Raw genomic sequence first — 144,179 nt, forward strand, 5'->3', positions numbered from 1 at the left:
GTAGGAAAGAAATTCTTTCCATTGATTTTGACTTTTTTGTCATATAATGCTACCTTGGAAACAAAAAATTACTCTTACTTTATTACCTCTTCTTCAACTTAAAGCTTTACTTGTTTCAACTAAAATACTCCGAAAGTAAGAAGATGGGGTATTTTAAATTTTAAAATATAAAATATCAAGAACTCAGAGCATAAAGATTAGTTGTTTTGAAACGAGAAATGGAGGACTTCTGTTATTATTTTGAGGTTGAAAGTGAGGGTATTTAAATCATTTTGTATCACTATATGAGAGAAGATTGAGGTAAGGGTGTATGTCATAATTATAAATAACGGGTATTACAAATATTCATCAACAAGTGGAGGGGTTATGTTTATTTAATAATTAAATTAAAACAGAAACTGGACAAAAGCCAGATAAAGAGATAGCGTGGGCATTGGCACCAGACCAGTGTGCGCCGTTTCAGAAAGTATTTTTATAATTTTATAATTTTTTTTATTTTTTATTTTTACTTTTTAATTATGTTAATTATGAATTTAATTGATACAGTTAAGAAACCTAAGGTTGCTATAAATGATTGTATATTATACGGTACAGGATTGATATGGTTTGCTTTTAAATGTACATTAATTGATGGAAGTTTAACGACAGTAATGTTAAAATTGGATAAATAATCATATTTAAAAGATATATATATATACCAAAATGGCTGATTCAATAATTTTGGTAAAGTAGATAAATGTATAAGGTCCTTCCTCCTATGGTAGGGTATCCTATTAATTTGTAGATCGTCTTTGACCGTTGACGCATTAGTTTTTTTTTTTTTTTTTAATGTGCACTGACAAAATGGATTGATTTTCACTTCGGTGGATCTAATTCTATCAAATAAAAAAATAGATATTGTGACTAATGATAAAATGACTCAAAAAAACATACACGATCTGTATTCAATTGACGTGGCGAAGGTTCAGAATTGTAGATCTTTCTCTTTGTGTTTCTTGAAGAAAAAAAGATCTATCATTCTATATACTTGTCATGTCAATCACGTAAAATCCATGTATTTGAGTCAAATTATCATGACTCATCTGTATGTTATAAACGAACATTGCATGATCTCTATTATACATGACAAAAACATGCCTTTGGTGATATTAATCGTTTTGGTTATTTTGCTTGTCAAAATTACTATTGTAGTATTTCCCCACTTATAAACTACCTTTTTGAGTAAAAGGTGAAGATGTTAATTAAGCAACACATGCATTCCCCTAATTGATCAGTCATAGATCATTAGATTAATATATCCAATGGAACAAATGTCCATCACCAAATCTTAGGTCTAGTTTGCATTTACTCAAGATTTAATTTCTTTTATTTCAAGTTATAAGTTTTAAAAAAGAAAAAATCAAGATTTCTGTATGGTCGGACTTGGGATTTCTATCAAGTAAGAGTTTAATCCAAGATGAAAGTATAAAACCATTTTCTTGTAATAGTGTATATTTTATTTTTAATATCCTTGTAAAATTCTTGAGATAGATTATGAATAAACACATTAGGGAGCCTTCTTGTGATTAGACATCTAATGGATTGCATAATTCTACCATTACCAAAAGCTTAATCATCATTTGTATTATTTCCCCATTATTTTCCATTGGTTAATGGGTCTCCTACTCCTCATTTCATCCCCGATACCCAAGTTGAAGTATGTAGCACTCTTCTTTGGTGAATAATATAGTAGGAACAAAAGTGTACGAAGATAATTTCATAACTTAATCCTTTATCATTCAACATGCACCTTCGGGAGTCATATTCCAGGGGGGCTTGGAAGATCCAAAGAATATCATCAAGACTGTTTAAAAATTATTGATCACGAGTGGATGATTCTAGTACACAAAGCATATCAACAAAGAAACCTCACCATATGGTACATTGCAACTAATTTGATGAGATGGGTGAGATTCTTTTAAGATTCGTGTTGGAGTGACATTCAAGTCGAAACCTCATGTCGTACTTCATGATGTGAAAGTAAATAGGAATCATATATGCTTTTCCATCGTATCTCGATAAAAATCATATATGATTCCTATCCACTTTCAATCATTAAGTGCGATACAAGGCTTCAACTTGAGATCACTTCAGCATTATTCTTCTTTTAATTCGTACATATCCCATCTAAGATGAAAAGTGTATGGAAAGACCCCCATCCACTTTATAAAATATGTTTTTTTTTTTATTTTTCTTCAATAAATCTTGATGTTTTTTTGCGTCTATAATAATGTAATTTTACACAATTAAAATATTTTTGTAGTTACAAAATTCATATAAAACTTGTATGTATAATAGTATTTTATTTGTTAAAGTATATTAAATATTTATTAATGATAAATTATAGTATCAGTCAATAATAATTTAGCTTTAGCTAATTGGATATTATCTGTGAAAATATAACTGAGTTATGAAGCAGAGTAAAATCACGATTGCCGTTTAAGTAAAGTAGAATTTAGTTAATAAAATTGATTTATGTTCGTGAAATATTATTGATTTTATAAGTTGTGAAAGATAAGATTTTATGACGAGATCATAAGTGGTGATGGGATAGATTAAAGAAAAAGATACGAAAAAAGACCAGTTTATAATTGAATATGACTTTCATACCAAGGAAAAATAAATGTTTGATAGAGATATTGAACTAACATTCACTATTCAAAGGCATTTTACGTCTTTTTTTTATATATTTTATTTGTTAGAAACCTTAAGATATTTTTAAACTTGGCACTTCAACAATCCTGCAATTATTGTAACGTTGATGCCTATTATGTACTTTTATTACAAAAGGTTTTATGATCACCCCACTTAAACCTAGACCATTTTAAACCCTAGATCCATGGACAGATAGGAGTTCTATTTCAAATATATGTACTTGTTTTGAGGATTTGCCTAGGTAATTTATTCATTATTAAATCTAAAAGAGCATAAAATATAGGGACCCTAGAAATTTAATTCAAACTTTTTCACCTCATAAGTGCCCCTCCCTTTAATTAAATACAAAACTAATATTTGGTACCAGGTCACGCCTACAATACTAAAGTAGATAGGGAGCACAAATTTGATCCCTTAAGGCTTAAGAGTGAAGACTCGCCCAGAACACAACACTATTACTTAAAAAAAAAAAAAGTGTATTTGACAGCCCAAATATAGAAACAAGCTTATAATATAAGAGAGCTCTTATTGGCATCTCAACTTTTATTTATAACACTTTGATTTCTTAAATTATTTATCACACCCCCATTTAAAGATTAAATACACTCTTCAAATATTACAAAAGATTTGGTTCAAATTATAATCTCAACATTACTAACATTTATAACACTCGTTTAAACAATTTTACTAGTTGTTCATAATTATGATTAGACTCGTATAAAATCTTAAATCCAGAAAATAGAAATCTAACCCAAAAAGAAGAAGAAGTTGCATTTATAACACTCGTTTAAATTTTACTTATTAAACCTCAATTTCTTAAATTATTAATCACACCTCAATTAAAGATTAAAACACACTCTTCAAACATTGCAAAGGTTTGACTCAAATTACTATATCAACATTATAACACTTGTTCAAACAATAATTATGATTAGGCTCCTATAAAATTCTAAATCCGAAAAATAGAAATCTAACAAAAACAAAAGAGAGAATTTCTATTGGCACCCCAACTTTTACTTATTATCAATCATTTACTTATTTTCTTTATTTTTAATTGAGGTGTATTAAGTAAAAGTTGGGGTGTCAATGGTGGCTCTCTAAAAAAATTAAAAAGAACTTCTATTGGCACACCAGCTTTTCTTATTCTCAACCATTCACTTATTTTCTTTATTTGTATTTGAGATGTAATAAGTAAAAGTTGGGGGTAACAATAGCAGTTATCTTTAAATAACCTCAAAATATCTAATTTAAATATTAGACAATCCACTAGTACCTGTTTTGTGGGGAAAACACTTTGAAGAGGGTATCCCACTTCAAAATTTTGATAGATCCCCTTCCATAGGATGATACGTGACGTCTCCATAGAGGTATCCCAAACATTAAAAAAAAATAAGGGCTTCAAATAAACACAAAAAGTTACGTATTATGTTCCTTCAAAATTTTGAAATGGCCTGACTGCTTCAAAGCCAGACTTGTTTTATGAAGGTGATTCGTGGAATCTCAAGAAACACATACAATAGAGATAATGATCTTATGCGGATTATAGTAAACTTAAGAAAGTTGGAAATAAATAATAAATTTTTTTTGATGTATTACTTAAAATTTAGCAATAATTTTAGTAAAAGGAAAAGTGGTTTGAGATAACTTGGACATTTGGAGAGAGAGAGAGAGAGAGAGTGTGTGTGTGTGTTGTCATAGCCTACAATGTTGATGTTGATAATCAATCATTCAATTAGAATAAGAAGATATTTCTATGAATTCTCAAGAAAAGTGACCCTTAAGTTCAAAACTCTAAAGGAAAAATAAAAAAATAAAAAAATGACATGAGTTGATTTAATATAAAAAATATGGGAGAGATTTATGAAACTATCATCAGTTTCTGAGATTTGTCCCACAATGTCAATCCTTGTAAGAGACCATTGATTCACCATATGGACACAAATTGATTTACAAAAGGAGTAGATGATGGAGAGTCAAATTATTCCTCATATTTTAAATAATAGATGATTTCAATCATCTCTAGATTACGACAAATTTTATTTTTAATTATGTCAACTTATCAATGGCAATTTCGAATCCAATAAGTGGTAAGAGTTCATAGGTTGTGTTTTTGATACCCAATTTGAGCAGTGACTCCTCGAGACCATTCGTAAGGACGTACCCTCACTTACTTGTTGTATGTGATGTACGTCCATTACACATGCTCAGAGGAAGGACCCATATGCCTTGGTCCAAGTCCTGACTCACCCAATCCCACTCGTCAAACGAAGGTTCGGATACAAAGTTAAAAAAAAAAAAAAAAAGTGAGAGATCAACGAACCTATTCTAATCTAAAACATGATCCATTGTAGTATTAACGAGCCAAATAAGATTTATGCCACCAAACCCAAATATGATACTTGGACATGTTGGTGGCCCATACCATCCAATAACCTTATCTTACAAGCAGTAGTCATTAAAAGATTAATTAGACAAGTTGTATGAAGGGCTTTAACACTTTTATATTCAAAAAGCAGATTCTTGATGAATCATCAAAGTAGAAAACGCGTTTCTGAACTAAACAAAGTGGACCCCTTTAAATAAAAATACTAAATCAGAGCTTTAATCGATTAATTCCACGATTCTCTCTACCAGCATTCATGTTCGCTTAGTTGGATTTTTTTTGTCGTGTTAGCTGAGATCAACTATTTTTTTAATAAATGGAGACCAGCTATACCAACTAACTAGTCTAAGCTAAGTCAACACAAGATCTCAACAGAATCTCCCACCATATCTGGGGCCAAAACAGAGAGAACAACTACATATCGCATCTTAACTTGTCTGTTGTCGAAGCGATCAAGACCGTTTATATTTCAATCTTGAAGTCCACGTGTCATATCAGTTTCAGATCTCTATGTGTGCTTTGGTCGTTGTGGTGATGGCCGTACGTCGCGAACGTGGTTAGAGACACTTGGACCTGAAACGGTTACAAAGAAACCGACAAAACTGGTCTTCCTTTGATTTTGTTCAACTTTGGTTAGGTTAACGTTCTTATTAAAGTTAACTACGGTAAAAGGTCAGATATCTCTAAGAAAGCTCAAATTATGTTGCCCCTGCGCTTACTAAAATAGGGATTAATTAAAAAAATAATGTGATTTAGAGATACTCCTCCAAGTTTTGGTGAATATTTGAGATAACCTTGTGTTTGAAACTAAGGAGATACCCCCTTGACCTTGATCTTTTTATATAGACTAAATTTAAATGACTTAATTTCTCTCATCTTCAATTTGGAAAGACCTTGATTTTTCTCACAAAATCAGACTATCTTCAAGTTATTTAATCTGTAAAGTTCCTTTAATTTGTTCCATAGGTTGAAGGAAACCCAACCTTACAACAAAGAAGAGGAAGATTGTAGATTGGAGGTTGATTCTTTTTTATTTTAGCTTTGATTTGATTTTTTTTAATGATTATTGAGTACAATTTCAGATGCTATGGTGTTTGGTTTTAAATTTGATTTTAGATATTGTTTTACTTGTTTTTATTATAAATTTTAAAACATTTTTTTTAATAGTTGCACGTCCAATTATACTAATATCTATAATAATAATAATAATAATAATAAAACCTTTTTTTTTTAATAAAAAAAATTACGATAAAATGTAATCTCTTTCCTGCATTTTTTCATAACTATATTTAAAATTTTGAACCAGTTTTTTATCGATTCAAGTTGTGTAAGAATTATCATATTACTCTATTTTGTTTTGTCAAAATTGTTTTTGAATGAATTCTTAAACATCAATTCAATAATATTGATTTTCGTTGTGTTTGAATTATACTGGTCGTGACTTATGAATCTATCAATTTGGTATTCACAATAAAAATCAACTTGCAACTTATTAATGATTAAAGTTTATCCGTGTCAACAAGCATGAACTTTTTCGTTAAAATTAAAGGAGTAGAAGAGAAAAGACAATAAAATTGGAGGGATAGTATTAAAAAGGGGATGGTAAAGGAATGACAATAATGTTAAAAGAGGAAAAATAATAAAGATGGAAAGACATTCTTAGAAAGAAAAAGAATAGAAAATAAATAATGGATAAAAATTTTCTCGAGATTTGTAAAGAGTTAAATCTCAATCTTTTTTATGCAAGAGATAAAGGAAATTGGATCAACAGTTATATTTTATTATATAGATAATTAGCAAATTTTCATTATTATCAAGGGTTAATGATTGCAAACCCTTGATGGAAAATACAGGCATCCAGTGGTTAGGAATGCTAAATTTGGTTTAGAAAAAACTTTTGAAGAATCAACAAATCCTAAAGAGTGTCACATAGTTTGGCCCTAACAACATTGAATATACTTCCCCTTGTTTTCAAATTGACGACTTGCCCCTGAACTTCGGTTGAATAATTACCCCTGTGCTACAATCACTCCGACGATGAAATTAGATTACAAAAATGAGAAATAGTGTCCAAGATCATAATGTATTCCATACCTCTTTTGTGGGTGTGTTGGTTCTATTTATAACAAATATTATCCTTTCTTGATCATCTTTCCTAATTTGATCTCAAAGGCTATGGTAATTTACCTATCTGGAGTTATCCTTAATCCCTTACACATATGTGCAAATCTTGCACATCGTATCAATGAATATATCATTCCTCTAAATTTTTAGGATTTGAGTTGACCTAATCGCCTGAAGTATTACTGAGCTCCCGAGGAAACATCATATTGCCCTTTGTATCCTGACTGATCGAAGTACAACCTTGGAGACATGTAGATTGGAACTCTTGAACTATTATGTCTAGCTCTGGCATGAGGTGACACATGTCATCATCCAAGGGTGCCTAAGTTTTTTCTCAATTCCCTCACCATCATTGTGATACTAAGAAGTTGAAGATTGGTTTCGCAAAGAAAATTCAAGGATTTTTATACTTTTTACTATAAGAAAAGACCAAAGTCAAGTAGGGTCATCGGCTTGAAAACACTAGGATATCTCAAATATTCACCAAATCATGGAGGTGTCGTGCAAAGGAAATGGTTACTTCAATTATGTGAAACTGGCAGGCCTTCAAAGCTCTCTTTGAGCCCACTTCCTCTGGGTACGTTTTCTTTAGAAAGGCCCAAGAAAACATTTGGTTATATGGGTTGTGGTTGGCCTGGGTTTTTAGATTTACCAGATATGGCCTATTGGAGTCCATGTTTTCCTTCTAAGGCTTGTGTTCGGATCAGATTGGGTTAGCTTCAAATTAAGAGTGAAATGAAATAGATTAGATTCGGTTTGCATATCCTGAGATTTGAAAAAAATCTATTGTAGAACGCTTCTTTCACCTTAAGATTAGAGGATGTGGACTTAAATTGGACATCTTCAACAATTGTATCGAAGACAATACGACTTGGCGGGTGAGAGTTTAAATGGACACCCTTCAAAATGTTGCATCTTACACCAATCAATTACAAAGTTCATCGAATATTGGCAAAACTTAAAGAAAATTCATTGAAAAAAAATGATTGGGTAGAAAAAATGACAAATTTTATTTATTTATTTATTTTTCCGAAAATCACTTATTACAATAAAAATTCATCTTTGCTCATTATCTTTTCTGCTCATCCCCCATAAAATTCTCCCCCATTTTTCTCTTTTTTATTTACAAATTTATCGGAATCAACCAACTCGCCCAAATAATTGCCAGATCAAAACTTGATTACAACACCACGAATTGTTGAGTGTTCATCTATATCCACTGAAAGGTCAGCCTTCAATTCGAGGAGACATTAGCCACCAAGTTTTCGACGAAATATGTGAAGAGAGTTTCTCAGAGCTTCTTATGCGAGTAGTTAAGCATCAAACTCAGACCGAAAAAAATTGGATTTTGGATCACCATAAAATTCACAAAATCAATGGTTCGCTACTTGAATTGATTCTATTAAAAAAACCCGGTCGGACCGGTTCGTTTCCGTTTTAAAACACTCCCACTTCACGCTTTTAATTGTAAAACACTTTCCTTACCATCTTAATAACATTTCAAATCTTACTAAGGGTCCTTGGGTCCACTAGATTATGACATTCAGAGTTAAACACTAAAGTCTTTTAGATTTCATGGAAAAATTAGTATTAGATGAAAAAATAAAAATTATCTTTATTCGAGGTGTTGAAAATGGATGGTTACCAAATTTTCATATTTAACATTAAAAATTTGATGGTGAAAAATAATTTTTTTAGTTTTTATAATTTTTACTCACATCCATGTGGCATTAGATTATGTGTTTTTGGATGCCACAATGTGAGCTCAAGATGCTTAGTAAGATTCAAAATCTTACAAATTTAGTCAGGTTAGTCAAATTCTTTTTAATTATATATTAATTAATAGAGAAACACTTTCTTTACTGACATAGTAAGATTTTAGGCTTACTAAGGGTGTTTTCACAAATGGATTTTCATATTAGCAATCCAACGCCACGGCCCTCTAAATTTCATTGAAAAATTCTGATAAAAAGGAAAAATTCAATATTTTTCTTTTCTTTTGAGTCTGATCGAAGATTTTGAATATGGATGATTATCATATTTTCACACGACTCCCAAACATAAAATTGAAATTCAACAGTGAAAGGTATATTTTTTTGGAACTTGTTTTTTTTTTCTTTTCAAAGTTCATACAATTTTATCCTCAACAACCTTGAAGCATCAAATCATGTTTTTGGATCCTACAGGTGATCCCAAGGACCCTTAGCAAGGGTGAAATCCTTACTAAGTTGGTAAGCTTAGTTGAACTCTAATTAATATCGACAGGTAGCGGAAGGTGGAGGATTGCTTTCGCAAGCGCTTTGCGCTCCTTTTTACTACACAAATAAGTATAAAATATGAAAAATGCTCGAATGACACAAACAGAGACACAAAGGTGGCAAAAATGATGTGGTGGCGCACACATAACTGTAGATGTTTTTTACTCGTATCTCGCGGAAAAGCATCTATGGTAAGGTGTGCGACACCACATCATTTTGTCACCGTTGTGTCACCCCAGCAAGACTCATAAAATATACGATGATACGGACACTTGTGCTTATCCGTTTCTGTAAGTCTGAAAAGTGCCTTCAATTCTCAGATACGATCATACAATGAAGCCAAATTTAATCTCTGCAACTCTCTCTCACAAGGGCTCTGTTTGATGAGCCAAATTTAATCTCTGCAACTCTCTTTCTCTCTATCTCTCTCTCACACACAGGGGCTCTGTTTGATGATCCAAACCGTTGTCGGTGAAGAGAGAATAAGCATCATGAGTGTAGATCTCTCTAGCTTAGAAGCTAGGTATTTCTTCCTCTTGGATTCTCCTTCTCTATAAGTGTATTTGTCCATGAATTCTGTTTTCTCTCTTGTTTTAATCTCTATTTGATTTTTTTTATTTATAGAAAACTAGTTCTGTTGTTGTCTTTATTTAAAAAAAAAAAATTCATGGTTGATGATGTAAATTTGTTGATGCATGTCTTTTTCTTTTTGGGGATTTAATGACTAGTTGGAGTGAAATCATCAGCATGATGATCTCTTCACCCAATTTCATTAAAAAAAAAAACTGAATTCCTGATTTTTTGTGTGTGTGAAAATGATGAGCTTCAATTGATCTGGAATTTCTGAATTTGATGTTGCATGTCTATTTTTTATTTATTTTTGGAAACGTATAGCTGGAGACTTGGAGTGACTCCACCTCTGTGGTCTGCTCGTCTATTCTTATTGTTTGAGGGCGAATTCCTGAAATTTGGTGTGAAATGAGTCTTTAATTAGCCAAGTTAGACGAGAAAAATTGATTCCATGACTAGGGGACACCAGACCCATCTTCCCTCTTTTCATTCTTTGGAGTCTGATTATTAAAAGTGCTTTGTTGTATCCTTGTTGAAATATAATGGGAAGCAAGTTTACTTTTTTTTTTTTTTGATAGGTAACGAAATTTATTGAAGAAGTGGTCGAGAAGACCAATTAAATGATAGAAAGTCCGAACTTAGGGATAAGAAATACTATACACCCAATCCCATCTAGAAACAAAATCAACAAATAACACCCCCCTGAACTCCAAGAACAACTTTGATCAAAAGAAAATACAAGAAAGGACAGAAAAGGACACCACAGAGGAATCCACTCCTTTTCCTTTGAAACTCCTACTATTCCTTTCTTTTCCTAATCACCCGGCAAATTGCAAAGGGGGTGAGCCTCCAAAGCATTCTCTTAGCATCCCCAAAAGAGCTACCCCATTCGTTTCAAGAATGGAACAAAGCCAAGACAGAAGTAGGAAGACAACCCTCCACACCAAACCTTCCCAGGAAAAAAACTCCAAATCTGTCTTGAGGACACACAATGAAGGAGTAGGTGGTCAATGGATTCCTCAGCTCCTAGGCAAAGTAAGTAAACATTGGGTCCATGCACCCCCCTTGGCATAAGCGGTCCATAGTCAGGGTCTTCCTCACCAAATGAAGAAGGCAACCTTTGAAGGAACTTTCTGGTCCCAAACTTCCTTTAACGGAAAATTGGACTCTACAACCACCAACGACTAGTAAAAGGAGTTAACTGAGAAGATCCCTGAATGATTATCCACCCAACGTCGGTTGTCTCTCAACATAGAGGAAGTCCTTACACCTTCAAGGCATTGTTGTAGCAAAGTCACCCCTTCCACTTCCCAATCATTAAAATTTCTTTTAAACCCAAGGTCCCAACCTCTTGAATCCCTAGCTTGATTAAAAAGGAACACACCAGTAAACCTTTCTTTGTAAATAAAAGAGCTAACTATGGAAACCTCGCCATGAGAGTAGTCTCCCCACATCAAATATCTTCGCAAAAGCGAACTCTTGTCTCCGATCCTATTGCAAACTAATACGATTGCGGAATTCTAGAAGAACTTTGAGGGTCCCTTTCCAAACCCCACAACCAAAAGAAAGTCGTGTACCCCTATTCTCCCAACCAAAGTGCTCCACTCCAAAAAGTTTACTTACTTGTACTATATCAAAATTTTGAATGGAATTCAAGTATGGAGCACATCTAATCTATGTTATAGGAGACAAGTCAATTGTGTGTTTGTCACCCAATTGTTGATAATTTGAGGAACTGGTGTGTTCTGAAATAAACTTTGGTCGAAGTAAAGGGTGCTTGAGGAGGGTGATTAGAGAGGGTTGTGCTTTGGATTTTTAAAATTTTTTATAGGCTATTAGAGTTTAAAAAAATGGTATAATGCACAAAGAATTCACATGTCAATCACATCATGAACTTCTTGATATATATATATATATATATATATATATATATATATATATATATATATATATATATATATATTTGATAAATCAAAGATCTTTATTGATAGCATGGTTGAGGAGACCATGAAACTAAGAATAAGCAAGGAAAAGAAAGAAAAGATACACAAATACACAAAGTGACCAAGACACACCAAGAACAATAACTGGCTAAACAACAATGTTACACACCCAATCCCACTTGGTTATGAAATCTTCAAAATAAACCCCCTTTGACTCATCAAAAACCTTACTCCACAAAAAGATAGTCCTTAGAATAGAAGAAATAATGCCTTGAACCGAGGACTCTTTCCCCACAAAGGTCCTAAGATTTCTCTCCTTCCAAATTTTCCATCAAATTGCAAACAGAGTGATGCTCCAAAGCTTTCTCTTAAAGCAGAAAAACTCCGCCCTATGTGTAGCCAACCTTCCACTATGTTCCGAAAGGACCTCGGAGTGCACGACATTGAGGGCACAAATGGTGTTCAAAAAATCCTACTAAGATTCAAATCTTATTGATCTGTATAAATAAACATGGGACATTTTTTATTAAAACAATGACTCCAATAGACCTGTCAACGGATACTAATCGAATCGGATTTGTCTATATCCGAATTCGAATCCGAAATATTTCTTTGATATCCGAATCTGACGGATATTCAGAATCACTATCTGAATTTGAATCCGATTCAATTATCGGATATCCGATAATATCCTATTCGAATTCGAATGTCTGTATAAAAGGAAAAAAAAAACCCTTGATTTTTTTTGAAATTTCTCTCTCGCTTCTTTGATTCTGAGCTCTTCTGTAATGGCGTCCATCTCAAGAATATCTTCTTCCTCATCAACCTTCAAACACTAAAAACTGATCTATTCTTCCATTTGATTCTTTTGTAAGGATTAGATCTCAATGGATTTCTTGATTGGATTCATAAGTTTAAGCTGAGTCAATCTGTCGCTTGAGAAACGCACACATCATAGAGAGAGAGAGAGAGAGAGAGAGAGAGAGAGAGATGACCTACCTAGGATGGTGCATCACCGAAACTTCCTTGATTTCAATCGGAGTTTCTCTTATTTGCAACTCTCGTGCCCGAACCCTAAGAGGAGATCATGACTTGAAGAAGTAAAGAAAAAGCAAACATTTAATATCTAATTTCTATTTACTTTGTGCAGAAGTAAAGAGAAAGAGGGAGTTAAAATTAAATATATAATATCTCTTATATTAATAAAAAATATATTATATAATTATTATATTTCGGATTGAATATTATCGGATTCGATAGATCAACATCCGAATCTGAATCCGTTGAGCATTCGAATATCAAAATGATATCCGAATTCGAATTTTTGACTATCCATTGACAGGCCTAGACTCCAATTCATTTTTTATTTTCCTAAACTTTAAATCTTTCTCACTCCTTCTATTTATATAAACACTATGAAAACAAAATAAGTGGTGTTTTATGAAATACCCAACAGCACCTAACACGCGTGTGAAGGACTGTGTTTCATGCACAATTTGAAAGAATTGAGATTGTTGATGAGAGACGATAACTACTTTAGTTTGATGATGAGGGCATAATACATGATTTTGAACTTTCCTTGAGAGAAGAAGGTTCTGTTTTTTATGTAAGTGTGAGTTCAAAATAGCTTTCTTATATGTTATACGTAAATGCTTGTACAAACCTTGCCATTATATTATGGACTTAGTAGTTATATATATATAGGGTCCCGTTCGCCACCCTTAGTTTTACCACACACTTTAACAAACGCGTTTTGTCTTACATGGGTTAGAAGTTTCGGAATGAGCTGATTTTTGGTGAGGATGATCTCTATGGTGAGGAGATCATCCTCACCAAAAATCAGCTCATTCCAAAACTTCTAACCCCATCAAAATTGATTTACAAAAAATGGACGGTCCACGATTTTTCAACGTGTAAACATGGGGCTAAACATTTCGGAATGGGCTGATTTTTGGGGAGGATGATCTTCTAATCATAGAGATCATCCTCACCAAAAATCAACTCATTCCAAAACTTCTAACCCATGTAGGACAAAAAACGTTTGTTAAAGTGTGTGGTAAAACTTAGGGTGCTGAACATTTCCCATATATATATATATACACACATACATTCTTTTGGATGTTATTGAAAAAATTTCTACTCATTATGAACATTCTTTGTGAATGTTACGATATGTTCAATTTGATTCATACAACATTACAAGAGCTATTTTCTGGAAATGGATTCGTCCAAAGCCTCACTTTTCATTTTTTCGTGAAATGGATAGATAGGAGATGTTTTGCAACTTTTCTTTCTTCTAATTTGTATGCAAATTCTAGGACCACTGGATCAGTTGGCTAGGCAATCTAATACCCATAGGAGAAAGGGAAATTTCAACCATGGCATTACTGCTGCCCTGGGATACTTTCTCAGTGAAATTGAACCCATACTCTCCTAAATGGGATGATACATGTCAATCACCTAGACAAGAAGGCATGTTTTGTGTACATATAGTTGAGTGTTTGCATTGTAATCTTAATGTGCAATTGTGTAATAAATCACCTGTTAGTGAGTTCAAAAGCATGTCAAGTAATTTCTATATGAATAATTTTGTATACTCTCGGAAAATTCCCTTGGTTTATAGTTTAATGATGGTAAAGAGTGAATTGGTCACTGTTTGAGGGCATCAGTGTGCACTTGATCTTCTCGTCAGGTTTGAACACCTAATGGTTACCCTATCTTTTTACTTGCTCAATCAAGGCTTATTATAGCTGCTTTTACTTTAATTGAAAGTCCTGGTGGCTACGTAATGATCATCTTCACGAGATTTGATATACATTCTATATATTCCAAGAAATAGATGTAGCACTTCATGCATAAGAGTCGGGCTTATATGTTGGGAGCTATGTAACAATGACATGGACACATGTTTGTGTGTCTGACTTTGATACGAAGTGGCACACCAACCCTTGCAAACCCGATAGGCCAGCACATCCATACGATTTATTCCATATGTCAAGAGTTGTATTTTTAAAATATTTTAGTTCTTCTTAAGACAAAAGCAGAATGTTGATTTGTTTAACTTTATAAATTTGATAAAATTTTCAATGTTCATCTTCTTTAACTGTCTCTTGTCTTAATAATTGAAATGCAATTTAGATAAGCTTAAGCTCAATTTTCCATTGGAGTTTAAAACATATCAAGTTAGAATATTGTATGAGAGTAATGATTGATGATGGTCAAGAACTGCCACTTAGCTAATAGGTAAGACGTGTGGAGAGTTGTTCCCATGTCCTAGGTTCAAATCTCCTTGAACCCATACTTCTTATGCTAACCACTAACCATATTACCTGTCACTAACCACTAATCAAGCATTTACCTATCAAAAAAAAGAAAAAAAAGAATTGATGATGGTCATAAAATATACAATTTAGTAGATATGTATGGAGAGAGTGGAATGGAAGAACAAGATTCGTTTAGCCAATAAATCTTTGAGGATAATGATGATTGTGACATTCTAATGAAAAGGTTATCAAGAAGAACCATTTTTTAACTAAGTCATTCATTGTCATTGTCAAAGCCATATCCTAAGAAGGGGTTGGCTGAATGAATGTTGTTTCTCCATTCGATTTATTTAGAGCCATGTCTTTTGTTATTCTACATGTGTTGATATCCGCTTTCATTACCTCAATCCACATTCTTTTGGGTCTTCTTGTCGTTCTTTTAGAACCTTCGACTCACATGTTTCTTTTAACTGAGACAGTAATTGACCTTCGTTGAATATGATCAAACCATCTCAATCGACTTTCTCTTAGTTTATCACCTGTTGGAGGGTTACTTCTACATTTCCATGAATGCGTTCATTTCTAATTTTTTCCTTCTTAGTGTTTCAAGTCATCTATCTTAGCATCCCATCCCTACTATGCTTGATCGCCTGACATTCAACTCAATAAAGTATAGCTGCTCTTAATGTTGTCTTATAAAATTTTCCTGTTAATTTGATTGGGATGCATTAGTCATATAACACTCTAGAAGCACTCCACCACTTTAATCATATAGCTCTAATTCTATAAGAAACATTCTCCTCAATAAGTTAGTGTGTGAATTAAAAAATATGAGATTATTACATGCCATTCCTATCTCAATTTGGTAGGATTTATAGTTTACATATTTTTCTGTTTTCCAATGATGTTGGAGTTTCTTGATTTGTGGATTATGTACAATAGTGTCAAAATTTCAAAGAACTGGTAGTATAAAATCCTTTTCAGTTTGTTTGTGCGTGGGTCTTTTTCTTTTTGGTTTCATTAACTACAGATTTTTTGTTGTTGTTGCTAGGTATCTTTATTTTTGCAAGAGGCAAGAGGTGCAACCCCACATCGTAATTTTGTCAGGTTTCTCTAAGGTTGTTCTTCATTACTTGGCATTGTCTATTATTTTCAATGTCTATCTCAGGTTTGTGATAGGATTTGAACGCCTTTTCAATTATCAGTAATGATAAAGATCCACAGGAGATGACTTCTTACTGGCTATCTTCATTGATGATTTTTAGTTTGGAAATTATCACTTATAAATGATTGAGAGGTGAAGATTTAAACTTTTGAGTTAGTAACATCTGTTTGTTTATCAATCATCATCTGTTATACAACTATGCAAATTTTGTGATTAATGAATTTGAGTCAATGAATGAATGGATAGATGTCTATCTGCAGTGACTGAAAGGTCAGCCATCTTCTAACATCATCTTCTAGTGTAAAATCTTTTATTAAGTTATTTTTGAGTCTGAGGAGGAATCCTTTCTGGAGTTATGCCATACTTGCTATTATATTGTATAGGCTGAGATCATCCAAATGTTGTATTGATTGCTTCCAAATGTTTTAAATTATTCTGTACCTATTTTAGCTGGCATTTACTTTAAGATATGACATCCTCGGTGTTTTTGATAAATTTTGAACTTAATGTGCAATTCTCTTATCAAATCTAGAAAAGCAGTACTTCGTTTTGTTCTACTTTATTAAACATGTTTCTGTCATGTCAATCTGTATCTTGTTAGAAATTACCAGCTATTGTACTTAAGGCTTTTGACTCTTCCTTGAGAGTTGAGCATCTCATAATCAATTTTTGTTGAAAACATTGAGAACTGAATTTTTGATGATCATGTTCTTCCCTATTAATCAGGCCAAGCTTCGAAAATCTCTTGACGAGCTATGTACCTTACAAGTCTTCTTGGACCAATTGAAAGATATTGATTTTCCTCCGCTTATCGATACATTCTCAGCAATTGACTTCTCTGAGATTGACGCAGTTGATATACTTCATGAATCACCTTGTGTCTTGAATGGAGAATACGTTTTGTCTTTGATGCGAGCTGTCAATCAGAAGCTTCGAGTTGTTGATCTCCATGATTTGTCATTTGGCAAGGACTTTTTGCGGTACATAGTAGCTAAACATCCTCCCTGAATTTTTTTTATTTGCTTTCCATCCTACATTTTCTGTGTTCTGATACAAGAATAATATGTTATGTGAAATGGCTTAGTCGTATTTCTACCTATATTGTGTTTCTCTTATGATTTTGAAAGTATTATAGTGTTTTTTCATGTTAACTTCTCTTTATCTGCAATTCAAAGGACCAAATGGGACAACTGAGACAAGAGAAGACTTCTCAAGCACTAGAAATATTAGGAATAGCAGACAGCGAACAACTTTGGTTAGCCCATTCTGCCATTTAAACAATAAGGCTACAGTTGACCAAAGTATCAAAAAGATAAATAAATCCTCCTTTTTTCTTTTTTAGGGGATTCAAACTTTCATCAATTTGCAATCACAAAGGCATAGTTGTTTCATTTGGTTGCACCATCTTCCTTTCCCTAACCAATATGACCAGTGGTTCTTATGGCATTTCCTTGCCTTGGTGCACCTTTTCTTTTTCATTTATCAGATCTTTCTCAATATTTCACTAATGACATGATTTGGTTGGACGTGGGACTGATTTGTAAGTAAGATTATAAGTTTTCTCTTTTTTTTTAGGTGCAAATTTTATTAATCAGACTAGCAAAAAGCAAGAAGATCGAGTCAGATTGTAAGATTGCATGAATGGATTTTTATTATCTTATCCTTGCCTTGAGTAGAATGGAAATAATCTACGTGAAAGAGAAGTTGGATAAATTTTTAGATTAGATGGGACAATTTTCTTGAGTATAGAAAGTTGAAGATTTTGGAAATCTCCAATAGTATCAGGAGCTAGAAGAATATTGTGGTCCTTCATTTTCACCTCTGTGTATTGCTTGTTTTTCTAATCATCCAATATTTCGGTCTTTACATTTTATTAGTTACAGGTTCTTTGCAAGAGATGCCCATGGAGAGAGTTCCTTACATTTTTTTTTTCTGTGGTTGAAGGTGGCATGTCTATCATGGCTAATCTAATTCTGATTTGCTAGTGTTTTTCTCACACAATTTTCTATTAACATCATTGTTTCTATTTCATTCATAGTGATCTTTCCTCGGGTGGCTTGAAGTGTCAAGTCTTAAACTTAAGGTCTTCTCATATCCGGAAGCTGAACATGAGTGGGAAGTTCATGCAGTTGCACACCCTTTATCTGGATTTTAGTATTTCACTTACTAGTTTCCAGGAAAATTGCTTTTCTTGCATGCCAAATCTGACGCGTCTCTCCATGTGTGAAACACGAGTTTCTAATCTCTGGACAACCAGTGCAGCACTATCAAAACTCCCTGCTTTAGTTGAACTCCGTTTTCAGAATTGTTTGTGTTGCAGTGGTACTGGGCCATGTCCTGCATCAACCACTGAGAAAGAAAATCCTCTTGTTTCTGACGAGGTTGGCTCGGGTCATCTGGACATGTATCCACCATCTGTTTCTGGTGAGGGTCTCGTATTTCAAAATTCTCAAAACTCCGACAGAGAAGAGGCATTTAGGAACTTGTACTTTGTTGATGGCTTTATTACAAGTCATGAGTCACTTGAAAATACAACTGAAGAATCATCAGATGATGGCGAAGTGGACTTTTCAATTAACCAGCAAAGAATAGGGTTTCAGGAGTTATTGGCTAATGTTCTTCCAGAGTTGGGTAGACAGACCGAGCAGGAAAATGAGGTAAAGACCTGTATTGCAGTAGTAATCCAGATATTGATGTGGTGGATGATTTCAACAGTAAGATTTTAAGTGGTTGTGTAACTTTTGATTGATGGATTTGGTAGTCTGTTTTGCAGGTTTCTTCTAGCATACTTCTTAATGAAGAAGAAAGAAGGGCTTTGGTCGATGCATTTAACTTAAGGCGAACTACAGATGCTACTTATATTGCTCTAAAGAAGTATATATCACATCATCCTTCTCCCATTTGCTTTGAGAAACACTATAGAGAGTTCATGATAACTTCATTGCCTCGTTTGAAAGTTTTGGACAATTCACCCATTAAAAACACTGACAGGGATATGGCCAAACTTATCTTTTCGCAATATTATGAGTATTTGCCATACAACCGACAATGCAAAGAGAGTCTTGTTAGTATTTTGCGCCGACGTGAAACGGGAGACGCAATTGGTCACTTGAGAAAATCTCCCAATCTAGAGCAGGCTTATCCTTTTAGAAAAAGTCAATGTTACTTTTCCAGGTCAATTTGTGCTGCTAAAGTGGGTTCTTTTGCATGGCCGCTCCTTCATCCGGTGTCTAAGCTTAAAAGGGAAGATAGTAAGAGCTTTCGTCCACGGCAATTTGAGTATCATCCGACTAACTCTAGTCTCATGGTTTTTGGAACATTGGATGGTGAAATAGTTGTTGTCAATCATGAAAATGGGAAACTAGTTGGTTATCTCCCATCTATGGGAACATTGAACAGTGTTCTAGGGCTTTGTTGGCTTAAACGACATCCATCAAAGGTATAGAATTACCACATGAATTATATCAAGAGCATTAGATTATTCTTTTTTCTTTCATCATCTATTAAATTTACGTTGTGGTTGTAATTTTCAGTATTGGTGGATCCATGGTTTAAAATATCATATTGATTGAATGTTTCAGTTAATGAAAAAACCGATGCTGTATCAGCCAATACATTTGATACAAACCGATACATTCCGATACATTCAATTTCTTGGGGTCAATGTTTCGTATTGGTCTTGGCCAATACCAATACATTCCAATATTTTAAACCATGGGCAGATCCTTTAGATGCCTTATTGTTGTAGGATATATCTATATAACAAATTAATAAGTTTTATTGGGGGGAGATGTTATTTTCAACTTTAAGCAGATATCATGGTTGGGCATGACCTTTCCTTCCCATAAATGACCTGGTATTTTTCTCATGGACTATACTTACCTTCTATATTTCTGTGATTGTAGATTTAACCAATTGTTGCATGTTCAAAACATTTGCTTTCTACATTTTTTTTAATCCCTTCCCAACCTTAAAATTTCTACACTTATTGTTTTACATTTCAGCTCATTGCAGGAACCGACAATGGTTCCTTGAAATTATATGATATTTGTCAAATGCTGCCGACAGTTTCAGAAAGATATTGCAGTGCAGATACTGTTACATTTGATGATTTTGAGCAATTGACATCTGTTCATGTTAATTCAACGGATGAAAATTTTATTGTTAGTGGGTACTCAAAAAATGTGGCTCTATATGACATAGGCAGCGGAAAGCGATTACAGGTTTTCACTGATATGCACCGAGGGCACATAAATGTTGTTAAGTTTTCCCATCATTCCCCCTCCATATTTGCTACTTCATCGTTTGATCGGGATGTCAAGATGTGGGACTTGAGGCAAAAACCAGTAAGGCCCTGCTTTACAGCTTCAAGTTCAAGAGGAAATGTGATGGTGTGCTTTTCTCCTGATGACCACTATCTTCTTGCATCAGCTGTTGACAATGAGGTATTCTTTACATTTCAAAATGAGATTTTAAACCTTGATGGTAACTACAGTCTATAAACTGTGTACTATAAATTACTATTATAAAGCTACAATGTACCTTAATTGATATTTTACCTGAGGCTAACAGGAAAAATTGCACAGGTTAAACAACTTCTATCTGTGGATGGGAGGGTCCATACGAAATTTCAGATAGCTTCAACAGGAAGTGCTCACAATTACACTCGTTCATATTACATGAACGGAAGGGACTATGTCATCAGTGGGAGTTGTGATGAACATGTTGTTCGTATTTGTTGTGCTCAAACTGGAAGAAGGCTTAGGGATGTTTCCTTGGAGGTAACTTAGCCCTTCAATGCAATTTCTTCTTTGTTTGTCCCGATTCTTGTGTAACATGATGCATTGAATAAGTTAATAAGTGTGCCACATTCATGGTAACCAAGTTCGGATTTGGCAACATTCAGCAAGGAGTTGGTTCAGCTTAATTCAGAAAAAAATGGGAAAACTCGGGGATTATAAAAATGGTGTTTTTAAGCAATAAAATAGTTGTGTTATAGAATTAGGATTTTGAGAGATGGAGAGAGGCAGAGGTCAGAGATGATTCAGTTGACTAGAAAAAAGGAAAAAAAGATACTTTTTTTTTCTTCAATTCAACGATTCGCCAATTAATTTGGTGAATTAATCGGGCAGCCCCTTGTTCGCTGAATTTGTTGATTGCCATGTTGTAGTTGGATATTTTTGTATGTGCGTGACATGCTTTTCTATTAACTATTAGAAAACAAATGCTTTCACAGAACTACGTGTATCATTTTACATTAAACGTGGCTTCGAGGAGCTGGATTTGGCCCCGGTGATGATGATATTTTTAACATCTGTCTTATCCATAATTTTTTTTTTTTACATATATGCCAAAATAATAATGATAGTTTTACTGTTACAGTTTAACTGTACAAATGGGTGGCCAAATTTTGAATTTGAGGAGTTCATTGTCTTACTCATGTTTGCTACATTGTTCGACATGCTCATTATTGTGTGACTGCAAGAAACTCCCGTCTCAGATCAGGGACCAAATGAAAAGAACAGCTTGATTATCCCAAAAAAAAAAAGCATAGTGGCACTAAACTCCTACTCATATTGTAGGCTTTTGTCGGATGCACACAGCTGACCAGCATGGAGACCTTTTGATGCAAAGCAGAAACAAAAACAGAATAGGGGAAGAATCCAAGAATGATACCCATGAAACTGAAATTAGCCTTGAGAATCAGTTTGGAAAAAAAACTCCTAAGCAAAAGAAAATAAGCATGCACACTAAAAAATCTCTCTCAAGGATTTTCTCAAATGTGTTATTGTGCATCAGAATTTGGATTCTTCAAAGAAATTTTCCATTTTATGACTTCATCGACTATCATATTTATACTTTTGAAAATCACTGATGGAATTACTTTCTGTTCTTTTGTAGATTAAGGGCTCTGGGAATTCTATGTTTGTGCAGTCTTTGAGGGGTGATCCTTTCAGGGTGAGTGCTGTGTTCTATTATCTAGGGTCACAACTAGTTGCAACAATTTCAAAAAATTTCTTATAAAATCATTTTGTGCTTTCTTGCTTCATGTGGTGGTTTCTCTTGTTTTGCATATGGAGAAGTTTTTATCTCGTAGAGACCATGTCTTCCCTCATCATAATGAAGATGGTTGACTAGCTTTTTTGAGTACTTTAGGTGATCTTTACATGGTCAGTTAAGATCTCAACAAAATTTGCTTTTATTTTGGAACCCAGGATTTCCACATGAGCGTCCTAGCAGCATATATGCGCCCCAGCTCAAAGTCTGAGCTCGTTAAGGTATCTTTCTTTCCTATTCTTTATTAGCATTGTTGACTCTTTTGATTTTTCTGTGGGATGGCTAAGTTTTTCTGCGCCCATTGGCAGATCAACTTAATGGCATCCAGAGACTATGAAGAAGGGCATACTTACTGTCCACTCTCTCGTCCTTCCCATGGTATGGGAGGTTGATGTATGCATCTTCGCGTGTATAGAAACATATATGTAGTTATATGTATCAAAAGTATTAAAATAGAGGAGACCAGAGCATCAGACCAGACATGGGGGCATTAGTCTGTAAGTACATAATGTATTTGATTAGCGTCTAAGACTATGGTTTTGTTTATTGTATTCCAACCTTTTGATTTCATTTGTGATCAGCTGATATCCCATAATGAGTGACATTGGTGATTATTAATATTGGAATGTCTCTCATATTGGTGCTAGTGCTACTCTGTCAAGGCCAAGGGTTTCATAGAAAATGTATGTATCTGGATTTGGGATTTTGCTTCATTACAAATGAGCTATATGTAATTTGAAACATGCTTCGTTTTCAGTGGATACCGGAATGCCAAGTATGACTAGTAATAATCTGTCTTCTGCTGCATATGATGATTCTTTTATCTTCTGAGGTGTGAATTTATCTATTGATATGTTGACTGTTTTACCTAAGTTAAAGCTACTCTGTTGTACAATTCAATTTATGTTGCCAATTCAATTTCATTTGCAGAGTCGATGGGCTTCTAAATGCAATATCATTAATGATTTATTCAGGGTTTTGACTTATTTTACATGAGTTTGAAATTTTGAATGTGAAAATGAAGTATAACTATCTCCATTTAAATTTGTACTGCTATATCATATAATTGAATTATAGTTTGTAACCTTTGAAATCTAGGGTGCCCATTGTATCTGTCGGGAGAGTTCAGTGGGGGCGATGATCATGATCATCGGGCTCTTCTTTTTGACTGAGTAGGTATCACTTAGGTGGGGCCCATTTGATACTTGGCTCCACCTCCTTGTGTGCGCCACTGATCTGTTTTCTTTGATCTTGACTCTTTGTTAGGGTCAGTAGTTTACCGCGTAAGATTCATGTTTGGTAACTCTCTCTCTCGTTCAGCATTAAGTAGGGATGGTCATATAGGACTATATATGACTGACTATTTTGAGCACATTAATTTCTGAAGCTCTTTTCATTGGAGAGATTTGATAGCATCGACAAGCATATTAAAGACCCCAAAATAACCAGCTTTGCTAAGTTGGTTAAAATCAAAAGAGTTGTGCTGGGGTGACACAGGGTTTACTGTGATTCTCACAATTCTGACGTGGAGATACATATATAACCATAGATGGTTTTTACTCGTATCGCGAGAAAACACATCTATTGTTATGTGCACATCCCACGTCAGACTTGTGAGAATCAGTCATTCCAGCATTTTTCTAAAATCTTTTAAGAGTGTTGATTTCACAATCAAATCTACTCACCTAATTATTGACCAATAATCACTTTTGCCTATCTAAAAAAAATAAAATAATAATAATAATAATTTTACATCAGACACCTAATTAGCTTATGGAAAATGCTGGAATGACACAGTATTTACTGCGATTCTCACAAGTCTGACGTGGGATGTGCACATAATGATAGATGCATTTTCTCGTGATATGAGTAAAAATTATCTATGGTTATGCATGCATGCATGTCCACGTCAGAATTGTGAGAATTATAGTAAATCCTGTGTCATCCTAGCACGACTCCGCACACAATAGAGAGGATTTGCCATTAACAAATGAGGATCTTCAAAAGAAAAAAAGCATCTAAAGCAATAGAAATTGCTTGCTTGTGGCCACTACTTTTGATGGAATAATAATAATAAAAAAAAGCTGCTTTTGCAACAGCAACTTCTGCTCAGGCCACCCCAACTATATGCAAATCCATGGTGATTTACCTAAGAATTAGTGTAGCAATAACATCTCTCTAAAAATAGAAAGGAAAACATAACATGTGGCAGTGTTCCTTTTTTTTTTATAGATTATTTTACTCGCATATGTATAAGATCGAATCCATTTGATTTTTCTAAAAATTCATGGTGGTCTCTACTTAATCCCACACGCACATGACAAAAGGATGAGAGAGAACTAAAAGTAAGATGTTTAACCTAGTAATGTTGGATGGTTGTCAACATCGCTATCTCTGTATGCCACTGATTCGTGGGTAACAGATCACCTCATGTCCTTGTTACAAATTTAAAAGCAGAAAGTCGTGGGGGCCAACCAAAAGCTGTAAGAAATTTTTTCTCGAAAAAAGTTTTCTTGAAAATAATTTTCCTCTTCTTTTCCAAAATATTTATAATAATAATAATAAAAAAAAAACCCTCTAGACCGGGGCGGAGTTAGTAAGGAGTTGGAGGGGCAATTGCCCCACAAAACTTTGAGACACCCCTATATTTTCAACTAATTACATATCCCATTTATCCCCACTCCCTCACCTCTCTCCCCATTTGCCCCCACACCCTCATCTCCCTCCAATTTTTGCCCCCATAGCCTCATCTCCCTCCATTCATGTTCTTCAACTATACAACAAATCATAGTTTGCCCCCACTACAAGAAAATCATGGCTCCGCCCCTGCCTCTAGAGGTAGTGTTAGAGCAACCCAAATCCCATGGGCATTACTGGATCAATGCAGATGAAAATCTCAAAGATCATAGAAATTTAAATGATTGATAGAAAGTTATAAAATTATGAAAAATCAATTTAAATAACAAAAATATATTTTAAAAAAAAATCAGAAATAGTATTGTATCTAAGGAAATTATTCATTTATTTTTCTTCATATATACGTGGGTAGGGATCATGAGATGACCTTACTTTGACAACCCTTGATCTATATGGGCTAAAAGATACAGAATGAATTGATTTTTTGTGAAGAAAATCATCCTCACAAAAATCAATCTATTCAAATAGCCATTTGTTAATCATTTAATGTCTAACTTGAGATAAATTTTATCCTCCATGTGCATGTAAATATGAAGGTGATAAAAGGAAATAAAGTGACAATGAAAGCATTTATCCCAAAAAAAGCCAAATTGTCCTGTCACAGGCCACAAAATACAATATCGAAATTAATAAGAAGGGTCGGGTTCCGTAGACCCCCATTACGACTCACATTGCGACACATTGTTTTGTCTTATATGGGCAAAAATATTTGGAATGGGCTGATTTTTTGTGAGGACGATCTCTATAGTGGGGAGATCATCCTTGCCGAAAATCAGCTCATTATGAAACTTCTAGTCCCATGTTTACAAGTTGAAAAATTTTAGACCGTCCAATTTTTGTAAATCAATTTTGATGGGGTTAGAAGTTTTGGAATGGGATGATTTTTTGCAACGATGATCCCCTCATCACAAAGATCATTCTCACAAAAATTCAGCCCATTCCAAATATTTTTGCCCATATAAGACAAACAATGTGTTGCAATGTGAGTTGTAATGAGGGGTCGTAAGAACCCCACTCTAATAAGAAAATTTAAGTATGAGAGTGACTGTTTGAACACACCAAACATACTATATATATCCACCGGATCATAAAATATAAATAAAAAATAAAAAATAAAAAATGTAATTTAGATTTTTATCTTTTTCTAAAATTCTCAACGCATTCACCCTAATATACCAAACATTGATTTCTTCTTCTCTTTCTTATCATATTCTATCTCCTTTTGACTTTTTTGAGAGGTTGAATCAATGAAAATTAGATTTTAAGATTTTTCTTTTTTAAGTTATTTTTATTTATTTGTTTGTTTTTTTATCTTTTTATTATTATTATTTTATTTTTTTTGCATTTAATCGTGAAAGAAAATAGAAAAATCAATAGTAAAACTTTCAAAACGATGATTTTGGCTTAAAGAACTCAAAGATTTTTGACAAATTTGTTCGATAGGTTTAAATCAAATTTATTTTAGCAAATTCGATAATTATTTATCAAATATTATCAAATAGATTCAATAGACCAAAACTTTCTATTGAACATTATAAAATAGATTCAATAAGTATGGAACAAATTAGATTGGAGGTGTTAGGGAATGAAAAACAAATACCATCAAAGTTTAAAATTCTTCAAGAAATCTTTTTAGACACAAAGAAGAAGAGATTGATTCGATGGGTGGGATGAATAGAGAAATAAAAAAATTATTTTATTTGATAATTCATGGGGTGTGGGCTTTGAAAATCGAATTTGAATTTGTTTATGTGTGTCTACTGAGTAAGTGAGTTCATATTTGGTGTGTACAAATACAAATAGACGCTCCCTCTCAAAGAAAATAGAACACCGACACGCTCAAAGTGGTAAAAAGAGGCGGTGGGGTGTTAACTTTTCGTGTCACGTATCAGTACCATCGCATTGAAAGATGGGTCCCACCCACAATCACAAGATCGAATCTCCCTTCACCTACTACACCTACTCAGTACTCACCTCACCTGACTGATGCCCACCAAACTCTCTCAATCATTCCTCCAAATGTTTGGTTAGTCTTGGTCTTGGTCTGTTGACTCTGGTCCTCCTACTATTTTACTTGCAACTATCACCCTATCAAACAATGATGAACATCTATCAATCAGGGTCATATCATCGAATTAGTTGTCCCAACAACAACTCTCGTCTTCTGTTTCCACGGAAATATCTTTCAAGTTTAGCAGCCCACTTCAAAATTGTAAAGAAACCCTCTTCATTGAGATGCACGTGGCATTTTCAAGAGATATTTACAATTTTAATGAAAATGTAGAGTGTGAAATAAATTCAAAATACCATGTGTCTTGTAATGAAGAGGGTTCTTTTAAAATTTGAAACGGGCTGCCTGCTTCGAAGTTGGACTCTATTTATTGAAGGATTCGATTAGTAATTGTGATGGATCCAATAACTTTGGGTATGAATTGTGAATTAGGATTTCAATTAAATCAAACCTCATCTTGTTATGGAGTTAGATTTGGATCTAAATACTATGATCCGATACGAATTCAATCTAATCAATTTTAGGTCTGATATGATTCTTATCTATTTAATCTCAAGTCAACCCTGATCCATTGTTAGTCCTAGTTCAAATTTAATAAAACAAGAGTAACCATATTGTTGCAAGAGTATGGAGTTTATAGGCTCGAATTCCTACAAATTATAAGAAGAGCCATGTCATTTTTATTGTTAGGCAAGTAAGGATTAGTGATTGCCATATGAAAGTGGGGTCAATGAGTTTTGAGCCTATGTCGTCATCTTGATACTCCACAAATCTTATCAACTGAGGCTTTATTTGCTTAGAAATTAGAAAGTAATTGCGATAAAGTAACTTTGAGAGAGTTATTTTTAAAAAGTGGAATTTTTTTTTTTCGAAAGTAACATTTTTTTAATGTATCTAAATGGGCTCTTAGTTAATTTGGCATTTTCAAAAAGAGCCATACCTTGAAAACATTACCAATTGAAGTTTGTTAAATATGCCCATTACAAACTCTTTTCAACCCTATTGAGTTTAGTATCACATTGAACACTCATTACTTTGTCTCTCTCCTTATAAACTCCTTTGCATGTCTACTCTTTGTCAATTGATTTTGAGTTGGACCTTCAAATTTATTTTGTTATTAGAGAGGGTCTTTCTCTCCTCCTTGTCACTTAGTTCATACCTCCAAGTGCTTTTTCCCCCAGTCCAATCCACACGTATGGGAGCATGTTGAGTTTATTCCCACATAGGACACTCATTTCCTGGTCTCTCTACTTATAAGGTCCTAGGCTCTAGTTGTCATGATTGGTGACTCAATAATTAATTGGATCTAATTAGGTTTCTCATCATGGGTTTCACTGGTCATGACAACTATTTCCCAAATCCAATAGCTTGAAATCATCAATCAAGATGCTTCTAGGTGTGAATCTATAGTCACAAAACTCTTTAATTTTTTTTTTAAAAATTGTCAAAATTATTGTTGAAGAGATCAATCAATGAACCAACGAATAACTATAGTAGCAAGTACTAAGGACTATTTTTGTAATTTAAACTTTTTTTTATGAGAAATATTTTTGTAATTTCAATAGGTAATTTAATGTATTTTTGATGAGGGGGTATTTTCATAAATTTAAGTGCATATTGTTGTAATAAGTATTAAGGGTATTTTTATATTTTGATTAATTACTTTTACGAATGATATATATATATATATATATATATATATTATAATTTTGACATGCATAAGTTGGAGTCGAATAATATTGCAAAATATTAGCTGTAATTTCTTAAGAACTCATGTGGTCTAATGCAATTTTTTTCACAATGCAATCCCATAAAATTGATTTTAAAAAATCATTTTCATTTGCAAATAATTGCAACAACCAAGCAAGGCCTAAACCTCAAAATATTTTTTTTACCAACCTCCAAATCTCAAACATAAGATAGGATTTTCGGAGAGATTGTTGAAGAGGATGGGCAGGGGCAGATTTACAGTGGGGGCAATTAAAACCCCCCCCCCCCCCCCCCCCCCCCCCCAAAATTTTTTTTTTTCTGAAACTCGAAGGAGTTACTTAAAAATAATTTTTTTTTATTAAATTTTGCACCCACCACCCACACGCAGAATTTTAAAATTTAAGCTTTACGCCCACTGAATTTTTTAAACTTTAAAAGAGTTATTCATAAATTAATTTTTTTATAATTCCCGATAATTTACCAACTTTTTTACAGAAATTTCCTGAAGGAATTTATCAAACCGAACCTCACGCATTAATTGCCGAACCTGAAACAATCTTCTAGTCTTCACTTGAGTAAAAATTGGAAACCGAGTAGAAAAAGTGAAAAGGCCCTAAATGACGAGTGAGTGGTGTTGGTGTGTCATTTATTAATTATTATTAATAATACTCCCACACCCTCCCTCCCATATAAACTCTTCACCCCCCATATCACATTTAGTCACCTATACACACACATACACTAGCGATAGCATCCGTAGATAGAGAAAGATGAAGATTGTCCCTGCAACTTTGTTACTTGTATCTCTTCTCCTCAGCTCCTCAATCCTTCAAACCTCCATGGCTAGTTCAAGTAAGAGCTATATAGTTAAAATTAAGTAACCCATCTTGTGTTTTTCTTTAGTATTTTAGTTGGGTACGTAGTTTTGTTGCTTATAATTAAACTAGAGACTTACTTATATATTATTTGTTGGGGTTGATGAAGGTTTATGCGATTCCAAGTGCCAAGCGAGGTGTGCTAAAGCAGGAATTGTGGACCGTTGCTTGAAGTATTGTGGCATCTGTTGTGTTGAGTGCAAGTGCGTACCTTCTGGAACTTATGGAAACAAGGATGAGTGCCCTTGCTACAGGGACAAGAAGAACTCTAAGGGAAAGCCCAAGTGCCCTTAGGGAGAGAGAGAGAGATGACTATAAATTAATTACTATATATTACTTGGGAGGAGTACGTATTCATGTTTTTTATACCATTAATATATGTGATGTGATGTGATGTGATGTGGTATGGTATGTAGGAGATAATGAGAGGTCATGTGTAAGAGGTTTCTTGTTTATTATGGTTGCATAGTGTTTGATTTTTGTGATTGTTTTGCATGACATATCATAATATATTGTCATGATCGATACTGTACTAAGTCTAGAAAATAATATGTATTAGTATGAAATTACCTCTATCTCTTTCTCCCCGTTTTCTCCTATAAATTTGTTTGATGGTTTTAATTCTAACCTAAAAAATTGACAAAAACCAACGAAGAAATCAATGATCTCATAATTTTTCTAAAGGTCAAGATAATTTGCTGTTCTAAAATTCACACTCGTTGTACACTCCTAGATGTGGCAATACATAGAATCATGGACCTTTTTTGTTTTTTTAGGGCTTAGACCCATATTGGTTTGACATATTACAAAATAACTTAGAGGTCGTGGGCTCAAGTCTAATTTACCCAACTAAAAAAAAGAATTATAAATCTTTTTTGGTGTTTTTTTTTTTTTTTTTTTTTTTTGAGAATCATAAGAAAAAAGACCCATGATTCTATGTATTAACATATCAAAAAGCTTACAAAAAAGAGCATCGGATTTTAGAACGTCTATATCATAAGCCTTTTCTTAAACAAATTGTGCTTAAGTGACATTAAAATTGGCATCATTTCATACATTATTGACATGGAGGTGCACACATAACAATAGATGATTTTCACTTGTTTCTCAATGAAATTCATTTATAATTTTATAATCCACATCAACAATGTGTAAAATGATGTTAATTTTAATATCATCTGAACATTTTTTTAAACACAATGAATTTTAGTGATTAAGAAGTGTGTTTTCTTCGCAATGAAGAGATTTGAATTAATTAAATTATTATATTTTTAATAAGTGAAGTTCTTTCTTTACTAACATAATAAGATTTTGAATTTTGCTAAGAGTTGTCTTGCTCAAATGAATTACCACATCAGAAATCCAACACCACACCCCTTTAAATTTCATTGATAAATTTAAATTAAAAAAGTTAAAATTTTATTTTATTTTTTATTATTATGTCTAAGATTTTAAAAATAAATGACTAATGACGTTTCACATAACACTCAAACTTAAAAATAACATTCAATCAAGAAAAATAATATATATTTTTTCTATTATTATCAAAATACATTGAATTTCGTATCGGATTTGGATGCCTAGAGGGGAAATCAAGTACCCTCACTGAAGGGTGTAATCCTCACTTAGTAAGGTTAGGGGACTCGATTTGGTATTGAAATTTTTATGACTTGACAGAGGATTTGGGAGCAGTTAGTGGGTTTCCATGGGAAGGCGATGTGATGTGACTGAGTGACTAAGGTGGCAAGTTTTATCGTACCCTCAATTAGCTGTCCGCCAACAATATGTAGGAAATGCAGTACACGCAGATCCAACGTACGATATGATATTAATAAGGACATCAAATCAATAATGCGACAAAGCCAGACTCGTTGCAGATTATCTGACGACACGTTAAACAGTGTTGTTTGAGATTAGAATCTTCTTTTTCATAAGGATGGAAAATGCTGACCTGACTTCCTTTTGACACTACGTTCAACATTGTGCTGACTTAGTAGTGTGTAGAAAACCATCGATTTTTCACTTTTATATCTCGAGGAAGACAATCTATAATTTTGTGCACATTATCACGTCAGCGCAGTGTTGGTTGTAGTGTCAAAGTATGTCAGTGTAGGAAGACTCTTTCTTGGATGGGTGGATATTTCCTAGAGATCTCCAAATGATATGAATTTTTTGGAAATATGTTCTGATCCCTGTAGTTCTCTTTCCTGTAGTTGTTTGTAGTGAATATTAAATACTACAAAATTAAAGGTTAGAAAAGAAAAACAAACACTGTAGGTATGTAAAGGTCATGATGCAAATTAGATTTGAAAAAAAAAATAAATAAATAAATTTTGATCCAAGGTTTTGAAAATGAACGGTGCTTGAACTCCAATTTTTAACGACTGGATTTTTTCGTCTTTATGACGTGATGCTCCCTCAACCGTTGAAATCCACTACAGGTAACTACAGAGGAAAAGTACTACAGAAGATCGATCCACTCCCCTTTGTTAGGAGACATTGGGCGTTTAAAATTTAAGATGAATTATCATTTTGTGAGTTGGAAATGAGTTATTTATGATTCCGACTACCTGTTCATTTTAAATACCAAAACAAGAATAATCACATTTTCGTTATAAAAAAATCAGAATAATAATGAATTTGACGATTTTCCAGTGCCTATTTCACAGGTTTTAAGTGACAATTTCAAAATGCCACATGTAATCCTATGAAAGGGTTCCTTCAAAATTTGAGGACTACCCACTTCAAAAAAAAAATCCCTTGCTCTCACACTGTACTTCTTACACAAACAACTAAGAGTCCGACTAGCCTTACTAACATAGTAAGATTTCAACTCTTATTAAGGGTTAATGAACTCACCTTATGGGATATTAAAACATGATCCGATCCCACGGGTTGTAGAGGACAAAATTCTATGAACTTTGAAATATATATATATATATATGGAAATGTTCGGCACCCAGCTATTTGCCCTATGTTTTGCCCAACGTGTTTTGTCGTCCTCACAAAAAATCAGCCCATTCCGAAATTTCTAACATCATGTTTACAAGTTGAAAAATTGTGGACCGTCCATTTTTTGTAAATCATTTTTTATGGGGTTAGAAGTTTTAGAATGGGCTAATTTTTAGTGAGAATGATCTCTAAATGAGGTTAGAAGATTTAGAATGGGCTGATTTTTGGTGAGGATGATCTCTTCACCATAGAGATCATCCTCACAAAAAATTAGCCTATTCCAAAACTTCTAACCCATGTATGACCAAACACGTTGGGCAAAATGTAGGGTAAATAGTAGGGTGCCGAACGGGACCCATATATATATATATATATTGTTTTTGTTTTTGATTTTTTTTTTTTTTGAAATCTTTATTTTGGATCTGAGTTTCTCCATGAAATCCTGAGGGCTGTGGGCTGTGGTGTTGGATTGCCAATATGCTAATCAAGGACCCCTAGTAAAGAGAGTCAAAATATTACAAAGTAAAAAAAGTGTTTCTCAACAACTACTGAAGTTCATATCAGCAAAACAATCCAATTGATGTACTTGTTACTATTGTGCGGTCTGTGCAAGAAGAAGTGCATATTGTACGTTGTTCAGTGCTTCATCACCCAAATCATGTAAACCAATTTACATACCTATAACTATAAAATCACCTACAAAATACATCTGATTCTGCTAATTTTCATGATCCAAGTCATTATTGAAGTATAGTTGGAGCATTACAATGCCTTACATTCATACATCTAAATCTTTCATGTAGTGTGAATTTTGGATTCCAATTTATTACGGGACATTTCAAAGTTCATGAAATGAATCCTACAATACCTCATCAATGGAGTTTTGGACTATAGAATCATTTTCAAGAGTTCCCTAGACCTTTATACTTTACCATATACAGATTGGGCTGGTTGTCCCCTCACAAGACATTCAATTATTAGATATTGCACATTTGTTGATGGAAATTATTCATTCGAGTGAAGAAGCAAAAATACCGATGATTAATGGCTTTTACCTCAGTTTTAATTGACAAGGCTTACATTTGGACTTCGTGAAATTGGAATTCCGCACGCTAAGCCTCCAATTTTACATTGCGATAATATAAGTGCTTTTGTACATATAAATTGTTGATCAAAGAAATACATAACGAACTTATCACTATGTTTGAGAGAAGGTTTGATGTGTCCCCTCTACCAATTAAATAGATGACATATTCACCAAACTTCTTTCCCAAAACCAGTTTTGTACATTACAGGACAAATTGAGTCCTTAGCCTCCTCCCAGCCCAGTTTGAGGGGAACTATTAAGGATGATGAAGCACTGAACAACACTATCATTGAAGATTAAAGATGTATCCTCAAGAGTAAGCCAGAATTTTATTTGATGATGTTGTGAAAAACGACACAACAAAGAAAACTAAAAATTGTACACAAAACACAAGGATTTGCATGCCTACGTATTTTCTTTCAAGTTTTATCGTCCTACAGATCTCTAGAAAAGTAGACAAAACGTATCTATCTCCCCAAAATAAGCAAGTGTGTGTGATTAAAAAAATTGGCTGTTGCCTTTGATTCCTTCTCACTATAATATTTACTCCCACACAAAAAAAGAGAAAAATTGATAATGTTTGTTGAACTTCATTAAAATTGAAGTCTACGTGTATTAATTTCTTAAAGTCAATTCATTACAAGAGTTCATTTTTATACTTTTCTTTAAAAATTTATTTATCAAATTACCAAAGAAATTCCCTTAAATATTTTATAATTTCTTAAAAACCTTTCCCAATCCCATTTTTAGAATGAATTTTGTGTATAATAAGGTTTGATGTTGAGTATGGCATGTGTCATGGATGATGGATCATTTCAATTTGTTTCGGATAATTTCTTTGGTAGATTGGGTGTCAATTCCTTTAGTCATGTTTTGGATTGACTACGCATTTGTTAGAAACTTGACTAATATTGGATACATCCTTGTCGTGATATTGGACTCTCCACATCTTCTCATAACTTCCATCTGATGGGGCACCGGGCCCATGGCCCAGATTTTTGAGGAGTCCAAGTTCATCAGGAGTCTTTAGTAGTATTATTATATATTATTAGTGGGCCACACTATTTTTTAGGACTATATGTTTATTCTATTTCATTTTAAGCCCCTTAATTAGATAATCCACGTTTTAAATTTTTTGGATTAGTTAGTGTTTTTTTTTTTTTTTTTTTTTTTCTGGGGACTTGTGGGAGGAGAAACTCTATAGTTTTCTCTTTTTATGAATCAATGAAAGAATGAATAAAGTGTGTGAAACAAAAACAAGTCTGGTGACTGGTGACAATTATTGCCTTGGAGTGATTCCTTGGCAAGTTATAATTCTTCTCTATTTTTCTACTTCGTGCACATATGAAGAGGGAGGTGTCACATGTTTGCTTTGGATTTTGTATACTTCTTTCCACAAACACCAAGTTTGAACTTAGATGATACGGTATTTTTTATTTAAGATAGATAGATAAATAACAAATGTAATATGTGAGAAACAAATGGTTTGATGTTGTTGGTAGCGGCAGAGGAATGATTTTTTGGCTTATATGGCTAAAATGTTCCGGATTGGACTGATTTTTTGTGAAGATGATCTTTTTATAGTGAGTAGATCGTTCTCGCAAACAATCAGCCAATTCTGAAACTTCAAACCCCATGAAAAGTGATTACAAACTAATGGTAAAAATTTGACGGTTCATGATTCTTCAACTAATAAACTAGGGTTAGAAATTGACTGATTTTTTGTGAGGATAATTTTCTCACCATAGAGATCATCCTCACAAAAATTCAGCCCATTCCCAAACTATTAGCTATATAAGCCAAAATGTTTTGTTGAGAATGTTGTCTAGGATTTTGTTAACAGTAACTCATTTATAAAAATGTACAAGTGTAAAGGTGAAATACTTGTACGGAAAACAAAATAAGCACTTCTCAACTCACAAACATTAATAAATCAATGCTTCAATAATATATATATATATATAATAAACTCAAGACTCTTGTTCTAATGTATAACAGAAGAAACAATGGGAAGACCTCAGAATGTACAGTTCTAAGAACATCCCACTTGTATCTCTCTACCCACCCACTCTCATCCTTGAAATTATTCACAACCTGCCTTCCTCCCAACTACAACCTTGTATTCACAATAACCAAAAACCTACCGAAAAATAAAATAAAAAATATATATATGACTACCCTAAAGACAACAGTTATTGAACCAAACCTACCAACAACAAAATTGTTTAGGAAAGAAAGGACAAAGGTCTCACTCACTCTACAATGCACATGTATTTATACATGCTTCCTACTTAATTGATTCACCAGATCTATGACCCTTCTCCCATAAGGATTGCTGCATAGAGACAGATAATGAATCTCAACCAGATCAACTATATCACCGAAGATGCGTCCCTGCCATTGCAAGAAAAAAAAAAAGTCACAACCAACAGCAGCCAACATCCAAGGCCTACAAATACACATGGCTCGCATGTAGAGGGACTGGGAATTATAATTTGATGATAAATCCATTATGTTAATATTTGCACAGGAGAAAACCTAAAAGGGTCCCCATTAGCCCTCCCCACTTTTATGAATGGACATATAGACAAATAAACAAGCCATTAATTCCAGAGCCTTTCTTAACAAATAGATATAGACAAAGGTAAGAGTGACTAACCGTATGAGATACTTTCAAAGCAGTCTGTATGACATAGTTTCCAAAGGCATCTTGTAGAAGCATCAAAATGTTAGGACTATCGATCAGCTCCTTTATAATCTGTGTGCATTGTTCTTTGCTTGATGTTTCCAAAAACTTCTCCACCACATTACTGCTAAACTGTTGCATGGAAAAGGATACGAAATTCCCTGTAAGTTGCTCCATTAGAGCCATCGTGACGTCAGGTATCCTCATTCCCAGTACGAACTGCACGACATAGTTGCTAAAACCAAGAGAGAAAAAAAAGAGAGCATTTTGACTTCAGATTAAAGACTTAGAGCTTTGTTATAAAAAGGAACACGTGCAAGGGTTATAAAGGACAAACCCATAAGGATCTTGAGATAGGACAAGTGCATTTTCTGTTATTTCGGCCACAAGGTGCTTAGTGAGTTCTCCTCGTGTGTGCCCCAAACTTTTCTGCAACACACAACATCCCCAACGATCTGTTGCGATATCAAAACAATGATCTACTAGTGCCGGCAACAGAGACTGTCAAAGTTAAAATTATAGGTGTTAGAAGAATGGGTAATTCACTATCAGCTATAAAACTAGAAATAACATAATTAGTACGTATGCACCCTAAGTTGGATTAGGAGAAAAAGTTAAAAAGACAATTCTGGGAAGACATGAATGAACTAATCCAAATAATTCTGGATAGAGAGGATATATATAGGATGAGACTTAAATGGTCATATAGGAAACCAAAACCAATAAAATTCATATAAATCTTTTTCTACTAAAGAGAAATGAGTGATCGATATGCAAGGACTATAAGGTTATTCCAAGAGAGAATCTAACTACACAACATAGGCTAGTGGTTTTAGATATTAACATTAAAAGATGAAAGAGAGAAGGTGAAAACAATAGATGTCAAAGAATAAGGTGGTGTAATCTAAAAGGAAAAAATTCATTGGTCTTTGCAAACAAATTGATAAAAGAAGATATGTGAAACTTAAGAGGCAGATACCACAGTAAAGGGGGGAGAAGTAGCTTAGGGCATTAAGATATTAGTGAAAGAGTTCCTCAGGGGAGTCTTTGGGGGAAAATACACACACAAAGACATATGATGGCAAAATGTGAATGTTGAAGAGATCATTATTAGATAAAAAGATCCATTACAAGTCACACAAAACTAGATTTGAAGAAAACTTAAAAACATATAAAAATGCAAAAGCGAAGAGAGCAGTAAGTGAAGCTAAAAAGAGAGTAGATGATGATCTATACAACAGGTTGGATATTAATGTAAGTGAGAAAGATGTTTGTAAGTTGGCGTGGGTTAGAGAAAGGAAACTTGAGATTTAAATAATGTTATAAGTGCACTAAAGCCAAAAGTTAAAGAGTGTTGGTAAAAGTTGAAAATATTTTAGAAATGTGGAGGGATTATTTTATTAAAATTATAAAATGAGGACTGATAAAGAGATTTGGGAATAGCAAGAGAAAAAAGAGAGATTTCAGAAGTAAAACAGCTTTAGAAGGATGAAAACAGGTTGGATATTAGGATACGATGATATTCCTATAGAAAGATGTAAATCATGGTACCTACATGTAAGAATAAAGAAAACATTCGGAGTTGAACCAACTATCAGGGTGTCAAAATTATGAACCACACTTCTAAACTATGGGAAAGTGCGATTGAACAATGGTTAATACAAAAAACCAATATATTAGCGAACCAATTTGGTTTTGTGTTGGGTGGATCAATCATTGAGGTAATCTTTCTACATAGAAAATGATAAAAAAGTATGGAAAAAAGAGGAAGAACCTTCATATGTTTTTTATTAAATTAGAAAAGGCATATAAAAAAGTACCTAGAGAGCTACTTTGATGGGTATTGGGAAAGAAAAGAGTCCCAAATGAATATATTTACATTAAAAGATATGTATATGAGGGTAGTGACTGGAAATAGAGAGGTGAAGAATTAGTTCCCAATTACAATTGGTCTACATCAGGGATCAACTTTGACTCTATATTTATGTGCTATAGTTATGCTTGAGATCACTTCGTGTTCAAGAACATGTACCTTGGTGTATGTTATTGGCAGATAATGTGGCATTAGTTGATGACTAAAGAAGGAATCGCAATAAAGCTAAGACTATGGATAGAAATATTAGAGTTTGACAGCTTTAGGATAAGTAAAACCAAGATAGAATATGAGTAATGTAAATTTAGCATTGACGACCAAAAGAGGATTGCTCACTTAAAATTGAGTCTAAAAATACCTCAAAGGGACCAAGCTTGTTATCTTGGGTCTATCATACATATGGCTGGAGAAATTGAGGAAGATGTTGCAATAGAATCAGAGTCAGATGGTTAGAGTGAAGGTGCGTTTCTAGAATACCATGTGACATGAGACCAATCAAATTATGTCAAATAGTATGCTGGGATACAATTTGAGGAGAACAATGTCCTCTTAGGAGTTACACTGTTATCAAAGAGGTGTATGTTGTTGCAACACAGGTGAAATGATGTTTCTCAAATTCCCACAAAATGACACCGTGAACAAATTCAGAATAGATGGTGGTGGAAAACTCCAAGTCATCCACAGCAATCCGTCGTTCGCACTAAACAAGACGTAATGTAATAGATAAAGTTAAATAAATGAACCAGAGGTTTGATGTTGTATTCATGAATAATGGTTGTGACCAACTTTCAAAAGGACAGCCGGATATTCTAGGTTTGCAACTGGTTGGCAAAGAAAAACTTTAAAATACAAGGTAAAGTAGAAGCACCAGACGAATATTAAGATGGAGCATCAACAAGTACTCTATAAGAAATTCAGGGTTGTACAAAATTATTTATTTGTTTTATTATTTAGAGGAACATATTTTTTTAATTTCTCAATCCCATTAAGGGAACTAGACTCGATGTTCTGTGAATGATAATGATGACAAAAAAATATTGAGGTCGTCATTATTAATCCAATTTCATCATTCAACTCGCTCTATAACTATACATTCTGTCAACATATACATCTTTAGACATTCTATTGGTACGGGGGGATTACTCATAGAGTAAATAGAACTTTTTCAATGAATTTATAAAAAAAGTCAGAAAAAAGAGAGAGGAAGGGAGTGGTTTGAAACATCGGGCCAAAAGGCTCGAACCTCAATTCGCTTCATTTTCAGACTTCATTTCACTTTTTAAGAGCCTTCAACTTGTGCCTCACCACTCCATTGATGCATTTATTGGGTTTTGTTGAACATGCTCAAAAAATATTTTAAAATAGATGGTTCAATTCCTTTCCACAGAACCCTAATTGAATGTCCAGACTCATACAGTTCAGCAGTAATTTAACATCACAACCTAACCTACCCAATCAACAAACATAATTCGAGAAAGCATTTATATGAGATAACTCTCTTTCCACCATCAAGAACAAATCTTTGGATAAAGATTTGTAACCTTGTGAGGAAAAACCAAGAACCTGGCACAGCTTAATTATATTTTTCTCCAAGACTAATAGGTTAATTGACAACTTCCTTGAGTTAGAACCTAAATCTTTTTGGAAGAGGAAATGAGAAAACTGGTTTCAATCTGGACAATGTAAATATCCTTGTTCTTTTCTCTCTTTTTGGAAGCAATGAAACACAACATCTCATCCCAATGTACCAATTTAATGAGTGAGTACGACACTTAGGTTCTCGAATTACTAACATTTGAAATTTATTAAAAACGAAGTAAAAAAGATAAAGTTAGGGAACATTTACTATAAGCCTCCTTTGAGTTTCTCTTGGAAAAGCTTTTGCCTCCTCAATTTCCATTTGAATCCTCACTTTGACCAACTGGAAGAATTAAGGAATGTCACCCATTTCTTTTCTGCTCTTTCTTTGAACAGCTTGACATTTGGTCACCTCAAAGGATATTTGTAGAAAGGACCCTACCCCAACCATCACTTAATGTCATATATAACTCGTACCAAAATGGCCCATAGAATAAGTAGAAGCACCTGAGAATAGTCTAGTAGAATCTCTACATAACAATATGAATTAAGTTGGGTACAAGTTATTGGTTTTGTCATAAGGATGTAACACAATCTTATATTCATGTGTCACCTATCATTATTCCTTTGAATACGTCTAAAGAAATTATGACTAACCCAAGCGTTGGTGACAAACATACCCCCATTGAGATGGATTTATGATCCATTGCATCTATACTTCAAAAATACAATTATTATGCTATTTCTATATGCACCAACTAATCAGAAATGGGATGGGTTTCATGGGAAACGGCCACAAAGAGAAAAGGCATGCAGGTCCACCTTTCATAAGGCAAAAGTAAACACATAGGCATGGCCCACCTCACACTTGAAGGGTTGATGTAAAAGCCTCACAAATCTCACTAACTGGTCATTATTTGGGTACAAGGAGCATCAATTCAGGACCGAGAATCCTCTATTACACAGGTGGTCAACTAAAAGTATTTTATCAAGAAAAACCATCAACTTAAAAACACAATCTTTGTTGGAATAAGATGGCCCCACACAAACTTGGCAAAGAAGGATTGTTTTCTCTATTGGAGGAAAGCACTAGACAGAAAGATCTAATGGAGTATCATTCATTATATATCCATCTCCATAATCTTCTATCTTTCCCACTAGTATCGTTTGACACATAAATGAGCATCTTAAGAAGAAAACCACCCAATACTAAATTCCCAGCAATTTAAATTCCTCATAAAATGCAAATTCCAAGCAAAGTTGTTCTGCAATCATATCGTGATCTCATAAATTAGAACCAATTTTCTCCTTGCTACAGAGAAGATGAAAGGAAAATCAACATAGATAGAGCATCCCTGCTCCATATGTCCCCCCCATAACAAAATATTTGTCCATGTTACTACCTTGACTTGAACACCTTCCTTGAAGGGACCATACCATATTGCAATAACTTTCCAATGAGAACTATCGATAGACAAAGTATGAATTGAAGCAATCCAACCCAAATTGAGTCCTCTCCATATGTACTACTAGCCCTCTCCAAAGAATATGTCTCTATTTTAAATCTCCACAACCACTTATCTAATAAAATTGAAGTTATATTCCTCGTCTAAGTTTTTCTCCAAGCAAGTTCTTTAAGATTGACTCAACTAATCTAGGTCTGTGACGTCAAGGGTAGACTTTTTCTCCAAGAAAGTGCTTTATGATTGACTCAGCTAATTGAAGTTGACGACCTAGAGGGTAGGCTTCCACACACACGATTTCGAGTATAGTACCAACCATTCCAAATGAAAACTAGTTTTCTATTGTTCACAAATTCATGGAGCAAAAAACTTGGTAATTCTAGTTCTTTATTCTTTAATCTTACCGAAAAGAAGTAGATAAATGCTATGGCATATATTCTCGTTCTTTAGATGCAAGACTCACTACCACTTCATTGAATCTAATTCCCCTAACAATAATCTTTTAATAAATAGACGAAACTAACATTCTTCCAAGCAATTCTACCACTAAACAACAAATACGAACATGTGGAAAAATAGGATAGCTATGCTTGTTAAAAATAATACAAAGGTCAAAAAACTCTTTCTAAATAATGCAAATGCAAATCACCAAAAATATTAAATTGGAATATTAGCACCTTTAATAACCACCCTTTCTCCTCTATGCTACTTAAGAGGCAAAAACTTAGTAGGACAACTATGCATATGAATGATTCAATGGATTAGGAACTCCCCTCATGTGCTTTTTTTATTTAGCAAATTGTTGGTTTTTTATGTATAAAAAAGAAGAAGAAAGTTGCATACATGCTTGAGTACTAATATACGATAGCTGCGTTAAACCCGTATAAAATAGTAGAACAGGCAAAGTTGGGTGACCATTTGAAACTGATGTGATGGATAATAAGCAAATACATAATGCTGCTTCAAGACATCCAAATTGTAGCATAACAAAGAAAAGATACGTGGACGAAAATGAGTAATCAACGTAAGGAAACGACAGCATATTTGAGGGTGTATTTTTTAACATTACCTGATTATTTTCATTAGAGAAATGCTGGAAGCAACGTTCAATAACATGATGCCCATTTGAGTCCTTGCTCAGGGTGGCAGAGGCGGGCCCCAGAGCCGACATAAGTTGCGATATTTGCTGTGGGGTCATAAGACGATCCAACAGTTTTTGCACAACACGAGTTCTGCCAGAATAAAAGAAAAATGTTAATGACCTGAAAAGCTATTAGAGCCTCTAAAGCTTGTTATTTGACATTTTTTTTTTTAAAACAATAACGAAGAAACGAACAATACCCGTGCGTATTGCGACATATATTCACAAATTCATTTCTGTTCCTAGTCACCGAAAGAACAACCTCTGTTATCTGTTCTATATTGCATACTTCCAAAAGCTTCTGAACAAGATAATTGCTATATTTGTCCTTCATCAACTCACTTAAGTGATCTTTCAACTCCACGAAGATGAACCTAATCTTTCTCTCATTTCCCTCCTCAAAGATCTTCTGCAAGAACCGACACCCATAATGATCCTTGGCTACCTCCACCATCCGACCCCTCAATTCTTCTAACGACGAGTACCTCTGATAATTAGAGGACCGGGGTGAATTCAAATAACTCTGATAATTAGAGGACCGGGGCGAATTCAAATAACCCAATTCCAATGTTTCGGGATCAAGAAGGAGTCCGTTCCTATTCAAACATGGCCGCATTGGGTACTGAGAACTGAATTCATTGTCGCTGTAAGGGTGGACGGTATTACCAAATTCTCCATTAACCCCTCCATTGGAAAGATTGAAAGATGGGTCGTTGATAACAGGGGATGCGTTCAACAGGGGAAAATTGAAATCCTCCAAACCTTGAGAATCCATAATGATAGATTGTTGGGCTCGGATAAATTCTGTCATCTGTTCTAACAGGGTATCTCGAAGTTGAATCTCTCTCTGTAATTCGCGTATGGTTTGGTTTGAAAGAGTATTGTAGGATTGACCCATTATTGAAGAACCCATTGTGGGGTTTTCGATAACATTGCCATTGATGACTCCATTGAGAGAAGATGATGATGGAGAAGGAAAAGGTAAGTGAAGAGGAGAATGGGTAGAGGAGAGATTGAGATTATTGAAGGAGGCTTCGAGGGATTGGTGGGTGTCAAGAAAGAGATCAGAAGGAGGATTGGTGAAGGGGTTGCGGCCAAAGTGGTGTTGTTGGTGGTGTTCTGGGTCGGTGGTGGTGGGGATTCTAGAGGCCAAGATTCTTCGCATCTCTTCCGCAGAGTTTTGTCTCTCCATGATAGAAACTGCAGGATTAGAAAACAAATATGGAAAAAGAACGAGAGAAAAACAGAAACATAAAGAGAGGTTTTATAAGGGTTTTAGAGGAGATAGAGTTGAAAGGGTTTTAGGAGTCTTTGAGATTGGTTAGGGATTTACTTCTAACAAAACAAAAAGAGCGAAAAAATAGAAGTTTACAAAACAAAACTCTCTCTCTCTCTTTCTATCTCTCTCTCGAGTTGTGAGTGATGGAACCAAGAGAATAATAGAAAGAGAGACTCTGCATGAATAAGGAAACTTCGTTGACAGATACGCGCGATCCTCGCATATAGAGTTTTATTTTGTTGCGGGTCTTTTGCATCAAATAAAGATACGAAATCTGCAAAAATAAGCCATATAACACGTTTTTGTAACAGCTTGCCTTGTAAGTTGTAACCAACGAGTTTTAGTAATTCAAGTTTTGCCCTCCACCTTTAATGGCTTAACAATCTTAATCTCTTTCTTAGTATGCCATCCAGTCAGGAAAAAAAAAACAAAAACAAAGATCCCCTTCAAATGACTTGAAAGCTGACATGGCAACTGATAGAATTAGTGTAAATGCGCATGTGGAGCATGCCTAATAGGCAAGATACGCTCGTTAACGTCTAGCGGGCATGTCGAACAACTGGGTGGGGAGGCACAATCGAATGACACGAGAAGAAGCTTAGCACTGCTACCGTTAACGTCTGCGGGCATGTCGAACAACTGGGTGGGGAGGCACAATCGAATGACACGAGAAGAAGCTTAGCACTGCTACCATGGGGACAATCCATATGTCTAGTGGGCGTGTCGAACAACTGGGTGGGGAGGCACAATCGAATGACACGAGAAGAAGCTTAGCACGGCTAACATGGGGGCAATCCATTATGAGAATCGCTCCACAAAGGGGAGAGGATGTACTTTTCCTTGGAGTGGATTTCAAATAGTAAAGAGTGACATATTGAAAAGAAAAACCAACACCTCAACTATGGAGTCATCAAATTAAAATATATACATATATATATATATAATATATATATATATATATTATATATATATATATATAATATATATATATATATATATATAATTTTTTAAGACTAATTAAAGGCTTTGAAAATGGGTCATCTTCGAAAAATCTCTAATTGTTAAATAAATGGATTTTATGCCTATGTGACATGACACTCCTTCAATCATTAAAATCCACTATAAGGAATTGCAAGGAAAATGTATGATAGAAAATCCACTCCTCTCGAAAAGACATTATTTCAGATGAAAAGTAAAGTCACCTAGCACAAAACTAACATAACTGGTAAAAGACATGAGAAAGAGTCGTGATAATTTTGACTTCTTTTTTTGTGTGCTCCCTTTAATCCTTTGCTTCAAGATACATAAGGACATATCTTTATACTTTTGTAGAGGGAACGTACACAGAAAAAGGAGTAAGATTATTAGGACTCAAGGATAAAGCAAAAATAGTAAGATTATTAGGACTCAAGGATAAAGCAAAAATAGAAGAAAGGACCTTGTATACCTCCAACATGCAATTATCTCGTAACATACTTTTTTAATTAATATCATCTTTCAATGGGTACTATCTTGATTAATGAATTCCAATTATTAGATTTTGAGTCCTTCTAGGTATTGATTTGGAGTTGTTGATTTATTAAATTTAGATATAAAATCACTAATGATAAAAAAATTATTTTGTATTTTGTATTTTGATGAAGGCAAAAAAATTTAGGATTATCTGGTCAAGACTTTATTGAAAAAAGACATTTTAAAGGGAACAACATCGAGCACTTATATAATGATAGGACATCAAAATACTTACCAAAGTCAAGGCTGACTTTCTCTTAAAAGTCTTTTACTTTTAAGTTTCCATATAAAATAAATAATTAAATATAACTCGTATATTTGTTTCATGTGAAACTGAAACTATTGCATCGAATAGTAGAGTAAAATGTCTATACTTCGTTGTGTTTAATAGTTAACCAACTTCGACTCTCACCCGTCTACCACATGGAAACTATGTTGCGTAACATAGACAAATGATTTTAGGCCGATTTTTATGGGTTGGGGGGTCCGTTGACTCATGAAAAAAATTAGGAAATCTCATCGTCAATATACGAAATCTGTTGGTTGAGATTTATCTTTGGACTACATAATTTATTAAAGATACGTGTTTATCCAATCTAAAACTGAACTCTATTGGAATATAACGTGTACATCGAGTCAAGTGAACTTGAATGTTCATGGAGTTGAGTCAACTCAGGCAATAAATATTAAATTTAATTATTTTAGAATTATATTTATTTATACTTAGAAAAAACAATATAATACCTGTGGAGTTATATTGTTTTTTCTAAGGTCGAATTATGCCGAAATTGTGAAGTTTTAAAATCATGGTTTGTAGGTCTAGAGTAAAGGTACATAAGAGCATAGTAATAATTCATTGAATTTTTTTCAAAAATTTTCGGAATAAGGATAAGCATATTAAAATATCACCGAATAGGATAACATTTTAACCCTTTAACTTTAAAATTTATTTTATCTTTATCAATCTTCTTCACATGGAGGTTGAAGATGGGATTCAGCTCCTGCTTTCAAGCCACATTCCACATTCCACATTCCTATTTTATTTAGGAGTTCTGTTAATCCTTTTCCAAATCTCACTCTCAAAGTAATGAAATAAAAAATAATAAAATCTAATTAACAAAACGTTGAAAATGATTATATATATATATATATATATATATATATATGAGGGTTGGGTTTAAGAGAAAAGATAACCAAAAATAAAAAATATAATCTACGGATTAGAAATTTTAGAATGGGCTGATTTTTGGTAAGGAAAATCTCCTCACCATGAGAATCATCATCACAAAAAATTTGCCCAATCTGAAACTTATAATCCCATAAAAAATTATTTACAAATTAACACTAAAAATTGATGATTCACGATTCTTCAACTTGTAAACTGGAGTTAGAAATTTCAGAATGGGCTGTTTTTTATGAAGATGATGTTCTCACCAAAAATCAGCCCATTCCATATTTTACTAAAACTTTTAGCTATCTTGTTGTCCCTTGAATCTGACCCTATATATATTACCAACTTTCGATCATAAACTGGATTTAAAAAAAATGTTAAAATCACAATTTTATATTTCAAATATTTAGCTTGGTCGCATTTTAAAATCATGGTATTCGGATTCAATAAAAGATTTGAATATGAATGGTATATGGAGGCTATGGACATCCAGCAACAAGAATGATAGTTTACGTGACGCACAGGAAGTATAATAGGGAGTAATTATAGACTAACTCAGGACAATTAAAGTTTACAATAGACCTTTCCAATGCAACCAAAATCCCACTACCAATTCTATAAAAATGAATTGGGCTTTAGGAAGATTCACTAATTAAAATACAAGGAGGTTTCATATCATCACTAAAACAGAACAGGTGGGAGTTAAGAATTTTAAATCTTTTCAACTCACTTTACTACTGAGTTAGATAGAGATAGGTTGAAAATATATAATACAGATATATGATATTCCTCATTATAGGAAGAACTAGATTCTATCTACACCACATTTAGACTTAGCTAATTCGGTAGAGAATCTCAATTTGCCTAATATAAGGTTACAAATAAAAATAATAATTTAAAAGAGGTAGAGATAGAATGGGATTCTATCTGTAACAAGTCATCTTATCTTGAAACTAGTTCAGATTTATGATGACTTCAGTGTAGGTGGGCTACTGAGCTCAGGTCATGACAGCATTGTCCCAAAAATGCCATGGCCTGACCAAATGACATTTTGGCCCACCTTTTGGTAGAACAGCACACCAAATAATCAGCCTCACTTGTGATTTGTTTTCCATTATTTAAAAAAAAAAAACACAAAACTAGTATAGCCGGAAAAATATAAATATTTAGTAAAAAAGTTAGAATTATCTATGGGTACAAATGCTGCCTGCTCTCTGGTTTGATATTAAGTCTGCTATATGGTCTGTTTTTCTAGAAAAGTCGAAGGAACTACACTATATCAAGGCACCTCAACTACACTATGTCAGTTACATCATCAGCATATGCACAATTACTAGTATCCTGTTCCTCTGCAGATTTGTTTTTTATTTTTGATAATTTACCAGAAGCCTTGATCTTTTTTAATGGTTTCCGGCCCTTCTCTGCCTGCAATTCCAACCCCTTCTCAGAAGGCTTCCTCTTTCTTTTCACGCATGCTGTCACACCTATGTCCTCCGCAACAGAATTACCTATCACTGCATGAGCACAGACATGTTAAAACACAACAAATAAAAGGAAGCCTAGGATATATCAATAAAACAGTAGGAACACACAAATAAGAACAGAACCAAGTATTCTTTAACCTTGGAAAAATAACAAATGCAGTGGTTCTTTCTTTCTTTTTTCCAATCTTATTAAACTTATAAGAGAACATTAGTTATGAGATTGAAAATTTGAAGGATCACACAGGTCTGGACATTATTATAACATACAACATACATTCCAGAACACCTGCATTATAAATGTGGTACACAATAAAAACTTTAAATAGTGACTCTAAAATTCAACAGAAATGAAAACTAAAAATCACCTTCTACTGGACTTGATGCAGGGTTTATTGCTAGACAGTTCTGTCCAGCTTCCTCTGAAAGCGGGGATCCATAATGATTACTGTCCACCAACTTCGACGATCCAACATACTTGTCTTGTTGTTCAGGAACATCGGGGCAAGGAACAGCAGGCAAGAAACAAAGTTCTTCCTGTGACATGTCTGAGTCACTGAAAGCTGAATCCTTTTCCAATGTCACGATATCAACTTCCTCATCTTCGTTAACATCTGACTCTTTAACCTGCACAAGAAAAATATGACATTAAGATAGAATAAAACAAGCGAACAAATTTACTTAACAAGTTTTCCTTCTTTTTTTTACCTTCTCAGTGTCGGGCACCAAATCAAATTCGTCCTCTCTCTCAACATACTCTTCATTCTCCTCAAGCTCTTTGAAATCTGGGGCAAATGCACTCCAATTCTCGGTATAATCTTTAGCCCATATGTAGACTAAGCCAGTTGAGGAAACTGAGACCACAATAGGGTGCACAGGATGCCATGCTAAATCCATCAACGCTTCCTTGGGACCTTCTAGGATCTTTACAAGATGCCCGGCTCTGTCCCAAATATAGATCTTGTGCTCTCCTTTGCTAGCAGAAGCACCAACAACCCACTCACCATCACCACTGAAACATGGTGCTTTCCATTGTATTCTATTAATGGAATCCTGAAACTCCCGCGAAAGTACCAAGCACTTGGACCCTACGGCCTTCAACTTTTCAATAGCATGAAGCTCATCCATGCTCCGGCTCAACTCATCGAGAGCCCTTGGTCCCTCTTTCCGGGGAAGATGATTATCAAACACTCTAATTGTTCGATCATTTGAATTTGTAAGAAGATACTGCCCACTCCTACTGAATACAATGCTCTTGATCACAGCACACCCAGAAATGGGAACAATTCCATACACTTGAATGGTCTTGTAATCTATTATAAGTATTTCCCCCTTGGAGTTACCCACATAAATTAGATCTCCATAGTTGTTAAAGCATGCAGCAGATGGGGTGAAAGGAGGAGATCCATCTGAAAACTTGTTCCGCGATAGAGGAACATCACCATTGTCTGTATCAGACACTGAAACAGGCAGCACTGTTGTGCTTCCAGTGTTCAAGTCAACAAGGATGGGAGCAGATGAGAGAGAGCATGCAAGGCAGACAGATGGAATGCGTGAACTTGGATGGAGACGAGCATGCAATGTGGGTTGCTGCACTGTCACACGCATTATCTTCTCCCCATTGACAACGTTCCAAAGGGTCATGGATTTGTCGGTGGCTGACACAAGTACGTGATGACCATATTTTGACCAGCAGACACTAGTTATGGTTGCAACAAAATCTTTGTCCCGAAGCTCCTTAGCTATCCCCCGAGTCTCGAAGTCCCAAATAACACAGCTTCCATCAGAGCACCCAGCTGAAAAAAATAACAGATTATTATACAATAACAAAAGATTATGAATTTAAAAAAAAAAAATATTAATACAGAAAAATCAGACATCTTAAAAAACTAAAATAAATTCTGATAGATTAGTACAAGGGGCACTTGCAACAATTTTATGTATGACTTTTCAGAAACTCTCAGTCAGGAGGAAGATGAGGCAGGATGTAATGATGCATCACATCAAGCTATCATGAATGCACCCAGATACTAACTAATCTTTGCTACAAATCAAACCAAACTATTCTATATCAATCTGCTTTGCCAACACAACCATAGAGGTTAACATCATCAATAGACTGGAATTATATCATTTTTCCCTGTTGTGTGTCCATCCTTCCCAACTGTCAAAATCAACAGCATGTTTGATTCAGCACCACCTCTTCCATGTCCACAACAATGGACTGAAGAAAGGGAAATCACAAAACATTGAACCAATAGCATGCATACAGTCAATTTCCAATGCTCCTTTGCACAAATAAATGAATTGTGTAAGCTGGAGCTACTCAGTTAAACGAAGGAAAATGATCAAATATGCAAAAATGACAAGGTTTCAAGAAAACTCATGGCCTATAATGTAGGAAATATCAAGAGAGGAAGAAACACGAACTTCAAAGCCCGAGCAAGCATACTCTGACTAGTCTGAGGCCTAATAGTAATATGTTTGCTCTTGCAAATTACATGCTGTTAGCAGCTTATGAAATAGTAATATCAGGAACAGGATCCTTATTTTCAACAATAACAGAGCCTGCATCATTTGATTATGTAAGATTTGTATGATAATAAGGCAACAATCACTTGCTTAAACAATCTGTTGTCTTCAGACGAACTATGATGCAATCCTCCAACAATGATGACAAGATTGACCTCTAATTTGCTTGTAATTTACTGATATGAAGCACCTCAAATACAGATAACTAGTTAACAACCACATGCTATGCAAATGATTCCGTAAGCTCATTTCAATGGTGACCTGACCTATTTCTCTTTGAAGAGTCACATGGTATATAGAGACCACTATTGACCAGTATTATACTTTTCATTTATAAGAAAGTATAGCAACGACATACAAGCATTCTTGTAGAAGAGGGTGTATCATTTATAGGGAAAACGTTTCCCTAATTTTGCACCATTGGTTTCATTTATTCAATAAACAAGATAATAAAGGAATGAGTATGGCAGATGTACTGTTCAGATGGATGAATGGTAAACCTAGGAAAGAAAAAATGAGAAGAGTCTATTTATCGATAACTAGAAACAGCTCCAACAGGAGAGGAAATATATGAAAGTCATTGGAAATAGTTTGAGCATGTGCAAGGAAGATCGTTAATAGCAACAGTGAGAATGAACCCTTTGATCCAAGTTGAAGTCTCTAAAAGAGTGAGAGGAAAATGCTATGGATGGAGTTTGTGAGAAAACACAGGAAGACACATGCATTGACTGTAGATATAGCTCTAGTTAGAGTTGAATGACTAAATGGGATTCATGTTGTTGGTGATGATGTTTTCATTTATACAGTAAATCCCAGTGTTACTCGCAAACACTCCTGCAACAAAGACATTTTTTTGCAAGGGAAGCAAGATTGGTGCTCACAAAAATTCCGTTTTTTTAGAAAAAAATCTCGTTTAAAAAAATTTTGTGCCACTAACAATTAAAAAAAAAAAAAAAAAACGTGTTTTTTTGCATTTTAAATGTGTCTTTTATATTTTAAACACGTTTTTTTAAATAAATATAATTAATAATAAACCATTTTTGGGGTCCTGTGATTAATTATTGTGGTCTTATAGTTGTTTGTAACTTTGTAATTCGGTTCATAAATGTCATTTAGTAGGGGATTTGATGATTATGTCTTGATATTATGTTTTTTAATATTTTTAATGGTGTGTTGTTTTGTTCAAAAGATATGTTGATGGTTAGACTCTATTTTAGGATCATAAAATGTATGTGTGTAAACATGCATAGATATTCAAGACTGCCTTTTTTTTTGCTCAAAGATACATTGAAAACTTAGAATAAATGTCTAATGTACTATATATACACACATAATTTTTAATATTTTTTTATCTATTATTTTTTTAAAGAAGTTTTCTCTTGCTGTTGTAAACCCATATTTTGACTTGGTGACTATGGTAATTAGTAAGCGAACGCGGGTTCTAACCAACTTAGCAAACACCTTCTCCGGTAACAATGACTTGTGCCATCATTAAGGGGAAGCAACCAGTAAACTGTACAATTAATAACTGGTATAACACTAGCTATTATAATAAAATAAATGACCAATTTTGTCATTTCTTAAAATAAACAATTACTTCCCAATATTCAACAATTTTCCATTGTTGTGGAGTTTATCCCCTTTAGCGATTTGTTGGGGGGGAGGGGGGGGGGGTTTTGGAGGGAGCGGATGGTCAAAACTTTGAAGGGAAGGTGGAGGATGCACAACTCTCTTTCTCTCTCTTTTCTAGTGTAAGTTATTTAAAGAGTTCGGGGGGTGGGGGGGGGGGTGTTCTTTGAGGACTGTATGGATGGATGGGAATGGGTCAGTAGTATCTCGATTACTTAGTTTTGTTTTCTTGTAATCTTTCTAGTTGGTCATCTCGACCACTTCTTTAATAAGTTTATTTTGACTTATCAAAAACAAAAAATTGAATAACTAATGGAGACATCAAAGCTTGAAGAGTAAATTTTATTTTTATTTAGTTTTCTTTTTTAGGGATTTATTTATTTTTTGTTTTTGGGGCTTATTTTCATGTTTTATTAGCCCATGGTCTTAGTGTAATGTTTAAGGGTAATTTTGGTAAATTTAGTGTCTTCTATTTTAAGTTTATAAGGATTAGAAATTTATGAGAGAGAAAATTACGAAAATTAAAATTATTTATTTGGTATTTTAATGTATTGGATTTTTTTTAACAAAGGGAGTTTATGAATAAAGAATGTTTTTTTAAATGGAATAAGTCCTCTATGATTCTTGATGTGATTCCAAGAAACCCTTGGTGTGATTCTAAGTTTCTATCTTTCTATCCCATCTCTTTTTATTTTATTTAATTTAATTTATTTTTTTATTTTCTTCGAATTTTCTTTCTTGTTTTTGATTTTCTTTTCTTCAAACTTTCTTGAGTTCTTGATTCTTGAAACCTACAAACCTCAACCCTTAATCTTTTTCCCATTCATTTAAACTCTAATCCTTAACTTACAAACTTCAATATTAACCATTTCCCTTACCCTATTGAAAATACAATAATTGCAAAACGTCAAAATTAAACCCTACAACCCAAATCCTTAACCCAATACCCCCCCATCTTCCTACATCAATAACCATAGAATTTTTTTCCACAACAACGTTTAAGGCAAGTGAGTATTGATCTATAAGTTTAAAACGTCAATAAGACCGTCTATAATTTATGCAGCAGAATGTTGGGCAATCAAGAAACAACATATTCATAATTAAGTATAGTAAATACAAATATATTGAGACAAATGAGTGGAAAGACTAGGGAATATAAAAAATTAGTTAACGCATTTGTGAAAGTAGGAGTAGCCATTGGTAATGTGCACATAGACCTATAGCAACTCTTGTTATAAGGAACATATATATAAAAGACCAAAAAGGATGTGGATTGAGGTAACAAAAGCAGATAAAAACACATTTGCATAAAACAAAAGATATGGCTTTAGAGGGAATTAATGGAAGAGTAGGACTGATAGTTCCATACGTGACAAGATTTCATTAATCTTTAGTTTTAGGATAAAAATGTAAAGCTGGTGTAGTTTCATAAATTTGAGGAACACATGCGATGAAGATTAAAAAATGTTTAAGCAAATCAAAATTTTCAACTAGATACTAATCTCAATCTAATCTAGAATAGCTATAAGAGACCCAAGTTTAGCTACCTAATTTGCTACATCAGGTTTAGGGGTGGTTATTTTAACACGATTCGTGAACACGACTCTAAAAAGACATGAAATTAGTGGGTTTGGGACAAGCCTAATTGTGGATCATAATAGTGTCGGCCCGTCTAACACAATTATTAAACAAGTTGTGTCTAGGTTAGGCATGTCAACCCACTTAACCCGTTTGGACACGTTTAATTATTGTGTCATCAATGTTTCGTTTTAAATCATGAAACATATTAGGTATCCCAAATAATAATTTAAGGGTTTTTTTAAATTACTCATTTTTTACTAGAATTTTGTATAACTTTTTCATGATACATTTTTTTTTCAAATTTTATAAAATATAGATAGAACTTTAAGATATTTTTCAATAATTAAGAGTTAAGTTTTTAGTTTGGGAAAAAAAAACATTTTCCATACTAAGTAAGGAAAGTTTCCTTACCGCATCACCTTGTGTCATCCAAAATCATGAATCGATGCCACAAGGATGTAGAGGACAAAATTTTAAGAAGTACGGAAAAAAATTTGGTAGTGGAAATGGAACTTATTTTTTCCACTTAAGAATAGAATTTTACTGAATGGGTTACAAAGGTTGGATCATGTTATCTATTTAATAAAGGTGTCGGGTTCGGGTTCAAGTTTTTGATATGATTATTAAATGGGTCGGGTTTGGGTTTGATAAATTTTCAGAATACCCTTACCTCAACATGGCCCGACCCATTGCCACCCCTATCAAGTTACAAATAGTGGACGGGTCAATAAATTTGGTACTTATGATTTATAGTTTATACTACTTCGATTGCCAATCTAATAAGTGTTACACGATTCAAACAAATAGATCGGCACGTGCTAGAAGGTAAAAAATTTATCTCACCCCTAGACTCAAATCTCAATGAAGATCCTCCCTTTGATTCTTGCCAAAAGTCTCAAATTTAGGAGGGTTTCCCAAATCAAGACCCTCCAACAATCAAGTTAGAAAAAATCTAAAGGACTGGGTTAGAAAATGAGTAAAAAAGGTCTTTTACTTGTGTGTTGATTCTAGGATTTATAAACTTAAAGAATCCTTCTACTTTTGGTAACCTTCTTCATGAAATCTTGCAGATATTCGTCATCCTTTGTCATCAGGATCTTCCCGTTCTTATCTTCTTAATTAAGTGTTGAATTAGAACTTTTTTTAATTAAAATTATCTTCTAATTAGAATCCTAAGATCTCAGGAAATCTTCTATTAGGATTCATTCTAATTCTCTTGCTATTTTTGTAATCTTTCCTTAACGAAAGGGTCACAGGGCTGTGCTCAGCCGAGTGCTCTTGACTTGCCATGTGTCACTCTGGCTAAGTCCTCTCTGGTATTCAGGAGAGTTAACATGTGCATGTCTCGACTATAACCACTCCTCAGCTAAGTGGATTTATTAAGTTTAGAGACACAAGACGTGTCTTATTTGGCTCAACCTTCTCACAAATTTGTGGCCAAATGGAGATCTCTTATTAGTCCACATCATCAAACGTAATTACATGCCCAGAATGCTCAAACTGTCTTTGATTCTACGACAACAAAACCCCCCTATAATATTGATTGTCATGGTCTTGCAACGACAGACCATGTTACAGTAAAAGAAGATTTCTATAAGCAGTATGTACTTTATTTTTAAGGCCAACTGTCCCTCATCCTAATATTTCCATTTGCTTCATCCAGTCTTGGTGAGAAATCCCCTTTAGAATTCAATGTATGTGAAACAGAGGGTCCAACGTAATATTTGTCTTCCCTTTTTATTGTGGTTGGATTAGCACGAAAATAAAAGGGGGAGAAAAAAAAAACGAATTTAACAGCAAATTTGGAGACTCTGCAACAAGTCCATAACATCTCCCATTATAATGTTAAATCGTCCAATATCCAATCTTTTTCATCCCTATTCAGCTAGATTATGTGCCAAATTTTCCTTTCTACCAATAAGAATTATAGAGGTTTATAAAACAGTAGAAATAAATTCTTGTAGATGTTACCAGCTAGAAGCGTTCCTCGGCGATTAAAGGCGATGCACTTCATGACTCCATTCTCCAGGAATTCCTCTATCACTTCGGGAAAATCTCCCTGCAACGGATCTTGACAGAATCCAAAAACAAAAACAAAAAAGGTTGGAAACCGAAAGAGGGGCAGAAATCCTCCATGGATGCCATGCATGGATCCAGAAAAAATTAGTACAAACGAAAACACAAACAGAAGGATAGAGAGAACTCACCGATTATAGGGACGTTCATGGCGATTTCCGAATTTGAGAGCTCAAGTCCCTCTCTCACTCTCAGCAATGGAGGATTTTCAACCACGATGGCTCATGAAAATCACAGAGATTTTTCTGCTAAGCAGATTTTAAAAAAAAATTGGATTTCAAGTTTTGGGTTTAATCTCTGCCCTAAAATCTCTGGAAAACCTGGCTCTTGTGTGAGCCTGGGAGCAGAGGTATGGGTTTTGGGAAGATTTTCTATTTAATTATTGCGGATAATTAAACAAAACCCTATTAAGCAAACAACACCAAATTCCAAACAGCTTCCTTGAAAAATAAAAATTATATTAAAGGGTCCCTGTTGAAGAAATAAATAACTTTTAGCACACTAAAATCAGCTTGATTTGTTTTTTTTTTTAGTCCTTTAATTTACTTATTTTTCTGAAGATCAGAAGCCCAAATATTCTTTAATAAGTTCAGGACCAAAAGTTATTAAAAGCACATTCTGGGGATGGTGTGTTTTCTGTAAAAAGAATATAGATTATTAGTGAGATTAAAAGTGTACCAAAGAGTGGATTTATCAGTTGGTGGTTGTGGATTGAGGCTCAAGCTTAGCTCATTCGACTTAAATGTCATATACTTTTTTCACTTGACTTAAATTGTTAGGTAATAAAGAACACTTCTTAAGACTTAATGATTTTTTTTTCCAATAAATTAGTAATTTCGTTAAAAGAACTATTGAACTCAACAATAATGTATTCTAGTAATCAAAAACATTGTTAGATAATAAGGAACACTTCTTAAGATTCAACGATTTTTTTTTTCTATAAATTAATAATTTCGTACAAAAAATTATTGAACTCAACAATAATGTATTCTAGTAAACAAAATCAGTAAAAAGGGGGAGAGGAAGATCACTTGCAGAAAATAAATTAGAAATTTATAAAACTTTCCCTTTTGATTTTCAAAAAAATTTATTAGTTTTTTTTTTTCTTCTTCTTTTGAATTGGGGTATCTAGGCCTCTAAGAGCTCCCGACTAATGCTCGGGGCATGTGCAGTCCCCTCCCCACACATGCACTTGGTAATTTTTGGGATAAATCATTGAAGGACTTCCAGAGGCATGATCTTGGCCAGAGGGGTTAGCTTTTTTAGTTTTTTCATTAATCTTGGAAGGCAAGAATGAGTTTTTTTTATTGTGAAATTGAGATTAATTTCTATCAATTACAATGAAATATTTCAGACACTAATAACCACATTGTTCTCTGGCCAATAAACACTCCAACATTTGCAAAACAATTCCTTTGAGGGATAAGTTGGTAATTTAAATTGAGGTACCTGAGAAAATTAACGAGACATGATATATATTTAAAAATTGATATTAAAAAAAAAAGATAATTGAACTTTTGACAAAAAAATCTTTTTTCTTAGACAAAGTTTACATGTAGGCTCGAGTCCAAACGTGGTGTGCATGCATGTTTGCCCTTGTTATAAACCAAGGTATATAACAACTTGATGTTAATGGAGTAGGTGTTATAAATGTGTGGTGTGATAGTTATATAAGATACACATGAGAGAAAGGAGAGATCTTGTTTTAAACAATAATTAAAATATAAATACCGATGGGAAGCAACAAAGAAAAATAGAACGAGACTTGTGTTGGACACAATAGTCTTAACTCTTAAGATAGATTTCACCTTTGCACGGTGTCAACAATCTTTGAACATCTGTCTCTTAGTATACAATGCTTCACACATACACAAGATAGCACTTCAAGTATGTATGCTCTAACGAATTGTTACTGCAAGAGAACTCTCAAAGAAGCAAAACAAACTCAAAGAAAACAAAGGCAAGAGTGAGTGAATGAATGTGAATTTATAGAGTTGGTCGAACCTCTTTGGACAGACACTATTTGGAGAAGCACCCGTTTGGATATGATTGTTTCGACAGCCACTATTCACATCTCATGAAGAGTCACGAGTTGTGGATAAATTAATTGAAGTAGGCCTCTAACTAATTGAAGTAGGCCTCTAACGAGGGTTTCATGCGCACCCACATGAGGTAAAAAATTCATCAAATTACAAATTACTTTACACACACAAGTAAGGGTATTTTGGAGCCGATTTTTCATTCACATATTAATGGTTTAGACAACTAAATAAACATCTTGATTCTCCTCAATGAGAAGAATACATTCACACCCAGACCCACCTAAAATAATATGTGGAACCTTGTTTTAATTGGGCCCAAACTGACCCACTTGAACAAGGTAGATTTCTGGTCATAAACCAGATTTTTCCAACAGTAGGCATTTAAGAATCCATGGAGTTCCTTTAATGAAGTGGGCTGGGTAAAAAAATAGGAAAAAACTTTGAAGCCGGCAGCCCACTTCAAAATTTTGAAGAAACCCTCTCAACTGGATTACATGTGGCATTTCAAGGAGGTGTTCCAAATTTTGGTGGAAATGTAGGGGCATGAAATCAATTTCAAAACACCATGTGTCTTGTAAGGAGGGTTTGTTCAAATTTTGAAGCGGGCTGCCCGCTTCAAAGTCGGAGTCCAAAAAAATATAACCAAATACATGAGAGAATAGTTTTCTTGATGGCTTCTTTGTGAGGCCATTTTCATTCATAGTTGGGTAACATAATTCATTGAAAACTTATCAAGCGCAAGAACACGCTAGAGACAAGAAGTCCAGATGGGATTTCTCTTTGGAGAAAATCCACTTCCCCTCAAATGTTGGTTCAAACTTGGCCCATTAATCACAAAAATTTCGAGGAGTTTTATTTTTAATAAATAAAGATGGCCTCACAGAAGAATGCAAGAAGCAAGATTAACTCCCTCCTCCACAAACTAAATCCCATCCAAAGAGGAAATCCTTGCACGAACCGCACAAGAAACACTCACGATTGAGAATTTTACTATACAAATAGAGAAAATCTAGAAATGATCAATTTGATTCCCCGAGGACAACCTCCAATAACCAGATCCCCTACAACCTGGAGTTTTTCAGGACTACCTTATAAAAGTCCTATGTGTGCCACAAATACATTCGGATACCTCTCCAATAGTTGAATCCTTCCCGAACACTTTGGTGTACCTGTGAAATTTTTGGGATACTTGCAACTTATCCCAAGCCCCAACCCGAACGTTGGGATCTACTTAACGCGATACCACTCTGTCCAGAAAGCAAAGATGAGGGCCAAGAGCCTATGCTTTCGTTTCATTAGGGTACTATGTCCGGCCAGTCTGGAAACCAAAGATTTGCTAAATAGACAACTGTATTTTACTCATAAAAATCTAGCTGCTACATTGATAAACCCCCTTACATTTTTTTTTCCAAATTCACTTCGAAATGAATACTCTACTTTGGATCTTTTACAAGGGAAATGGAGAAACACTAAGTTGTCCACTGAAAATAAAACATTCATCATCTGGAAAGGGATAAAAGATATCCATGTCTAATGATACAAAAAGAGCAGCACATCCAAGTTGGTTCATGTCACACAAGCGCAATAATACCCCCCCTTTGCTTTAAATTCCACAAACAAAACTAGTTACGTTTACAGATCTGCCGCATGGTTGAGATTGCTTCAATTGTAATGGAGCAACTTGGGGGGACAAACTTCTTGCAATTTGACAACTTAGGGTAGTCATGATTCTGATCTTTGTAGGTAAAAGAGAAGGGTGAAACGTATTTGTTTATACGGTCAGTTTTCAGTGTCTGTGAACCTCTTAGGGCATATTGCAGCAAACCATGTGGAAAGGGCACCGTCACGTAAAACAAGATAGATAATAAAAGCCACATAGCCCACTGTGGCAGTGCATACGATGGAGCCAAACAACAGTCCATTCACTTCAGAAGAGAAGAAATCTAGCAGAAGATAACCATTGATCACCATCACCAGAGCAGCTACAATCCATGCTACAAACTACAGAAAATTTCCAACAAAATGTATTAGTATTACGACATGTGCACTAATATTCTGTGGTAATCAATTTCAGTAATACCGTGAATAACTCAGTTTCTGTTAATTGTACTAAGATGGCATAACTTTCCACCTGTTCTCTAGTAAGCAGGAAAACCATGCAACTTGAACTGTATAGCAAGTAATAAGAGAATGAATTAAGCAAACTTATCCACTTAAAAGAATGATGGCACTGGAAACTACAAAAGTAGAATGATTCATCCTTGCCCCCCTTCTCTAAACGTATCAAAAGTTCCCTATCTTGACGATCGCATCCAATATAGTCAAAAGAGGTAGGAAGCGTCCATGGGAAGCCAAAATGATGATTTATTTAGCTATTTATTAAGACACTCAAATTGTAAGATCTATGTCTATGATTATTGTAAACACCCCAATTTGATCGAATAAGCCCGAGAACTCAATCAAATCTAGCGAAAAGAATCAAATTGAGAGAATTTTGATCAATTAGGTGGAGCCCACTTAAGCAAATCAAACCAATCAAGCGATAACAAAAAAAATTGATTTTTGCATGCTCATTTGTGACAAACGGTCAAGCATAGGCTTGCCTGGTCGTTGGTCACCAAATGGACAAGTCATGCATTGTTCTAATCTTCCTTTGGGTAGTGTACATGCTTATTTTGCTTTGATCTTTGCTTACCTACATGCAATGCACTTTTGTTCTAGCCGTTGCTCATCTAGAGCCAATTCAGTTGGGCAGTTATACAGCCCATGTGTGCACGAGATTTGGTCAAGGAAACGACTTCATAAGCCCCACTTAATTCGCTTTTTCCTCAACAAAAACCTTCCTAATTCCCTTAATACCCATGTATTAACCTTGCATAATTTTTCCCACCAAAGCTTTCTTGTAATCTTCCTATTCTTCTAATCTTGACCCCAGGTCTTGCTTGGTCCCCACTTAAGTTGAATTACCTCTCTAACCCAATTTTTTAAGACTCATTAGAGGTAGTTCACAATTATGCCTTTTTAATCTTCATAACCCAAAAGGATTCCATGTAATTCAATATAATTTGACTCAATTCAAGAGCCCATGATCATTCTATCCTACCTAGAGAAAGCTCTAGAATTTGTTCTCAAAGACCTCTTTATCCTCGGTTTGTTAGAGAGACCTAACTAAGCCAAGTGACCAAAAAGTCCAAAACCCAATCACTAATTTACTAGCTACTTAGCCTATTTCTCTCTAGACTGATTCAAAGCTAAGGTCTTTGGACTCTTTTAATCTCCCTCAATAATTCTCTAGAACCTTATTGTCTTTTACATTCTTATCCATTGATCATCATGGTTGCTAAGACTCATAGGAGTGTAAAAGACAATCAAAGACTATTTGATTAGTGGGCAATAGGCAATTGATGTCTTTCGATGAGGTTTTATTGGTAACTCTAAGACTCTGGAGAAGTTTATCCCCAAGGATCTCCCAAAAGCCTCTAAATAGAACCCCTATCCAAGGAAAATGAGAGTAGAAGAATTAGAACTCTCAAATTCTGTCAAAAAACCTTCTCTAAGCTCTCCTAATCCCCCAAAATTCTGCCTAAATAGTTTCACACCCTCCCTAGAAGCCAAACAAAATAAAAAGAGACCAAGGTGGGAGAAGTTAATTGCTAGCAATCCTCCCCTCTAATTCCCCCATTCTTATCTCTCCCATTCTTTACTTTCAAGTACTCTTTTATTTCAAGCTATCTTTATTTCTTGTTAAGTAATGCAGATCTCTAGTTTCTTAGTTTAAAGGCTTGGGGGTAAAGAGTAATCCCTCCTTGTGAGGTAATCTCCCCCTATAAGTCCTCAACAAGCTCTATGAGAGCATTTTAATTCCAATAACCATAGATGTCTTTATTTTATTTCATTTCCTTGCAATTTACATTTCCTAGCATTAGTTGCGTTTTAATTGCTTTCTTTATGGCTTAAGAGCTAGAGAGTAAACTCTCTTTGAGGCAATCTTCTCTTTATAAGCCCATACATGTATACACAACCATGCACACACTCACAACTTTCAAAAGACTTTGAGCTAAGGTGTAGGTTCCTATGAATCTATATCTAACTCCTAAAGCCAACAAAAATTATCCACAAGTAGATAACACTCTCATGCATAATGTCTAGGCTCCAACAAGGTTTGTTCAACCTATGAACATCATTTATGGACCAAACCAACAAATAAAGACCCCAAAGGGAGCACATATATAGGAAATAAGGCTTTAGGGCTTAAACTAGTGAAATTCAAGTGGATTTCCACAAAAGTCCCAAGCCCAAAAAAAAAAAAAAAAAAAATCCAACAAGCACCTACTTCTAGCAATGGCTTGTACATTGCTTCCATTTGTCCAATTGCTAAACTAAACTATAGTTCATTTTCCCTTAATTTCTCTATAATCCCCTCTATCGACAAAACCAAAAAGGTAGTTTTCATGTTCATTCTACGACCATACCCTTGGTAACCATCAATAGATGGGAGGGACAAGGTGCCTAACACCTTCCTTTGTCCCTCAAGCCTACTTACCTAATCTCTAGGTAGACATTTCCTTACCCATTGAAAGTGAGCCATTACAAGCCTAAAAGGATTTCAAAGAAATTATTTTGTGGTGCCCATTCACACCCAAACTCCTTGAATGGTGGCGACTCCAAAACCCAAGTAAATGAAATCAAAACTCCAAAAAGATTTGAACCTCACGTATCTACAATTATTATATTCAACAACAACAAAACGTTATCCCAAAGATTTGGGACCGGCTAAATGAATCCTACTCCTCCATTCTACTGTGTCCAGAGCCAAGTCTTACATTATTGATGATGAGTTCATATCTACTTTTGTTATCTCCATCCATGTTCTTTTGGGTCTTTCTCTCTCTTCTAGACCCTTCAACTTGAATATTTCTTCAAATTGGGACTATAATAGACTTTTGTTCTATAATCCCAAACCATGTGATTGACTTTGCAGATCACGTATTGGAGCTACTCTTACATTTTCTCAAATATATTCATTTCTAATTTTATCTTTCCTATTCTTTCCACTTATCTATCTTAACATCCTTATTTCAACTACATCATAATGCATCCAGCAAGAATAGAGAGAGAAACGATATATAATAGCAAAAATAATTACTAGAGTAAATTGGTTCTATCTTCGTCTAATCTTTAGAATATTAATATGAAGGGATAACTCTTAGATTAGTTCATACAAATATAATTTCATAATATCCTGGTACACTAACAAGCACAAAATATAGACAATTTGAGTCGCAAGTTACTATGGGGATGAACAAGTATTTGAAGCATCTTTAACCTTTTCATATCAAAGTTGGAAGCTCAGTGAAGACAATTCAATTGATGATGACAATTACGACATCAACTTTGATGGCTTAATAAAGGCAACTCAGAGAAGTTTAAATGTTGAAAATTTCTACTAAAGCCGTTTCTCCACACAAATATTACAGGTTGAGGTTGCCTCAAGATCAGTGATCAACCACATACCCCAAAGGTTCCTGAATCCTTAGGAATATAGCTGGCAGTTTTATAATGCACCAGATGTTCACCAATCAAAATAGTAACAAATAACAACTATGGTCAATATGAAAATAAATTACAGCTTACCTTGAGATAAGGACCGATCTTAAAGACGCCCATGATCTGCTCCTTGGAAACCAAGCAAAGAAGTGGAATAAGTGCAAATGGGATCTGAACCGACTGAAGCACATTCAGCCATTCATTTAGAACATCCAATGCATCTTCGGAGGTGTCAAAAACAAGAGCAACAATTATAGTCGGAACAATAGCAAAACTTCGTGTGACCAATGCTCTCATCCATTTCTTCAAACGGAGATTGAGAAAACCTCCCATGATAAACTGCCCCGCATATGTCCCAGTGATGGTGCTACTCTGCCCAGCTGCTAATAACCCAATAGCCCATATATAGAGAATTGGGAACAGTCCTCCCCCATATTTCTCTTGCAAGAACTGCCCTGCATTGCCTAGGCCTATACTATCAGCTTGTGGTGTACCATAAAACCCTTTAGCGAAAACAGTTGTCACAAACAGATTGATCATGAAGGAGATGAGGAGGGCGATTGAAGACTCAATGGAGTAGTAATTGAGGGCCTCTTGGACCCTACCTCTCTTATCAGTGTCAATCTTCCTAGATTGTACAAGAGCTGAATGCAAGTATACATTGTGAGGCATAATTATACAACCGACAACTCCCACGGCTTGCTGGATTGTTCTAGAGCTAAGTTTGGGGACTAAAACACCTACAAAAAGAACCCAATTCAGCTGTGCTTGCAGTTATAACGAAGAATAATACTACTATAAAATAACTCAAAGGAAGTACATTTATATCCAAATACCTATCAGAAGCTCCTTGCCACTAGGTTTGGTTTCACCAAACATCCAAGCGAATGAGAGTGCCATTGTCGCAATGAGAACAGCGAAAACAGCTTCCAATTTCCTCACCCCATAGTTCTCAAGAAATAAAAAGATGAAACTGTCCACCAGAGCAAATAAATGTACTCAAAATGCAATTTAATCTCCCTAGAATTGTTAAAAAAATTTTTTAAGGAAACAAAACCCCCAAAGTTGAATTAAACCCATATATGTAAATTTGATTATAGTCCATGGAAAAAAAAAAAACCCAGAATACTCAATAATGGGAAATCTTCAAGAAAATTTTGAACTTAAAAAAAAAAAAAAGTAAAAACCCTACTTTCCTATAAAATTCAGCCCAATTCGATCAACAAACCAAAATAAAAACATAAACTTGGTTCATAAAAGACAAATAAATAAATAAAGAAACAGAATTCCATCTAAGAAGTAAGAAAAAAAAAATTCATTTTTTACCAATCACATGCGGTGATAAGAACTCCAGCCCAAAGGGGCAAAACTCCATTACTGAGAATCTTGATAGCAATGGCACTACCAATCACCTCCTGAATATCAGCCCCAATCAAAGCCAACTCCGTCATAAACCACAACAATAACCTCGCCCAATTCGGGTACTCATCCCTACAAAGCTCAGCCAAATGTCTTCCCGTAACAACACCAAGTCTGGCAGACAACAACTGAATCAAAAGCCCCATAACAGTCGCCCAAAGCAACAACCACAGAAGTGAATACCCAGCAATCGCTCCCGACTGTAGATCTCCCTCGAGATTCCCAGGATCGAGAAACGCAATACTCATCAAGAACCCAGGTCCAGTAAACAACCAAAGCTTCTTCCATGAAAATGGTGGAGTTACAGAGAAATCTTCTGAGATCAGACTTGATGTCTCTGTCTCATCGACATCAACAATCGAAACTTTCTCGCTTGTTTGATAAGCCGAATCTTCATCTTCTTCTGGTTTAGGAAGTCGAGTGGTTAACAAGCTGCGTTCTTCTTCTCGTCTCTGAGGCATTGCTGTCTGATGGTGCGCTTACAAGGCTCACGTTAGCCTGTTAGAAAACCTGTATTTAAAGAGATGCGAACATGAGAGCTTTTAATAATTATTAAAGATTAGGGATTAAGGCAATTGGATCATAGAGAATCGTACCCTAATTGAAAACTATTGTTAGTTTGGTACGACTGGTTTAAAAATTACAAGTTAAGTTCTCTCATCTTCAACGTAAAGGTAAATATGGTGACGTGGCGTGAGATTGTTGAGGTTGCAGTGTACACATGTCCGAGACTGACCGATAACATTAATCCGCGTGTATTGAGCATCCGGAAATTTACAAAACTTAGCTCGATAAGCTGCACGTGTCATGCAGTGGAGAGACTGTGAGAAAAAAGTTTGTGAGCAAATACTTTCTTTTAAGAATTAAGAGAGCTACGTTGGATTGAAAATCGTTGGTTGAACACGATTGCACGAGAGAACTTGCGTCGTTGTCGTGCCTGACACGTGGGAACATGCTGAGTAAAGACACAGTTGGATTAGGACATGAGTGGTCCACCAATAGAAGTGTTGTCCGAATAATTTTGTGTGAGTTATTATTTAATGTAGCACCTCGAATATCCTATGTCACCTATTTTAGGAGCTGGGGTCTTGTTAACGTGTGCAATAACGGTCATGTTAAAGGCACCCAATTATTAGTTAGGACACTCCCAACAATTGATCATTTTTTTATATAGGTTAAAAGTTTCGGAATGAGCTGATTTTTTAAGAGAATGATCTCTATAACGAGGAAATCATCTTACTAAAAATCAGTCCATTCCAAAACTTTTAATCCCGTCAATAAATTGAAGAATCGTGGATCGTTTATTTATTTTTTAAAGCACTTTTGATGAGGGTAGAAGTTTCAGAATGAGTTGATTTTTGGTAAGGATGATCTCCTTATAATAGAGATCATCCTCATCAAAAATCAACTTATTTCGAAAATTTTTAACCCATATAAGACAAAAACTTTGGTTATGGAGTGTCTTAGGTAATAATTAGGGTGTCTTTAACATGTTCCATGAAAAAAATATATTTTCATAATTGAATTTTGTAACGAAAATGACTTTAAAAATATAATTTTCTTATCAAAACACCCTTAGATGCTTATTCCCAATGTGTATTTATTGCACTTTAACTTGTGCTCTAAGGCACACGTTAACAAAACCTTTTTACCTGATCTAAGTTTTTAATGCAAAATATGACCCATTCCAATGATTCATGACAATGGCTATAAATGATGAGTAGGGAATGATATTCTAATAATTTTAGTTTTTAAATATTTTTTTCATCAATTCCTTTGATTATTATTATTTATATATTTTAGAAATTTCATGAAGACCATCTAATGGAAAACTTGAGACGTGAAAGATTAGAAAATGTCAAACTTGACATTTGAAAATCAACAAGTGATGAGCTCATTCAATCTTTAATCAAACCTAGCTTTTAATTTGAACGTCAATTTTTTTATTATTATATGTCTTTTTAGATATTTCATGAAGACTTATCCAATGATGAGCTTGATATTTTTTTAATTTTTTGAACGTTGAACTTAATGTTGGATAAATTTTTCATTAAATAATTGAAATGAATATTTAATAATAACATACAAGAGCTTATATCAAAGTTATGATTAAATCTTTAAGTTTATGAGTATGTCATTCTTCATGATACATCCATTCGGCACAAATTATTGAAATATATTTAAAAAAAATACTTTTAAATCTTCAAAATTATGAGTATGTCATTTTACATTCGTAGTTCTTTATTTATCATCAAAAAATATACTAATAATAATAGTAGTCGTAGGTGATGAAGTGTGCTTTGCATGCTCGAAAACTTGTCCTTAAAATGAGAAAATGTATTAAATGGATTATTAAATATTAAGTTATCACCCACAATTGGAGATATTTAGTTGGAAGACCCTTTATTGGGGTTAATTAAGTAATGTTCCCTAAAATTCTTCAAACAATTTTTATGGATGTGGTCATTTTAATTGAAGACAATTGATGTTGAAAGAATTAGAATCTAAGGCTGTTCACATTAGGTGCATGTTTGTTCTGTTTTAGGTTTTAAAATTAGCAAGTATAATGTGTGGATTTTCGAATTTGATGAAACATTATTTGGGACTAGTGGATGTGCATACACACATGTATTGTAAAAATTAGGATTATGTATGATTAAATTTTTTTATAAGTAATTTAAAAAAGTATTTTACAAATTTTAAATTAATAATTTAATTTTATATCATATTTTACTAGTTAATATACTATAAATCTTTTTTTATTATAATTTAAAATATTAATTAAGAACTAACCATATAAATATTTACTAAGATGATTTTGTAGATAACATGATAAAAAGATATTTTTATAATTTTAAAAAATTAAAGAATAACTAATCATGTTATATGGGTAATGGGATTGAATATTTTTCAATCTATATTAAGAAAGTGACGTATTTATTAACAGTTTGACCAAGTCAATGAAAGTTTAGAGGAGTATACATCATTTTACATTTCACAATGTGGGAAAAATACTACTATTTTCTTTTTTACAAGAAAATTTTATTCAAATACCCTATTTTTTAATAAAATCCTTGAAGGGATGATATGATTTAATAAAGAGACCAAATTGACGAACAAATAATCCTAAAGAATGAACTAATTCAACAAAAAAAAAAAAAAAAAAAAAATCTACACCTTGATTTGATCCATTTTAAATATTATCTTCTTCTTCTTCTTTTCTTTTCAAAAAAAAAAAAAAACATCTATGGCATTTTAGTAATTTTAATTGTAAGAAAGTATTTTAAGCATTTTGGATAAAATTTAAAACTTGTCACTGTCCCACTACTAATCAATGATGTCGATTTCTGGCCAAGAACTTGCATTTTACAAGAGCATCCCTAATATTGATGATTTCACGGGGAAAACTCCAAAATTTAATTTTTAAACTTTTATCTCGTTTAGAATTTTGACATTCATCTTTATATTTTGGTGAAATAATTTTATGGAACCAAGTGCTTAGGGTTGGTTGTTGGTCATGTGAAGCATACATCTGTATTTGTATTTGATTATTTATCCAACTTTTAAAGGATATTTGAATTCAACTTGTACCCTAATTTAATTTGAGTAGATACTAGGTCAGTTATATATAATACCTCATTATAAGAGGATTGAGGAACTTTAATTTTTTTTTTTTCTTATATATGCATACCTCATTAGGTCAGATGAGTTGAGAAACCGATATTGTCCCACCCATTGCCAACCCTAATAGTGCTCAACAATTGTAGGGAAATTTGGTAGTAAAGTAACTTTTTTGGGGAACATGTTTATCAACTTTTGATTGACAAGTTCCCAAAAGCAATAAATATTTTGATGTAGGAAAATATTTGACAATTGCAAGGAAAGTTAGTAGTAAAATCACTTCTTAGGGGAAATGTTTTATCAACTTTTGATTCTCTAGTTGCCTAAGACAATAAATATTTTTTGATGTTGGGAAAATTATTTCCCTAGCTTAAGAAGATTGCCCGACGTGATAGGACATTTGAAGTAAACTTTCATTTTTAAGCTTTTGTCTTGATTTTTTATCTTATTTCTGAGAAGACCTTTTTTCCCAAGTAATTAAACATGTCAAATTAATTATCCCATTTGCAAATATGATAACAATAAATAATCATGAGCCAAGTAGGGAGTGGTCCACGGAAATCACTATCTTATCCATGAACTTTACGGTACTTGATTTTAAAGAGAATTATCCAGGACATAAGTGGATCGGATTTGAGATTTCATTTATCGGGTATGGGCTATTAGAGTATGTCCTAATAAAAAAATGGGTCGAATATGGTTTGACATCCTTCAATCCAGGTTGGATACGGATCCATCCCTATATCCACCAAGATTCAAATGCTATATTATTTTGAAAATAATTTTTATTTTTTATTTTTTATTTATTTTGTAATATCCTTTTCTACTACTTTAATATATAACATAAACTCTTACAAAAAAAAAAAAATTATAATTATAAAATAGAATCGTAAATTAGCAAAAATGTATAGAAGAAAAATGTTGAACAATATGAAATTATCCAACTTGACCCGATCAAAATCAAACATTTTGGTTGGGTCAATTTCGAATCCAGATTAAGTGAAAGTAAAATGATTCGGATGTGGTTTTATATAGTAGGATCTGAGTTACATCCGAATACAATTTCAAATCCAAATAAACAATTCGGGTCTAAATATGGACATAATCAAGTCCATTCTGAACGGGGTCCAACCCATTTTAATTCCTAGAATTATCTTGTCATCTCTCACCCCCTAAATACAAATTTAAGTTGAGTTGTTTGATTCATTTTATCTTGTTCAAATCATTTAAATTTATTTATTAATATTTTGTTTGAAAATTATAATCTTTTCTTATTAAAAGTTCGATCAATGGAAACAATAACAAAATCGAAATATAGATAATAAATATTTAATTATTTTATAACAAAATACATAATATTCAATTGATTTCTTTGTGTTTTTATTATTTCGATCAATATATTAAAAATAATGGTTGAGTCATCTCAGATCTCAGACAAGTCAGTGTGATGGATGATTCACATTGACCATCTTGTTCAATCACCTCCTTCATTGGAATAATTTGTTTGAATCATCTCAATATTCAAATTTTAAAAACATGTTCAAATTGAAATGACATTTTATTTTTTAAATGAACCGTGTTGAAGTAACCTTAAGATTGTACCTCACATTTCACTTCGTGACATGGAAATATATTCAAAAGCCATAGATGTTTTCGATGAAAAGCATTTATAATTCCTATATACTTTCTTGTCAAAAAGTGAGATAGGAAGTAAAATCTTGAGTTCACTTTAGCATTTTTTTTTTTTTTTTTTTTTTAAATTTGTTTGTTTGTTTTTTAAGGTTTAAATATCTTGACTACAAATTTGTCCGAAACTTATAATTGAAACCCTCCTAAAGCACATGCAATCACATAGAGCCGAATCTTGAAACAGCCAAAACCTCGCATACGACCAAAGTTTTGTTTGTTTTTTTTCGGAAAAAGAGGGTGCACTGATCTATGTGGAGACACGTGTGTGGACCGTGGAGAAGCGTGAAGCGCGCACAAAGGTCACCCATCACGACCTGTGATGTACATGTCGACATCTTATTTTTAAAATAATTTTGAATAAAAGGAGGAGGCAAATAAATAGATTAAAATTTAGATATACTCGCCGTGATGGGTAAGTTTCAAGACTTCATTAGCTATATGTTTGAAATAAATTTCACCCCAATATGGCATTGCGTGTAAAATAAGAATTTGTAGTAGAATATATTTCATCATCCCAATATGATCATAAATAGTTTGATCGAGAATCAGTTATGACCCTCTCAATCATATTTGTTGGGTTATTCTACCAATCAAATTTATAAATAGGCATCTTCTTCTTTGTAAATAAATAGATTAAAAATAGAACTATTTAATAATTTTTTTTTATTGAAAAAAATAGGCTAACCCAGTAAGATTTGAAATTAATGATGGTTGGGCCTACATGGATTATCAAATTGGCAATCCAACACCACAGTTTTTAGATTTCACGAAAAAAAAAAAATCTATTTTTGAGATTGATCCATGGTGTAGAAATGGACAGGTGCCAAACTCTCAATTTTAAAATGGAAATCCAATGTTTCAAAGTTCTTAGAATTTTGTCCTCTACAGCCTTGCGGGATCAAATCATGTTTTTGGATGCTAATAATTGTTGCGGGAAAACTTTCCTAACTTAATAAGAAAATTATTATTCTTTCTTAACTACCAAGTCGGAGTACATATTTAGAATGACAAGGGAAAAATTCGAAAATAGGAAAAAGTGATAAATATAATATTATAAAAAATTATTAAAAAAAAAAATTGATTTTCATAATGTAAGGTATAATACATTAGACATTTTTTTCTAAATTTACAATATGTTTTTGAGAAAAAAATATCATTGAATATCTATGTATGATTACATGTTCCCATACATAATTATATATTTTATGATAATAAAAGAAAGTCTTCCTATCAAATATATCTTTTGAGCAAAATAACATAATATTGAAAAAAAAAAAATATCGTATCAAGCAATATCATCAAATCCTATATTAAACAATGAACCAAAGCACAAACAGCCACAAGGCCATAGAATAGATATGCAAAAATGAATTTTTTTTGTTGTTGTTGAAATAATGTGTTTAAAACATTTAAATTTTCTTTTTTTTTTTTGAAAAAATCATGTTTTTTTTAATCATTAGAGGTATGAAATGTGTTTTAAATGAGACTTAAAAAAAAAAAAAAACGGGTGTTTTTTGTTACCATGATCTTAACAAACTATGTCTTATAACCCACATCTTTAAAAAAAAATAAAAATTAAATCCCTATAATACCACTGGTGTAATGGGTATGTGATAAAGAATTAAGGACATTATAGGTATTCAGTTATTTAAAGTGATGTGGATCCCACTCAAGATTTGTTGAGTAACAAAGTTGATGGAGTACGGGAGTTTTTATAATAAAAATTGAACAAATAGGTTTATCTGGTAAATCTCTATATCTTATATTCACTCTCTTTCTAATCTTTTGTTCCAAAATTGGTTTTTTATGAACGTTTTCCAATTGCAACATTGGAAATAATTCCCTAGTTTTGTAATAGAAATACAATTGGATTTGTTTTAATCGGGCAAAGGATCGAAGGTGTTGGACTTTTAGACTATTTGTCTTAGGTCCAAGCTATTTGCACTCAACGTTTATGCCCAGCACACCCATTCTAATACATCCTATCCCAAAATGCCTTTCAAATGGGTGCAATGAGCACAAAAGGTGAGTGCAAACAGCCCGAGCAAAGTTTTAGTGGAGAAAACAATAATAAAAGATCCTGGACTGTTGTATCTTGGGGTTGCAATTACATGAAAAAATTATACTTTTAGTTTCCCAAACAGTGCAGAGAGTAGAGACGCGAAACATCTTAACAAGATCCCATACATAGTACTTCTGATTCACTCTATTCCCATCCAATGCACGGCTAACTAAATATATTGTATGGAAGTTAAATGAATATTTACTAATTTATCAAAATGGTCAATATTTGAGACAATTCAATAGTATAGTTGATAATGTATACGCGTTGAAGATTGTAGACAAATTCATTAAACCATTACTTTAAAATGAAACATATCCACTTGTAATTGACCCTTCATCATGATGACTATGTTTTTGCAAATTCTTGATCCCACTAGTGAATTAGGAAGGGTAATATTGACATAAAATATTTAAGACATTCCTACATTTTCGAACTATGATGAATGCTTGAGTATGGTATTATATGAGAGATTACTAAAATAACAAAAATGCCCTCCCTTCCAATTTCTTGGGAAAAACCCCTTGATTCCTCCTCCAACATCCTTAAATATAAAGTTCGAAAAATAACCCATCATTTCAAAATTTTCAATCTTTAGAGTAAAAGCTTTTTATCAGGCAAGTGTTGATTTTATTTTTCTAAAAGCATTTGGTTTCTTCGTGAAAACCCTAGCACACGTCTTTGACCCTGGTTTATTTGGCAAATTTGTCAAAGGTGGAAGCTTTGTTTATTTTCTTTTTATTGGTCTGAAAGAAGAAATAGTGGAGAAAATCTACTGAAATATTGGCCTTAGAAATTTTCAAACTCTTTGCATATTAACTTTGAGCACATTCATATATGGTGGAACAGTGGTTACAAGGAAGGCCCAAGGGCTTTTTTTGAGTAAGCCCAGGCCCAATCAAATTTTATCATGAGGTTCAGCCTCTTGACACCATCACTCATTTATAAGAAAAACTTTTATTTTAGAGAAAATAGGCATTCTTTTACATCTTTATATTCCAAATGTCTAAGAACTCATACATCAATAGACTGGGTCATTGGAGTTCTCATGACTTTATAACTTCATAAATACATTTGTCGTGGTCAGACTTAGACATACGACCTTGAACTCATTTTAGTTTGTACCAAATAACATGATGTTTTATTCCAAATGATTATTAAAAAATATATATAGAGAAATGCTAATGTCCAAGACCTCATGGGGACGATGAAATTTTTCACCATATTTTATTTTTCAATAGTACTCCTATGGATTTTGTCTTTTAGTGAAAAAGATAAGGGTATGTTGGTCTTTTATATAATAAATGTTTGTTTACATTAATTTTTAAAGATTTAGACATTTAAATCTAAAGATTAAATATCTTTAATATTCATTATATAAACAACAAGCATTTAATATATAAATAAATATTTATTATTTAAAAGACCAACAAACACTTATCTTTTTCAATAAAAAAACAAAATGGGTAGAGGTATTATTAGAAGAAAAATGTAGTGGAGAACACTAACATCCCCATGATGTCTTGGACGCTAGCATTCTTGAATATAGTATCCAAAGGATAAATCTTGATAATACATATCTCAAATATACTTATCTAGAGGACAAATTTCAATCATTGAATTTTGTGTTTAAACAGTTGGGATCATGTATTTTTTTTTTTTTTTTTGTTTGTAACAATATCTATGATAATTGTGACAACGATTCATGGGACAATAATTGTGACAATATTTATGACAATGATTTTTTGTAAACCACTTTTAATGGGGTTATAAGTTTCGAAATGGGCTGATTTTTTGTGAGGATGACCTCTATGGTGAGAAGATCATCCTCGCCAAAAATCAACCAATTCCGAAATTTCTAATCCTAGTTTACAAGTTGAAGAGTTGTGACATTCTATTTTTTTTGTAAACCACCTATGTGAGGTTAGAAGTTTGGACTGGGCTGATTTTTGGTGAGGATATTCTCTATCGTGAGGAGATCATCCTCACACAAAATTAGCCCATTTCGAAACCTCTAAGTCATATAAGACAAAAATCGTTGTCATAGTTGTTGTCCCATGATATGCCCCCTATATATACATATAGGATCAGGATCCATTAACTCCTAAAATGACTCATGAAAAAAACAAATGATCCCCAACCTTTTAAATGCAAAATCCAATGGTTTAGATTTATTTTCGGGATAAGTATCTCCGAGATTTGTATTATCAAGATACTTATAAATTTCAACCGTTGGAATTTGTGTTTAAAGGGTTGAGATCATGTGTTTTTTTCACGAGTCATTCTTAGGAGTCAAGTAGTGTGAAGGACTCAAGAATCATGTTAGTGGTGGTGGCCAATATTGATGCAATATTTCCCTTAGGAGAAAATCGAAATGGTCCTGTCTGAAACATTCCAATATAATTCAAAATATTTCTGAAACATTAATGTTTCAAGGTCACTGTTTCATTCCATCCTGTTGAAGTCAGAATGTTCCATTGAAACATTTCGAAAAGACATGAAACTTGGAATCATGATGATAATACCTCAAGTACAAGGCACCATTTTTTTTTTTTTTTTTTTTCAGTTTATTGTGGTAGATCATATTTCACTCCGATCCATTGCACTAGTTCATATTTTCTACCAAAATAGAAAAATTCTAACCTCAAATTAAACGTGTAGTTGAAATGAAAAGAGACTTGGAATTGGTAAAAAAAGTTACTGATTCCTAGAGAAGTGTCTTTTGATTCTAGAAAACCATAAATTTATTCAGATCTTATTGCTATAACTCACGCATCAATATGGTTTGAGATGGTTGGCTACATGAAGGGCTTGATAAAAAAAACCATGCTTGTGAGGCGAATCAAGGATTTAATCTTATTTTGCATAGTCAATCTAGATTTAGATTTAAGGCTATAGTAGAAAAAGTAGCACACCTTACATTTTGGAGAAGAAATTAAAAAAGCCAAAGAGAAAATCGTATCAAGAGCCAAGGATTCGGTGAAGACGAAGATGAAAAACCCAATGATAAAAATAAAAAATAAATAAAAATAAATGGGTAAAAAATTACTTTTAGGGAAGATGTTCAAAAAAAATTGAGAAATTTGATGTCAAGACTTGAGAATACTAGGGATCAAGAGAAAAGTTGGTTACAATCATGACAATCAGCATATCCTCAGGATGCATCTTGTGGGAGTTACATCTAACTTACGACAAGACCACTATACAAAGGTCAATAAAAAATGTATGTAATTTCTGATAACTTAGACCGAATTTTTGTTGAACAAAAAACTATTGACTAATGATAATATGAGGCTCTTTTTTCAGAAAACACCCCCCCCTCTTTGCTCCCTGATCTGACAGTTACATAATCATAAATATTTTTATTGTGTATCCCGAAACAAAGAATCTACAATTTTGTGATGGGGGTGCATCTGAAAAAAGAGCGTCAAATTATCACGACTCAAAATTATCTAATCGTCAAAGTGAGATTTGCATGTGTTTTTAATAGAATAGTCAAGAAAACAAAGAAGACAATCAAAGGATTCTCACAACAAGTGATGAAATTCTTAGAGAATATTAACATCAAACAACGTTTGTGATGAAAAGAAATTCTTTAGGGATTTGTTAAAAAAAAAATCCTTAGACGATATGTATGGACTTTTCTAGGCTCAATTGTTGAGGCTCTCCATCAAATAGATGAATAGGATGTGAGGACAATTACCAATTTTCTAGAGATTAGTACTTGAGTTTTAGGGAGCAATACACCTTTCCTAAGGATATATGTTTTCTTGGGAATCCCAAACATCCCAATGTTTATGTTCAAACGGACAATTAGGACATGAGGAAATATAAATTTTCTAGACTTTAGTACTCCATTATCAGGTAATGGTACAACTTTCCTAGGGGTACAATTGTACTTGCATCATACTCCGAATGATATAAGAATGCTCATTTGGAAAATGTTGAACTTACTTCGTTCGGCACTATGTTCAACACTGTATTGATGTGACAATATGTATATAATCATATTTTTGTGTGTATCTCGAGGAAAGAAATCTATGATTCTATGTGCCCTATCACATGTTGGATGCAGTGTCGAGCAAAGTCGGTGAAATATGATTCTAATCTTTTTTTTATTAATACCATTAAATTCGTCTTTTCTAAAAACAAATATTTTTAAATAATTAAATAACTTTAAAAAAAATATTAGGGGAATTATTAATTAGTGATAGGCCCACACGTGAGGGTACTTTGGTGGAATCGAGAAGAATCAGTTTCGAAGAAAGCAAGAAAGTGGCCACTGCCAAGTTATGACTCGTAACCTATGTCCTTGCTTATCTCCCCTAAAATTTAGGGGAATTTTAGTTACACCTCCTGGTGAAATTGGTGATATTATATTTAGCGTTGGAAAATTTAAGATTAGATTCATCCTTGATCGAAAGCCAAAGATTATAATATCACAAATTTTGTAAAGAGTATTAAAATTTACAAATGCCATTTTATCTTCCAACATATTTGATTGAATTACAGAATGTTGAGAAGATTTTGAATTTCAAATAATATATGGAAAATGTTTAGGGTTGTAATGAGTGGGTTGGGGATAGGCCTGGAGTTAATTCAAGTGCCAAAACTCTCAACTCGAACTTAAACTCACACAACGTGAAAAAGCTCATATTTGACAACCTAACTAATAGGTTTAGGTGTCGAATTTTTTATTTTTGTGATAGGTTGAAACTGTCAAATTAATGAAGGATGAAAGAAATTTGACAACTCTAAATTGTCAAATCTAGGGAAGATAAACAATTTCGACAGTCTTGGGCCGTCGAAATTCATTTTTTAAAATTTGTGGACTTTCACCCATCAAATTTTCATGTCAAATTTTTTAGTTTTCACGTAGTGTCAATTCAATCATTGAGACCAAGCTCATTAACTCAAATTCAACCTGAGATAGAGCTTCTAAATTTGGATTGAACTATGGTTAATTTGAGTTAGATCATGTTGAGCGGATTGAGCTTATTGAATAAGTCTAATTTTGTTTTTATTATTAGCAAAAAAATTAATATCCTAAACAAGAAATACAATTGATATAAATAAAAATTTTACATCTTAAATAAGAAATAATTAAGAAACATTTAAAAAAATAATAAAACTTATAGGTTGGATTGAATTATTCTAAGCTCAACTCATGTTCTACTTAACTTTGCTCAAGCTCGCCCATTAATCAGGTTGAGCCTGACACAGTCCAGTCAACTTGCAGACCTAGAAATGATGTTACTTACAAGTCTTACACACAGCATATAAACTACTTTCGCTCACATTGAAATCATCATTGTAGATGTAGTCAACATATTAAAATAATTTTCATCTATTGGAGGCCTCGGATCTATTCATTAGTTAGCCTTACGGCAAAGAGATAAATCATTATGGGGCCCACTTGCTATAGGCAAAATATTTTGCATAATTTTGAAATACTCTCAAAGTTATTCGAATATTTGACGTTCCATTTTTTTTCAAATTGATGAAAGAGTCGTGTTGGAGTGACCTCAAGCTGGAACCTCATATCGCAATTCTTGACGTGAAAGTAGATAGGAACCATAGATGTTTTCACTCATATCTCGATGAAAAGCATATATGGTTCCCATACACTTTCACGTCAAGAAGTGCCATATGAGGTTCCAACACGAGGTCACTTCAACATTATTCTTGATGAAATATCTCGACTTAACCATGTTCTTCTTTGAGGAAGTTATAGGAAATGACCCTAATACCCCCATATTCAATCCCTTACTAAAATCCCATGATTTTTCCAAGAAAAAACACCCTTACTTTGTTCCACCACTTTCAAAATAAATAAATAATTCATTTTTAAATTAAGTTTCGGTGTCACTGCAATATGGTTTGATCATACTTAATTTCCTTTATTGCTTGATCTTCTAAATCCACGAAAATAAAATAATAAATATCTTAACCTAAATGACTATTTTTACGGATAGAGTAAGTATTTTAGAAAATAATTGTTTTGCATTCAACACTACGTTGACGTGGAACATCAGCTCATTGTCGAACACAATGCTGTAGAAAGTCAATTTAGCATTTTTTTTTGGAAAGATTCAAGAATTTCCAAATAAAATAAAATTTTTACCTTTGAAGAAGTTGAATTTTTGGGGATTTTTTTTGACAAGTGTTGACTTGTGGGGTATGCTAGTCATTTTTGTTAGTTTCTCAGAGGACCATTGTCAAGGGATGTGAATTAAGTTGACAACACATTGAGGTATCTCAAATATTCATCAAAATCCGAAGGATCTCGTCTAAATTACCCAAATATTTTTACCAAATAAGAAAATCCCTGCTATCTTTATTCTCTTTTAGTTTTTTATTTAACTAGAATTTGCACAAGCATCCTTTTTGGGATTAAAGAGGAAATATAGTAAAGTTCGAGAGGGTATTATTAAAAAATGAGGGGGAAAGAGAGGAAAGACAATAACGTTAAGTGAGGAGAAAATGAAAAGTAGAGTATAGTGTGGACCCTACTCCACTGTAGTTGAAAGGGACGTTTATCCCTTATATTTATAATTGGAATAGGGTTTATAGTTGTGTTTTATTATAGAGACTAGAGTTTGCTCATGTCTATCATACATGCATCATCTTTGGGTTTAAAGGGATAAACGAAGAAAAATAATAAAATTGGAGAGATATTATTGAAAAATTGGGGGGGGGGGGGAGGGTGACAATAAAATTGAATGCGGGTGAAGAGAAAAGACAACAAAATGATGTAGTATAGACTCTACTCCACTGTAATTGAAATGAACGTTTATGTCCTACAATTGTACTTGGAGTGGGATCTACTATTGTATTTTATTTATAAATTGTAAAAGTTAAATGACTTATCGAGTATAAAATAAGTTGAAGGGTATAAGTATGAAATAAGAGTTATGAAATATAGTAAAGTTAGATGGGTATGAAGTTAGAGATCGGTATCATTGAAAAGAGAAGGGGAAGGGAAGAAAGACAATAAAATTGAATGGGTGAAAGAGAAAAAACAACTATAGCTGATAAGATGTTTATACCCCCACAAAACTATCACATCATGGGGTCCATCATTGGGAATTATTGAAAAAGGTCATAAAAGATGAATGCCAGAAAAGTTAGTGGGGTATTTTATTTGAAAATGAGGTAAAAAGGGAAAGATAATAAAATTTCAGGAATATTATTAAAACGAGAGAAGGGAGTAAAGACAATGAAGTTGAAGGGCGTGAGGAGAAAATGAATAAAGTGGAGTAATATAGACCTCACTCCACTATAGTTGGAGGAGACGTTTATGCCTCCACAAAATTATTGTTAGAGTGGGATCCATGGTTGTATTTTATTATTTAGATTAGAGTTCACCTGTGCCTACGACACATGCATTATCGCTCAGGTTAAGGGGGTAAAAGAGAAAAAATATACAATTTGAGTAGGTGATGAAAATTTTAACATAACTCGAAAATAACACAAAATTAGTGAATTTGGGTCAAACCTAATTGGGTTTGGGGTATTGTTGAAATTTTATTAAGGTTAAAGAGGTAAAAAATGAAAAATAATAAAGTGATTTAAAATAGTAAAATAAGAAATATAATAAAATTATAAGGGTGAAGTATAAAAGAAATAAAGTGAGTACTACAAAACTATAACTTGATAGAAGGGTTAAGAGCATAAAAGTGAAAAAAAAAAATTGGAAATATATTATTAAAGAATTTTGAAGTTAAAGGAATAAAAAATAATAAAATAATAAAATAAGTTAAACGAGTAAATATGATAAAGTTAGAGGAGCGAAAATAAAGTTGAAGGGTAAAAAAATAAAAATAAAAAATGATTAAAGTGGGTCCCACTCAAAAGTTTGTGTCTCATAATTGTACCAAGTCAGTTGTGTTTTATTATAAGTTCGAATCCTATGCACCTAGGGTGGAGAAATGAAACCCTCCTCCAACATCTCAATACATGACACGTTAGTCATATTTCAAGAAAATTTTGAAAATGAGATATTTTAGGCTTTATTTCCTTGAAATGTCGCTAACGTGGCATATTGAGGTGTGGGAGAAGGTTTTTATTCCTCCACCCTAGGTGCACACGATCTTGTAATCTTTTATTATGTAGATCATCTAGATTGTATGAGTCTATACATTTGATCTCATTTAAATACTGAATCCAGCAAACAGACCAACAAATATGGACAAATAGTTAACCTAGCCTTGAAAATTTAATAAGGAAATAAGAACACCAGCTAAGCAGCAAGCCTTAAGACAATCCTAATTCTTGCATGAGAGATAGATGGTGTACGTGGGCTTCAACCATTGGACGTTGAGAAGAACCCATGTAGGCCCTAGTAGTACGCCGCCATCTCTTCTTTCTCCTCGTCATCTGCCGTGAATTGCCTGACAAAGACAACCCATTACCTCTATAACGCCATTCACCCTTGAAATTTTTCTCTACACCTTCTTCTTCATGCTTCCTTCATATCTTTCTCTATTAACTTCTCTTTCAATCTTTCTGTTTTGGTAGTACTTTCCTATTATAGCCATCTATTTATTTGAGTAGTATTGATTATCATCAGGTGAAAGAAATATATATTGAGAGAGAAGATTCTATCAATCTTCCTCTCTTAAGGCTAGGTTTCCAAAAGAAAAAAAGAAGAGAGAGTGACAAAGAGAGAGAGATATGGGGAGAGTAAAGCTTCCTATCAAGAAAATTGAGAACTTAACAAGTAGGCAGGTTACTTACTCAAAAAGGAGAAATGGGCTTATCAAGAAATGCTATGAGCTTTCTGTTCTCTGCGATGTCGATGTCGCACTCGTCATGTTTTCCCCATCTGGAAGACTCAGTATTTTCTCCGGCAAGAAAAGGTAGTTTATTCATAATTTTACTAACAATAACTCAACGCGTATCTAAATAATTATTTTTTGATTAATCACACCGCAGTTGGCTTATTTTTGCTCTAAATAATTATTATTTTTTCCTAATCGTATCGTGCCTTGCTTGATTTTTTCTCCTGTAGTATCGAGGATATTTTGCTGCGATTCCTCAATCTCCCTGAGCACGAAAGAGGACGGTAATAGATCTTGATTTTAAGGGTTTTAGTCGATACTATTTTATTATAAATTTTTTGATATTTTATCTCCTTGACATGGGTGTCTTTATATCTTCATGTGGTCTGACATACAATTATTAAGGATTCATAATCAAGAGGTAAACACCCCTTCAATACGATCTTTGTTTTATTTTTCTCCTTTTTATGTTGGTATATGTTGTGGCTTTAGATTTTTTAGGTTTTGTTGAGAAGTGTTCAGATATATATGATGTATAATTTATTTATTATAGTATCTCCAAAGGAGTCTAGAGAGGATTAAGCATGAAAAAGATGTACCCTCTCAAGCTTTAAGGTTTGGACCCCACCCCCTTAGCAAAAAAAAAAAAAAACTTTATGGTTGGAGCTGATACTTGGATTTGTATATGTTTTCTTACTTCATTTTTGTTATGTGTTTGGCTACAGCCCGGAGAATGCTGAATCTCATGTTGAGGTACTTTCTTCAGTCTAACTTTAATAGTTGAGGACAGGAAAATGTTTTCAGCTTCTTTGTTTATTTCTTTTTTGTTCCTATAATTTAACCTTGGTTACAGGATCTTCAACAAGAAATTGAAAGATGCCAATATCAATTGGAGGATGTCCAGAAACGACTGAGGTATTAACCAAAATCCTTCAAAATCTTCATAATAAACACTTTTTAAGGGTATTTGCTGAATGGGTATCCATTCATCCATTATCAATCCTGTTTGATCATTGTCTATTTGTAGATTAAAAACTATGGGTATGTAAAGAAATCTGAGTTCTTCTTTGTCTAGATTAGTAGTACTTGATCCATGGTCCAGAATAATGGGCTACATGTGTAGGATCCCTATCTAAATATTGAAAATGAAATTACAGTCTGAATTTCTCTCAATATCTTTCTCAATCAGCCTACTTATACCTTATTTGGTTTCTGTTAGGGCCCAATTCCTACTAATTATCTGTAGAGTTTGTTGCTTATTTGAATCATAGGAGAAGTATTATTCTATTCTTAGTAGGTGTCTGTTTTTAGGAGTTTTTGTTTATTTCCAGAATTCATTAGTAGGAGTCTTTGCTTATTTAAAGAGGGTCTGTAATAGATTTTCCAGCCGAATTTTCAATAACAAATTAGTTTATTATACAAGGAACGACTCCCTTCTAAGTGAATCATCTCTATAAGGTTTAGGCTCTATCAGTTTGATGTGAACCATCATCCTAGATACCCATACATCATCCTTGATACACATACCACAAACCAAATCCTATCCTCCATACACCTTTCCTGTACACCTAATCTATGCCACATACCTTCCTAAATGCATATTCCAACCAGACCACACTTTCCTTATAAAGCTTCCCTTAAACCATGCCAATTACCATTAAATTCAGAATAATACCTTCTTTAATTGATCTTATCTTGATGCCAATCCCTTAAACCGATCCTTAAAAAATCTTATCTTCAATTCATTATTCTCTAAATCTATCCATAATTCTCTCAATCTTAGAGTTGGAAATGCTGAATTACCTCTTGTTAATTTCCTTATTTATAGGTATGAGAAGTCAATAAATTGTACTGCTCCATTGAGAGCTCCCAAGTTGAATAATGAAGTGTTCCGTGTGAACTTAGGAGGTTCAGTTGCCTCGAATTGGTTCTTTTTCTCTCTATATTTCTTTGTTTTCCCTTAATTCCTGTTTTTATAACATTACGATCATAAAGATCGTAACATTTGGTATCAGAGCAATGGTCCTTGGACAATGACAACGATGGGCATGGGACCAGATTTTAGAAAGTAGAAGCCGAAATCAAATCTCTCAAGTAAAGTAATGAATCACATGGTCATCTACTGATATAAATATTACAAAAATTGAAGAATTTGGAAACAAAAAAAGATTACACAGAATAGTCGATGCAACAACAAAAGAAAAATGATCAACAAGAAAATCCTCAATCTCTTCGAGGGGGCCATGGGAATAATCATTTTCAGATACCCACTATTCATCTTGATTTCCCACGTTTAGATGATGATAAAATAATGAACAAAAGAAAACCTTGGCAAGCAAGGGTCGAACCACAGAGACAACATTAATTCAAAGTAAATTTTTTCAAATCCAATTCAATTCCAACAAGTGATTTAAAAATAATTTGCAAGAGATGATTTATCTAAAGTAAATTACTAAAATAGAATAAACTTAAGAATATAAGAGAGAAGTGTAAATCAATTGGATCCACCTTCACAAGCTTTATCAGTGAATTTTGGTTCTCTATTTATCTCGATCTACTAAACAAAACTAATATTTGTGGATCGGAAAATTAAACAGTTATAATATAAACAAAAATCAAAAGTATGAAATAGTTTAGGCCGAGATTATTAGATAAACATTAACTATTCTCTGTAGAGCATGGATCTTCTTAAACTTATCAAAGAAAGAGACCATCAAAACTTTGAAAATAATTAATATTCAACCTAATAATAAATACCTATGCTATCACAATAAACTATTAAATCATTATGAGAATCGTAAAACACTAATAAAACTTGCTTAGGTTTCCTCAATCGATCTATCGAAGATTTAACCAATAGTCATCGCAAGAATAACAAAGCAAAAATAAAATAAAGAAAACATGGAGAGAAAGGAAAGATGGAAGAAAGAAGTTATCTTTATTTCTTGACTTCAAACCGGCGAAGCCTCCTTACAACTTTCATAAAACTCAGAAAAGAAAGAAAATGAAACACTAATCTAATTCTCTGAAATCTATCCTCAAACTAACTCTCTCTCCTCTCAACTCTTGGTCTGGTCTTCTATTTATAGAGAGACCAGATTAGGGTTTTCTATCGAAATTAGGATTTTGGAGACCTTTCGTATAATCTACTGCGAATGGTATCCAACCGCCAAGCTTCAGTACAAATCTCGAGGTTTGACTTTCTTAGTTGACCGCACCGCCACAGTTGACCATGGCGTCGCCGTGAAGTTTTAGTCAATTGACTTGACTTTTGATCTACAGTCTTCTTTTGAATCCTGGATCATAGTAGTAACTTTGGTTTTTCCTGATTCGTCTTGAAACTTTGCGAATAATTCATGTTACACGTAAATAACTGTAATTAGTTCCGAATTACATAATTAAATAGAAAACACGAATTATTATGGACTAACAATGAACTATATGCAATTAGAGGGTTTAATGTATAATTTACTGATAAAGTCTATGTAATTAGGGTTCTAGAAACGACTTTCTAGACCTTGATCAGTGAAGATCCAGATGGGTGGGTTTACACCATCAAACAATTTCAAGAATTTAATCAAATAACGGATTACCAGATGGTCCAATTAGCATCCATGCACTTGAAGGGTGATGTTATACCTTGGTTTCGATGGATGGAAAAGTTTATCGGGACAATCACTTGGCCCCAATTGTCACGTGCATTATGCACATGATTTGTGTCGCTTGAAGGTGAAGATCCAGGAGGAGCACTCGCAAAATTATGCCAAACCTCCAGTGTTTGTGATTATCCAACGCAATTCGAGAGACTTATCAATCGAAATGTGCGTTTGCCAGAGTCATTCCTAGTTGAATGCTTTGTTTCTGGCTTACACGAGGATATTCGGGTAGGCATTCGAATGTTCCAACCTATTACACACAATCATGTGTACTGACTTGCTTCCTTGCACGAAGGGTCCACACAAGCTCAAAGACATTATAATAAAAACACAACATAAAAAAAAAAAATTCCCCACCTAATGTACCTCATTGTCCTTCACTCGAGGCAACCATCAAGGAAACACCACCACCACCCAAGAGACTAACACTTGAAGAACTCCATGAAAGGTGAAAGAAGGGTCTATGCTACAATTGTGACGAGAAATTCAATTCGGGCCACCATTACAATGGTCAATTAGCTATAATTCAAGGATTCGAACCAAATGAAGATGACGATGATCACCAACCGACTAGTGATGATGAACCATCCCAGATTTCAGTGTATGCATTGTAGGATTAGTTGGTCATCGAACTATGCGTATCCAAGGCTTGTTAAAACGCCCCCTATTTGTAATTTTGGTAGATTCAGGCAGCACCTATAACTTCATGAATGTGGGTTTACCTAGGCGGATTGGTTGGCTGGTACACTATGACCAAACTTTTCAAGTTGCATTAACTGATGGGAAAACACTTTCAAGCAAGGGAAGGTGCTGTCAACTACCTCTACAATTGGAAAATTTTCATTGCACGATTGATTGTCAAATATTATCGCTTGGTACATATGATATAATGTTGGGCATACAATGACTTATCTCATTAGGTGAAGTTCAAGGTGGGACTTTTCTTGCCTTTGAATGTGTTTTAATTCAAACGAGACAGATTATGAGTTGCATGGATTACACAAAGACAACATACCTGAACTCGTGGGCAATCGTATGCTTCAATGAATTGTTGACAAGTAGAAATAGGGTATCCTTGTTCAGTTATGCACCATAGACAATCCTGATCCAAAACCAGCTCTACCTGCTGATCTTACTACTATTTTAGATTGTTTTGTTGATGTATTTGAAACACCAATAGGTTTACCCCCTTTTCGCACACATGACCATCAGATTGAGCTTATACCTGACAGCAAACCCCCTAATGTTCAACTGTACCGGTACCCATATTTTTAAAAGAATAAATAGAGAAAATTGTACAGGAAATGCAGAACACAAGAGTTATCCACCCAAACACCAGTCCATACTCTTCACTCGTGCTTTTAGTTCGTAAAAAAACGGTTCATGGAAGATGTGTGTTGATTACTGAGCCTTGAAAGACATCACCATCAAAGTCAAGTACTCAATTCCAGTAGTGGACAAATTATTGGATGAGCTTCATGGTTCTCGCTTCTTCTCCAAGTTAGATTTACAGTCTGGGTATCACCAAATCCAGATACATCATGATGATATCGCGAAAATGGCATTCCACACACATGAAGGGCACTACGAATTCCTCGTCATGCCTTTTGGCCTAACCAGTGCATCATCTACATTCCAAAACCTAATGAATGACGTCTTTTGGACTCATTTTCGACAATTTATCTTGATTTTCTTTGATGATATCCCCATCTACAATAAGGATTGGGATTCACATTTGCAACGTGTCACCATCACCCTTAAACTTTTACAACAACACAAGTTATTTGCTAAACGATCCAAATGTCATTTTGGAAGTACTAGCATCAAATATCTTGGTCATATGATCACTTATGATGGAGTGCAAGCCGACATGCAAAAAATTGCATGTATGGTTGACTGGCCAGAACCATGAAACATCAAGGGCTTGTGTGATTTTCTCGGTCTCACTTACAGAAAGTTCATTGCCAACTATGGACACATTAGCAGCCCATTAACAACGTTTCTATGCAAGGATTCTTTTCAGTGGTCTGATGAAGCTTCCAAAGCCTTTACGAGACTAAAAGCAGTCGTGACAAGTGCTTCCGTCCTTACCTTACCAGATTTCTCAAAGACATTCATCATTGAATGCAATGCTTTCGGAACTGGGATTGGTAGTATTTTAATGCAATTTGGTCGACCAATCATCTTTCTTAGTAAAGTTTTATAGAGTAAAAGTTTAGGCTATTCAACTTATGAGAAGTTGTTAGTTATGGTGCACGTTATCGAAAAGTGGCATCCTTACCTTTTGGGCCGTCATTTCATCATCAAGACTGATCATCTTAGCCTAGAACATTTCTTAGATCAACGCATTGTTACCACTAGTCAACAAAAATGGTTGACCAAGATTATGGGTTACGACTATGAAATCATTTACAAGAAGGGTATGAAGAACACTACAGCTGATGCTCTATCCAGATAGTTTGAACATAATACCCTTTTTTTCATTATCTCAGGATATTTGGAAAGGATTGGATGACGTCAAGACAAGCTACAAGGATGACATGTTTGTGCAAAACACCATCCATCGTATCACGATAAAAGAAAAAGTTATTTCTCACTAGTCTTTTCGTGATGTGTTATTGTGTCGTAAGGATCGGATTGTACTATCGTCTATCGTAATTATACACTTGAACATTCTGAAAGAACTACATGATGCACCATCTGTCGGTCATTCAGGTTATAAGAAGACTTATAAATGAGTGGCACGTTTTTTTATTAGCAAGGGTGAAAGTAGAAATTAAAACTTATGTCCAAGAATGTGATGTTTGCCAACGGAATAAATCTGAAAATGTGCACCCACCCGATCTCCTAAAACCTCTACCTATTCCAAAATTGAATTTAGACTGATCTCTCCATTGATTTCATTGATGGACTACCGAAATCATAGGGATATACCATCATTTTTGTTGTAGTTGGTCGTCTTTCCAAATATGCATATTTTGTGCCCTAATCTCATCCTCACAGTCACTAATGTAGCCAACACCTTCATTAGCAACATTTTTAAATTGCATGGCATGCCAACCGTCATAGTAAGTGATCGCGACTCAATTTTCCTTAGAACATTTTGAAAAGAACTTTGGTGTTTACAAGGCACACAATTGAATGAGTAAGACTTACCACCCTTAAACTGATGGTCAAACTGAAGTGGTAAATTGCATGTTGGAGACATATCTTCTGTGCTTTACCAGTATTAAACGACATCAATGGGTGAAGTGGTTAGCATGGGTTAAATGGTGGTACAACACTTTGCATCATGAAGCTACAAAAATGTCACCATTTGAAACAGCTTATGGCTAGCCACCTCCGTCCCTTGTTGCATACGATGGAGGATCTCTAGTTCACCAAGTTGACATTGAGTTACACAATCGTGATTCCTTGTTGCGCATCCTCAAAGACAATTTGCGTGGAACATGAGAACGTATGAAACTACATGCCGATAAAAAGCATGCAGAAAGAGGGTTTTAAGTTGGTGATTTAGTGTTCTTACAATTGCAACCTTATCGCCAATCCACCGTTGCCCTTCATTATTCAGTAAAATTAGCCCTTCGATTCTTTGGTCCATTCAAAATTATAGAATGAATTGGACCTGTTGCATATAAAATCAACTTATCGGATGGATGCCGTACACCCGATTGTTCACGTCTCCTGGCTAAAGAAGAAATTGGGCTCTCATGTAGTGACTTCCACCAACTTGCCACAAAGCAATGAAGATGGTATCATTCAAGTGGCACCTCTCACCATTCTTGATCGTCGAATAGTTAAACGAAAGAACAATGCTGCCACATAAGTTTTGATTCAATGGGTAGGCACAACCCCAGAAGACGCCACTTGGGAATTATGGTCAACATCTAGCAACACTACCCAGATTTCAGCCCTTGAGGCCAAGGACTATTTAAGGATGGGGGAATGATGTGCACCATCAACCTTGGTACCCATACATCATCCTTGATACACATACCACATACCAAATCCTATCTTTCATATACACCTTTCTTGTACACCCAATCTACACCACATACCTTCCTAAATGCATATTCCAACCAGATCCCATTTTCCTTATGAAGCGTCCCTTGAACCATGCCAATTACCATTAAATTCAGAATATTACCTCCTTTAATTGATCATATCTTGATGCCAATCCCTTAAACCGATCCTTAAAAGATCTTATCTTCAATACATTATTTCCTAAATTTACCATAATTCTCTCAATCTTAGAGCTGGAAATGATGAATTCTCTCAATAAATTGTAATGCTCCATTAAGAGCTCCCAAGTTGAATAATAAAGTGTTCTTTGTGAACTTAGGAGGTTCAACCACCTCGAATTGGCTTTTTCTCTCTCTATATTTCTTTGTTTTCCCTTAATTCATGTTTTTATAACATTACGATCATAAGGATCGTAACATAGTTTCATTTTCCTTAACCTTGTTACTCCAAAAGGAGTTATAGCTACATATAACCAAAACCCTAATCCCATCACTCTAATGATTAGGTGCCCTAAAATATTATTGGTTTTGATGTCATCAAATCCCAAAAAGGACTTTGTGGGTGATCAATAACATGAATAAAATACAATAAAAAAGAACATATGTAAATTGTTCATGAACAAAATGAGAATCAATTTCAATATGTTTAGATTTAGTATTATGAATTTTATTATTATATATACGTGTAGTACCCTTCTTAATTATCACATAATAATAATGTCTTTGATTGAGTGAGTGAAACATCAAGATCTAGCAGTAAAAAGAAATATATGTTAAACAAACAGACCAATAGTCTTATTAGACACAATGGGTTTCTTTTTAGCACTACGTGAAATGAGATTGACATAAAAATATTGCATATTCTGATGAAGATTGTCTGGTACATGAACAACATGCCCAATCAGCATCAAAGTAGCTAACTAGTGACCATGAACTATGTGTGTATTGAAAGATAATGGTGAATATTGGTGCCCTTAAGATAATTAAGAATCTGCTTTGCAACATTAAAAAAGAAATCCATGTTAAACAGACATTAGGTCAAGGTGAGATATTGAAGAACCTCCAACTAAGCTACAATACGATGTAGGATAAAAATATACATAGATCACCAAGGTGAGATATCAAGATGCACCAAATCATGTTAAATAGGATTATATCATTATATCATGCAGTTAGGCTAGTTATGTTGCATTGTATTAAGGTGTTCGTATGGAGATACATTGAATCATGTTGATGTAGTTAGAATAGTGACACTAACCTACATCCACTTTCTCTATTTAAATGGGATCTCACCGGAGATCAAATAATCCATATATTTTTGTTTATCAAATCTTATTAGAAAGTGGATTATAATTGATCATGGTAGCTTGGAGTAGTTTTTTTTTTTTTTTTTTGGCACAGTTTTACGTAAGAACATACTAGAGGGCTCATGGAACCTCAACTCTAGGAAAGAAATGAAACCCCACCAAATAGAATGAAGCTCAACAGCAATTCAATGTGGTCATTATGGGGGATAAATAGTACTTCATCTAAATTGGACACATTGCACTAAAAGTGTGTATGTTGATGCTAGGACTGGTCCATTGCAGATCTCAAGATATTGATTATCACATATCTTGAGAACAATCTAGGTGCTTTTTGGTGTATTAGTTGGATCTTTATAATGATCCTTAAGAATTTGTCATTTTTTTGCTTGTCCTTGGTATGATTGAGCTACTATTGATCAAATGGGTCTCTTTTGCCGACTGCGCTAGAAGTGTTCAAAAAAGAGCTATGATACCATAGAAACTTAAAGGCATTTGTCGAAAAGTATTCCTTCTATTAATGAATTGTATGTCTATCTAAAGATTACAAAGGTCATTAAGTTGCAAATAAATTCTAAGAAGTTTGATATATATATATATATATATATATGGCTAAGCAAGGGGTTAAACAAAATAAGGGAAAAAAACAATTGTAAGATAAAAAAGATTACCTTACCCCTAGACTTGTATCTCGATGAAGATCTCCCTGTTGATTCCTGCAAAAATCTCAAATCTGGTAGATTTTCCTAGATCAAGACCATTCAACGAGCAAGTTAACAAGAAAACCAAAAAAGGACTAAATTAGAGAACAAGTCAAAAGTCCTTTACATTTGTGATGAATCTCTTATTTATAGACTTAAAGAGACCACCTTCTTTGCTAACTTCCTTTGCAAAAATCTTGTAGAGATTTTGTACTCTATTTGAATTAGGAAACTTTCTATTCTTATCTTCTTAATTATGTATTGTATTAGAACTCCTTGTAATGATGATCACTTACCAAATTGACCCGATAATATAATTGTAATTAGAACTCTAGAATTATCAAGAAATCATTTTTTTTTAAATTCTCAAGGATTCTCTTACTATTTTTGTGATGTTCCCTTAACATAAGAATTCTTGGTTGTGTCTAGTTGAGTAGTTCCACTTTGCTATGTGTCACTTGAGCCACCTCTTTAAAGCTCAAGTGAGTTGGCATGTGGGGTCTCAGCTAAACCACCCATCTACTGAGTGGGTTCATCAACGACGTTGGTACAACAAGAGTCTTATCTACTCAATCTTTTCACGTGTTAGGGGCCACATGGAGGCCTTTTGTCGGTCCCATGTCATTAAATATAATTGCACACCCACAACAGGTATAACACATGCATACCCCCTGATGATTCATCATTTCACCAGCCAATATTGTCTTTGCATCAATAAGGGAGGTCTGATCTACCATAGTAAATCTGAGATAAACTTGATCGAGATGCCATGGGAAGAAAACAAGTCGATTGACATATTGTTTTTCCCAAAGATTTCAAAAATTGATCTTGATGCATTTTTCATCCTATCATAATTAATCTTACCCACTCATCCACGATCCATGGAAGTCGCCACCTTCTAACTCTTTGACAAGCCATATTGAAAAGGATTTAATTAGGTCATTGTGCACTTGAAAATTGAACAAAGAAATCCCTTCCACGGGTGCTCGAAATTCTAAAAAATTATTAGTAGCACATCCAAATTAACATAAGCCAGCTGCCCACACCATTTTCCTTATCTCATTTGTAATGATCCATCATTCGATTGATAATCCAAGATTTCAAATACTCGGCCCATTTACATTAATTTTGATCCAACCTTGTGACAGTTTCATCCAATGGGAGTACCGAGTCACCCGACGATGAGACCCATAATCCTCGAATCCCAGATGGTTTTTCATGGGAACGTCATGAAGATTTTGATGAAACCATTCCTAATAGCTCTTTCAACCATGATTAGATGTTATTAAAAACGCTTTCAACAGATGGATTTTGGCCTTGGAATATAGCATTCTTGTATAAGATGTTTTGTATTCTGCTTGGGTTTCAAGAGGCAAAATCAAAGGGGACCTTTTCTGAATCGTAGAGTTTCTTTTTTGGGAGAAGGGAGAAATATTTTCTCCCTTCTCATTTGTTAGAGATCTCTAGTGCTATAACTTTAAAATATAGTGTGATTAGATTTCGATTTGATACATGGATGTAGGCACACATTGTCAAATCACAAAAATCCTTGAGTTTTGTGTGATTGTTTTTTGGGGCAGCATTAGATTGGCTTACCAACCCCCGGCCGAATCCAATTCCAACATTTGCTGAGTTGTCCAACAAGTGAATCAAGCAGTTTTGCTACAACATCAATGTCGTGCCCACTCGTCATGAATTGGAGGTCATGTCTAAGTTACCCAATGAATTATTTGTATACAGGAAGGGAGAGAGATGAAATGATTGGTTCTTCTACCCAACAAGAGGAGTCCAACCTCCCATCCTGGCAGAGAATCTCCTCAAAAATAAGGAGGTTGGATAGGCTAGAATCTTCTCTCTTTTCTGAAGCAGCAACCAGAATAGCATCACTCGCTTTGTTCACTTTGTTCTTCTCTTTCCCAATGATGCATGGCAACCAGATTTGATAGGGTTGAGTGAGGGAGATTGATCACTTAACTGCTTTGTTTAGCTCGGAATGATGGACAATGGATAGCTCCGAACACAAGCTATGACTGATTAGCAATGCACTATTTTCACTACTAGAAAAAAAAAAACCTTTAGACATCATGTTTTGAATGATGTCTATAAGAGTGATGTCTATTCCTTGAATGAAAAGGCGATTTTTAGACACCGATTTTTTCAAAAATGATGTTTAAAGATCAAACATAAACCGATCGATGTCTAAAGTTCCACACTTTTTTGCACGATCCCTCCACCTGTGAAAATTTCACTTTAGATTTAAATTTGATGCTTATTTCTTTTTAAAAAAGTGATGTCTAAAGTCTTTTTTTCTAATAGTGTTAACATGATCCTATTGGATCCAAATGGGCCATAGAAAATCCAATATACTACTTTTTCCAAGAGACCCATAATGCTCTACCTTCTACTCCTCATCCATTGAAGTAAAATATTCATAGAGATAATAGTTGGTTTAGGATGACCTGAAATGTCAAACATACTTCCATAGCAATTGGGTAAAGGAAAAATACGTAGTGAAGAATTTCAGATTCCTTAGAACAAGGGCTGGCAATGGGTCAGGTGTGGGTGGGATGAAGCTATTTCCATATTCTTATCCAACTCTATATTTGGTTATCCATATCCGATTTTTTACCAACTTATGCTAAGGATATCCGTACCAGATTATTTATCCATTTTTTTTAAATTAAAGGATATCTGTATCCAACTTGTACCCAAATTTCAAGGGGATATCTATGCTGGATGCACATATCTCACTGTGAAGATGGTTGAAAAAACCTTAATTTTGGGTTATACAAATATTTTATTTTGAATTTATCGTATTATCTCTATGAAGAAAATAAAACTTGTTGATAATTCTTGAATGTCATTACAAGAACTCTCAATGAGTTTATATAGATAACTACAATAGCCAAACATTGAAGAAAATCATACCCAACACTAACATTTTTAGTTTATAAAATTAACATAATGACACTAATCTAAATATCATTCCTAATCATACATCACAACTTGCCACAAGTGATGAGATACAGCGAATATGATTCAGTGTATCTAATGTACATATTATATTGCATAATATACTCTAGCACTGCCTTATGGACACCCTGAAATTTTCTTCTATGCTCAATACTGCCTTCATTTAGGGGTTTAGCTAACTTTTCCCAAGTCAACAAGTGGGGTTTAGCTCCATGATCACACTCTTCCCAAAAAAAAATTAGAGAACATAAATTTCAAAGCACTTGGGAATAGGGAAGATCCAAAGTAAATAGATTGACATTGAAGCTAGAACATGGCTTAGGAGAACTAGATTACCATTAAGCAGTTTGTTATACAATATATCAGAATAACTATTATCTAAGGTACTTTGAGATGATATACATACCTAGAACTATGAGCCAATCCATTGTCCAGGAGAATAGACTAGTTATGGGTGGTTGATCCATGTATAGGATCTGAATCGAATTTCAAACCACTCCATTTCCATCACAGTTGTTATTAGTTCAATATTAGAAAAATTGAACTAACTTCGAATCAAATTTAAGAAGCATGGATTGATACTCATATTATGTTTAACCTTAGCAATATTGACAGGTCTTTTATTGTTCTTCTGGTGTAAGTTGTTTATTTGAAGGATCTTGAGATTTGTTTTTTGATATTTTTGTCTAAAGGTGGATCTTGTGATTGTGGATGACTAGTTTAGTTCCCTCTTGATTACTTATTCTCTGTCCTTTTGTGTTTCTCCTGTTGTTGTCATTTATACTTATCGAAAAAAGAAAGAAAAAAAACATATCCACGATTAAACCCATCTTCCTGCTGTAGGTTCTTTGAAGGGGATCCTCTTCGGATCACCTCGTTGAATGAAGCCGAGTACCATGAGCAAGTCTTGGGTGAGACTTTGATCCGTGTCCAAATGCATCAGGTAAGATCTATATATTGTTTTTTGATATTCCAACCCAAATTTCATTATATCTACTTCTATCCTAAAATCATAACTGTTACACTCACAGCAAGCTTTGAATGGGAAGTACATCCCACTGATTGTGCAACCTACTGCACAGGTATTATTTACAAGTTACTTTTCTTCAAATTTAATTCAACTTTTATAAGTTGCTCTTAGTGATAGTCTAATTAGAAACAAAGGTAATTTTGACACACCCCTCTAGGTTTTGGTGTATATTTTAGATATCCCGTGGTACTTTACGATAGACTAATGAAAAATTATCAAAATACCATCATCTTGCCCAAAACCTTTTAATTTCTTTCTCCCAAACCCCATTAATTTTCTTCTATTTTTATTTAAGATAGAGGTTTGTTAACCAACCAACTACTCCAAAAGACCGATCTGTTGGAGAAGGGGAGAACTATGAATATAAGAGGGTCAAGGTGCTTAACTGGGGTATGACACACCTGAGAGTGGAGGAAAATATACACTCAACGAGGTTGAAGATCAGGTGACTCCTTCATTAATATTCCTGCATTGTTGAGATTTCGAGAAATGATTATGGATTATCAAATAAATTAATGGGAAGAAAATAAATAAAGTTTTACCCAAGAGGAATTTTCTAACTAAATCGAAGGTTGAAGGTGTATTTTTCTTTTTCTTTTTTGAGATCTTGATTTTTTGGCTAAAAAAAATGAATGACAACGAATTTTCTGAGAAAATAAAGAGTTTTGGCAAGATGATGAAGATGGGTATTTATGTTGGTAGCTCACAAATGACCCCAGTCTAATTGGATATGGAGATCATCTCAAATATACATCAAAACCCAGAGGGGATCAAAATTAGCCTTGGAACAAATATATGTAAGAAGAAAGAAACATAAAATATACAATGTTTTCTGTTTTAATCCTTTGCAATTAGGTATTTATGCAGCTACAGAATGTTAATGGCCCTGAATCCACTGCAACCAATCCAAACCGAATCTCGGATTGGGTTCCACCAAGAGATCCACATATCCAAATCTTGAATTTTCTGGACTCAAATGGGCTTCTTCCATCGAGGTACTTATATCTTGAATATAAAAATGAAATCCCATAAAAACTATTTATAAGATGTTTAGGCTTTAAATGTGAAGCTTTTCATTGTAGGGATCAAGCACTACCCTTCGCTGAATTCTTCCCACCGCCTTCAACTCACTTTAATGGAAACAATGTTGGGTGGACTTCGAACCCAACAGGTATTTGCATCTACTCTCAGCAATATTTATTTTGTAAATTATATCAACCCCCATTTTCTATGTTTCATACATGGGTTTTTTCAAAATTATTTATTGGAGGGGGAGTTATTCGTAACTTTTATACCAATGGTTTATCAAGTTTTAATAGTTATATTAAGGACTTCTATTGCCATGCCAACTTTTCCTTATTACACACCCATCACATCAGTTGCATTGTTGTGTATGATACAGTGTGGGGATATATACAAGTATATAGCTGGTTCTTTTTAAATATTTGAACCAATTAGAAATAGATTTAGAGATAGAGATATTTGTTGTTTACTTATTCTTATTTGATGTGTTATGTTGAATTTCATAGATTGGTGTTTGATATTGAAAAGTTTATGTGGCAATTGAAGTTATGTAAAATTTGAAAACTTCTATTATCACACCAACTTATCATTGTCACATACATATTTGTTTACACAATATACGGTTTTGTTTTCCCACCATCCACGTCCATATCTTCTTTTTTTCAAACCCAAAACCTATGTGAGAGAGATAGAGGGAACGATAAGTAATAGCATTCATATAGGGTTTTCTTAGAAGAAGAAGATGAATAAGGGGATCAAATTAATTTTTTTAAGAAGTAGAGAAAAGGGAATAGCATAGAAAAAAGTTTTTCTTTGAAGAAAGAGAATGTGTTCTAAGAAGAGTAAAAATAGCAAGAGGGCTAGGCAATGATTCAAGAGTTCATGTGGTATTCTCCAATTGACCATGGTGGATCAATTTCAAATGATCAATCAAAAGGTGACATTTTTTTTTCTCATTTAGGACTTTAAACTCAAATTCTCTTTCTATGATTTTCATGAAGAAAATACTATATCTCATCTTAAAAGAAAAGCTTTAAAAGAGGAATGTATTAAGGGATATAATTTCATATATTCTTATTTCTTGTGGTATACTTAATTTCATTATTTGGTATGTGGTAAAGAAAAGTTGATGGGGGCATAATAGAAGTCCTCTAAAATTTGGCCTTAAGTCAACTACTACGATCTTTTGAAATATAATTTTGGGAATATGTGTTCGCAGGGCTTGGTGGTTCACTTGCTGAAGAGCCAAGCGGTCGTGCTTACATTGAACTGTTCTCATCTCAGTTTAAACCATGACTATGAAGAGATGTCTTCTCTATTCAGACGCCAAGCAACCTCCAAGTATGGAGTACAACATGTTGTTCTGCCTTTCTGTTGGTGACTATAAGATTGAATAAGGTGTCTGACAATATTATTGCTTTTCTTTATTTGCTTTGAAGAACTCCTTTACTTTATTTACTTTGGTTTGAAGGATTATGCTATTGGAACCATAATGGTGGACTTAGTTTATTATATGAATATTGAACTATATGATTGTTGGATTACGTTTTTTCTCATTCTCATTTTCATGAAAACTGATGCCCTACTTGTGGCACTTAGACATACACATTTCCTTGTCACGAGAGTCATAGGGGACATTGCCCCTCATGTCTAGAAAGGATTGTGTCATGGTTTGCTACTTCGATCTAATAGTGTATTTGATGCATTATAATAATATATTACATCACATTATATTGCACTTGCCTCATGTCTCACATACACTCAGGAACTTAATGACATATAGGCCACAACATGCAATATGCATGTCAGGCCACCATAAATGTGGTGGTGCCCAATGGCGTGTGAATGGGACCCTAGGCGTACTGATAATTTTTGTTGGACACAGATGACATGTCAACTTTTAAAGAGAGCTTGTTCCATCCACAAAGCTTTACAACTTACAATGTTACATGAACTTTGATGTTTCTTTACTTAGGTTTCTTATGTTCATGAGGGTCTGTTGGGACCCACTTTTGATGGAGTGTGAGAGCTCTATTCCAGGAAAACTCTAATGATCAAAGTAGCTTCTGCTATGGAATTGATATTCATGAAGAGAAACAAGTCGTTTACGTTATTTTTAAATAAAATAAATCAATTTAAATTTACTACCTTGGACGTGTATGTTGCATCATATTCTTGTAGCTCTCAGGTCAACTAAGTAGAAGAAGGTCAATTTGTACGTCTTTGCCTCTAACCTTGCATAAAGCTAAGATTTTTGCCACGGTGTCTACGTGGCACAGTTTGATGAAATAAATGCATGGGGCTGCGTGAACAGCTTGATTAGGAGACTGAGGTGTTTTAAACACCAACTAAAATGTGCCATGTAGATACCTATTCTATTTTATAGGAACGAGACACGTATTGGATCCTGAGTCAAATAAAAAATCCTAATAAGCATGAGCCATGCATATAGAACCATGGGTTTACACCATCTGTGTCTGGAATACGAGCTCCTAGGACTCAAGCAAGAGAAGATGAAGAAGAGGGGCTCCAAGAATTATGTGGACTTTTTTCACTGCTATAACATATCTATTAACAGACTTATCCTTTCGAGTTTATATGCCAAGTTACCTTAAATTTAGTTGTTGTGAGCAAGATTAGTATATGACACACAGTTATACTCAATATATTACTTATGATGGGGCAGTCTGGTCTGGGCTCTAGTGTCACGGCCATATTCTTTCGAAGCGGGGTTGTGCGGCGCAAGGGGGTCAAATCCACTTGCAAGCCTGTAAAATGATCGTACACCACACACACGTATCTAACAAACAAGTAAATGAGGAAACACGAGGCAAAGCCCGGAGGCAACTTTGTTGATATAATATTGAATTACACGGTGCAATGCGTTACAAAAGCAATAGATGCGTTACAAGCAAATGATGATCCTATGACACGCGGGACTTCCACGGAGCTGGGCTTCAAAGGCTTCAACAATGTGGGTGTAGGCCGGGGATTGGGATAGCACTGACACCCTTCTTACAAAGTGTATGCTAAGTCTTTCCCAGGTTTCTAGAATGAAACATCAAAAGTGGAGGCCGGTCATACTCCCTTATTACGAAAATGCCACTAAGCTAACAAGTGTGCCCTGGCACGGGACTGACATGTACCCTAAGCTAACAGATATGCCTTGGTACGGGGGCTGACATGACTTCATAACGAGCCTTACATGATATTACATGGGTGCTCCCGGGTAGCTCCGGGACGAGCATACACCTAACTCTAGGTGACAGATGATATGGCCGTTACAGTCTCCCCCCACCTATTCTACAGACGTCCTCGTCGCATTGACCTGACAAACTCTTCAATCGACTGCTTGAAAAGTTGTAGGTTCTCTGCACTCTCCTGTGTAACTTCAAATTCTAGCATGTCCTGTGTGACGAAGTACTCCACGTGCTGCTGCTGCTGCTGTTGCTGGATGGAACTGCTGCTGAAATGACGTCTTCGAGAACTTTGTCGACAACACGCTCTGGCTGAAAAGCTGAATGAGAAGTGGTACGTGTTGGAATGCTATGCGCGGGATCTCCTGGATCTGCTTGGTACGGCTTAAGACTTCTTGCATGGATGACAGAGTAGATGTTGTGTAACCTGTACGATAACCAAATTTTAGCAAACCTGTACTTCCTTGGACTGTGTCTCCTGTAGCCTAAAACAATGGTGTGAGAAGTTAAACACTGTTGGCCTGATATAAGTTCAAAAGTACTCTTGTTGGAGGAAGAGTTCTTCTGAGAGGTTGAATTGAACAAATTCGCCCAATTCTCATGATCGACATTGGCAAGATGCCTAAAATACTCCAACGCAGAACTGAATCTCTCCGTTGGCCAAACTGATTAACGATGTACACTGCTCCAAAAATTAAGCTGGAATCTAAGTAGTCTGCATGGTCCGTTCCATAACTTCCCTATGACTCTTGAATCTCTGACGCTGATAACACTCTGAGGTACATCACAATTCTTGCTGACTCTTTGACGAAGTAACTGAGGGGCTTCTTCTGCAACTTGAAGCTTACAGTAACCTGATCTCTGACCTAACTCTGAAAAACACTTGACTGTCCCAAGCTTATCTGTAGACACCCCATTTTTGCATCCGCCTGATTAATCAACTCGTCAACCCGATCGCAAGGATTCCCAATGATGGATGTGTATTCCATTGCTTTACTTTGTTACCAGATTTGTTTCAGAAATCCAGATGAGGTATCTCGAATTGACAAAACCTTAGAAACCACGCTACGCTAGGAAAATACGACCCTAGAAACCTAGAAATCATCATCTTGCAGACCAAAAAGAAGCTTCACGATAAAAATCACTAAAAAATTGACCAAATTACCAAAATACCCCTAACATCAAAACAACCCTAGAGCCTACTTTACGCTTAGGAAAACTCTCTCGAACACATAAAATAACAAATCGGAACCAAATAGATCATTTCACCAATTTTAACAGAATTTGACAAAATTACGAAAATGCCCCTCATAAAGTTCACAATCGTTTCACATAAAAATTTTCATAAAGGATACAAACCAACATTTCCATTGAATTCCTTATGAAAAACTGATTCTAAAACATCCTAGAACATCAAAAACTGACTTAAAACGTGAAAAGTCCTCTCCGGGGGCAAAACGGTAATTTCACAATTTTCATGATAAAAAATTCCGAAATTAATGAATAAAATATGAAATAATTAAATTTAAACATTAATGAAATTAATTTAAAATTTTGAACCTAAAAAATCGATCAATCGGACTCTCAGGCAAAATTGTTGAGGGTTCGTGGGATATTTCTTTAAGGACCCCTCCATTTGGGGGTCCAAAGAATTAAAGAAATAATGGAAGGGGTTCTCCAAAAACCAAAAGTAAATCAAGCAAGACTAAAGTCAAGGTATTAAAGTCAATCAAGTGAGACTGAAGTCAAAATTAAAGTCAATTAAGCAAGACTGAAGTCAAAACAATAAAAGTCAATCAAATAAGACCAAAAGTCATAATAGAGATCTAATTAAATAATAACTCTATCTAATAGAGTTCTAACTAAAAAATAATTTCACCTAAAACAATTTGAATTAAAACACAATTCTACCTAAAACAATTCTAATTAAAGCATAATTCTACCTAAAATAATTTTAACTAAAACACAACTCTAATTAAAAGATCTCTAATTAAATACTAACTCTATCCAAATCAACCCCTAAAAATATTTATAAATAGAGGTGCTCACACCCTATTTTCGTATCAAATCATAAACCCTAAGAGAAGTAGGTCTAGAAGCTCCCCTAGCCTCCCATAAACCCTAGTTTTGGAGCCCCAACTCCTTACCTAACATCCCCCCTTCAATTTTAGTCTAGAAAACCCCTAAAATCCCTCCAAAAAAATACTCCCAAATCCGCAACAAACTTGAAGAGTTCAGATTCAAAAATAAGGAGATACCTTGTCTCGGAAATCCGAAGTCAAATCCGGAAACAGAACGAAGCAAGGGAGCACGGTACAAGGAGCTCTTTTTGTCAGATCTGAGGGAACCAAGTCCTTGCCATCGGAAAGGTAAATTTTTATTTTTATTTATTTTTTATCTAGGTTTTAGCAATGTAATTTACTTGGGAATTTAGTAGAGACCGGCTTTGGCCGGGCGGGGTTGGTGCCTAACACCTTCCAACCCCGTAACTTGATCCCCGAATTCAGATTTTTTATGGTAGATTAATTCCTTTTATCCATGTTAGAGTCAGTTTGGTTCCTAGACCACAATAACTAGGTGGCGACTCCCAAACCTCAAGGGTCAAAAGTGGATCCGCGCACCCCGCGGATCGAGGGCGCTTTCAGTGGCGACTCTGCTGGGGACTATTGAGGATCAAACTTGAAAAACCCCAAGTATGGGAGCATTGCCAAGATGACCTAGTTTTTTTTTATTTAGTTGGATTTATTTTATTTATTTTTTCTCTTTATTTATTTTTTTATCTTGATTGTAGATGATTTTGGGTATTGCATTTTTTTTCCAATTAAGGATCACTTTTTGATGACTCCTAAATAATGAAAGATTCAAATTAACCTATGAAAATGATGGAATGATGGAGGTTGGACAGAAATATTAAAACGTTTTTAGAGAATATTCTAGAGAGAATTAAGTCTGGGAGCCTCTAATAAAATATAGATCTCGTCGAGTAGATTAATTTAGAATCTGAGTTCACTCAATTTCGTTATCGGAAGCCTTAGATATCATCGATGCAAGTTCAATCTGTAAATATGAAATTATTTCTGAATGAAAGTTGGGACAGCAACGTTAAAACTTTTTTACAGAATATTCTAGTGAGATCTAAGTCTGGGAACCTCTTAATAAAACGTAGATATCGTCGAGTAGATTAATTTAGAATCTGAGTTCACTCAATTTCGTTATCGAAAGTCTTAGATATCATCGATGCAAGTTCAATCTGTAAATCTGGAATTATTTCTGAATGAAAGTTGGGACAGCAACGTTAAAACTTTTTTTACAGAATATTCTATTGAGAATTAAGTCTGGGAACCTTTAATAAAATGTAGATCTCGTCGAGTAGATTAATTTAGAATCTGATTTCACTCAATTTCGTTATCGGAAGCCTTAGATATCATCGATGAAAGTTCAATCTGTAAATCTGGAATTATTTCTGAATGAAAGTTGGGACAGCAACGTTAAAACTTTTTTACAGAACATTCTGGTGAGAATTAAGTCTAGGCACCTATTAATAAAATGTAGATCTCATCGAGTAGATTAATTTAGAACTTGAGTTCACTCGATTTCGTTATCGGGAGCCTTAGATATCATCGATACAAGTTCAGATTGTATTTTCCTAATTTACAGAAAATCTGAATTTATCTAATGTTGGCACAATTAATGTTCTTGAGAGTGAGCTCATCTCAACCATTGTCATTCTATCATCAATGTAACACCTATTGGAATCTCGATTTATTTTGGAACACCCAAAAGTGATCATTGATTGGACCTTAAAAATTATGCCTATTGCAATGTTTGTTTGATCTTTATCATATGCCATATTTATTGATTAATTTACCATGATCTTGCTTGAAATACATGATTGATGTTGATCGTAATGTTAATGTGCTTATGTGATGGGAATAATGTGATCTTAATTGAATATTCATATGATTTGAATGATTTTGGTTTTGATTAAATGTATGATTGGTTTGATTGGATCCATGGGCCCATTTGTTTGAAAAAGGTCCCGGGCACACCCCACCCTGTTTTGCACACACCACATGCACGTTTACTGTTTTACTCACTTACACATCCCATTTAGCCAACGTGGCACTAGTGCGTGGCCCGGTCTCTTCGGAGATGCGACGTCATTCATGAAATCCACAACTCCAGTCACGTACCTTAAGGTATATCAAACTAGGGGCATCAATACCATCTGATCAGGTGATTCTGAGAAGTATGTTGATGCACCCAGGCTGGAGCGACCTGAGCCTTTGACCTATTGTAAGCCACACAGTCACATGTCCAGTTTGCCAACGTAGTACTAGTACGTGGTCGGTCCCCTCGTGGGATGCCAAACCATTTATGAAAGCTACAACTCTTGACTCGTACCCGTAGGTATAAAAGATAGTCTAAGTATATCAATTGTACTTCTTGGTCAAAACCGGTGCCTAAGCAAGATCTTGCCCCGCTGTACCCTACTGTACGAGGGGGATAGACTACGTCTATTCTAGACGAGAGGTATTTAAGTGGGCCCTTGCTCAGCATCGTGCGCCACCTCTCAACTGGAGATCAAACTGGCTGTTTTTGACTTCAGAGAAGTGAGTTGAGGTTTTAGATTATCACCTATACGGTATATCAAACCAAGTCACCACGTATCGAGAGGTATATAGGTGTATTTGGGCAAGGGTGGCCAGATAAAATGCATTGCACGTAGTAAGCTTAGAGTCTAGAAACCTTCCTTGTAGGTCACGACCCGAACTGACTATGGGTGTTCCCGGGTTACTTTATTCAATCCAACCAACAGGTAAGTGGGCAGACCGATCCAGAATAATCAAACAGAACTCGCAATATCGGTCCGACCCAATCGGTGAAATGTATCGATTAATTTGAACCACTTAAACCAGTTGACCCAATGGACAAATGGATCAAACTGATCAATACCAAATCAGTTGGACTAATTGGTTTCACTTTTAAAGATCCAGACCACTTTATCTAGAAAGATTCGATCTTAAGATCAAATTAATTTATCTGATCAAAGGTTCAATCCCAATCAGGGGTAGACCCGTGCCTAATCTTTCTCATTTTCTTGGTCATCATAGACTTATAGTGCATTTGGATTCGATATTTTCCATCGAACTTGGACTATTCTATATCGAAACTTTAATCATGTGGTTAAGAGTCAAACCTTTAGAGTCAATGGTTAACCTTGGTTTACTTCCAATCGGGTGATAATTGGTCCCAAATATTTTAAATCCTCATCTATGTCATTTTGGGTCCGTCAAAAGAGTCGTCTAGTCAAAGTACCAATGTTAAGTTCAAGTAATCCATCCACCCAAAAGGACCTTCTCTCTTTGTAGATAATTGTCCCTGAGTTTTCTTTGAGTTTCAATCCAGTTTTTGTCATTCTTTAAATCCAGTAGTCGAGTTTGTCAATCAATGTTTTTCAATTCCAATAAAATATAGAAGCTTATGATTATCATGCGTGTAATAATGATTTGAACATACAATCTAACATGAGAAATGACTTAAAGCTCACTAATCAAATTTGATAAATATTGGAATTAAAGAGTACACTCAAGAAGTGCAAATTGGTGATACATTATCCTCAGGAGAACATGAGAGAGTAGTAAACTTACTTGAGAAATTCAACAATGTTTCTTGCATGATCTCATAAGGATATATGGATGGATTGTATAAAAATATAGATCAAGACATAAAGTCGAGTGATTTCAAAGTCAAAGATTATTGGTCAAAAATGATATAGTTGAAAGCATCGACAAAGACACTAAGACTTACAAGTGGATCTACCAGGTTTCTCACTCAAAAGAGGAGAATTTTCATTCATAAGATAATAAAATATTTTCTCGAAGTTTTAGAGTTAGAAAACTCAATCATACTCGATTTCACAAAAGAAGACTGAAGAATATTCATTCTCAAAAGAAGACCTTGTTCGACAGAGCAATTCAGATATCGAATTCCTGAAACTTTGACCAAGTCAAGTAGCATTCACCAAAGGAGGCCTTCTTTGGTCGAACCATTTTCCTGTCTTACCAAGAAAAAGAAAACCTTCTTTAGCCCCTTGCAGCCTCTAAAAAAATCAAATAGCCTATTTCTTTCTAAACCACACCAACCAACCTTGGGAGGGAATCTTATTATGAACTACGTTTTGACCTGATCCCAAAAGGAAAAAAAAAAGAAATATTTGAGGTACGTAGGCAACCTGAGAAGTTACTTCAGGCCCGGTCATGAAAAAAAATATATTCTCTTAAGGAAAGTATTATCCAAAAGGAAAATCCCCTATTGAAAGGTTTAAAAGAAAAGAATGTCAAACTAGGGGCATTAGAAAAAAGAATCAAAAGAATTGATAAAAAAAGAAAGAATGCCAAACTAGGGGCATTTAGAAAAAAAATCAAAATAATTGATAGAAAAGAGAGAATATCAAACTAGGGGCATTTTGGGAAGTTGAGCCTTATATCTTTTCTTTTTAAACCATATCCTAAGCCCACCTATTAAGTCCTCCTGAATGCTAATTGACTAGGTTAAGGTGCAGAGAACTGAGAAGTTGTCGAGTTGGTTATACAAGATCATCAAGAAAAAAAAGAGAAGCCCGCTAAGTCGAAAACCTGAAAAGGCGGCTTAGGCAAAATTTAGGGCATAACCATAAAAAAGAAAGCCTGCTAGGTTGAAAACCTGAAAAGGCGACCTAGGCAAAAATCAAGGCATCATCAGAAAAAGAAAAAATAAAGCCCGCTAGATTGAAAACCTAAAGAGACGATCTAGGCAAAAATTAGGGCATCATCAAATGGGAGGAAAGGTCCCGTCAAGAAGAAAAATTCAGAAGGAAGCTTGTGCAGAAACTGCAGAACCATTCAAGTCACGATATTTGTCTTTTAGCCAAGAGCTCACATCCGACAAAGACAATATTGAAGTCGAAAAAATCAGAAGTCATCTTGAACATTGTATGATCTTCAAAAGTATGTTTACTTGTTCAAGTGTTCGCTAATGGAAGATGTAGAATCATCAACCACTTTGAAGAGGAAGATCTTTTATTCTAATATTTATCAAGATTTTTTAAGTCCAGCTCAAGTATTTTTCAAAAGAAATTCGAAAGAAAATGATCAATTCTTTATTGCACATATGATAATCTTAAGAGTCTTAAATTTAAGAGAATGTCAGTTCTTCTATCTATCATACATCAGAGTCCATATTTTTCAAGCGTAATCCATTCCATCAGTCTCATAGTCAAGTCCTAGTTAAAGCCAACCTTGAAACTAGGGGCATTTTTGAAGGTCATTTAATTCCAAAGTTTTTGTTCTTAATCACATGATAAAAAGAAAATCATACAAAAGTTTAAAAGTCCGGCAAAGCCCAATGATAATTACGAATCCAGACGCATGATAAGCCAATAAAGGCCTGATCTTTCAAACTTTGAGTTCGATTTTGAATCATAGAATGAATTAATAGGATTGTTTAAGTTCCTATAAATCTAAGTTCGAGAAACGTGACTTAGTAAGTTCGAGTTTGAGAAGCGAGATTCCAACTTTTTGAATCATAGAATGAATAGGCTTTTTGAAGTGCATACAAACCTAAGTTCGAGTCCGAGAAACGAGACTCCAACTTATTGAATCATAGAATGAATAGGCTTTTTGAAGTGCCTACAAACCCAAGTTCGAGTCCGAGAAACGAGACTCCAACTTTTTGAATCATAGAATGAATAGGCTTTTTGAAGTGCCTACAAACCTAAGTTCGAGTCTGAGAAACGAGACTCCAACTTTTTGAATCATAGAATGAATAGGCTTTTTGAAGTGCCTATAAACCTAAGTTCGAGTCCGAGAAACGAGACTCCAACTTTTTGAATCATAGAATGAATAGGCTTTTTTAAGTGCCTATAAACCTAAGTTCGAGTCCGAGAAATGAGACTCCAACTTGTTAAATCATAGAATGAATAGGCTTTTTGAAGTGCCTACAAACCCAAGTTCGAGTCCGAGAAACGAGACTCCAACTTTTTGAATCATAGAATGAATAGGCTTTTTGAAGTGCCTATAAATCTAAGTTCGAGTCCGAGAAATGAGACTCAAACTTTTTTAATCATAGAATGAATAGGCTTTTTGAAGTGCCTATAAACCTAAGTTCGAGTCCGAGAAACGAGACTCCAATTTTTTGAATCATAGAATGAATAGGCTTTTTGAAGTGCCTACAAACCTAAGTTCGAGTCCGAGAAACGAGACTTCAACTTTTTGAATAATATATAGGCTTTTTGAAGTGCCTATAAACCTAAGTTTTAGTCCAAGAAACGAGACTCCAACTTTTGAATCATAGGCTTTTTGAAGTGCCTATTAACCTTAGTTCGAGTCCGAGAAACGAGACTCCAATTTTAATAGGATTGTTTAAGTTCCTATAAACCTTAGCCAGAGTCCGAGAAACGAGACTCCAGCTTTGTTTGAAATCATATTGAATTAATAGGGTTGTTTAAGTTCCTTAGCCTGAGAAGCTTGGCTACAATAAGCTTCAGTCCGATAAGTGAGACTCAAACTTTTTCGAACTCTAAAAAAGAATTTCAAATAGGATTTAATGAAGTTCCTACAATGTTATGACTCCAATTACCACATTGTTAAACCTTGCCATGATTGTTTTCATTGCATAAGTGCATCTCAATTTTGAATCATTATTGTCAATGAGAGAAGATCTCTAGGACCTGACACATTTTTACTCAGTAAGCATCACACCATTGCACACACGTGCACTTTTACATTAGTCAGGGAGAATTTTCTAAAATTCGAGGATCTGACACTGTCAGTGAGAGCTCACACTCAAGGACCTGACAACCTTTTAATTCGGGGAGAGCTTTACCCTCAAGGATCCGAACACCGACGAATTGCTAAATCAGGCTGCAAAATGAACTGTCATTAGCTTTGGCATTCGGATATCGCACTATCTACCAAAATAGATTTGCTATCTAGTTTGCTTCAACCCTCTGCCAAAGAGGGGCATCTGTAGACACCCCATTTTTGCATCCGCCTGATTAATCAACTCGTCAACCCGATCGCAAGGATTCCCAATGATGGATGTGTATTCCATTGCTTTACTTTGTTACCAGATTTGTTTCAGAAATCCAGATGAGGTATCTCGAATTGACAAAACCTTAGAAACCACGCTACGCTAGGAAAATACGACCCTAGAAACCTAGAAATCATCATCTTGCAGACCAAAAAGAAGCTTCACGATAAAAATCACTAAAAAATTGACCAAATTACCAAAATACCCCTAACATCAAAACAACCCTAGAGCCTACTTTACGCTTAGGAAAACTCTCTCGAACACATAAAATAACAAATCGGAACCAAATAGATCATTTCACCAATTTTAACACAGAATTTGACAAAATTACGAAAATGCCCCTCATAAAGTTCACAATCGTTTCACATAAAAATTTTCATAAAGGATACAAACCAACATTTCCATTGAATTCCTTATGAAAAACTGATTCTAAAACATCCTAGAACATCAAAAACTGACTTAAAACGTGAAAAGTCCTCTCCGGGGGCAAAACGGTAATTTCACAATTTTCATGATAAAAAATTCCGAAATTAATGAATAAAATATGAAATAATTAAATTTAAACATTAATGAAATTAATTTAAAATTTTGAACCTAAAAAATCGATCAATCGGACTCTCAGGCAAAATTGTTGAGGGTTCGTGGGATATTTCTTTAAGGACCCCTCCATTTGGGGGTCCAAAGAATTAAAGAAATAATGGAAGGGGTTCTCCAAAAACCAAAAGTAAATCAAGCAAGACTAAAGTCAAGGTATTAAAGTCAATCAAGTGAGACTGAAGTCAAAATTAAAGTCAATTAAGCAAGACTGAAGTCAAAACAATAAAAGTCAATCAAATAAGACCAAAAGTCATAATAGAGATCTAATTAAATAATAACTCTATCTAATAGAGTTCTAACTAAAAAATAATTCCACCTAAAACAATTTGAATTAAAACACAATTCTACCTAAAACAATTCTAATTAAAGCATAATTCTACCTAAAATAATTTTAACTAAAACACAACTCTAATTAAAAGATCTCTAATTAAACACTAACTCTATCCAAATCAACCCCTAAAAATATTTATAAATAGAGGTGCTCACACCCTATTTTCGTATCAAATCATAAACCCTAAGAGAAGTAGGTCTAGAAGCTCCCCTAGCCTCCCATAAACCCTAGTTTTGGAGCCCCAACTCCTTACCTAACATCCCCCCTTCAATTTTAGTCTAGAAAACCCCTAAAATCCCTCCAAAAAAATACTCTCAAATCCGCAACAAACTTGAAGAGTTCAGATTCAAAAACAAGGAGATACCTTGTCTCGGAGATCCGAAGTCAAATCCGGAAACAGAACGAAGCAAGGGAGCACGGTACAAGGAGCTCTTTTTGTCAGATCTGAGGGAACCAAGTCCTTGCCATCGGAAAGGTAAATTTTTATTTTTATTTTTTTTTTCTAGGTTTTAGCAATGTAATTTACTTGGGAATTTAGTAGAGATCGGCTTTGGCCGGGCGGGGTTGGTGCCTAACACCTTCCAACCCCGTAACTTGATCCCCGAATTCAGATTTTTTATGGTAGATTAATTCCTTTTATCCATGTTAGAGTCAGTTTGGTTCCTAGACCACAATAACTAGGTGGCGACTCCCAAACCTCAAGGGTCAAAAGTGGATCCGCGCACCCCGCGGATCGAGGGCGCTTTCATTATCAAACAAGTCGGCACTCTGCTGGATAGGATACTTGTTCTTGATGGTGATCTTCTTCACTGCTCGATAATCGATACAACGTCGCGAAGACCCATACTTATGTTGTTTGCTCAACTCAGCTAGTCTTGGAAAATTCATTCTGTAAGGCCTCTCTGTAAGAGGTGTAGCAACAGGTAGCAATTCATTCGGATGATCATTCGACCTACGTGGCTGTAGTGTCTTCGGAAGCAAATTCGTTATCTCGTCATCAATCTTTGCTAAAACCTGTGTAACTTGTGTGGGAGTTGAACTATGGTCCTGTTCTATGGATTCAACTCTCACGGAAGCAATGTACGGTTGCTTTCCTTTCTTCAACCTTTTCTTCAACTGGCTGAAATCAAATTTCCCTCTTCTTTGCCTATGGAGACGGGAACAAAGCTTGGACATTCACCTAGCATGCCCAAGGTGTTGGCGAATGGCATTGGTATAACCCTGTTATGTCGCATGAAATCCATCCCAATGACAACTCTGAACTCATCGAGCGGAACTACGAGTAAATCAAGTTTACCCTTCCATGTACCTATCTTGACAAACACTGACTTGGCTGAACCTTGGATAGGAGTGACTTGGGAGTTTACAGCTTTCATACGGCTTGAACCTTTATCTAACCGAATATTAAGACACTTCGCCTCTGCAGGGGTAATGAAGTTGTGCGTTGCTCCTGTATCAACCATTGCCTGGGTGGTCTTCCCACCAACTTCAATATCGACATACATAAGACCCTTCCGTTTCTGGCTATTATGAGTCTCAGATGTATGTTTCATTGTATTCAAAAGATGCAAGGCTCCCATGTGAGGAGAATCTTCATAATCTCGCCCACTCGTACTCTCGTGACTAGGGTCACTCTGGGAAGCTAATAGTGTAGTCAGTTTGGCTCGCTGTAGGCACTTGAATGTCTTGTGAGGCCCACCACACAAAACACATACATGCTTGTGACGACGCTTGACTGGCGAGGTACTTCTGCTCTGTGAAGGAGATGAGTTCCGTGAGGATCCCGGACTAGAACTCTTTCTATGTCCTCTATTCTTGTCATTCGAAGACTTCTTTGTGTACTCAGGTTGCTGGTAGTAACCCTTCGACTGAGGATGTACATACTATTGGCTCCCTCCCGCGGGAGTATAATCAGTCAACCGCTCAGCTGCTGCAATTGCAGATGCAAGATCTTCCACACGTTGCCGTTGGAGTTCTGTCTGAACCCAAGACTTGAGTCCTTCTTGAAATGAGAACAACTTGTCTTTCTTTGACATGTTACGGATATCAAGCATCAAGGTGGAAAATTGCTTGACGTACTCGTGAACTGTACTTGTATGTTGGAGTTGCCTCAACTTTCTACGGGCAATGAACTCAACGTTCTCTGGTAAGAACTGGTGCTTCAATTCTTTCTTGAGGTCCTTCCATATATCGATGGAACATTGGCCACTTTCCATTTCGGTGTACTTTGTCCTCCACCATAGCTTGGCGTCACCTGCAAGATAAATAGAAGCAGTTGTTACTTTTACCTCTTCGAAATCCGGACGAGCTGCACGGAAGTACTGCTCCATGTCGAACAGGAAATTCTCGAGCTCTTTCGCATCGCGAACACCATCGAAGGTTCGTGGCTCGGGTACTCACAAGCGCGAGGGAGAAGCATCACTACTGGTAGGCCGTTCGTTACGTATGACGCGAACCAGGAGACCTACTTTCGTAGTGAGCTCCGTAATCTGTTCCTGTAAGACGGCTAGGTTGTCTCGGGTATCTTCCTCGAGGGCTGTCACTCTAGCTCTGAATATCTCGGATCTGTCCTCCAGCGTGTTCTGACGATCATCTATTCGCGCAATACCATCAACAATACCGGATAGCATACCTATCTTTTCCTCCAATAACTCAATGCGTTCCTTGTTTGTACGTGGTGCTGGTGTGTTTGGAGCGGGTTGGTCCGCGGTACTAGTAGTTCCTCTTGCCATCGTTCGCATGAACTAAATGGAATCTCAGGGGAAGAGCTAGGGGGAATACCAACTGTGCTCAAACAACTTTAGCTCTGATACCAACTGTTACAGTCCTATTCTTTCGAAGTGGGGTCGTGCGGCGCAAGGGGGTCAAATCCACTTGCAAGCCTGTAAAATGATCGTACACCACACACACGTAGCTAACAAACAAGTAAACGAGGCAACACGAGGCAAAGCCCGGAGGTAACTTTGTTGATATAATATTGAATTACATGGTGCAACGCGTTACAAAAGCAATAGATGCGTTACAAGCAAATGATGATCCTATGACACGCGGGACTTCCACGGAACTGGGCTTCAAGGGCTTCAACAACGTGGGTGTAGGCCGGGGATTGGGATAGCACTGACATCCTTTCTACAAAGTGTATGCTAAGTTTTTCCCAAGTTTCCAGAAGGAAACATCAAAAGTGGAGGCCGATCATACTCCCTTATTACGAAAATGCCACTAAGCTAACAAGTGTGCCCTGGCACGGGGCTAACATGTACCCTAAGCTAACAGATATGCCCTGGTACGGGAGCTGACATGACTTCATAACGAGCCTTACATGATATTACATGGGTGCTCCCGGGTAGCTCCGGGGCGAGCTTACACCTAACTCTAGGTGACAGATGATATGGCCGTTACATCTAGGCTGTCAAGCTTTAACGCTCATTAAGAGCAACTCCAACGCACTACCCTTACCTCTACCCATCAGCTCCCAACTGCCGATATGGGTAATGGAGTCCAGAAATTTCAATTCCAACGCAGGACCATCCCTCACCATTTTTTGGGTCCAGATATTTTCGATACCCCAAAAAAAAAGTACCCTCACTTGGTTACCCATCCTTTTTGGAGGGAAAAAATTCAGGCAGTTAGATTGAAAACACGTTAATTTCAAAAAAAATTAAATCTGAATTAAATTAAAAAATTATTAAACAATTTAAGGGTAACACGGTTGGAGTGCATATCACATGGATACCCATAAAACCTAAAAGACTTGTTTATGGGTATGGGTAGAGGGTGCTGCGTTGGAGATGCTCCAACGGATTTGAAAAATTATGAGCCCTATTTCTCTTCATGAGATTTATATGGAAGTTCTAGTCCTTACTTTTTCAATCGGGTTGGGTCTTGTTAGTAGGCCAATTTGCAGCTCTATGTACAAGAATTGTAAAGGAAAGAAATGAATTGGTAACTAAAATTGGAGGGTGGTTCCTCAATTACTTTATTTAATTGTTATTTTCTTACAAAATCCTAATTATATTCCTATTAGAGCACTCTTATCTTTTAAAATGGTGGGATTAGTGTATAAATCAAATGTACTGAAATTAGTGACTTGGAGGTAAATTCACTTCACCTGTATTGCTAGGAGGACCATCTCCTCCCAATTTGAAGGGAGAGAATAACCATCAAAAGTTATGGACAATTTCATCAACCTTTGAGTACATCATATATCATCATCATTATTTATCAGAGAAGAGAAGAGTCAAGAATCCTAAAAAGCGTGATTAATTTGTTACTTGTCAAGAAAATTTTAAAAGATGAAAATATTATTTTATTTTTTATTTTTATAAAAGCACCTAGTGCACTACACATATTGAATTTGTGCTGTTACAATGATAGTTCTTAGCACATGCAATTTTAGTCTTACATTTGAATAAGAAAGATTAAGAGATGAGTGATCCTCTTTATGCTTAGCTAGGATCTACTCTCTTCCTAGTAAAAATGAGAATTAAAAGGCCAAATGAAAATAATAGTCTCAAACAATTTTGAAGCGGAGAATCAAAGATTCAGATGGGATGGGAAGATACTCCAAGGTATCCCAATGAAAATAAATTCCTAGGACTCCTATATCGATGCCTAGGAAACTTTTATTTTTCTCCTTTCATCTCAAGTTATGTTTGAAGTTAGAAAAGGCCAAGACAAAATTCTTAGAAAAATTATTTCCCATTCAAGACTGTTTATTTTTCCCAATGGCAATTTCTAGGGAAACAATAGCCTCAAAGAAGTTTTGAGGGTTTACATTCTAGTAGGGAGATTACCCTTAGAAATTCCCAAAAGAAAAATGTTAGTGACTTGAAATAACACTCGTAGTAGCATTGAATGTGTATAAAATCATAGATGTTTTTCCTCGAGATGTACAAGTGTTATACATCCGGGGAATATCAATAGTTCTCTCTGCACACAATACTACTTCTAGTGTTAGTTTGAGTCACTGTAGCAAGGCTCATTCCCAAAATGATGTATCTCTGGTAAATATATATTGATTAAAATAAAAGTCTCAATTTTTAATAGGAACCTCATATCATAGCAAGATGAAGGAGAACATATCTCTCTACCTATTTGTATAAAACTGAAAAGAATAATGAACATCAAGCACACACCCACAATAACATAAAACACACATTTACGTGATTTGACAATGATGCCTACGTCCACGAAAGTGAAAGTCAATATATTTTTTGTTATAGGATTACATGGTCTCATTATAGTCTAGTGTACTCATAATCTTTGACTAGACCTTTTTACAAATAAAATGACAATCAATCTCAATATGCTTGAGAAAAAAACTTGTGAAAGATAGGATTAGAAGAGATATGAACAATAGCTTGATTATCACAAAACATCTTCATTGGAAAATTTGTAATGAACCCCATGTCTTTCAAGAGAAATTTTAGCCAAATAAGTTCGATATGAAGTTGTTGCCAGTGGTCTATATTCAGCTTTGCATTAGACTTTGTCACCATAGATTATTTTTTGTTTTCCAAGTAACCAGATTGCCTCCAACCATGGTGCAACACCTTATAGTATATCTTCTATCTGATTGATTTCTAGCCCAATTGGCATCAATATAACCTTCAATATTCACATGATCATTCGACTTCATCCACATGCCCTTCCCAAGAGAACCTTTAAATATCAAAGGATTCTTTCAACGGCTTCCATGTGACATGTCCTAGGAGCATGCATGAACTAGCTTACAACACTCACACCATATGCTATGTTAGATCTAGTTATGGTTAGATAGATTAGCCTTCCCACAAGCCTTTGAAATCACCCAACATCCTCAATAGGTTATCCATCAAATAGATTAAGTTTACTATTGAAATCAACAGGAATATCTATGGGTTTATTTCCCATTTTCCCAATTTTCTTTAGTAGATCTAAAACATAACTTCACTGAGAAATGAAAATGTTTTTTTTTTAAGTAGGCAACTTCAATCCCAAGAAAGTATTTCAAATTACCAAGGTCTTTGATATAAAATATTTATAAAAGTTTGAGTTTTGCGGCACCTTTCTTGCCATCACCTGTGATCATCAACATACATAAGAACAATTATAGTACATGTGCTATCCCTTTTCACAAACATGGAAGAATCAACGCTACTTCTATGAAACCCAATGTTCAATAATGCATAAGAGAGTTTAGCATACCATGCATGGGGTGATCGCTTTAAACCATACAAGACTTTCTTCAATTTGCAAATGAGACCATTTTACCTTTCTTTGGGGTGACTTGGAGGAAGATTCATATAGACTTCTTCTTCTAGATCATCATGTAAGAAATCATTTTTTACATCCATTAAGCATAAAGACCACCCAAAATTAACAATCACAAATAGAAGAACTCAAACAATATTCATTTTTGCAACTCGGGCAATAGTCTCACTATATTCCATCCCGTAGGTTTGGGTAAGCCATTTTACTACTAATCTGGTTTTATGCTTTTCAATAGAGTCATCATTATTATATTTTATTTTAAAATTCCATTTGTAGTCAACAGATTTTTTTCAAACGGCAACTTGACAATTTCCCATCTATGATTTTGTTAAATGTCTCCCGTTCTTAATTCATGACTTTCATCCGCAAGGGTTGGGAATTGACATCAAGAAAAGTAATAGGATCGGAGTTCCTAGAGATTGAACTTAGAAATGAAAAATATTTTGGCGACACATTATACACAGTATGATAAGTTAATTTCAATCCACAAGGTCAAATTAAGAAAGTAATTTTTTAAAGAAACTAAAATTTAGTAAAAGAAAATTTTAAATAATAATTAAAAAAATCCTTTACAAAGGTACAAATAGACTTCTAATGTTAAATAGACTTCTAATCTCACATGAACATGCACTCCCATCCTAATTACCATAAATAGTAAAACTTACTCGAAATAGTAGCATAATCTTCATTTGAAGCAAACTCCTCTATTAAAAACACATAATAAAAAAATTAATTAAATTAGGACTCTTAAAACCTTAAAAATAAACTCACACAAAATAAAACTTACTAAAAATGGTACTATTTCACTAATACTGCAGTTTGATTCACAAAATCATTTTTTTGAAACTCAATATAAAGGCTAATTGACGTAAGCCCTTGCCACTAGGTCAAAATTTATAGTCCTTTGAAGCTAAGTATATGTGACCCTTTTGTCATTTCATCTACAACACCTAATAGAATGAGGGGTTAGTACAACGTTTTCCAAAAATATTTTTCTTGTTGTCCTTAAAGACTAAAGAGTAGTGTCCGAGTAGATGTGATTTTGGAAAGTAAATCGTTTAGATAGTACTCTTTAGATGTGGTAGAGGGTAACATTGATACGTTATCCAAATCGTACATATGTCCTAGTAGATTAAGTGGTACTTGGAGCGAGCCAATCCTGCCCAATAGCATGGCAAACCAAGTTAGTAACGCCTGGTCTAACTGATGGGGCAAGACAGCATTGGACGAGATCAGGTCTACTTGGCAAGGCAAGTCTAATTCGGATATCTGCATGATTCTGGATTGTACGTATCAAACCCGAAGATCTCCTAGGAATCCTAGACTCAATCTCAGAGATCTCAATTCCGTTTAAGATCCTTGCAATGAAAGAATTCACCGTGATCACATCCCGATTAAGAGAAAAATCCTGATTTGAAGGAAAAACCTATAAATAGAGAAATTAACAGAGGTGATGGGATCTTTTTGGCCAAGAGAGAAAAAGTTGAAACTACTATTTGATTAAAATATTATCTTTCTCTACAACTCTAATTTGGACGTCGGAAGATCATTGGTAGGTACCACACCGATGCTTACAAGAAGAACTGAGGAGCTACTTCAAATCAGTAAGGCAAGGTTGATTAAGGTAAAACTCGATTCCACCTCTACAGATGTGATATTGGAAACTAAAACACTTGGCTAAAACCATGTTTGTCTATGGTGCGTGACGTGTAATATATTAATTTGGATTCCTAGATTATTTTCTTTTCATTATTTTAGCCAAGCAAGGGGATTAGTGATATGAGTTAAAGTGGTTCAACAGATTTTTAACTTAGGTCATGGGATCAACACTCCACTCGCTTTACCAATTTTGCTTAACTAAGTTGACACCTTCAAACCATATTTTCAAGATATCAACACTGGCCTTCTAGGAGTTGGGGCTAATCACTTCCTATTAGTTTGGAAATTTTTTACTCAGCCTAGTTGGCACCTTCAAACCATATTTCCTAGATATTAGCACTGGCTTTCTACGAATTGGGGCTAATCATTTCCTATTAATTTGGGATTTTTCTTGCCTCAACGGATAAGAGGAAAAACATCGATTTCCTACGAATCAATATTAGATTTCCAAAATCAATACGGGCCAAGCACCATGATTTATTATTTATTTAAAAAAAGAAAAAGAAAAAAGGGAATTGGGATTTGAGGTTGGAGGAGGTTTCTTAGAAGAAAAAAAAAAAAATGGAGGAGGTTGAAGACGATTAGGGTTTGGGGAGAGAGAGAGTACTCAGTATCAATGAATCCCAAACCAAGAATAGGAACAACAGATCAAGCGAGAAAGGCGTTTGGGACTCTCAGACGAAGGATCGTATATTGTATCTGTGTGTATGTGTGTGTGTGTGTGTGTGTGTGAGAGAGAGAGAGAGAGAGAGAGAGAGAGAGAGAGAGAGAGAAGTACTTTGAGTGGTTCATGTGTGCATCCAAGATCTTAATGAGGGATTGTGCAGCGACGTAATAAGAAGACGTAGGTGATGATTCCATGGCTGTTGATACTTGCTACAAAGTAGTTGTACACATGGAGGATCGACGGTTGTGATGATTGTTGTACTTCTTCACCTTTTTCATCAGCTATGAAACAGCAGATTCATGTCTTTACTTTCCTCCAAGAACTTTTATTAACGAAAGAATTGTAAAGTAGAAGAAAAATATAAAAGAGGGGTGAACTGTGAAGTAAACTCTTTTTGTGTGTGTGTGTGTGTGGTGGTGGTGGTGGTGGTGGGGTGATAACCACTATCCCTGTAGACGGGGGACTATGGTCTTATTCAAAGAGTCCCGGGAGAGGTGCAATGCCCGCACATCACATGCACCAAATAAGTGAGGGTGCGCCTTGAGGAATTATTGCTCATACTGAGTATCAAATTCATGAACTACAGGCTTTAATCGCTTATCCGTCCCAAATTGTAAGATAGATGGCGTGCTACCATTGTGAAGTAGATGTGAAACTGTGATAGAGTTATTATTATAAAAATAAAAACATAAAATTCTATTCAATTCGGACTGAGTTGAAAGTGATCCGAAACTGATATGAAAAATTATCGGATATGTAATTTTCAATCTGAATCTGATCTGAAAATCAAAAGGTTAGATCCAAACATGATTTTAAAAGTGGTTTCGTGTCTCATCTTGTCTAGGCTTGATACCGAGTCATCTCGGACGAGTTTTCCGATACGTTTGAAATGTCTCGTTCAAAAAATCAAAAAATTGAATGTGAGGTATTAAATCTTGATAAAAAAAAGTGACTTGTGAGTTGATCTCATTCAGCTCTAATATCGAGTTAACTCGGACAATACATTTCAGTCTCAAACGACTTTCAAAACCATGGATCCAAATCCTTTTTCCTATCGAAATAGTTTGAATGTCAGATAAAAAACGGGTCATGGTCAGCCCTATCTCTAGGAAACAACTTATCAATATTTTGGGAAATAATAATAATAAAAGAATAAATGCGAAATAATATTACTAGACAGGAAATTAGAAGAGCCAAGTCGTTAAAAAAGAAAGCTTCTATGAAACACGCCAAATATTTTACTTATAACACACCAAATTTAATCTCATATGATTGGTGTGTTGTAAGTAAAAGTTGATGTGCCAATACAACCTCTCCTTAAAAAAAAAAGTGAAATAAGGACTAAGGAGGGCAGAGATGGATGTATCAAAGTCGGAGATTCAAGTCCAGCTGAAGTAGCTCCGTAGGTTGAGTCTCTACATGAAAGCTACGTGGCCACATCGCATCCGTTGATTCTTCAAGAGTACTACTGAATGAGGGCCATGCCCTCCCAAACCCAGTATTGGCATCATTGATGAACCTACCTACCATGTTATTACCTCCTGATCTGCTAGGCTTCCCCACTAGTGAGTGGGGCCTAACCCCCAGTGATCGAACGGTAGGAGCATTGAAGTGCAAAGCCATCATGATCTGTGATTGGTTGTGGGACCTTCTTGATGCTATTCTCTCCCTCTTGTGGGCATTTTGATGACCCCCCAATGCTTGTGAGCTGAAGAACTTTCTCTTGCAGAAGTTGCATGAGAAGAGCTTGTTTGAAGTGGGTTTTGAATCTCCCCCAGCACTGGCAGTGAAGGAATCATTCCTACCAAGGCTTAAATTCAACCATTCTCCTCCCAAGTTATGATCTTCACCAACTTCTTCATCTTCTTCATTCTCTTCATGATTGGGTTTTGATCTGGTGTATTGGTTATTGGCAGATATTTCGATTGGTTCTTCTTCTCCTCTTAGGAAGATCATCATAACCACCACCAATACTTCAAAAAAGAGTTTTGAACTTCAACAGCAAGGCTAACACACACACACACACACACACACAGAAAGAGAGAGAAAGAGAGAAAGACACACACACACAGAAAGAAAGAGAGAGAGAGAGAGAGAGAGAGAGAGAGAGAGAGGAGAGAGAGAGAGAGAGAGGGGGGGAGGGGGGGGTTCTTGGGATGTTGGTTGTTGGTGTTCTTAAAAAGGAAAGGAGAGGAGGGGAAGAATAGGGAAATAAAATTAATGGAGATATTAGATCTTTGGAAAAATAATTGGTTTCATAACCTACCGATTTTGGTGAATATTTGAGATACCCAACCTTTCTAAACCCATAACATGGCCTTGATTGCAGTCTTCTGTGGGAGACTGACATAATATGACCAAAATACCCATTCTCAGCTTCTTGGTAAAAACCTTGATTTACTTCCCAAATTCAACCTTTGGATTTGGTGACAAGATGGCCACTTGTTCTTCTCAAGGTTTGATTGATTACATGATTTGCTCTGTTGTTTCATCTTTTAAGTTAAGAATGAGAAGAAAATGAATAACACCTTAAGGGACATTAACAATTGAATCAAGGATTGAAGATGAAGGGTTCTTAGGAAAAAAATTAAAATTTTTTTTTACCTTAAAAAAATCAAGAGTTGTCAAACAAATCAATATCTTCTCCCTAAAGATTGGAGATGATATATTTTTAGAGAAAAATAAAGGATTTTCAACAATAGATTGAAGGTAAGGGTATTCCGGCCATTTGGTATCAGTCTCTCAAGAAAGACCAGGGTCACTGTATGTCATCACTTTTGAAAAACTTGTGGTATTTATCTTTTATCACTAAGTTATTCACTACAACATGTGAAGTATAACCTAAGAATAATGCTGAAGTGAGCTTAAGATTGACTTCAATTCACACTGCTGACTTGGAAGTGGGTATGAATCATTGATGCTTTTTTTTTCAAGATACAACTAAAAAGCACTAGAGTCGTGATAATATGACTCATCAGGTGACATACTCAATCTCCTGGGAACCATAGATCTGTATGTATCGGGATACATGATTTCACTTTTCCTATAAAAAGTGTATCTCAAGGCGTACAAATCTACGGTTTCTGAACTTGTCCACGTCAGGGAGTCGATTGAGTATGCCATATGGTGATGAGTCATATTATCAGAACTCAAAGCATTATGCACCTCCACATTAATAAAGTGTGAATTGAGGTCACTCCTGCATAACTCTATGTCTAAGTTACTCGGAATAATTATCTCATTTTCATGCAGTAGGGCTTAAAAAAATTATCACATTTTTATGATGTGGGGCCCACCAAAGTGATGCTTCTTGGATCTTATTCCTGAGGGCAATCACTTATGTCATTTTTCTTTATTGTTGTGTTGTGCATGAGTCCACGTCAGGTTTTGGATTCCTCTCCTCTCATCCTTTCTTTCTCTCATCATAATCATGCCAACTTTACATGGCTGTTTCTGTTGGGAGTAACTCATAATACAAAGGTTGAAGATCCAAACACAATTCCAAAAATGGTCAAATCATGATCTTGTAATATTTTTTGTATCAACTACCTCCCATCAATGTTGTTTCTCCCTAGTGCAGAAGGCCCCCACCAATCCAGCATTGCAATTTGACTTTGTTGGAAAATTTGTGCATCAAATTAAATAAAACCCAGGCCCAAATTCAAATCTTAGGGTAACTAAATACTTTTTAAAGAGAGACAAAGGTACTCTTAGAAAAAAAAACTTTGAAGCACCTATTCCACTTCAAAATTTTGGTAGAACCCTATCCCATGGATTACATGTGGTATCTCCAATGAGGTATCCCAAATATTAACAAAAAAAAGTAAGAATGTGACATACACAATAAAAACCACGTGTCATGTAACGAGCAGATTTCCTCGAAAATCTTGAAGAGGAATGACCTCTTCAAAGTCGTATTCGATACCATTTGATAATGCGATTTGTGTTTTTTGTGCCTTTTACATTCGAAAACACCAAAAAAAAAAAAAAATGGATATATGATCATTTGTTAACACATTCAAATTGTGATATTATTTTCGTGCGGAACAGGAAATCCAATTATGTAAAATTAATATTTTGGGATTCTAACTACTCATGATTAAGGGAAGGAAAATGCTAAAGTAATTGCGCAGAACGTAGAGATGCGCAATGAACTGTAAATACTTTTCTTCAAGATACGAGTGAAAAGTATCTATGGTTTTGTGGACACCTTCACGTCAGCTCAGTATCCTACACAATCACTCTAGGCCGACTCTTGAAGGAATTCGAGCACCGTCAAAAAGTAAGTTACAATTCTATAATGAGAGTTTCTATTGCCACACCAAATTTTACTAATAGAACCCCAAGATGTGTGGTAATTCTTTTATGATTTACATATGAATTGGGATGCTGTTAGCAAACATTGGTATTGCAATAGAATCTCTCTTTTAAGATATTTATAGATTCGATTTTACCTTCATTAAATTCTAATGATTATACCTTCATTCAACTTTAATAATTATGATTAATTAGCTTTATTTTATTTTAAATTAATTTTGAAACTTAGTTTCCAACAGATGAGACACTTGATAATTATGCGAAGCACATAGGTTGGTGCTACCTTCAACCTAGTCTATACATGTGACGCACTTTTATATCCAACTAACCTATCCAATCGACGAGACTCCTCTTGAATGGATAATCTTCAACTCATCTTTTATGGTGGGTTGGCCAATTTTCTCTTTCTTATTTCATTGGTTCTCTAGTCGTAATTTCTATCGAACATGTGTCTCCACATTTTTTTCTAATCAACTTCATCCAAGTCATATTCTGTTTCGCTTTTGCTTTTAAAAAAAATTTCAACTTGTACAGAACAATCCTCTTTCTTTTTATTCTGTAAATCATTTACTTGGGGAACAAGGCATTTTAATTTATTACCAAACTTGACATCATCATTGACTAGTTGATAACTTTTTTAGGTTATACTCCATCTAGAGATGAATGGGGTAAAAAAAAAATGATTTGTGAGTTTGAATGATCTCTCAAAGAGATCATATAAAAAAATGATTTCAAATTTAATCTAAATCTTGAGATTCGGGTAAAGAAATTCAATTAAAGAAGAGAGAAGATGTTAGGCATCCTTCTCTATCCATCTAAAGTACTAAAATGAATTTCAATAAGCAAATTGGCGACAGTCCATATCAGAGTGTGGGGAGAAAAAATAGTTATTGCAACAAAGGACAATAAGTGTTCATCCTTTCCTTTCCTTTCTAGACATTCATGTTATGAGGGAGTGTGAAAAGTGTAATAGTAGTTGAAATTGGGTTCTAGGCCAAAAGTGCCACAATTACCCTTTATTACCGACTTTCACCTTCGCTCAATGGGTAGGAAATATTTAGTGAATTACTTAAGTGAGGTAGTTAGGTATGATCCATTCAAAAGTCTCATACAATGGACTAATTAAGTAAAAGAGAAAATGTGGAGAGGAGAAGAGAATGGAAGGATTAGAAGAATTTGGGCATGGGTCAAGGAGAATACCTATGCACTCTTAAACTAGGTAGGGTGGAGGATTGAAACCCTCCTCCCACACCTCAATACATGCCACGTAGCCACAATCTAAGAAAATAATGCTTAAAATATCTTCTTTTTAAAATTTCTTCATGGGTTTAGAGTCATTTCAACTTCAGGGGAGTATTTGTAAATAGTACTTGGATTTGAGGTCTGCCCAATAAAAGACTAAATTTTTGTCCTTTTGAGACTTGGCTATCTTGGAGTGTTTAGAGTAAAAAGGGTCCTTGGTGCAAAGAGTGAGTACATGATAAGTTTGATTTCAGATATATATTGCACCAGTGTAGATATTCATGTTTTATTATTTGAATTATACATTTTTAGAGGTTGATGGTGGGGTCATAAAAAGTACCAATAATAGTGATACAAAGCAGACAGAGGTGGGGTGGAAGTTTATTGTTCATAACAGGATCCTAAAAGCAAGGTTTTTTGTGGAGGCTTATTGCCCTTTCTCAAAGTGGTGTCGATTGTATTGTGCATTGAGAACCACTTGTACTTATTCTGAGAATCTTGTTGTAGAAACTTGGGAAAGGAGGAAAAAAAAAAAAAAAAAAGGGAATCTAGGTCCCATAAAGGTTTCTTGTTTTGGGCATCAATATAATAATAAAATAAGCTTTGATGATGAAGTTTCATTTAGAGAAACAAATATGTTGTTCTGCATGCTTGAAGGAGAGACTTGTCTCTTCCTTGGCCTCTCACTCATCTTTAAATAGTAGCCTGATTATAAGATTCAGGTACAATTATTAGTAATTGGGTTGGGTTTGGGTATAATTAGTAACTAGAACCTCCTATTGGAATAATGCACCCATTTCAGAACCATGGTCCAATGATTTGGGAGTTATCTTTGTCGATGCCTCACCCCAAGAATAAAGAAGTTGATTTCTTTTCTTTTACGGCCATTCTTTCTTCATTTATTTTAGTCATTTGGCATTAATAAATTACGGTGACTAAATTATTCACATTAGACCTAAATTCAATTATTTACATAACCTTAACATTGAGATACATGAAAACAACTGAGTTAAATCCCATGGAATTGCCGACAAGTCTATTCTAACTTCCAATCAGTTAACGTTTTGATAAAGTATATATATATATATATATATATCTATATATATGTTTAGATAAAAAATTAAAGATTGCATTTTTGCCTTCATTTTCCTTCTTATATAGTTGTGTTGTAGATGAACTTTTTTATTTTAACCAACCTTATCTAGGATTGTTGCTCTGTATGTCGATCTCCTAACTATTCATGATTATTACTGCCCTGCTAGAGTCCAAGGTTGATAGTCATTGTTGCGAATCATGTGAATTCTTGGTGTTTATCAAGATCCTATTCCTATTTATCAGAAGTCCTGACTGCTTTTGGCGTGTCATTCATCTTAGTGCCGTGTGTGTCTCCTGAATCCGCACTAGGGGAGAACCGCTACCGGACTCTGTACCCATCTGACAAAGATTTGTAATTTTACTTCTCCAAACATGGCATAACAAGTGATACAGTCCTAACATTTAGCATTTGTTCTTGTAGTGAGCACTAGGTGTCTTAATGATTCATGAAATGATATATATCAAGCACAGTTGAAATGAATGATTGTCCTGTCATAACAGTTGTGAATAAATCAATATTAATTAGTATTCTTCGTTTTGAATTTTATTGGATTTCAAATCTTACAAAAACAACAAAACCCCTTACATTATTTGGTCGACATATGCATTGTCAAATCAAGAGATGGAAATGTTACAAGGAAAGGTAACAAAATACTAGAATCTTATATTACTCTTTATCTTTCAAGATGAAATAGGAACAAAAGTTAAAATATTGTAAATTTGTCCAGTATCAAAAATTGTTGGAGTTTGTCTCAATTTGAAAATCGTTCCAAGAACACAAGGAGAGAGAAAAGATATGGTCTTGTCAGTCGGTTTGGTTCAAATTTGGACTCGTAAACTGTCACTCTAGAATGAACCCAGTTTATAAGGGGGTAAGAAGAGATGATGCATTTCTCAGTTCACGCATGCAATTATGTAATACATATAATGATCCAAGATCGAAATATAACAACAACAATAACAAAGCCCTGTGTAAGTTATACATAAAGCTTTATGAAGTTGGATGAATGAATTATGTTCTTCCATTCACTATGTCGAGAGCCAAGTGAATTCAAATTTGCTTTCCTCATCTCCATCCATGTTCTTTTGAGTCTTCCTATCTCTCATTCGACCTTCATTGAGCATGCCCAAACCATCTCATTAGGCTTTCAAGTAGTTTATTGTGTATTTAAGTTATTCATACATTTTCACGAATTTGTTCATTTCAAATTTTATCTTTTCATGGTCTTTCCAATCATCCATCTCAACATCCTCATCTTTGTTGCACTCAATTTATTTATGTGATGCATCTTGACCGCCCAATGTTCCATACAGCATAGTTGGTATTATCATTATCTTATATAATAAAAAAAAATAGTTTGATTGATATGTGTCTATCACATAAAACTCTCCAGAAGCACTTTTAATCATCTAGCTCTGATTCTATGGGTAGCATTTTCGTCAAACTCTCCATTTTTATGTATAATAGATTGAGATAAAGAAAGTGGTTTCTTTGAGATACCTTTAGACCATCAATTTTTAGGTTTTGACTAGACATTCCTCCTTTTGATTGTAGTACTAAATTTACACTAAAGATATTCAATCTTGGTTCTCTATACAAGATTTAGCAACTATTGCTTCATCAAAAAAAAAAAAAAAATTTATTTGATTGTGACTTAAAAATAATGAAAAATCAAGTGGACTAGCTTTTCATTGATGATGTTTGCACTAAAGAGAAGCTAAAGTTTATAAAGAGATTGAAATCTCTTTAGTTCCCATTCTTTTATGTATAGAAGAAGGTGATTAGACATAATAGAATTTTTAAGCAAATACATTGTATTTTGACATGTCGATTTGTCCAAATGCTCTACTGAGTTCTTTGAATGAAATTAAAAATTTCAGAAAACCGCAATGATTGTATGTGGTTCATATTTCCTAGTTTGACACACACAACATTATTTTTAACCTATGGATAATTAAATTCAAACATCCATCAAGTGGAAACTCATTCATTCTCTTTGAATGCACTTGTCCATTTCAAGGTTGGGTTCAAAGCAGTTTTCTCAGGTATCAAGATGGGTAAGAAAAGATGACATATAGACCCCAAGAATCTCCAAAAAGTAAGAAGCTTTGGTTGGCCACTTTTGAAATGTTATTGGGCTTGTCCATTTAGGTTATTGTTACTGAGAATATTAAACAAGAGAATTCTGTTCATCACACAGGAACCCCATGAAAGTGAAAGAAGCCCATATGTCATATCTTCACTACTGTGGAGGAAGAGAATTGCTTTATATGTCTTTCTTGTGCTGAAGAAGTGGACATCCAACAATTTGCTTGTGGGCCCCATTGCTGTCCTCTCAAAAGGTGAACCCCCATGAACCCATCTATCATATATCTTATCAACACCCATACAGAGAATGACAACCATCTCATCCTTGTCCTCTTCAACACAGATAAGCTTCCTTTTTTCTCTTTTTTTTTGCTAAGCCACCTAAACAGGTCCCTTTACTTCGTGGCTAAAAATAAATATAATTCAACCTAGTACGGGAGGAACAAGTGATTCGCTCAATGCTTGGATCAAAAGTAATGAAGTTAGAGCAATTTCTTGTGGGGATACCCTAAAAAGTTCTTTCAACTTGAGTGAAGTCCTATGACTCTTGTAGCTTGAAATTAACTCCCTCACCAATTCACATGATCTACTATACTATGATTCCAATTTAATAGTTAAACATTTTCATAAGATGTTTAATAGATAGCTAATCAAATTGGAAGATTTTAACTTCTTGCCCATCAAAAGTGCTTTTGGGAGTAAAAAACTTGTTTGAGAAGCACTCACTCAGCTTCCTGACTCCCACAAAAACCCAAAAGCTGAAAGCAGGTGAAAGCTGCCCAAACCCACTTTTGCGAAAATCTGACCATAATGAAGAGAAAAAACAATTACAGATTTTAGATCCCCTACCTGCATCCTTCACACATCTCTAAAGGGCACTAAGATCCATTAAACACAATTTAGTATGTAAAAGCCATCATTACCAAAATACACTTCTGGACCCCAAAAATTGTTAGATTATTTTACTATAATAATTTTTATTATATTTATTTTAAGATAAATTGATATTTCAAAATGATACTTGGGTTTATAAAAAATAAAAATAAAAAGCATAATGGGTAGGAACTCTTTTAAGTTTTCAAAAAGAAAAAGTAATCCATCTTTTTCAGTGTTTTATCTTCTTTTTTTTCTCTAGTAGTCCCACATAGAGACAAGTACAGAACATCCATCTAGCTAATAGGTAGATGTTTTCATATTATTCTTGGTTTTTTAAATGTGGGGCTAGAGGTTTTGGCACCACAGCGATCACGCACGTGTAGTGTGCTATGTACACATCGTCGTGGTTTTTTTATATTTGCTGTCAGTCACAAAAATGATTGATTTGTTAATCATTGGGTTGAGATGGATCGATTCAAACTTATCGATACATTCGTATTTGGTTGGATCGGGTGTGAAACAGTGTATGGTTTGGATCGAACTGCGATGCTTGTGAGTGGGCACAATGGTTTGGATCCATTTATCCAAATGGTTCATTGGATGAATAGATTCATCGACTTAGCTGTCCTAAAAGAACTAAAGCTGAGATTTATAAAGGTAGATCTGAATTAGAAACCAGAAATAATTAAAAAAAAAAAAGAAGAATTCAATTGCCCTGCAGAATCTGAATTATAGTACCAAATCTGGGATATCCTGGAAACAATATCTACAACTCTTTGAGGGAAAATTTGTCTCAAATGTATCATATTTGTTCGAGCTTGAAAGCATGTAGATTTCTTTACTCTCATAGTCAAAGTATTTTTTTTCCAACAAAAAGTGCTTCCTAGATATTGTTACCACCATTGCAATTCTAGTATAAAGCACTTCCTTGAAAGCAGATTTGCCCAAACGAGCCCTACATGTTTTGAACTGAAAAGACAGTACAATGTTTGATATCTTCTCAAACAGACAAGATGTAAGGAATTCAATCTATCAAGTTATTGGTAAACGACTCCATCCTAACAATATGACGATAACCCAAAAATATCTGAGAATATTAATCAAACAGGCAAATGAATGTCATCTCACTACCATTGGTAGAACTCTACTTGTCAGTCAAATTGATACAAAAAATTTGATGTGATATAGAAAAGATTCAGTAATGAATGAATGAGATTTGCAAAGCATGCTATTATTCGGTTTATTCAAGCATACAATTCATCAATCATCGAAACCCTATCTCAAAAATTTAAATATCACGATAAATGAATCTGATTTAAATTTTGTCTAGAACTCTATAGCTTCTGTTACTGCAAGTCTTCATATTCACGTTCACTATCTCAATCCATATTCTTTCAGATCTCTCTCTTTACCTTGCACATTCTTTCTAACTAGGCTTGGCGATTTTAATGTTGAGCTAAAGGAATTACCACTTTTCAAATCCTAACCTTGAAACAATCATCAATATCTATATAATAAAATACAACTGAGTTAGTATAGTTGTGTGACACGAATCTTTGTGTGGGACCCACTTTAACCACTTTATTGCTTTTTCTCTTTATCTCCTCAACTTTATTTTCACTGCTCTAATCTTATTATATTTCATCTTTTATCCCTTCCAACTTTAATTTTTTTTTTCACTTTTATGCCATTAAACAAGGAACCTGTTTTTCCTGGCAGATGGGAAAGCAGAAGAAAAAAAAAAAGGAATGTACCTTCAACTTTTAGAAGACCTCATTCACCTCAGTGATTTAAATTTTACGCACAATAATCATCACAGTAAATTTTCAGCCCTACGAAAAAGGTGTAGATCCAGGCACGGAGCCAGTGAAGGTTTGCCCCCACTCAATTTTTTCTCCTTGTATTTATGCCTTAATTTGAGATACTCCTATATTTTCAACTAGTGACATTGCCCCCTCACTCCCCTCCAATTTTTTTAAGATGACATTGTCCCTTGGCTTGGGTCTTCCCTCATATACTAATTGAAGATGACCTAAATACCCTTTTCTTCAACCTTTAACCAAAAACCTTTGAATTTTCTTCCCAAAACCATTCGACTTCAAAGTTGTTCAAAGTTAGCATTGACTATAGTTTGCCCCCACTACAAGAAAATCCTGGCTCCGCCGACCTCGACAATTTAATTTTCTTGACCTAACAAAATCAGATAACCAGCACAAACTCCTAGAGGGCTTAATGGAGAATGTACACACCCACACTCCGCAAGACCAGTGTTCTGAGTCAAGACATCCTTTGATTTCTAACCAAGCCATCCTTAACCATTGGTTCTCTCTCTATAGCCAACTATACCTGGATTTCTTGACTTAATCTAATCGACAAGGGAACTAACTATAATACATTTGGTGCAACTGACCCATATGTCTCTCAAATGGCCCAAAATTGAAAACAATAAATTCAATAAATATAATGCTACTTAACCATAAAAACAATAACACAAAAGAAGGCAAACAAATAACAATGTCGAAAAAAAAAATCACTGAATTGCTAAATTTATCTTACTCCTATTACACCTCTACATTTCAACAAGAATCTAGAACTTCTCGTCAATTCTTCAATTCCTGAAAATGGGTTATTTTGTGTCTCTTCTCCCAAAGTCCAAGCAATTGAAAAAGAGCAAAACTATCATTAGTTTCTCCCACTCCCAATGGGGGTGGGGGGAAGAGTTTCCACAGGATGAACCTGCCAACGATTGACCCCAGATATTGCAGCACGCCTAGTGCTGAACTGATAGCCCATTCAAGTGTCTACAGCATAGAAATACTAATTGCTTCAGAAAAAAAAAACAAAGACAACCTCAAAGGAATACATGTACGCTGAATAAGAATAAGACGGCTATTTGCATCCACTAGTCTAGAGCAAGTGCATTGCGCTTCAGCTACCATATTCTATAACTAAGGGACATGTCCATTTACGCTTTATCCTTTATGACTAAGCAAGCATTAGTGGAGATTGGGATCCAATTGTTGTCATAAGGATTCTATTCAAAATCTAACTAGAGAATACCAAAAGCTTCTCCAACAATATAACCTACTTTAATATTTTTAATAAAACATGTGTGGTCAAAACAAAAACATTCACTATCTTACAATGAAAAGAAAACAAATCACACCTATCAATTACACCTATGGAACCACATTGGGTCACTACCATGTACGTGCAAGCAACTACCAAGAGTTAAAGCTAAATGTTTTGCTTAGAAGAACCCTGTACCAATATACCAAAAAAGACTCCCTAATCTGACCATATTTCCAAAAACAGAGTACATCGGTTACCTATTATAGATATAAACTATACATACAAGAATAATAGTAGTTGGTCGAGATGACCAGCAGAAAGACAAGAAAAGAAAACAGACCACCCAAATCTATACAGAATTAATTCTACAATCCTGTTCCCACTTGCCCAAGAAGTCTTCAATAAATACCACTCTATATTCCTTGAACAGGACACACCAAAAGAACCACCATTGCAAATTACTCCTCTTCTAATGCTTGACAACGACCCTAAAGGGATTCAAGCTCTACATTCATGAATTCTTTTGCTACTTCCCCAATTAACATGTACGTATAACTAGATGCATTGAAAAAGCCAATTTTAATTTTAGGGTAGTAAACAATGAAAGAGAAAATTGATTTAACGCTGGATTGTTACCTAGTGTGATCTTTTTAGTGTCACTAAGACATGAATTATTTATTTTCTCCTCAATGTTGTTGGTTAAAGAATAACCACTAACAAATGTACAAGCTTTAGGACATGATAGCTACTTCAATGCATTGGTTCTGGATTGTTGGATGTGAATAACTTTCATATCCTTTTTGGAAACTGGTATACATTATTCATTTGGCATCTTTACATTACTAGGGCGCACCTTTTTTTGTCACTCTTCCAATTTTCCAACCAAAAGGCAATGATTTTCTAGATCAACAAAAGTAAATAGAAAATTTTTTAAGAAGCTTATTTTGTGATTGTCTTTTTTTTTTGTGATTATCTAAAGACTGTTAAATATCTCCCAAGGTCCCAATCCTTCTATGTACTAAGAGTTCCGAGCTCTAGGGAAGTTTGAGATATGCCATTGGGGATTATTTCTCCCATAACCATTAAATCAGCAATTCCTTGAATGCATTTCCAAGTAGCATTGACTTCACAAATTGCGCATGGCTGATGAATTAATGTATTGGCCATGAACTATTGTTTTTGGTGAAATAGTAGCCATGTGCCAGTTGCTCCAAAAATACATGTCATTCTTGGATTCTGTCTACGTCAATACATATTAGGTGTTATTTCCTTAGTTTCACAAAGTGGTTCCTTTGCACAACTAACAAAGCGTAAAAAATGTTGACACATCTGAAAAATGTTGGAACTCAAATGGAGAATTTGTTATTTAAAAAAATCTTAGAAGAAAAAAAAAATGCTTTCGAAAGGGAAATAACAAAGCGTTTGAAAGATAAAAAAATTTGACTTTCACAATTTTAATTCAACATTGTGACTCGAAAGGAGACCTATACCATTTTCTAAACTCAATTGCTTTAAAATGAGAAACGGCATAAGTTTTGAAAAATAAATAATGGGAAGCAATGAAACTTTTGAAAGAACATTTGAACTTGAAAAAACAACTCTTCCATTTTTGAAAATCTTCGTGAACGAAATTAAAAGAGAAACAAAAAGTTTTCTAAAAACAAAAAAAATGGTAACACTAACACTTCAAAAAGAACGTTGGACTGTAAAGGGGAAATGTACCATTTCAAAAATCTCATAAGAAGAAACTCAATTGCTTTCAAGAGAAAAACAACAAAACTTTTGAAATGTAAAGAATGGATATTTTTTAACCTTTTGAAAGAAAGTTGGAACTCGAGAGGAGACTCTTCCTTTTTTTCGAAAATATTAGAATGAGAAAATTGAATTTTTTTAGAAGGGAAACAACCAAGTTCTAAAAAAATAGGAAAAGGTAACACCGACACTTTTCCAAAACGTTAGACTCAAAACGATAAATCTAACATTTTTGAAAAGGAGAAATTCAAATGCTTTGAACTAGAAAATAAAAATACTTGTGAAAAATAACGAAAAGGTGAAAAAAAAATTTTGAAATATTGTTAGAAACACGAAGGAGAATACTACCATGTCAGTATCAAAAAGAGAAAATCAAATGTTTCCAAAAGTACAAGAGAACTTTTAAAAAATAAAGAAGGTTAAAACTATTTAAATTTTTTCAAAAGAATGCTTTAACTAGAATGGAGAAATCGACCAATTTCAAAAATCTCAGAAGGAATTTTTTTTAATGATTTCAAAAAAGAAAAGAACACAGGTTTTTAAAAGTAAAGAAAGGGCAACATTGACACTTCTAAAAAATGTTGGAAACCGAATGTTTTCGAAAGGGAAATAACAAAGCATTTGAAAGATAATGAAACATAACTTTGACAATTTAAAAAATGTTTGTGACTTAGAAGGAGATCTATACCATTTTCGACAATCTCAGAAAAAGAAACTCGAATGCTTTAAAACGAGAAACAGTATAACTTTTTAAAACTGGAAATTAGTCAGCACTGGGACTTTTGAAAAACCTTTAGAACTCGAAAGACAACTCTTACATTTTCAGAAAAATAACATTTTTGAAAAATCATAGAAGGAGAAACTCAAATACTTTCAATCGGAAAATAACAATGCTTTTGAAAAACTAAAGAAATTGTGACAAGAAACACTTCCAAAATATCATTAGAAATTGAAATGAGAACTCTACCATTTTAGAAAATCTCAAAAATTGAGAAAATTGAATGCTTCAAAAAGAAAATAAGCAAGCTTTTGAAAACATTAGCATGTCATTATAACACTAAATCCGTTGAAAACATTAGCAAGGTGCACACTTGGACTCAATATCTCCCTTTACAAATAGCATTGTAATATTTGGAAACATGAAAGAAACTAATACAGGATGCTTTAAAAAAAAATGGAGCCCATGCTAAAAAAATAACTGATGAACTTCAATTATGTTATGAATGTCACCAAGAGAACATCAGTGATTTCTGAACATGATGTAACAAATCATACATGCCTTGCAAGTCAACCAAATCAAAGGCCAATTCTTAACTACACTACATATCATTGAGAAGAATAGAAGACGAGATTATATTAAAGGAAAAAAAATTAGAACTGCTCTTTAAACTACAAACAATAGATAGATGCATAAAAAACACAAGAATAGGTGAAAGAAAAGTGAAATACCTGTGAGTAGATAATGGGCCAATGATACACAATCCATAACTACTACTAGTGCTTTCAACGTTTTTGAGTGCAACAATAGATCTTGGTAACTCTACTGCCAGTGCAATCACATCTAGGGAAATAGTTCTCAATAATTTTCCCTTGGAAATGCTCCAAACCTAAGATAAGTTACATCGCATTATATAGTTAGTAAGAGCTATAATAAAGACATGGTAACTAATAAAACCCGAAATATTATAAAAGAATTTGAAGAAATCAGTGTAAGAGAACCAATGAAAGGGACAACTAGATCTATCAAATATAAAACGAAGTGCTAGAACGCAATACAACAGTTCAATTCACAAGCAAGGAAATTATGAAACAAATGATTCCTTCTGACTGCAAAATGACCATGCATCTGAAAGTAATATCATGTTCAATGTAGAAATCCCATATTTTAGCAGTCTGACCATATAAAGAAAGCAGATGCAAGATTTTAAAAAATGACTACTTAGAAATGTGTTTATGATTGTCCTCCTAAACCCAATGTTGAGCTATTTTCCAGATTATGTTATTAATGTATGTCATGCACATGTGTATACTCGTTGTTACAAGCTAATCAATGTCACTTCAAACAAACTCTCTAAATAGCCTTCACTCTATCTCACTCTCAAGAAAGTGGTTCAAGTACCATTCAAATATCCAAGGCTCATGATATTCCTCAATTAGAAAATTAACTAAATTAAAATTAATCTATCAGCTATAAAACTCAATCCAACATAATGTACTATAAAGTTATCAATGCAATAAATTATTACACCCCAATTCCCTAAATTATTTATCACGCCCCACTTAAAGATTAAAACACACCATTCAAACATAACAAAGGTTTGGCTCAAATTATTATCTCAACATTATAACACTTGTTCATACAATTCTAGTTGTGTTTACAATTATGATTAGGCTCATATAAAATCTTAAACCCAAAAATCAGAAATCTAGCGCAAAAAAAATAATAATTCAAGAGAGATAGTCTATTGGCACCCCAACTTTTTTATTTATTCTCAACCATTTATTAATTATATTTATTTTAATTGGGGTATTATAAGTAAAATTTGGTGTGCCAATAACAGCTCTCTCTTTATATATATATATATATGGGTCAGGTTCAAGGGCCATATGAGAAAACTTTCGTTTTTAATAAAATTTTAAAATATGAGTTAGAAATTTTGGATTGAGCTGATTTTTTGTGAGGATGATCTCTATGATGGGAAGATCATCCAAAAAAAACATCAGCCCAATCTGAAACTTCTAACCCCATTAAAAGTGATTTAGAATGTGGACCGTCGATTTTTTACCACTTTTTATCACTAATTTGTAAATCACTTTTGATGGATTTAGAAGTTTCTGATTGAGCTGATTTTTTGTGAGGATGATCTTCTCATCATAGTGACCATCCTTGCAAAAAATCAGCTCAATCCAAAACCTCTAACCCTTATTTTGAAAAACGAAAGTTTTCTCATATGTTTTCTCATATGGCCCTTGAACCTGACCCTATATATATATATAGGGAAATGTTCAGCAACAAACATTTTGACAAACATTTTGGCAAAACATTTTTTAAAACATGGGTTAGAGGTTTTGGAAAGAGCTGATTTTTGGTGAGGATGATCTCTACGGTGAGGAGATCATCCTCACCAAAAATCAGGAGATCATCCTCACCAAAAATCAGCCCATTCCAAAACTTCTAACCCCATCAAAACTGATTTACAAAAAATGGACGGTCCACGATTTTTCAACTTGTAAACTGGGGCTAGAAGTTTTGGAATGGGCTGATTTTTGGTGAGGATGATCTTCTCACCGTAGAGAACATCCTCACCAAAAATCAGCCCATTCTAAGACCTCTAACCCATGTTTTGAAAAATGTTTTGCCAAAATGTTTGTTGCTTAACGCCCCCCATATATATATAGGGTCACGTTCCTAAGACTCATATTGAGACTCACATTGCGACACACCGTTTTGTCTTATATGGGAAAAAATGTTTGGAATGAGCTGATTTTTTGTGAGGATGATCTCTGTGATGAGGGGATCATCCTGGCAAAAAATCATCCCATTCCAAAACTTCTAACCCCATCAAAATTGATTTACAAAAATTGGACAGTCTATAATTTTTCAACAAAAATTGGACGGTCTAGAAGTTTCATAATGAGCTGATTTTTGGCAAGGATGATCTCCTCACCATAGAGATCATCCTCACAAAAAATCAGCCCATTCCAAATATTTTTGCCCATATAAGACAAAACGGTGTGTCGCAATGTGGGTCCCAATATGAGTCTTAGGAACGCTGTTCATATATATATATATATATATATCAACCCGATTCTTACCAATTTCCCAGACATTGATGAATAAGAAACTCAATAGGATACCAAGGTCTTCCAATTAATAATGATTTAGGCCTAACTGCAGCCCACTACACAAAATCCGACAGAACAGAATCAAAATAGTCAAAAGTTCTGAAGAAGTTGTTCAATCTGTCAATTTAAAACTAACCAAATATCATGGGTTTATTGTTCAACTTGAGATTTTTCCACTCCCATAAGTTCTGAAGAAGTTGAAAACTTCTAAAAAGGTTCGGAGAGTGTTTGTGCAGTATGTACTACTCTGAAAACATCTAGATGGTCCAATAATATTTATATTAGAGTCTAGATAGTTATAGAGATTAGAGAATTCTAAAGTTTTCTGACTGCAAAAATGACTATGTGCTGAAAGTAATATCATGTTCAATGTAATTTCTTTCTGATCTATTCTATAATATCTACAAGATCTAGAGAAGAGATCATCGAATTAAAAATCACGTAATGGGATTGAAGGAGATTTCTGTATATAAAAAAATTAATGGAAAAGAGGGGGTACCTTAGTAAATTGGAGAACTAATGGGGCCCAGAAGAAATTGAGCTTCCCCCACATATGGGAAGAACAATTGACGCAACTTTCACTATTTCCTCTCTACTCTAACAGTTTCTGGACGAAAGATTAGATTAAATTGGATTAGAGATTTGATTTCAGGTTTAATTTGCATCAATAAATTACAATAACAACGTGGCTTACAGAATACGTAGAAATATAGAGAAATGGAGAAGGATCGAAGAATGTTACGTACATTTTTTTCCACCCAAACCCTTGTACACAGGCTTCTGTCTCCCGAAACATCCATAAATCACTTATTTCGCGTATGATGGAGACGAAGGCTTCTTTCTCGCAAGGAGTAGAAGGAGAACGAATAGTGATCTTGAAGGTTCTCCATTATCTTCTCCACCAACGACCCCGAAATGGAAATCGAATCCTCTGTGCGCTCCACCATAGTTGGCTAGTAGAAGCTCAATTCGAAACCCTAACTCTCCCCAAAAAGACATATAATGATGCCAAAAACGCCTCGAAACTGACGCTAACTTTCAGTATTTCCTCTCTACTGTAATGGTTTCTGGACGAAAGACTAGATTAAATTGGATTAGAGGATTTGATTTCAGGTTTAATTTGGATCAATGAATTACAATACCAACTTGGCTTACATACTACATATACACAGAGAAATTGAGAAAAATCGACGAGGGTTCCGTACATTTTCCTCGGCTAAAAACCTTGCTTCTGTCTCCCGAACAGCCCATAAATCACTTATTTCGCCGATAATGGAGACGAAGGCTTCTTCTCGAAATCCGAATCGAATGAGTAAAAGGAGGACGAATCGTAATCTTGAAGGTTCTCTCCATTACCTTCTCCACCAACGACCCCGAATTGGAAATCGAATCCTCTGTGCGCTCCACCATTGTTGCCTAGCAGAAGCTCGATTCGAAACCCTAACTCTCGCAAAAGTGACTAATAAAGATGCCAAATGCCTCGAAACTGATCTCTCTCTCTCTCGCGCGCGCGCGCGCGTTACTGTGACTTCTGGTTGGGTACCTATTTAGGCTTTTATAGGGAAAATATAGTTTTGGTTCGGAGTTCGAAATTAGAAAGCTAGGTTCGGAAAAAGTCGAAAATTAGAAAGTGAGGTTTGGAAAGTTGTAACGAACCTCTTGTTTGGAGTAATTTGAAAATGATGAACGATAACTATAACGTTCGAAAATTAGAAACGAACCTTTTGGTTCGGAGTAACTTGAAAATGATGAACGATAACTATAACGTTCGAAAATTAGAAACGAACCTCTTGGTTCGGAGTAACTTGAAAATGATGAATTATAACGTTTGAAGGACGTTAAAATGGACGGCATGCATTTCACGGAATCTACTTTTTCCTTGAAGTCCGTTAGTTACTTTAAGACATACGTGAAACAAATGTCACACGTGGCTATAATTGAATCGACCACTCCTAGTCCTATGTGGCCAATAGGCTCATGTACGTGGTCAGATTACCATGACAAGTATTTGACTGTTTTATCACAGTTGCATTTCTATTTCAACTAGGAGTGAAGCTTGATCCGGTTCAAAGTGAGAACTAAATCAAATCAAACCAAATCGATAGTTTTGAAATGATTTGATTTGATTTGAAATAAATTATGATTTGATTCTAGGTTTAGAGAATGTAGAATTTATCAATTTGATTTGATTTTCAATTCAAGACTTGTAAAGAATCAAATTAAATCGAGAATCAAATCTTATATAATAAATAAATATATTTATATATTTATTATAAATTATTTTATGAGTTTAAACATAAACTAATGATTTCTGTATAGGCAAATTAATGATTTTTTTTTTATGATTACATTAAAGACATTTTACAAAATAATTCCATAGGTTTAGGTTTATTGTAAAATCAAGTCACTTTTGTTTTAATATACAAAAAAGGTCGAAATAGTACAGTAGTAACACGCATGAATCGACTAAAATACCTTTTATTAACTTTTCAATATTTTCAAATTCCCCCTTATCGAACCAAAGAGAGTGACAAACCATATCACTATTCATCTCTCTCTTCACCGTGTTTGATATCTTGGATTTTTTTGGAACATCCTCAAGAAATGAAAAAAAAAAAATTTGTATCATGAATGTTGATTGGGAATCAATCATTATACACAAGTACTTGTAGATATTGAACTCATTGAAGATGTTCGAGGTAAATAAATTGTTAAGGATGCGTTGGATTTTGATTGCTCAAAAATTGATACAAAGATAATTAAAGATTATCATATACCAAAACATTTAAAGTAGAGAAAGATTAGTTACAATTAATATTATTTTTTAAAATTTGTTCTCATTTTTCTAAGTTGGGTTATTTTCATTACATTGCTAATAATCATATTACTCATACTTTTAAGAAGGAAAATAAGAGCATTGGTATATAATATTTAAAAAAAAAAAAAAAAGTAACAAAGGAAAGGAAGTTTGTGAAATAATCGAAATAACAAAGACAACACAATCACACAACACACAAGGATTTACATGGGTTGGCAATGTGTCTACGTCCACAGAACAGAATAAAAATAATCATTATTTTCTCATAAGTTTTACATCCCTAGAGATCTCTATTTATAAAATTGATTGTTGTCAAAACATGTAAAACTCTCTAAAACAGAAATCCCAAAAATTATAAAATCTCTTAAAAAAATATTACACGATCTCTATTTACAGTCTTACAACTCTATGTAATGCAACAAAATACAAGACATTTACACAAGTAAGTCTAGGCATTCGAGGGAGACTAGAAGAAGAAAGAAATCGGATGTCTCTCCTCCAATAGAAGAAGTTGGGTCGATGAAGAGAAAACGAAGAACCATATCCTTTCATGTACGAGAGGAAAAAAAAAAAAGGGCCACATATTAAAACACTTGAAGAGAGAACCATTGCATTAGATAAAGAATTGAAACAAGCCACTTCCAATAGGGATTCAAGAACAAAGTTGGTAGAAGGGAAGATAGAGTTTACGATAGATCAGTAATGGTGTAGGCTAATCTTTTTTAATGTAAACTTAAGAAGTTAGAAGAGAAGGTATTCATGTTCTTAATGTCTTCTCAATAGTAGACCATTGATGGTTGTGTTCACCATCTAACCCCGATATCTCCATTTCGCAGGCAAGAGAGCTATTTTGCATATGTATTTGGAATGAGGGAGCCTGGTTTCTATGGAGCAATTGTAAGTTTTGTGGAGGTTCTTGATATATGCGCAAACAATATCTTTCTTAATATCATTAAGAATATCTTGATGGGAGTAAATGTATTTTTCTCGAACATAGTATACACATAGGTATTTAGTCCTTATCACTATATAAAAAGATCTGTCCTTTTAAATAAAAACAATTCGTCAATTCTCCACAGAAATTGTCTTGGAAGTGCCAATGCTGAAAATTATGGTTGAATAATATCGTGCAAAAAAAAACAAATCTTTAGAAGAATAATTTATAATTGCTAATAAACTAAAATTTGAAAATTTAAGAATTTATGGTAGCAATTAGTGAAGATGTGCACGTGTGACCGGCGTAAATATATTCTTGTACTCTTGCAACCTTTACTTTTTTTCCTTTCTTCCTTCCTTGTCCTGACAATGTATGCATGTTGTGTGATGAGGGATGAGGGTTATATACTCTTGTGATCAACATGATCTGAATCTTGTTATGTTTTTTAAAACATATCCACCGGGAAGTCTATTATTTTCGCTCCAAGATTAATGGAAGATTATGCCATTTGGTTGGTGAAGATAAAGCCCTTATTTTCATTTAAGGTAGTAATTTATTTTTGTAACTCTTTCAATGCCACAACTAGTAGTTTCTCTAATGTCTATATAATTATTATTTTAGGCAATTAGTACACCACTACTTAATGCAATGAACTCTTATCTTTTGCAGGAAAGGTATATGTTGAGTCTGGTCTGCTATATTGATGAGATTGCTCAAGTTTTGAGAAGTCATTATCGGTGTCCAGGAAAACCTCTAGTGTACCTCTTAAGTGGGCTTAACACTGACAGCAATAAGTTCTCAAAACCTCCTGTGTTTGAGGTACAAATCCCTCTCTCTCTGTCTCTCTCTTTTGCATTACATACCATCTGATCTGGTCGAAAATAAATTTATCCGTTGGACCTTCAATCAGAAATGTTGTACAAGAATTTGTTTATTTTGCAATTCTACAATGTTGACATTTGAAAATATCAAGATTATTATTGATGGTATGTTTTACATGATCCATAATGCCGACAGGGCATTTTTTTTTCTTGATAAATAAAGCAAATTTATTAACGAGAGGTGTAGTTTGTGCTTTACCTTTCAAAAAACAAAAATTATTGACGAGATGGCCTCAAAAATGGACAAAAGGACTAACAATCTTTTTTATGGAAAAAGAGTCACCTTTTGAAGAGCCCAAGTTTAATGTGTTAGAATTACTTTTCCATTAGAGAAAGGTTTCACAAGAGTTTAAGGGCATTTTCCTTGAAGATTTTGTTTTTCGATGGGATCTTATTTGTAACTTGGGAGATTAGTGGTAGTTTTTTTTTTTTTTTTTTCCTTGCTTTTACCCTTTATTTGATAAGCTTTGTAATTTTGGGATCTCTCGTCCCTTTTCTAATGAAATTTTAACTTATAAAAAAAACCCAAATCCTATTTAAAGAGGAGGTCGTCAAAGAAGACACCTCTAAACTCTTTAAACAACCAACAAAACACAAAACCCAAGATACAAATAATGACTTTCTGAAAAGATTGTTCCTACTCTTCGAAGATCTGCCCATTCCTTTCCTTCCATATGCCCCCAACAACCTGCAAAGAGCGAGGATGACATCAAGAAATTTGAAACAGAGTGAAAATGAGACCAAACTTTATGGTTAAATTCACAGTGAATAAGAAGGTTTGACGTTTATTATGGTTTCTTCAATGTGTTAGATTATGCTCGATGGTTAGAAACCTTTTAAGAAAAAGAAAAAAAGGACACTGGAAATTCCCTGAATGTAGCAAAATACTGTGAATTGCTTCCTCAGCCAAGTGAGAAACAATTTCAAAGTTACCCAAGCTGCTGTGGGCTGTAGCAAAGCGTAAGTATTTAGTAAAGGTCACCATGAGCTATGACAGTCAAGTCATTTACAATTATATTGTCTGCTAATTCCACTAACTGGAGCATAAAATATATGGTACAGTCAAACTAATAAAGTTTGAGTTGCATTAGATCCCTGCAGAGATGTTTTGTTAGGGCTCAACTTTCACTCCTATCATCACATCTATAAAAAAAAAACACTCAAAATGCTTCGGTTTGACGTCAAGTTTGCTGTCTAGTTTGAAATTTAAATTACCACTTGTTATCACATAGCTATTGATTTAGTCATCTAGAATATATGTTAGCTTATTTTCTTATAATTTGCTGAGATAGATACAACCTCTCTTCATCCTATTATTACTGAGAACCGAGTTTTCAAATCAGAATTGGAACTTGGCCTTATTAGATATGAAAATGATGCAAGTTCAGCTGCTCATATCAAGGTATTTCTTTTAAATAATTCTGGAACTGTATTTATTCAGTTTATTTCTATTGGACGGATTGGCAGTATATATATGTGCTACCTTTGTTTATAAGAAGATGTCAATGCATGTTACTTCATCACTTGTTTAGTCTCAAAATAGAAGGAAATATTTCTCAAGATACACATGTAACACTTTTAGTTCAGTGATATCTGCTCTGAGGGGCTAAATTGGTGTTCTATGATCAGGTTTACTCCCAGTATCTATAAAACTCAAGCAGAAAATGACAATGTCAAGTTCTTCAAGAGCTGTCCATCTCATAGAACCTCGCTGTAAACCTAGGAAAGTGGGACAACCCAATAGTGAAAAATAAAAATTTGTTAAGAAAGTTGGATAACCTGATAGTAGCTTGTTTAGCTACATGAGGCTCCATTGTCAAACCCTTATCCCAAAAAATTGGGGAAAAATAAGGTCCCAGGGTACATGTGTAAAATTATATACAATCAGTTGATTACTTCAAGATGTTCTTGCAATTGACCAGCGTTAATGCTTTTTAAGTATATTGCTAATGGGTGAAAACTAATACAGGGACTCTGATAACACATAGATGTAATTCTGCGGGGGCATTTTCCTGAATAAGGTACATAGAGAAGTAAAAAACCATGGTACAGTATAAAGCAAGAATGTAATCTCAGTCCACTCTAAGGAGTCCCTCGCACGAAGATTGATCGAGGCACTAGTATCCGGATACATATCTGAAGATATACCTTTAAGTGTGCGTCTATACAGACGAGCTACAAACGAAGGGTATGAATCTAAATGCAGGGCCAAGTCGAAGTGACTTTTTGCGTTGAACCATCGCCATGCCCTAGGAGTATCATGTGGAGTATCAATAGTAGCTATTAAGCCTGAACTCAAAACGCATCCTCTTCTAACAAACTTGTTAAAATCAGCCAGGGGGGCGCATATGGTTTGAAATGCTCCCACAACCACATTTGCTAGAAAGAGGCACTGATGAAACTTTGGATGATTCTACGACCATCAGATTGTCTTGCGTCCTCAACAAATAAGTCAAGATTCCTATACAGACAACCTAAGAAGACAACCCCTATAGGGAAGGTGACGCCAAAAGCTATCTTAGCCGCTAAAGGAAAGATGAACTCTTGGACTTTCTCAGAAGGATAACACTCGATCACATGACGAGACAACCAAAGCGCCAACAAAGCAGCAAGGTTGCAAGAATCATTCCAACCAACTCCTTGTATAAAATCAGATTCACTAGAAAATAGTAAAAATGATGGATCCAACCGGTGAAATTAGCACACCGAGAGTATTCATTCTTGGTACGCTTGTTTAAAGGATTGGCAATGCGCTTCGAAGTCGCGAGGCCTTTGACCAATCCATCAACAAGACACCTTTCCCTCGCCGAGAGTTTGTCAATATCTTCGTGGTCAAAGTGACTGTGTATAGGGAGACCAAGGAGAACATGGACGTCTTCAAGAGATATGCCTACCTCCCCGCAAGCACAGATGAAGGTGTGACTTATTATTCCAGCGCGACATTAACATTAACAAACCCTCAATGTCTCGTTCAAGCTTCAATTTCCTCGACGCGATCAAGGCATCAACCAAACCCACACGATCTAACAATTCGTGTTTGTGATTGTCACCTAAAGAGGTAACCCACTCTCCCCATAGGTCAGAAGGATGGGCATATGAAACCAAATTCATTTGGGATGCAAAGAATTCATTGCAAGCAAGGGGAAAACGTATTGTCAAAGACGGATGAGGATTCACCTCACCCACGTCGCCTTCGTAGGAGAGGAACTTCCTATCATGTTTGGAAGAAGGTTTGTCAAAACGAGAAGAAGAAGCGTGATCGAAGAAATTGTCATTGCAACTAAAGACATTCTTCATGATCTTGTTCGAAAGATTGAAGAAGGAAAGGAAAGCCTACCACTCGTTTGTCAAAGAGGGGACCCACTCTTCATGTGACTTATGATACTTATAGACATGGGGTAAATGAAATTAATCTTAACAACTCATCAAACTCTAAAGCTACATACACCAAGTCACCATAAGGTATACTTATACATTAAGAATTCAAGGCATTGCGCCTATCCTTCAAAGCACAAGTATTAAGGTCGCTCACATTAACCCACGCTCTTGCTTGGGGACTTGTGCCCGATACTTTGGTACAAAAACATTTCACAAAATGAATGCACCATGTGCATCCTATGTAAAGGTGTCGTACACCTCCTCACAACCCAAAAAGAACGCGCGTCTTATTCAAAGGCGTCGTGCGCCTCCTTCTCAAATTTCCGTACTTGTTAGATTTGTCTTTTCTAGTCTAAAGTTCTTTAAGAAGTGTTGGTGTTACCTTTTTTCTTATTTTTCCAAAACTTTGTTGTTTCCCTTTGGAAAACGTTCAAGTTT

General features: G+C 34.5%; 7 protein-coding genes and 1 long non-coding RNA gene across 17 annotated transcripts; 3 read left to right on the forward strand and 5 right to left on the reverse strand.

Moving 5' to 3' along the window:
- Positions 1-9,754: 9,754 nt before the first annotated feature.
- On the forward strand, positions 9,755-23,285 carry LOC147407060 (transducin family protein / WD-40 repeat family protein). 3 transcript variants are annotated; one of them, XR_015176691.1, is made up of 11 exons: positions 9,755-9,982; positions 16,287-16,353; positions 17,127-17,380; positions 18,439-19,057; positions 19,162-19,839; positions 20,405-20,845; positions 20,987-21,181; positions 22,302-22,358; positions 22,616-22,678; positions 22,766-22,954; positions 23,039-23,285. XR_015176691.1 is itself a non-coding variant. In XM_086435454.1 (10 exons), the coding sequence occupies exons 1-10, from the start codon at positions 9,912-9,914 to the stop codon at positions 22,847-22,849; spliced, it is 2,529 nt and encodes an 842-aa protein (XP_086291580.1). In that variant the 5' UTR covers positions 9,755-9,911; the 3' UTR covers positions 22,850-23,285. The 3 variants fall into 3 exon arrangements, 2 of the variants coding, with proteins under 2 accessions (XP_086291580.1, XP_086291581.1); XM_086435454.1 differs by having other exon boundaries at positions 22,766-23,285; XM_086435455.1 differs by having other exon boundaries at positions 9,756-9,982; positions 19,174-19,839; positions 22,766-23,285.
- A 6,284-nt stretch (positions 23,286-29,569) lies between these two features.
- LOC147407061 (Gibberellin-regulated family protein) lies at positions 29,570-30,319 on the forward strand. The gene is made up of 2 exons (XM_086435456.1): positions 29,570-29,727; positions 29,860-30,319. Exons 1-2 carry the CDS (start codon positions 29,646-29,648, stop codon positions 30,042-30,044), a joined length of 267 nt encoding a protein of 88 aa, XP_086291582.1. The 5' UTR covers positions 29,570-29,645; the 3' UTR covers positions 30,045-30,319.
- Positions 30,320-35,713: 5,394 nt separating this feature from the next.
- Positions 35,714-43,974, reverse strand: LOC147407062 (putative pumilio homolog 8, chloroplastic). Its single transcript, XM_086435458.1, has 5 exons — positions 42,731-43,974; positions 42,459-42,621; positions 36,813-36,976; positions 36,449-36,710; positions 35,714-36,183 (listed from the first exon to the last, which is right to left on the reverse strand). Exons 1-5 carry the CDS (start codon positions 43,720-43,722, stop codon positions 36,064-36,066), a joined length of 1,701 nt encoding a protein of 566 aa, XP_086291584.1. The 5' UTR covers positions 43,723-43,974; the 3' UTR covers positions 35,714-36,063.
- A 3,663-nt stretch (positions 43,975-47,637) lies between these two features.
- On the reverse strand, positions 47,638-56,178 carry LOC147407063 (protein RBL-like). The gene is made up of 5 exons (XM_086435459.1): positions 55,923-56,178; positions 55,687-55,785; positions 48,682-49,769; positions 48,342-48,600; positions 47,638-48,006 (listed from the first exon to the last, which is right to left on the reverse strand). Exons 1-5 carry the CDS (start codon positions 55,939-55,941, stop codon positions 47,786-47,788), a joined length of 1,686 nt encoding a protein of 561 aa, XP_086291585.1. The 5' UTR covers positions 55,942-56,178; the 3' UTR covers positions 47,638-47,785.
- A 2,996-nt stretch (positions 56,179-59,174) lies between these two features.
- LOC147407064 (metal transporter Nramp3.2-like) lies at positions 59,175-65,388 on the reverse strand. The gene is made up of 4 exons (XM_086435460.1): positions 64,707-65,388; positions 64,217-64,353; positions 63,468-64,120; positions 59,175-59,834 (listed from the first exon to the last, which is right to left on the reverse strand). Exons 1-4 carry the CDS (start codon positions 65,258-65,260, stop codon positions 59,613-59,615), a joined length of 1,566 nt encoding a protein of 521 aa, XP_086291586.1. The 5' UTR covers positions 65,261-65,388; the 3' UTR covers positions 59,175-59,612.
- Positions 65,389-80,578: 15,190 nt separating this feature from the next.
- LOC147407065 (agamous-like MADS-box protein AGL104) lies at positions 80,579-97,207 on the forward strand. 2 transcript variants are annotated; one of them, XM_086435462.1, is made up of 11 exons: positions 80,579-81,032; positions 81,185-81,238; positions 81,360-81,375; positions 81,508-81,569; positions 81,680-81,707; positions 81,808-81,869; positions 94,454-94,553; positions 94,642-94,692; positions 95,508-95,635; positions 95,723-95,811; positions 96,883-97,207. In XM_086435462.1, exons 1-11 carry the CDS (start codon positions 80,848-80,850, stop codon positions 96,957-96,959), a joined length of 852 nt encoding a protein of 283 aa, XP_086291588.1. In that variant the 5' UTR covers positions 80,579-80,847; the 3' UTR covers positions 96,960-97,207. The 2 variants fall into 2 exon arrangements, with proteins under 2 accessions (XP_086291588.1, XP_086291587.1); XM_086435461.1 differs by having other exon boundaries at positions 80,582-81,032; positions 95,496-95,635.
- A 21,596-nt stretch (positions 97,208-118,803) lies between these two features.
- LOC147407066 (zinc finger protein 7-like) lies at positions 118,804-119,394 on the reverse strand. The gene has a single exon (XM_086432584.1). It carries the CDS (start codon positions 119,392-119,394, stop codon positions 118,804-118,806), a length of 591 nt encoding a protein of 196 aa, XP_086288710.1.
- Positions 119,395-124,142: 4,748 nt separating this feature from the next.
- Positions 124,143-137,238, reverse strand: LOC147407067 (uncharacterized). Of its 7 annotated transcripts, none has more exons than XR_015176695.1 (4): positions 136,474-137,238; positions 136,227-136,334; positions 133,331-133,488; positions 124,143-124,431 (listed from the first exon to the last, which is right to left on the reverse strand). It is a non-coding gene; the product is annotated as an uncharacterized LOC147407067 (long non-coding RNA). The 7 variants fall into 7 exon arrangements; XR_015176696.1 differs by lacking the exon at positions 124,143-124,431 and adding an exon at positions 124,468-125,204; XR_015176694.1 differs by lacking the exon at positions 124,143-124,431 and adding an exon at positions 125,226-126,982.
- Between the last annotated feature and the right edge of the window lie 6,941 nt (positions 137,239-144,179).

This window comes from Akebia trifoliata, chromosome 3 (genome assembly GCF_017979445.1).
Source record: "Akebia trifoliata isolate Shusen 1 chromosome 3, ASM1797944v1, whole genome shotgun sequence".
NCBI lineage: Eukaryota > Viridiplantae > Streptophyta > Magnoliopsida > Ranunculales > Lardizabalaceae > Akebia > Akebia trifoliata.

Coding starts and splice junctions, on each gene's coding strand:
- LOC147407063 (XM_086435459.1), bottom strand. Junction 49,770..55,686: donor CCGAGGAACGCTTCTAGCTG/GTAACATCTACA, acceptor TATTTTTTTCAG/CTGGGTGCTCTGATGGAAGC. Junction 48,007..48,341: donor TGCATCAAGTCCAGTAGAAG/GTGATTTTTAGT, acceptor GTGCTCATGCAG/TGATAGGTAATTCTGTTGCG.
- LOC147407060 (XM_086435454.1), top strand. CDS start 9,912: ATGATCCAAACCGTTGTCGGTGAAGAGAGAATAAGCATCATGAGTGTA. Junction 17,381..18,438: donor TTTGGCAAGGACTTTTTGCG/GTACATAGTAGC, acceptor TTTCATTCATAG/TGATCTTTCCTCGGGTGGCT. Junction 19,058..19,161: donor AGACCGAGCAGGAAAATGAG/GTAAAGACCTGT, acceptor TGGATTTGGTAG/TCTGTTTTGCAGGTTTCTTC.
- LOC147407065 (XM_086435461.1), top strand. CDS start 80,848: ATGGGGAGAGTAAAGCTTCCTATCAAGAAAATTGAGAACTTAACAAGT. Junction 81,570..81,679: donor GTACCCTCTCAAGCTTTAAG/GTTTGGACCCCA, acceptor GTTTGGCTACAG/CCCGGAGAATGCTGAATCTC. Junction 94,693..95,495: donor TTGTGCAACCTACTGCACAG/GTATTATTTACA, acceptor CTTTGCAATTAG/GTATTTATGCAGCTACAGAA.
- LOC147407062 (XM_086435458.1), bottom strand. CDS start 43,722: ATGGAGAGACAAAACTCTGCGGAAGAGATGCGAAGAATCTTGGCCTCT. Junction 42,622..42,730: donor ATATGTCGCAATACGCACGG/GTATTGTTCGTT, acceptor TTATTCTGGCAG/AACTCGTGTTGTGCAAAAAC. Junction 36,977..42,458: donor TCTCTAATGAAAATAATCAG/GTAATGTTAAAA, acceptor TAACTTTGACAG/TCTCTGTTGCCGGCACTAGT.
- LOC147407066 (XM_086432584.1), bottom strand. CDS start 119,394: ATGATCTTCCTAAGAGGAGAAGAAGAACCAATCGAAATATCTGCCAAT.
- LOC147407061 (XM_086435456.1), top strand. CDS start 29,646: ATGAAGATTGTCCCTGCAACTTTGTTACTTGTATCTCTTCTCCTCAGC. Junction 29,728..29,859: donor AACCTCCATGGCTAGTTCAA/GTAAGAGCTATA, acceptor GGGTTGATGAAG/GTTTATGCGATTCCAAGTGC.
- LOC147407064 (XM_086435460.1), bottom strand. CDS start 65,260: ATGCCTCAGAGACGAGAAGAAGAACGCAGCTTGTTAACCACTCGACTT. Junction 64,354..64,706: donor CTTATCACCGCATGTGATTG/GTAAAAAATGAA, acceptor TCTGGTGGACAG/TTTCATCTTTTTATTTCTTG. Junction 59,835..63,467: donor AGATCGGTCCTTATCTCAAG/GTAAGCTGTAAT, acceptor AATTTTCTGTAG/TTTGTAGCATGGATTGTAGC.